This window comes from Cnephaeus nilssonii (assembly GCF_951640355.1).
Source record: "Cnephaeus nilssonii genome assembly, chromosome: 9".
NCBI classification, from domain to species: domain Eukaryota; kingdom Metazoa; phylum Chordata; class Mammalia; order Chiroptera; family Vespertilionidae; genus Cnephaeus; species Cnephaeus nilssonii.
The window spans coordinates 89,910,573-90,051,629 of record NC_137080.1 but is presented as its reverse complement, the minus strand read 5'-3'; the positions used below and the strand labels follow the sequence as shown (position 1 = coordinate 90,051,629).

The 141,057-nt window shown below is 55.4% G+C and overlaps 1 protein-coding gene across 2 annotated transcripts; it reads right to left on the bottom strand.

Annotated features, from left to right (window-relative positions):
- Window positions 1–79,308: 79,308 nt before the first annotated feature.
- On the bottom strand, window positions 79,309–135,128 carry MDGA1 (MAM domain containing glycosylphosphatidylinositol anchor 1). Of its 2 annotated transcripts, XM_079780627.1 has the most exons (17): window positions 134,014–135,127; window positions 106,863–107,002; window positions 102,454–102,628; window positions 100,519–100,715; window positions 99,634–99,766; window positions 99,109–99,378; window positions 96,777–97,106; window positions 93,285–93,581; window positions 92,442–92,726; window positions 90,827–90,978; window positions 90,080–90,257; window positions 89,816–89,839; window positions 88,703–88,855; window positions 88,131–88,265; window positions 83,145–83,275; window positions 82,800–82,908; window positions 79,309–82,068 (listed from the first exon to the last, which is right to left on the bottom strand). In XM_079780627.1, the coding sequence occupies exons 1-17, from the start codon at window positions 134,078–134,080 to the stop codon at window positions 81,977–81,979; spliced, it is 2,868 nt and encodes a 955-aa protein (XP_079636753.1). In that variant the 5' UTR covers window positions 134,081–135,127; the 3' UTR covers window positions 79,309–81,976. The 2 variants fall into 2 exon arrangements, with proteins under 2 accessions (XP_079636753.1, XP_079636754.1); XM_079780628.1 differs by lacking the exon at window positions 89,816–89,839 and having other exon boundaries at window positions 134,014–135,128.
- Between the last annotated feature and the right edge of the window lie 5,929 nt (window positions 135,129–141,057).

The following is a 141,057-nucleotide window of genomic DNA, read 5'->3' as shown; positions in this document are numbered from 1 at the left end:
CTCTCACATTTTAAGGAGCGTGTCAGATTCTATTACGGGTAACCAGGTACAGTGTTCAAACACCGTTTTGGCCTCTTCACCCAGGGACACCGCAGCTGTGGAGGCAGCGAGCATGCCGATTTGTTACTATTTGCAAAGATGGCACGCCAAGCCTGGGCTTTCTGCAAACAAATGGGAAAGGAATAGCGTGGCCCCATCTGCATACCGGAGCACCCGCTTCCGCTGTAATGAAGCTTGCGACGCAAGGCCGTTTCGACGGCTTGTCAAACACGCTGCAGCCCATGGCTAAACATGGAAATGTGCCGTCGTTCGCGGGGCACCTGCCGCGTGCGGACGGGGCTGCCGAGCAGCTGGCCCGGCTCCCGGGCCTGACGACATGTGCACACAACACTGAAATGTCAAGGTCAGACGTCACCAGGTGACCCGCTGAGGCACATGAAGAGTAATAACAGTACAGCCGTCCAGGACCCCCTACAGACACCAAAGTCCACCCCAGCTCAAGCCCCTTCTTTAAAAGTGTGCAGTATTTGCATATAACCCACGCACATCCTCCCCTATATTTGAAGTCATCTCTAGTTTACTTACAAAACCTCATTCGGTGTAAATGCTAGGTAAACAGTTATGCCGTTTTGTTCAGGCATCAAGCGATCTGCGATCAGTCAAATATGAAGATGCTGGACCTGAGGATACAGAGGCCACCGCAATGACAGTTAATCAGCGTTTACCACAGGCAGGGTGCTGAGTATGTTCTGCCTGCTCCTCACAGCCACCCTCTGTCCTCTTCCTCCCTGTGGAGGCTGACCTCTATGGATTGCCTGACTGCATCCCTGGGCTCCCGTGACCTGGGCGGGCTGGCATTGCCCAATGGGAGGCAGCACTAGGGGACGAAGGACGGGAGGGAGCGGGGAGAGGCAGGCCTTGGGGATGGGATGCAGTGGCTGCTCGCTCAGTGCCCCTGGTGCTGTAGCACGGCTCCGCCTCCAGGCTCCGGACCACTCCCTCCCCTGGCCCCTCAGGGACCAGGGTGCTAACAGTGCTAACATCCCTGTTGTTTTATTCAACTCTGCCCACATCTTTGCAAAGGGCTCATCCCCTCGGTGGTTTCCTGCCAGGACTCAGATGCCCACCAACAGACTAAGCTACGCCTTTGCAGATACGCTGTTCCTCCTCCTCACAATGGGCTGTTAGCCCCATTTACAGATGAGGAAACTGAGGCGCAGCCTGCCCAAGGCTGAGCGGGTGGCAGAATTTGAATCCAGTTTGTCAGTCAAGAGAGGTAAGCTCTTAATCACTGCCTCACCTGCTGGAGAGGAAGAGCGACTCCAGTCCTGTTCACCTTCAGGCACCTTCAGGATTGGCTCCTGTCGTGCAATCATTAAACATGCAATTGTTAGCAAACATTTATGGAGCACCTCCGATGAGCTGGACATGGGGCTAGGCACTGGGACTTGGCGATGAACAATGGCTCCTCTTTCTGGAGGCGACCGCAGCCTGGTCCCCGGGGCCCTTGTTCTCAATCTTGGTGGCATATTAGCGTCACCTGGGGAAGCACACAGAATCGATGCCCTGCGGCCCTTCCTATTACATCTGAACCCCTGGTGATGAAGCCCGGGCTTTCGTGTTTGAGGAAACTCCCCTGGTGAGTCCAGTCAACGCCGAGGTTGAGGGCTGGAGTCAGGGCCACACTGGAGTGCCACAGGGGGTCAGAGAAGGCTGAGAGGACCAGCCGAGCTGGTCGGAACGGGGCTGGCCTTGGAGGTTTTGGAAAGATGGAAGCTGGGAGGGGTGAGCCGTCCAGGCTGGGAGAATAACTGGCTGGCAGGTCTGTGATTATTCATTCAACACGCACTACTGGGACAGCAACTCAAACTCAAGCAATCTGTGCGGGTCACGTGCAGAGATGGTCCTTCTGGTTCCCCAGCACAGAAGCTTCCTCTGGGCTCCGGAGAGGGCTGGGCATCGGGAGCCATCCACACACCTGCCTGCCCCTGAGGCCAGGGCCAGGGCCAGGGCCGGGTCTGTGGGAGCTGCTGTCTGTGCTGGGACAGGTCTGTGGGAGCTGCTGTCTGTGCTGGGACAGGTCTGTGGGAGCTGCTGTCTGTGCTGGGCCAGGGCAGGGCCGGGTCTGTGGGAGCTGCTGTCTGTGCTGGGCCAGGGCAGGGCCGGGTCTGTGGGAGCTGCTGTCTGTGCTGGGCCGGGTCTGTGGGAGCTGCTGTCATTGCTGGGACAGGGCAGGGCCGGGTCTGTGGGAGCTGCTGTCTGTGCTGGGCCAGGTCTGTGGGAGCTGCTGTCTGTGCTGGGCCAGGTCTGTGGGAGCTGCTGTCTGTGCTGGGCCAGGTCTGTGGGAGCTGCTGTCTGTGCTGGGACAGGACAGGGCAGGGCCAGGTCTGTGGGAGCTGCTATCTGGGCTGGGCCAGGTCTGTGGGAGCTGCTGTCTGTGCTGGGCCAGGTCTGTGGGAGGTGCTGTCTGTGCTGGGCCAGGTCTGTGGGAGCTGCTGTCTGTGCTGGGCCAGGTCTGTGGGAGCTGCTGTCTGTGCTGGGACAGGACAGGGCAGGGCCAGGTCTGTGGGAGCTGCTGTCTGTGCTGGGCCGGGTCTGTGGGAGCTGCTGTCTGTGCTGGGACAGGGCAGGGCCGGGTCTGTGGGAGCTGCTGTCTGTGCTGGGACAGGACAGGGCAGGGCCAGGTCTGTGGGAGCTGCTGTCTGTGCTGGGCCGGGTCTGTGGGAGCTGCTGTCTGTGCTGGGACAGGGCAGGGCCGGGTCTGTGGGAGCTGCTGTCTGTGCTGGGCCGGGTCTGTGGGAGCTGCTGTCTGCGCTGGGACAGGGCCCGGGACCAGGGTATGTCCCCGACATGACCTCCATCAGCCCCGCCCCCACCAAAACCTGGACTCCGGGACTCTCACCGGCTCTTTATACCTCCTCCAGGACCTTTCATTCTCTAACTGGATGCCCACCTCCGGAGGATGAAAGGCATTACTGAGTCCAGTAGTGCCCCCTTATCTGTGATTCTGCTCACTGTGCTGTCAGTTACCCGCAGTCTACCACAGTCTGAAAATATTAAATGGAAAATTCCCGAAATAAACAATTCATAAGTTTTAAATTGTGTGCCATTCTGAGTAGCGTGATGAAATCTCATGCGGGGCCGCGAATCATGCCTTTGTCAAGTGTATCCACAATATCTACGATCCCGGCTCATTAGTCACTGAGTAGCATCTCAGTTATCACAGAGAGAGAGAAAGAGAGAGAGCCCGCATTCACATAACGTTTATTACAGTATATTGTTATAATTTTATTTTATTATTCTATTTTATTGTTCTGGTTTTTTAATCTTCACCCGAGGATATGTTTTTTAAATTGATTTTAGAGAGAGAGGGAAAAAGAGAAACATCGATCAGTTGCCACCCCTATGTGCCTCGTCAGGAGATGGAATCCGAACCTGGGTATATGCCCTGACCAGGATTCGAACCCAAAACCTTTTGGTGTATGTATCCACCTGGCCAAGGCATATTCTATTTTATCATTACTTATTGTTAATCTCTTATTGTGTCTAATTTATAAATTAAACTTCACTATAGGTGTGTACATATAAGAAAAAATTTAGTATATATAAACTGTCCCCAAATTATGATGGTTTGACTTAACGATTGTACAGCTTTAAGATCGTGCCAAAGCAGCACAGTCAGACTCAGCAGAAAGCATACTTCATACTCTGAACTTTGATCTCTCCCCAGGCTGGCGATCTGCTGTAGGATCCTCTTTCATGACGCTGGACGGCGGCCGCTCCCGGCAGCCCTGTGACACCCCAGCGCTGTGTTGCCGGCTGTTTGAGGCTATTGTGTTTTGAGCCCCGATAAGACAGGCTAGCTAAGCTGTGATGTTCAGCAGGGTAGGTGTATTAAAGGCCTTTTCAGCTTAATGATGGATATATCAGCACGTCACCCCATCGTAAAGCAAGGAGCATCCGTATAGAATTTGGCATTATCCTCATTTTGGCCACCCACCGGGGGTCTGAGAGCGTATCCTTATAGATAAGGGGGCGACTGTACATGGAACACCCATGGTGCCATCCCGAGAGCCCCCAGGAGGCTAAAGTCTTATTACAGGAGATTAGTGAGTGATACCCAGGAAGAAGGCAGCCCCCTCCTCAGGGAGCCCCAGTCTGAGGGGGACACAGCCTGTCCTCAGGGAGCCCCAGTCTGAGGAGGACACGGCCCTGTCCTCAGGGAGCCCCAGTCTGAGGGGGACACAGCCTGTCCTCAGGGAGCCCCCGTCTGAGGGGGACACAGCCCTGTCCTCAGGGAGCCCCAGTGTGAGGGGGACACAGCCCTGTCCTCAGGGAGCCCCCGTCTGAGGGGGACACAGCCCTGTCCTCAGGGAGCCCCAGTGTGAGGGGGACACAGCCCTGTCCTCGGGGAGCCCTGCGTGGAAACAGTGGAAAAACAGAGCCCTGCCTGGAACCCTGCCTCTATGCCTGGGGTCCTGACCCCTTTTGCCCAGCTCTGCCCCCTGCTTCGGTCTTGCCCCCACCAAGGGATTGGTTGTGGCCTCCTTAGATGCCTGCACCCGAGTCTGCAGGTGCCTGAGACAGGGCCCAACACCGTGGTTCAGAGTTGGACCCTGGAGTCACATTCTGGGCAAATTGCCTAGCCTCGCTGGGCCTCTGTTTTCACACCTGCTCAATGGGATGATAATATCTGCTGTGGTGGCCCAGGAGCCAGGATTTTAAAATATCTCCGCAGGTGGATCAGATGTCCCTGAACTCTGAGGCTTCTGCGGGGCAGGGGACGGGCAGGGTCGTGGACCTGTTTGGGTGCATCAGACCGGCCGACAGCAGACCTCTGACCTCTCACCCTTCACGCTGAACTCCCGAGGAGAACTCTGGGGCTCCACCTCACCTCGCGTTGTACATGATCCCCCACAGCCTCCTGTGTGACAAGGAGCCCTGGCAACCCCATCACGGCGCCGAGTCCCTCCTTAGGAGGCGGGCACAACGGGGGTGTGGGCGTGAGTGGGCACGTGTGAGAGTGTGTGTGCGCCTGTGTGTCTGCGTGTGTGTGTCTGTGTGTCTGTGTGTGCACATGCTCTCTCAGCTGCTGCATCTTCCTGGTGATACAGGGGCTCGGTCCAGCGTTCTTGTCTGAGTGGCCACAGCTCCCCTCCAAGCTCAGATGATCTCAGCCCTGGCACCCACAGCCAGAGGCCCGCACCCCTACTTCTGGCTGCTGTGCCCCCGGAGCTGGGACTACTCGTCCTTACCTGCTTCCTGCCTGGGCTCTGGAGTCTTCATTTCCTGCTTAGCAGGCCAGCACTGGCCACAGGCTGGGGCAGCAGAACTGGGTCTGGGGGCCGCGAGGGCTGGGCTCTGGGAGCAGAGTGGAAGGGCCATGGGTCCACTTTTGACATCTGTCCCCCGTCTGGTTCCCTCTGGGTGACTTTGAGGAAAGCAGTGGGTTAATTGCTCTGAGCTTCAGTGTCATCATCTTTAAAATGGGGACATAATAACTATGTCATGAGGTTGTTATGAGGACATGAGAAGTCCAGAGCCCAAGGTCTAATTGGGGGGACAGACTCATCATCCTATATAATAAAGAGGTAATATGCAAATTGACCATCAAACCCTCACACAAGATGGCCAACCCCATGTGGTCACAAAATGGCCGCCACAAGATGGCTGGCAGGGGAGGGCAGTTGTAGGCAATCGGTCCAGCAGGGAAGGGCAGTTAGAGGCAACCAGGCCACCAGGGGAGGGCCGTTAGGGGTGACCAGGCCAGCAGGGGAGGGCAGTTGGGGGCGATCAGGCTGGCAGGGGAGGGCAGTTGGGGGCAATCGATTGGGCTGGCAGGGGAGCAGTTAGGCATCGATCAGGCTGGCAGGGGAGTGGTTAGGGGGTGATCAGGTTGGCAGGCAGAAGTGGTTAGGGGCAATCAGGCAGGCAGGCAGGCAGGCAGGCAGCCAGGCAAGTGGTTGGGAGTCAGCAGTCCCGGATTGTGAGAGGGATGTCCAAGGGGTCCCAGATTGGACAGGGTGCAGGCTGGGCTAAGGGGACCCCGCCTGCATGAATTTTGTGCACCAGGCCTCTAGTGAAATTATAATACAATATGGTAAGGGCCAAACCAGTCTTAATAACAAAACCCAACATTTATTGAGGGCTTATTCGGTGCCACACACTGGGCTAAGCCTTTACAGGGCTCATTTAATCCCCACAACTATGCATGAAGTGGTTTCTGTTATTATACCCATTTCACAGAGGATGACACTGAAGCCCAGGGAGGTGAAGCGACTTGCCAAAGGTCACACAGCCAGTAAGTGGCAAAGCTGGGATTTGAGCCCAGGCAGTCAGCCCTGGCGTCAGGAAAGGCAGAGGAAGGGGGACACTCTGCCCGATCGATGAGGATGGAGGACGGCAAAGTCATGAAGCCTGTCCTGGCCACTGCTGTTGGGCGGGAGGTGGACGTGTCTCCACAAGGCCAAGGGCAAAGAGTGGAGGCCTTGCTGCCATCGCCCACCTGTGACCAGCAGCTGGTGGAGGGTGGCCGCCCCCGAGGCGGGGTGAGGTGGGCTCTCCAGCCCCAGCATCGCTCTTTGCTGAGGTAATAAACCTGCCTTCTTATCCCCCTCCAGGGAGGTTGTTTTGTTACTCCTCGTCCTCCCGTCACCACAGCGCCCATAAGCTGCGCCTTTATGGCCGACAGCAGACACATTGAGCTGGTTAGGGACGCTCCCTCGCCCGGTGTTGCCCAGCATCTAAGAGGAGGCCTGGGCCCCATTCCCACTCCTCCTTTGCAGAGCTGAGTGGCTTCTTTCTCTTTTAATAGTTCTGCTCCAGGAGCCAGTCCCCTGGTCTCTTTTCCAATCTGTGGTTACTGCACTTTATTAATTCTGCAGCCATGTGGTGTGTAAAGGGTTCCTGGGAGCCTTGGCTGTGAGGACAGACTCCTGGAAGGTGCTGACTGAATGGGGGTGGGGATGGAGCAGAGAGGCTCAGTGAGACCACGTGTGGGCACACAACCGACATTGAAATCTTCCCAGCGACAACCCTAAGCGGTGCATGACTGGGCCTCTGTGGGGGTTAATAATAGGACTCGCCTCCCAGGGTTGTCATTAGGAACAAATGTCGTTAGGAACAAGTAAAGCAACTTAGAATAAACAGGGTCCCCACAGCAAGCCCCAGAGAGCTCGCTGTGATGACGGCGGTGGGACGGCGACCACGGCTGAGGCTCAGGGGCCTGGCCGTCCTGGCCCAGGCCGTCTAACCAGGATTTAGGTCCAGGCCTCGCTGGCCTGTTCCCCTACGCTGTTTTGATATCCCAGCCCAGCCCTACATTTCCCCGGGAAAATCAGAGCCTGGAGAGGGGCAGCGACTTCCCCCAAAACACCCAGCAGCCAGGAACCAGCTCATTTCACCCTCACGACTCCCCTGTGCTGTCTCATGAGCCCCATTTTACAGGCCAGGACCATGAGGCCCAACACCCACAGCAGGACTGACCCCAGACATGGAGCATAGTGAGCCCAAACCGGCCAAACAGATTCTCTTGACTTGCTGTTCTGTGCTCTTTGCACATTTAAAACGAATAAAAAACAGTGTGGAATGTAAACTGAGATTGAAAGATAAAATTTAAAAAACGCTGCATCCCAGCCAGTGCAGGCCTTCCCTTGGGGCGGGGCTCCTTCGGGCTGTGCCCCTCCAGGTGGGGGTAGAAGGAGGGGACAAGGACATGCCCCACCTCCACACTCTCCACCAGACGGCGACACCCACCCCAGTCTCTCCAGGGTCCTCCAATCTGATGGCTGGGAAGGACCAAAACAGCGAGTTAAAAATGAAAACGCACAGCATTTTCTTCCTGACTCCCTCTGCTCTGGAGGAAGGGGCCCGCGTGCCCGGGAGCTTCCAAGTTGTCGGGAACAGAAGCAGGGCCTTTTCCCCCCACTCTTCCTCGGAGTTGAGGCCCTCGTGCAAAGTGCTATTATTAGCCTTGCCTTCGCTATCTGCCAAACAGGCTTCCCCCCCGAAGAAGTAATTAAATGCGTTATTTGGTGCAAAATAAAGGCATATATCTGCATTTGCAGCCTCAGACACCATCGCATTCTTTCTTGCGGTTTTTACAGTGGGGAAGTCGTGTGGCTACCCCGCATCTAAATAAGGCGAGTAGCCCTGGGGGAGGGAGGGCGGGAGGGCAGGGGGCCGGGGCAGGAGGCTGGCCTGCTGAGGTCCCGGCAGTCAGTCTGATGAGGTGGTTTGGTTACGGGATTCAAACCCCCACTTGCCACCGCCCCCACACCTCCAGGGGAGCAGAGGTCTTTATTGGAGCTAGTGACCACCTGGGGGGCAGGGGCACTTTCCACCTGGGAATGGGGCCCTTGGGCAGCTGGCAGGACTGAGGTGACTGGGTGCGAGCCAGGCAGGACTGGCAACCCCTTGGTGGCTGGTGGAGAATGGGCATTAGAGGGTGTGGCCCCTGGCTCTGGGGACCTGTACCTGCCAGGGGACCCGATCTTGGCCTCTGGGGGCTCTGCCCCTCTGCGCTGAGGCCTCGTCTCTAAGCCGTACCCACCAGAGCCACAAACAGGGCTTCTTTCAGCCTCCGTTGGATCTGTTTCCTAACCCTGCTGGTTTGGTTTGCTAAATAGTCTCCACTCCATCTGCTTCTCTCGTGGGCACCAGGGTCCTTTGCAGACTCGGTTGGAGTGGAGGGTGGTGGCAAGCAGGGGTTTGAGTCCTGACTCCACCATTTCTTGCTCAGTGACCTTGGACTAGGGTTGCCAGATTTAGCAAATCAAAAATACAGGATGCCCATTTGAATTTCATATGCAACATTTGGGACGTACTTTAAAAAATTCCTTGTTTATCTGAAATTCAAATTCAACTGCTCATTCTGTATTTTATCTGGCAGCTCTATCTTAAACAAGCTCCCTAACTTCTCAGCTTCCTTCTCTGTAAGTGGGGAGAATAACAGTACCTACTGTAGAGGTGGTTGTTCTGAGGGTTCAATGAGTTAAAAATGTAAACTACTTAGAGCGGGATGATAATAACCATCCACACTCAATTAGTGTATCAGGAAGTGCTTCTTACATCGAACAATGCCTTGCAAAGGCGTTGATGTGCTATTTTTGCTGAACCTCCCCCCCACCGCCCCCAACCTTATCAGAGCCAGGCAAGTAGCAAAGCCGGGTGGGAGGATGGAGGTTAGACCTAGGGGGACTTCCAGGCAGGAGGGGGTGGGGCCTGCAACAGGTGACAGGTGGCACAGTCCACATACTTCCTTCCTGGGCCGGGAGCAGGCAGTTAGTGAGGGCGGAGCAGTTACGCCATCCGCCATCCGGAGGGAAAGCAGGAGGGGGGTGGTGAGTCTGGGCGGGGTCTGCCAGCCTGCGGAGTCTCAGAGAGAGACACGTGTGCCAAGAGCAGGTGTGCTTGGCAGCGGGGAGGAAGGGAGGAAGGACTGGCCACCTAGAAGCTGGTTTGAGGGGTCTTGGGAGGGCAGTTGTTCATTCACTCAGCAAACATCTCCAGGCAACACTTAGGTACCAAATGCAACCACTAGGCACCCAGGAGGGTAGGAGAGCTTGGGTCCAGCTCGCCCCAGCACTCCGCACTGTGTGTTCTGTCTGCAGAGGGTCCTGCCAGCCAGGCCTCAGGCTGCCGTGAGGACAGCCACACCCCCCTGCGCAGGTGGCCCGGAGCCCCCAGGTGCTGCGGCTGGTGAGGACAAGGGGCTGGGGCACAGGTGGCGGGGCTGCAGCGCACAGACAGCCACGGTCTCTCTACGACGACAATGAGAATGAATGAACTGCGACTACACAAACCCCGCGGATGGGCCGCACAAACAGCGCCAGGTCAGCTAAAGGAAGCCAGACACAAGAATCCAGAACCTGATTCTGTTCATGCAAAGTCCAGAAACAGGCCCAGCAACAGCCGGTCGTGCTGAGGGAGCGCACAGCTATAGGAGAAGCAGGGGCGATTGCCTGGGAGCTCGGGGGGAGGGGCGGGCGGGGGCGGGGGAGGTGCATGGGGTCATGGAGTCGATGGGTGTAGGCAATGTCTGGTCCTTGTCAGAGGTGGTGGCTCCCCTGGTGTTTGCTTTAAAATGATTTGTTAAATGAAGCCTTTGTCTCACGCACTTTTCTGGACGTGAGATTTGTTTGGCAATGGAAAAAGAAAGTATGGGAGAGGAGCCAGGGCGGGCCTACCTTCTTCCAGAGAAAGGCCTCCAGGGAGGAGCTGGAACCGACCTCTCCTTGCCCCCACAAGCTAGAAAGGGAAGCTGGAAAGCAGAGCCGGCCCATCCCTCTGGCGTGCTGTCCCTGGCCCTCTGTCCCGGTCAGCCTCATTAAGATTCCTCCTCCACCCTGCCCTCAGGGTCCACTGAGGCAAAGAGAAACCCAAGATCCTCGCAGACAGCTGGGGTGAGAGAGGAAGATGGGAAGGAAGGAGGAGGGAGAGGGAGGGAAGGAGAAGGAGAGACGGAGGGGCAGAGGCCCAGCATCAGAGAGCGGAGGCAGGTGGGGAGGAGGACCCCACGGAGCCTGGTCTGTATTCCTAGCCAGTCCAGTCTAATGCCAGCTTTTCAAGCCTGCCCCTGTCCCCACGCCCCCTCGGAAGCAGAGGTCTTTATTGGAGATCGTGAACACCTGGGGGGACAGGGGGACTTTTCATTAACCACAAACCTAGTGTCTGCCCTCCCGGAGGAGGCTGACCCCGCAGCAGCCCCCACCTCGGGCTGTGCCCGTGGCAGGTCCCTCTGCCTGTCTTCACCTTAATTCCCGGATGAGTGACATTTAAGGGCAAGCTCTCCATTGGGCCATAACAATTTACAAGCCGCGCATGGGTGGGTTGTGCTGGAGCCTGCTAGGGGGGAGCATCACCCTCTGTCACCTGCTGGGTGAGCGGGTCAAGTGGCACATGGGCCCTCCGTAAAGCCCCACACCGCAGGGATGACACAGCGGGGAAGTAAAACATTTACCACCATCCACTTTCATTTCCCATCACCCTCCCGGTTAGGGCAGCTGGGAGATGGCAGCCTTCAAATGCCTTATTCCCATCCTCTCCTGGGTTCAGATCCAGGCTGTGCCACCTGGGCTCAGCCTCTCAGCCTCTCTGGGCTTGCCGTTCTTCGGGTATAAAATGGGCCCATCGGATTGTTGTGAAGAACAGAACAAATCATGTTGTGCCCAGAACCGACGTCCAATAAATGCTGGCAACAGAGGCACAGCTGGCCGGCCCCACCACAAATTCGGGACCCCCTTTCTGTGTTGTGGGAGCAGCTGCTGAGACAGGGGTCCCACTTTTCAGACCTTTTGCATGTTGATGGGGCCTCGTTCCTAGTCCTCACCAATGTAGCATGAGCAGAGTGTGACACGCCCCGTCCTGGCAGAGACCAAGAATGGGCGCACCTTGCCAGGAGTCTGTCCCTGCTGCTGGCCGAACAGGGAGGAGTCAGTGGTCTTAAAGGGGGCAGACATGAGAATGAACAAAATTAAAAAGGGTGACAAAATGAAATGTTGGTGAACAATGGAACTGGAACATTGAACTGTGAACAATCTAACGTCTTTGAAAACTAACGTCTTTGTTTATAGTTTCATATAAAGTGAAACACACAATGCGATGCGGCCATTTCCACTTTTACATATTTACCCAGAATAAATAAAGACATCTGTCCACGCAAAGCCTGTTCAAGGATGTCGAGTGGCATTATCCAGAATATTTCAAAGCTAGAACCAACCCAAAGGTTGGTTTATCAACGGATGCATAAGCTAGTTGTACTTATACCAGGTATACACTGAGTGGCCAGATTATTATGATCTCTGAACGCATAATAATCTGGCCACTCAGTGTATATCCTATATAATAAAAGGCTAATATGCAAATTTTCCCCTCAACCGGGAGTTCGACCAGGGGGCTGGGCCGGCTGGCCAGCCGATCGACCCCAACTGGGGCGGGCCAGCCAGACCCCACCCGTGCACAAATTTGTGCACTGGGCCTCGAGTATATTTATGTAATAGACTACTACTCAGCACTAAAAAGAAACAACTAACTGATAAAGATCGCTTAGTCCGACCTGATGGAACCTGTACCTTTTGGTACCGAGGGGAACACAAGGGTGTGGGTAAAGGCGGGATTTCCAGATCAGACTGCCAGTGTGTGCGGCCGTGGCAAGAGCGAGGACCCGGCCACGTCAGAGCTGCCGGTGACCCACCTTGTCCAGGACGCAATGAGAAGGGCTGGATGGTTTCTTGGACGAGTCTCCCCGACCCTGGCCCCAGGCTCTTCTCCCTACGACAAGGCCTTACCTCCGATTATCCTGTGGAGGCGCTGGGGGTGGAAATGGAAACAAACTCTGGAAAAATAGCTCTGCCTCTAACCAGCTACCTGACCACTGAGATAATTCACCTGGGGATCCTGACAGGCACGGTCCTGCTCTCCCTGGACTCCATCTGGGAGACAGACAGATAGACAGACAGACAGACAGACAAGGGCAATGAAATGTTCCTGGGAACCTGGTGCTGTGCAGCCTGGAGGGGGAGTGGTGCGAGGGGGAGTGGTCAGTTGCATTGGGGCGGGGCAGGGCTCAACAAACGCTGCACCAAGAAGGAGACTAGAGCTGAGCCTTGAAGGAGGCCAGGACTGGGCTGGTGGAGGGAGAGAGCAGTGGGAGTTGCTCCAGGGCAGAGTCCGAGCAGGAGGAATGGCAGGATCCGAGGAGATAGAGGAAGTAGGGGACGGGGTGGGAGGGCCTTGGCAGTTCTGCTACGCAGTCTAGACTTTTTTCTGAGGATGGTGGGAGCCACGGAAGGGAGTTGAGCACAGGAGTGACATGCTCAGATGTGCCGGTTTCCTCTGCTCCACAATCCTCTTACGTGTGTCCCAACACCTTAGCTGGGTGTCAGCCCCTGGAGCGGTGCCGGACCCGCGGATGAGTACACTCGTGTCTCTCTCCTTGTCCTTAGAGTCAAGCCCACACTCCGCTTGGTATTGGTGCCCAGCCTGGTGTCGCTGCTCCGTCCGTCTGGGCCCTGTGTCCGCACTCCCACCCAGGCCACACACATTTTCCCTCTTGTGGGGGGCCGGGGCTCATCCTCATCAGGAAGGTCCTGGTCACAATATCACTCAGTGTAAAGACACCCCATCGCCGTCATTCCCTCACATGGGAAACTTCTCCTTTGCAAGCATTGGACCTCACTTGCCCTATTATATTTGCAGTTTATTTGGAGTCTGTCTGCTCTGCTAGACTAAAACCCAGGCGGGGGCCACGTGGTTTTGTCTTCCGCTGGGTCTCCGAGGCCTGGCACGGAGGCTGGCCCAGGTTCCATAATCATTTGGTGAGAGAACGCGCTTGAACCTCTGCTCAGACCCAGGGCTCCCTGAAGGCCCACGCCGCCTCTCTTTCCAGCTCTGCCCCTCTTCCCTCCCAGCTCTGTCCTCCCTCCCGGGTGGCCTCTGCCTGCCACAGCGAGCAGGAGGCAGAGGTGGGGTGCAGGCGGCTGAGAATGTATTCACAGTCCAGTCCCCGCAGGCTCCTCCAAGTGACAGCAACAGTGCTATTGAGCCCAACACTCAGCACTAGAAATCTCCAAGGAAACCCTGCCAGTCCCCCGGGCTTGCGCCTTAAACCCCGGCCACTTGCTTGAAAAAGGCCACTTCTTCTCCTTATCGTTAAAGATATCTCAGCGCCTGCTTTCAGTGGAAGATAATGGGGCTCAAACACCAGAGCTGTACACACACACACACACACACACACACACACACACACACGGCCCGGACACAGCACGGCCTCTACCCTGGAGCTCAGCAGCCTTTTCTGTCCCTCTGCTCTTTTCTGGGCTCATCCATCTCTTCTGCCCGGGCGCTGTCTCTGCGCCCACCCGCTTCTGTCTTTGTTTTAGTCTCTGTCAATCTGTGGCTCTTTCCATCTGCCCCTGTCGCTGGCTGTGTCTCCGTTTCTCTCCCTGCCACATTTCATGTCTCTTTTCTGCCTCTGTCTGTGTCTGTGTCTCTACATCTCAGGTCCTGTCGGGTCTTTGTTTGTGTCACCCCCAGGTCCCAGGGACCTCCCCTCCCTGTCTCTCCAGCTCCTAGCGGCCTGCCCCTCTGCGTGCCCCTGGCTCACTCTCAGTAAGCTCTCAAGGCAATGGCAGACAGAAGAAAGGCGGGGAGCGGGGAACGCGAAGCAAGTGGCAGGGTGTCAGGGAGGAGCAGACTGACTAAACGCGCAGCTGTCCCTTCTCTCTCCTTGGCAGGCGGGGAGAAGCATGGGGCAGGGGAGGCAAGGGAGAGTGGGGTGGAGGGGAGCTGGATGGTGGGGGCCCCGGTGGGGAGCTGGGGGTGGCAGAAGGGGCCTGAAATAAACAGGGAGGGTCATTACCATGACCTCTAGCTCCTGGCAGGGAACTTTTGACCTTCATTTCCGGGAACAGGGAGTTGTTAGGAGTCTGAGAAATAAAAGAATAAGCTGAGAATGCTATGAGAAGAGTGGGGAGTGTGCGAGCACACACCGTTGTTAGCTGTGGTCATCACTATTTGCTCAAAAGTTCAGGGTCTCCGGCTTCCTTGGGGGGGGGTGGCTATGACCAGTTCCGGCCTATGAACATGAGAAAATGTCACTTCTGGGCGGAGGGATTTGATCAGCAGTATGAGACCTTTCAGGGGTCACCCTTCCCTCCGGCACAGTGACCAGGATGAGCAGAGGCTATGGTGGACATGCAGTGTGAGCAAGACGTCTGTGTGTTTTTGAGCCACTGAGATTTTGGAGTTGTTTGTTAATCAAGCATAACCTGGCCTATCCTGACTGATAGGTGTATATGTCGGTGACTATGCATAAGTCTGTACATGAGTGTAAAGTGAGCAGGCATGTTTGCATAGGCATATGTATGTGCCTGTACATTTATAGCCCTGTATAGGCAAGCATGTGTGTTTATGGTGTGTGCGAGCACACATCTCCGTGTATTTTTGGTAGACGCCCAGCAGAAGGCAAAGAAGGAAAGCTTCCCCCTGCTGTCTCCTCACCTCCTGCTTCATTTAGAAACACAAAGGGCCATAACTTGGTCCCAGCTTGCTTCCTCATCACATTCCCGCGTTGAATCTGCAAGACTCCTCTGCCAGCAGCTGCCACGCTCTGCTCTGTCTGAGTGCCCCTGGGTGGCCCTGCCCAGCACAGGCTCCCTCCTCCCCGCCCAGGCAGAGGGCTGGCTCTGGGACTGGCATGTGGCCTGGGCCGGGCCGCTCAGACACTTTGCCCAGGACTTTGCTGCTGGAACTAGCAGGGAAGAGTGTCTTCGCCCTTTGGGGTGAGGTTAGGTGTGGGGCTACCCGTGCCCTGGAGGAATGGGGATTCAGGCAAAAGAAGCAGAGCTGAGAGTAAGGAACAAAGGGCCCGGATCCGGTGCCGCCCATGACTTAGGTGGGTCGGTGCACTACCGGCTTGTGCATCACGGTGGTGCGGCCTGATGGTCGGTGTGTGGGCTCCAGGGCTGACTCTGTGGGTCACATGGCCCAGGCTCCCTGCCCTCTGGCTTCAGGCTGGGACCCACCAATGGGGAGACTCACAGGAGATGGAGGGGAAGGACAGCGTTTAATCTCCTGACTTGCTGTGTCCTCCCCCCGCTCCGCACCCCCCTCCCCCATAGCTCCTGTCCAGTGGCTCCTCCACGTGGCTCACCCTCCAGGTCGCCTGGGCCTGGCTTCCCGGTCACTAGCCCTGAGCTTCAGGACTCACTGTCAGTTTCCCTGCACCAGTGGTCGGCAAACCGCGGCTCGCGAGCCACATGCGGCTCTTTGGCCCCTTGAGTGTGGCTCCACAAAATACCACGTGCGGGCGCGCACGTACAGTGCGACTGAAACTTCGTGGCCCATGCGCAGAAGTCGGTTTTCGGCCTGGGCGAGTCTATTTTGAAGAAGTGGTTCTAACGCCGAGCCACACTCAAGGGGCCAAAGAGCCGCATGTGGCTCGCGAGCCGCGGTTTGCCGACCACTGCCCTACACCCCCCCACACACACCTTTGCACCTTGCCCACACCTTCATTAAACCCTCTTTGAATCACTCAGTTTGAATGTGGCCTGAGTTTCCTGCTGGACCCTGACTATGAAGACGCTCAGTGCCAGGTGTGTGGGGCGCTCAGCGTTTTCTCACTGGCTCTTTCGCTGCCCCTGACCTGGCACCACTGCCTCCTCCTCCCTCCCCCCCTCCCCCTCCCTCCCCAACACAGTGCTCTACCAACTCCCTTCTCTGACAGCCCCTTCTTGCCACTTCCGGCCTGGTCGCCTGCTCTTCTCTGTCCCCGTCAGTCACTTCTACTCCCCCTTGGGTTTCAGCCACCACAGACCTTCTGGTCCACCCAGCCTTCACCCACAGGGCTCAGGCCAGAATGTCCAACCCACCCCCGGACACCTCCCGAGGCCTGCTCTTCCCCCCACGTGGCCCTTCAGAGGTGGCCCAGCCACTCACCCCACCCAGGCCAGACACCCAGGAGTCAGCCTTGACTTCACGTGTCTCTCTGTCTCCATCCTCTTAGGTCCTGATGCTTTGACCTCCAAAACATTTCTTGACTCCCCCCGCACCCCAAGCCAATCCTGTGACCCTGATGTGGTCCCCATCATTCCCCTCCACCTCCTAATTGGCTGCTCAGTCTCCATACCCGCGGTCTCCAATCCACCCTCCACGTTACAGATCTGAACCGGTTACTCCTTTGCTCGGAGCCCCTCAGCAGCTCCCTACTGTAGGCGTCTCAGATGGAGAACAAGGCCCCGGGGCCGGCCCTGCCTCTGTCTCCTGCAGTCCTTTCTGCTCCTGCGAAGCGTCACCCAGAAGCAGCGTCTGCTCCCCTCGCCCCAGGCCTCTCTGCCTGTGCTAAGTGGTCCCTTCTGCCTGGAATTCCCCTCTGCCCCCTTCAACCTCTGGCCAATCCTGGGCACCCCCCACTGCGTCTTAAAGACAGTTTTGGCATCACTTTTGGGCAGAGGCTAAGTAGCCAGATGATTCTTTCTTCTCAAGGGCAGTGAACTGGAGGGCATGTGAAGCAGGGGTGGGGCCTGGGCCACGGTTTTGGGGGGAAGCCAGCACGTGCACAATGCCACCTTTGACACTTCCTCTGCGTGTCTCATTCTTCCTCCCTGGCTGCCCTCTGAACTCTCAGGACTGAGACTTCCTGCGCTTGGTGGTGGTACAACCCTGCGCTTCCAGGCTGGGGTGCATTGAGCTGGTCACTTAAGCTCTGTGCCTCCCTGGCTGGCTCTCTGCAGAGGGTTCGCCAAGGGTCTGTGCTCCGGGGGCCTTGGGGTGGGGGAATAAGCGGCTGCTGAAGGGAACTGTGCCCTGCAGGCAGCAGGTCTGCCTCCCTGGAGGGCTGGGTCTGAGCTTCCACAGGCAGCAGGTCTGCCTCCCTGGAGGGCTGGGTCTGAGCTTCCACAGGCGGCAGGTCTGCCTCCCTGGAGGGCTGGGTCTGAGCTTCCACAGGCGGCAGGCAGTGAAGCCTGCGTTGGGCCAGGGCCCTTTGTCCCAGCAGTGACAGGACCCTGCCCTCCGGAGGCCAGGCTCCTGGGCTTATGCTCCTCCTGTCTCCTCCTCTGCAGTTGTGCACCATCCAAGCTGGAGTCAGATCTGAGCAGGAGCTGAGGGGCATCTGCAGCTGCCCATCCTGGTGCATCTATTCCCATCTGTGTGCGTGTGAGGTGTGTGCGTGTAAGGTGTGTGCGTGAGAGATGTGTGCGTGTGAGGTGTGTGCGTGTTAGGTGTGTGCGTGAGAGATGTGTGCGTGTGAGGTGTGTGCGTGTGAGGTGTGTGTGTGTGTGAGGTGTGTGTGTGTCAGGTGTGTGTGTGTCAGGTGTGTGTGTATGAGATGTGTGTGTGAGAGGTGTGTGTGAGGTGTGTGTGAGAGGTGTGTGTGTGAGAGGTGTGTGTGAGAGGTGTGTGTGTGAGAGGTGTGTGTGTGTGAGATGTGTGTGTGAGAGGTGTGTGTGAGGTGTGTGTGAGAGATGTGTGTGTGAGAGGTGTGTGTGTGTGAGGTGTGTGTGTGAGAGGTGTGTGTGTGAGAGGTGTGTGTGTGTGAGGTGTGTGTGTGTGAGAGGTGTGTGTGTGTGAGGTGTGTGTGTGAGAGGTGTGTGTGTGAGGTGTGTGTGTGAGAGGTGTGTGTGTGAGAGGTGTGTGTGTGTGTGTGAGGTGTGTGTGTGTGAGGTGCGTGTGTGTGAGAGGTGTGTGTGTGTGAGAGGTGTGTGTGTGAGAGGTGTGTGTGTGTGAGAGGTGTGTGTGTGTGAGGTGTGGGTGTGAGAGGTGTGTGTGTGAGATGTGTGTGTGTGAGATGTGTGTGTGAGAGGTGTGTGTGTGTGAGGTGTGTGTGTGAGAGGTGTGTGTGTGAGATGTGTGTGTGTGAGATGTGTGTGTGAGAGGTGTGTGTGTGTGAGGTGTGTGTGTGTGTGAGATGTGTGTGTGAGAGATGTGTGTGTGTGAGGTGTGTGTGAGAGGTGTGTGTGTGTGAGGTGTGTGTGTGAGGTGTGTGTGTGTGAGGTGTGTGTGTGTGAGGTGTGTGTGTGAGAGGTGTGTGTGAGAGGTGTGTGTGTGTGAGAGGTGTGTGTGTGTGAGGTGTGTGTGTGAGAGGTGTGTGTGTGAGAGGTGTGTGTGTGTGAGAGGTGTGTGTGTGTGAGAGGTGTGTGTGTGTGAGGTGCGTGTGTGTGAGAGGTGTGTGTGTGTGAGAGGTGTGTGTGTGAGAGGTGTGTGTGTGAGAGGTGTGTGTGTGAGATGTGTGTGTGTGAGAGGTGTGTGTGTGTGAGAGGTGTGTGTGTGTGAGAGGTGTGTGTGTGTGAGGTGCGTGTGTGTGAGAGGTGTGTGTGTGTGAGGTGTGTGTGTGTGAGAGGTGTGTGTGTGTGAGAGGTGTGTGTGTGAGAGGTGTGTGTGTGTGAGAGGTGTGTGTGTGTGAGAGGTGTGTGTGTGTGAGGTGCGTGTGTGTGAGAGGTGTGTGTGTGTGAGGTGTGTGTGTGTGAGAGGTGTGTGTGTGTGAGAGGTGTGTGTGTGTGAGGTGTGTGTGTGTGAGGTGTGTGTGTGAGAGGTGTGTGTGTGAGAGGTGTGTGTGTGTGAGAGGTGTGTGTGTGTGAGAGGTGTGTGTGTGTGAGGTGCGTGTGTGTGAGAGGTGTGTGTGTGTGAGGTGTGTGTGTGTGAGAGGTGTGTGTGTGTGAGAGGTGTGTGTGTGAGAGGTGTGTGTGTGAGATGTGTGTGTGTGAGGTGTGTGTGTGAGGTGTGTGTGAGAGGTGTGTGTGTGAGAGGTGTGTGTGTGTGAGGTGTGTGTGTGAGAGGTGTGTGTGTGAGGTGTGTGTGTGAGAGGTGTGTGTGTGAGAGGTGTGTGTGTGTGTGAGGTGTGTGTGTGAGAGGTGTGTGTGTGAGAGGTGTGTGTGTGTGTGAGAGGTGTGTGTGTGAGAGGTGTGTGTGTGTGTGAGGTGTGTGTGAGAGGTGTGTGTGTGTGTGAGAGGTGTGTGTGTGTGAGAGGTGTATGTGTGTGAGGTGTGTGTGTGTGTGAGATGTGTGTGTGAGAGATGTGTGTGTGTGAGGTGTGTGTGAGAGGTGTGTGTGTGTGAGGTGTGTGTGTGAGGTGTGTGTGTGAGAGGTGTGTGTGTGTGAGATGTGTGTGTGAGAGATGTGTGTGTGTGAGGTGTGTGTGAGAGGTGTGTGTGTGTGAGGTGTGTGTGTGAGGTGTGTGTGTGTGTGAGATGTGTGTGTGTGAGGTGTGTGTGAGAGATGTGTGTGTGTGAGGTGTGTGTGAGAGGTGTGTGTGTGTGAGGTGTGTGTGAGGTGTGTGTGTGTGAGGTGTGTGTGTGTGTGAGAGGTGTGTGTGTGTGTGAGATGTGTGTGTGTGAGGTGTGTGTGTGAGATGTGTGTGTGTGGTGTGTGTGAGAGGTGTGTGTGTGTGAGGTGTGTGTGTGAGGTGTGTGTGTGTGAGGTGTGTGTGTGTGAGAGGTGTGTGTGTGAGAGATGTGTGTGTGAGAGGTGTGTGTGAGAGGTGTGTGTGAGAGGTGTGTGTGAGAGGTGTGTGTGTGAGAGGTGTGTGTGTGGGAGGTGTGTGTGTGTGAGAGGTGTGTGTGTGTGAGAGGTGTGTGTGTGTGTGAGATGTGTGTGTGAGAGGTGTGTGAGAGGTGTGTGTGTGAGGTGTGTGTGTGTGAGGTGTGTGTGTGTAAGGTGTGTGTGTGTGTGAGAGGTGTGTGTGTGAGAGGTGTGTGTGAGAGGTGTGTGTGTGAGAGGTGTGTGTGTGAGGTGTGTGTGTGAGAGGTGTGTGTGTGTGTGAGAGGTGTGTGTGAGAGGTGTGTGTGTGTGTAAGGTGTGTGTGAGAGGTGTGTGTGTGAGAGGTGTGTGTGTGAGGTGTGTGTGTGAGAGGTGTGTGTGTGTGTGAGAGGTGTGTGTGAGAGGTGTGTGTGTGTGTAAGGTGTGTGTGAGAGGTGTGTGTGTGAGAGGTGTGTGTGTGAGAGGTGTGTGTGTGTGTAAGGTGTGTGTGTGAGGTGTGTGTGTGAGAGGTGTGTGTGTGTGAGAGGTGTGTGTGAGAGGTGTGTGTGTGTGTAAGGTGTGTGTGAGAGGTGTGTGTGTGAGAGGTGTGTGTGTGAGAGGTGTGTGTGTGTGTGAGAGGTGTGTGTGAGAGGTGTGTGTGTGTGTAAGGTGTGTGTGAGAGGTGTGTGTGTGAGAGGTGTGTGTGTGAGGTGTGTGTGTGAGAGCTGTGTGTGAGAGGTGTGTGTGTGAGAGGTGTGTGTGTGAGAGGTGTGTGTGTGTGAGAGGTGTGTGTGAGAGGTGTGTGTGAGAGGTGTGTGTGTGAGAGGTGTGTGTGAGAGGTGTGTGTGTGAGGGGGTGGTTGCTGAGCCTGGCTGGGCCGGTGAGACCCCTCACCTAGCTGGGCTTCCCACCAGCTTCGCTGGCAGAGGGTCTTATCTGCTCCAGCCCCGCCCCCAGGAGTGTGCCCTTTCCTGAACAATAGCTTCCCTCCTGTCCCTCCTGTCCCAGCTGGCGGAGAGGACCTGGGGTCGGGAGGACCCCGAGGACTGGGGAGGAGGAGGCTGGTGGTGAGAGGGACACGCCAGGGAGTGACAGGGACACGGAGCAGCTCAGCAAGGCAGGCGGCTTCAAAGACTGGCTTCGATCCTGGGGAAAGCAGCCCAGCAAGAAGCCGCTCTCCTGCCCTTCCTTGGGGAGTTTTCAACCGGGGCATTATTTATGAAGGGGGGGGAGGGCGAGGGGGAGGGGTCACGTGGGCCGGCGTCATGGAAACAAACTCCGCTGCAGGACCCGAGGCGGCCCGCAGCCCCTCCCCGCCCCTCCGCGTGGGTACCCCGGCGTGGGCGCCCCTCGCGGCCGTGGGGGGGAAGCGGAGGAGCGCCCAGATCAATGGGCCCGCCCATCTGTTCATCCCCTTTGGGCACATCCATCACCTGTCCGTGCGTCCAGGCTCCTTCAGCTCACGCCCTCTACCCTCGACCTACCGTGGGCGCCCGGGCAGCAGCAGTGTCTGTCCGTGGCAGGCTCTGGGTGTCCATTGGTTGCCTGTTGTTTTTTCTCTGTCCCTGCGCCCAGCTAGTCCTTCTCTGAGTATTTCTCTCTGTCTTGTCTCCCAGGTACCGGTCCTGCTTCTTATCTCCCTGCCTATCTAGTCCCAGTGCATCTATCCTGGATCCTGGATCAGTCCTCCCAGCTGCCCCTGTGTGTCTCTCTGAATCTGTCTCCCTCCATCAATCTATATGTATCTACACATCTATTACTCCTGCGGCCGAGGCCTATACATCATGCGGGCCCCATTATCCATCATTTATCTGCATATGTATCATTCATGCTTCCAGCCATCTATTATCCATCACCTCTCTTGCCGCCTCTTTGATGTCCTGCACTCTGCTATGGGGTTAACGCCGCGGGGCCTGCTCTCCCCAGCTCCAGAGAACAAAGACGTCGGAGGGACGAACAAAGACACCAAAGGGACGTGGAGAACAGGGAGGCCACTGGGGAGTGGTTGAGAGAGCTGGGGTCTCAGGGTTTAGAGGGCGGTGGAAGGACCTGGAGATGTGTCAGATGGGCCGTTCTGCTCGGAATTCCACTCACTGTCTCATTGTCCTTCTCTCCCGCCTCCCAAAGATCAAGAGGATGTAGGTTTGCTTTGTAGCAGGAGAGCTCCAGGCTAGACACAGGTGGGACTCGTTGACTGAGAGGGTGGTACCCTCCGGAGGAAGGCCTGCCTCTGAACACAGCATCTGTATGGAGATGGTCCAGGCTCTGTGGGTCATGGGGGTCGGGTAGACATGAAGATGGGGCTGTGACTGAGGTCAAAGGGTCCCACCAACACACACACACACACACACACACACACTCACACTCACACACACACACACACACACACACACACTCACACACTCTTACACACACCACTCTCCTGGGATCACAGGATTTCACAGTCAGGGATGCTTTCCTTTGGCTAAGGAATTGTTACTTAACCACGCAGCACAAATCCCCATGGGGCTGGCGTCTCGCGTTGGTTTTCATAAGCATCACTTCTCATGTTGTTGATAACATTGCATCTTTTCCCCTGAGTCCGGTTTCCTGGCAGACCGTGGCTCCTTTGTGTCTCTGGTTTTCACACAGCCTGTTTCTCAGTGTGCGGCTCTCTGCACCCCCTTGCCTCCCTGCGCCTCCTCGCGCACACAGAGCTGCAGAAGGGGGAGCAGGAGGCCCGTAGACTTCCCGGGCAGGGCCCTTCACATGCATTTCTGAATTCCCGGTGCTTAGCATCTGGTAGCAAAGAGGCCTCACGCACGGGCGGTTGTAGGAATGAAGCTTCACCCACAGCGCTGCCCTGTCCAGGAGCGAACAGACAGAGGGTCAGGCGGCTCCTGCAGAACCATCACACCCTTAGGCCACTTCCCTGGGCTCGGACCTCCCGGGGTCAGGATTGCCCTGTGAATGCCAACGGTGCCAATGTTACTTCTGCAATTTCTTGATTTTTCGCAGGGGTTCCAGGCTTGGGGACACCTGGGACTGGGTTTCCAGGGGAGGCTGGTGTGAGGGCCAGGTACTCTCTGGACGGTTTCTCAGCCCACCAATGTCAAACAAGGAGGAGAACACACCTCTTCTTTTTCCTGAGCAGGAAGCCGAACAACTCGGCTCCGTAAATCACTTTGGTTTATGGCAGTGGTCGGCAAACTCATTAGTCAACAGAGCCAAATATCAACAGTACAACGATTGAAATTTCTTTTGAGAGCAAAATTTTTTAAACTTAAACTTCTTCTAACGCCACTTCTTCAAAATAGACTCGCCCAGGCCGTGGTATTTTGTGGAAGAGCCACATTCAAGGGGCCAAAGAGCCGCATTTGGCTCGCGAGCCGCAGTTTGCCGACCACGGGTTTACGGGATCTTTAGCACCGAGTTTTTCGTGGAGGGCCTGGGGACAGGGAGGCAGGGACGCCCTAGGCTTCCCCCCTCATAGCTCCAAGGGTTAAAAAGCACTTAGCAGCAGCACATAATAAAAGCAAATGTAAGAGAAAGAATATCCTAAGGATTTAATAAACTGCAAACAAAATTATCACGATTCTTTTCCTAGCCAGTTGAGTTTTCAGTGATTAAGAAAATACAATTTCCTATAATTAAATCTTAACAAGAAATGTTATTAAAAACACTCTGTCCCAGCTCCTGTAATAATTGCATGCTCCCTTAGAACAGTAAACAGAATTAGACTTTGCTGCGTACATGCTAATCCATGTGCCATTTTGATCAAATTGGTACTAATAACCTGTCTTCTTATTCGGATACAGGGAAGGCAGGAGGGAGCTAGACCTACAGGGCAAGAGTGAACTCTGGTCGGGGATGGGGGAAGCCAGGAGTGCTGGGTTTGGTCCCCAGGATGATGTGTTAAATTTATTGAGCACATACTCTGTACTTCACTCTGTGCTAAGCATGTAACGTGCATAATTAATTTCACTCACTCTTCACACAGTCTGGAACGGTGGTTGCCCTCCTTTACAGACGAGGGGACTGGGGCTCAGAGAGGTTTAGTAACTTGCCCAAGGTCACTCAGAGTTGGGTTAGAACCCTCGGAGCCCAGACTAAAGCCCCGTGCAGACATTTCCCACACACTCACACCTCCACAGCCCCTGCCCGTATCAGGTAAGGCAGCCCTGGGGTGTCTCTGGCTCTCCTGGGACCCGTGCTGTGCTGACTGGTGAGAACATTCCCGCCGGTGAGAGCAGGGCTGGCCTGATTCTGCAGGCGACTGAGGGCAGCTGGGAGGAAGAACTGCCTCCCCCTGGGACGTGCAGGCGTGGGAGCGAGAGAGACCAGGGCACGGGCTCTGAGAAGTTGCTCTTCCTTTTGGAAAAGCCAGCAGGTGGGAGAGGGCCTTACTGAGGGCAGAGGCTGGTGTTTGCACGGTGCCAGCTCTGCTGTGGCCCGAGGGTGCCGCTCAGAACAGCCTGGCACAGTTAAGAGGGATCTGAGTTGGGTGTGGAGCCATGGAGGTCAAAACTGCTCCTCCCGCACACGCGTGTGTATGTGAGTGTGTACATGGAATGTGTATGTGAATATATTTTGAGTGTGTGTGTGTATGTGACTGTGTGAACACGTGCATGAGTGTGTAGGTATGTAGTGCAGTTGTACGCAAAGCTCCACGTGAGTGTGTGAATGTGTGTCAGTGAATGACTGTGTGAATGGATGTGCGTGGAGGTGCCTGTGAATGCGATACATCATGTGCATGTGTGTGAAGTGTGTGTGTGAGTGTGCAGGCATGTGTAGGAGAGTGAGCGTGTGTGGGCACACACACACATATGCCCCTGGAGCCTGGCCCTGGTGGAGGGAGTGGAGCCAGCCCAGCGCAGGGGCCTGGCTCTTGTCCGACGACTGCATCCCAATTCCAGCAGCTTCATCCTCTGCGGAGCACAAGCCTGAAATTGATCCTCAGCTCCCATGCTCACGCAGGCACACAAGCACCAGTGCCTCCATCTCTCACCCGGGCCTCTAATTAGCTCTCCTGATTAAATTCCTGCTGGGGTGGCGGGGGCGGGGGGCTTCGCTTTCCCTGATTCTCTGCGGACAGGTCGCACTGACCTGGAAGGCTCCCTCAGGACTGCTTGGAGGAGCCGGGATGCAGGGAGGAGGTGAGGAGCAGGGGCCCCACGCGTAGACCCTGTTCGGTGAACACCTACAGCCCACCTGCTCTGTGCCCAGCACTGTGGGGTACAAAGCGAGGTGACGATGAACAACACAAATGGACTTCCCTACATGTGAGTCTCCTTCTTCCAATCACTCCAGCTTTGAACTTTGGTCTCGTCCTCCATCCTGTCCCTCCTGCTGTCCAGGCGGCAACCTGCCTCTCCCATCTTACCTCTCTTGCTTCCTTGCAGAGCGCTTACCCCACCACATGGTCTATGCCTTGGGCCCCTGATTCCTAGCACATTCCTCTGGCCTCCTTCCTGCTTATGGAAGTTTTAAATTCACTGGCTTCTCCTCCAGGGAGCCCTCCTTGACTGCTGTGTCTTCCCCCTTCTCTGCACATGACCTGGACCCTCATCTGCTGGGCCAAGCATTAGGTCTTGGCGTATGCTATTCGCTACCAGTGTTTCCCTTTTTATAGGTGTGTCTTGCCTGCCTCACTAATTAGAATTTCAACCCTTTAAGATCAGGGGCTGTGTCTTATGCCTCTGCCTACGGAGCCCAGCAGGAGGTGTAGCTGGTGTCTGCTCTAAGAATTTCTGTGAGATGACTGGAGGAGGAGGAAGATGGAGGAGACGGGGTTCCTGCTCACCTGGGGTGGGAATTCCTTGCAGGTGGGAGTAAGATAGGAGGGACAGACCCCAGGCCAGGAGAAGCCAGGCCCAGGTGAGACCTGACCCACAGGGGACTTTGAGCATGAACAGCACCACAGAGCTGGCGCCTGGGGCCAAAGGTCTGGCTTCTTATTCCTCCCCCAACCTCACAATCAGCAGTTATTGGCAGCGAGGAGCCCAGGATGCAGAGGGGGGCGGGGGCAGTCCGGGACCGCCCAGACATCTGAGCGAGGTGGCTCTGTTCTCCAGAAAAGGGGCCGGACATACGGGCCTGATAAAGGGGTCTGGGTGGGCCCCAACAGTATCCAGGGCATTCCCAGAATGCTCTCTTACTAGGCATGGTTTCTGAGCCTGTCCCAGGGTGTGAAGAAGGGGGACTGAAGGACACCTTTCCCCAGTTGTCAGCCTGTGGGGGCACCACAGTGGTATCAGTCAAAAGAGTTTTTATTTAAATGTTGCACTGAATTACTCTCTTTCAGATGCATGCACACACTCTGGTTTTATTACGCATTTATTTACATGTAGGTCAATTCTATCCCGTTACTTTGTCCCAGCTTCATTCCCCCTCACCCGGCCTTTGCACGGACCCGGGTCAGGGACACTGCCCCCGTGCCTGGCACCTGTCCTTGTGCCATCTGTACCCATGCTCCCACCCCCCAGCCTTAGCTATAGCAGGGCTTTGTCCTGCCCGGTGGAGAGGGGCTGGAGAACCTAGAGAAGCTGTAGAAGCTGGGGCTTGGGGAGGGGAAGCCAGGAGTAGGCAGAGGAACCTGCTGGGGAGAGGAGGGCAGAGCTGAGAGGCTGGCCGGGAGGAACTGGCCACCCAGGACCTCAGCTGATCCTAGGGCCCCAGCACAGCTGTGGCGCCCCGCTTCCACCCCGGGTTCCTGTGACCTGCCTGGGCTTCCTGGGGAAACGTAAAGTACCTGCGGCCGATATAGTTGATTCCCTACCTGCCCCTGCCCCTCCTTCTTCCTTAGATTTTAGAACCCTGATTTTGTTGGGGAGAAGCAACATGCTCAAGGAAGTGGAAGCAATCTCTGGCCCCAGGAGATGAACCTTGGTTGGTCTAAGCCAGTGGTCGGCAAACCGCGGCTCGCGAGTCACATGCGGCTCTTTGGCCCCTTGAGTGTGGCTCTTCCACTCGGCCTGGGCGAGTCTATTTTGAAGAAGTGGCGTTAGAAGAAGTTTAAGGTTAAAAAATTTGGCTCTCAAAAGAAATTTCAATCGTTGTACTGTTGGTATTTGGCTCTGTTGACTAATGAGTTTGCTGACCACTGGTCTAAGCCACCCAAGGTAGTCCTGCCCACCTTTACTAGTGATTGGTTCAAGGTGGGCATGTGACCCCGTCTGGCCAGTGAGAGGCAGGAGGAAGGCTGCTGGGGGCAGGGGGCTTTTGTGAATGACCACTCCTTGACCAAAGGAGACAGGTAAGGAAGTGTGCCCCTCCTCCCTGTCTTGAATGCAGCTGAGTAAGGATGTGATGCCTGAAGCTGAGGAAGCAAAGGTTAAAAGTCAACCATCCTGAGGAGGCGAGGGAAAAGATGGGGAGAGCATGGGTGGTCAGTGACATCACTGAACCACGTGACTGAGCTGCTGCACAACTCAGGGATGCCACAAGCAGACTTATATGTGACATAGCTAAATGTCTTTACTGCTTAGACTGTGTGTGTGTGTGTGTGTGTGTGTGTGTGTGTGTGTGTGTGTTTGCACGCACATGCGCCAGATACTTTCCTGCCTGTCTAGATCCATCTCCATCCTCCTCGTTGCCTCAGGAGGCTTCTGATTATGTTTGGCCAATAGGGAGCCCTGGCCAAAGACCAGACATGGGAGGGTAGTGACCTGGGGTTACGTATTCCCCGCTCTCTACCTGCAGGTCACTTTGAGTGGCTGAAGGTTACTGTTCCTGTCAAGGTGGCCTGTTCTCCACAACTCTCTCCTCTGGGTCGCAGTCACCTCTCCCTCCATGCATCCCTTTGAGATGTAGGTGGTGACAGCTCCATTGCCACCAACCCTCAGTCTCTTCCCTCCCCTTGTGGTCTCTCTACATCCCACCCATACCTTAGTAATTAATCCCTTTGTAAATAAGCCCTCCTCAAATTGTCCTAACTGGACTTGATACCTACCTACTTCCTGTTGAGATCTTGCCTACCACAGGTCTTGTAGCCATAAGAATTCTTCACTGATATGACCTTTTATTCTTGAGCTAACTGAGTGGGTCTCCAAATCAGCAGAGCTCAGCTAGAACTGTCTCTACAACCGCTGGCCCTCCTGTGATGGCTGTTCACAGGTGTTGTTGGGGGAGCACCCACATTGGAGCTAGACAGACTTGGATATGAATCCCACCATTGCTGGTTTTTAGTTGTGTGTTTGTCTCTGGGCAAGATACACCTCTTGCAGAATTGCTGTATGGTTTGGAGATACTGTTTATAAAATGCTTATCTAGAAAAAAGGGAATTTCTCAACATACCAATAGAGATCTTTATGATATATTGCAGAGTGTTTAAATCACAATGCTTGGCAATCAGTAAAAATATTACTAGGTATGCCAAGTAAAAGGAAAAAATAGACAATAGAAACAGGCCCACAAGTGATCCATATAAGGACTTTAAATAGCTATGATTAATATGGTCAAGAAACCAGGAGGTGAAAAAACAATTACAAATAGAATATTTCATCTGATAATATCTATACTAATAAAAGCCTAGGTAGCGTCTCTCCCTCGCATCATCACAAGATGGCTGCCACAAGATGGCTACCACAAGATGGTCGACAGGGGAGGGCAGTTGTGGGCAATCAGGCCTGCAGGGGAGGGCAGTTGGGGGTGACCAGGCTGGCAGGGGAGGGCAGTTGGGGCAACCAGGCTGGCAAGGGAGGGCAGTTGGGGGCGATCAGGCTGGCAGGGGTGTAGTTAGGCATCAATCAGGCCAGCAGGGGAGCAGTTAGGAAGTGATCAGGCAGGCAGGCAGAAGCGGTTAGGGGCAATCAGGCAGGCAGTCAGGCGAGCGGTTAGGAGCCAGCAGTCCCGCATTGTGAAAGGGATCCCAGATTGGAGAGGGTGCAGGCTGGGCTGAGGGACACTGCCCCAGTGCACAAATTTCATGCACTGGGCCTCTAGTCTATATTATAAAAAGGCCAGTGGCCATAATGCTGTAATGACCAAACGACCGGTCACCAGGAGGTGCATGGAGCACCTCTCGAGCCCTCCCCCTCCCCCCCCCCGGGGCACCGGCAGCATCAGCAGAGCATTGTGGGGCCCCGGCAGCATCGGCGGAGCGTCACAGGGTGCCGGCAGCATCCGAGGAGCGTCGCGGGGCACCGGCAGTGTCCACGGAGCATGCGGGGCATCACAGGGCGGCGGACGTGGCCCTGATGGCAGGCTAAGCCTAGGGGACCCTACACACACACGATTTAATTGTGCACTGGATCTCTAGTAATATAATATAATATAGTATAAAAAAGAATCAAATGGAAACTATAGAACTGAAAAATAAAATAACTGAAATTAAGAACTTAATATATGGGTTTAACATCAAATTAGACAAAACAGAAAAGATTTTAACAGGTCAATAGAAAATATCCAGACAGAAACAAAGATATAGCCTGTGGATTGTGTTACCGTTTGTATAAAGGGGTGGTGGTATAAGGATATGTTTTATTTACCTGTGGAAGCTTTGAAATGATTAAAAAGTGGTTCCCATATGCATGAGCATAGGAGTAGAGGGGATAACAGGATAGGAACAAGACTTTTTAATTGTAAACCTTCTGTATTGTTTTGCTTTTGAGCCATGTGAATATATAATATATTCAAAATAAGCAAATAAAATAAGTGCCTTTCACTTATAAACTAGGGCTAATATAATTCCTTTTAGAGGTTATCTATTTCAATAATCATAGTTCATTATGTTAAACACAAGCCTACTTTCCTGTCGCCTATATGCATGAACCTTGCTTATCTCTCAAGAATGGCCTAGTGCAAATCTACTCAACCTTTCATGTGACAGCTGTGTGGTCCCAAGCTACATCTTACATGTTCTGGCTAAATACTCTCAGATGTTTTCGTTGTTCTCCTCTGAAACGGTTTCCAAGCTCTTACATTTCTGGCCCTTTCCTTCTGCACTGGCTGATGTTTGCCTGTGTACTTCTTCTATGAAGCCCAGATGAGAACACACAGGTGAGCTGGGTTCTCATCCCACCGGGCCGGTCACTCCCTCTGACCCAGCGATTGTATTTCTTCTCATGTGCCCTAAGAGGGAGCAGGCGTTTATGGCTCTCACTTCAAGTGGTTAGCAACTGTGGAACTGATGGCCAACTAACACCAGGTCTTTTTCACACAGGCTTCTGTTGAACACCCCACCCTCTTCTGAATTTATGCAGATATTAAACATCAGATTACTTTTTCCCCAATCTTTTTCATCGTTTTATATTCAGCCGATCAAAACTTGATTCCGGCAGCCCTCAGTCCCAGGCAGTTTGGAGAAGCACTTTAAACAAAATAGTGTGTTTCTAGCGGTGTGATGAACAAAAATGGCATTTTTATGGTGTCCCACAGCCTCTTTCACATTTATCCAGCGGGGTTAGCTTCCATAACACAAAGGAAAACACCGGTGGCTCGTGGCTTTTCCGCTCTCTTAGGTAAGTGATGGCTCTGCAGTCACTTTTTTTTTTTGGTGACAGCTTTATTGAGACATAACTCACACATCATAAAATTCTCTCTTTTAGAGTTTACAATTCAGTGGTTTTTAGGATATTCAAAGAGTTGTGCAACTATCACCACAATCGATTTTAGAACATTTTCATCACCCCCAAAATAAACCCTGTATCTTAGAAGTTACTTCCCATTTCCCTTCCCACCCAATCCCCAGCCCAGGCAACTTTTTTTTTTTTTTTTTTAGGATAGTTTATTGATTTTTAGAGAGAGAGGAAGGTGGAAGGGAGAAACACTGATGTGAGGAAGAGAAACACCTCTTGGTTGCCTCCTGCATGCCCCGTAGTGGGGATCGAGCCTGCAACCCTGGGCATGTGCCCTGATGAAGACTCGTACCAGCAACCCTTTGGTGCACAGGTGATGCCCAACCAACTGAGCCGGACCGGCCAGGGCCAGCCCCGGGCAACTATTACTCTACCTTTTGTCTGTAAGCATTTGCCTACTCTGGACATTTCATATAAGTGGAATCACACGTATGTTGGCTTTTGTGCCTGCTTTCACTTACTTAGCGAATGTTTCCAAGGTTCGTCCCTGTCGTAGGACGTGTCAGTGCTCCACTCTTTTTCATGGCTGAGTAACATCCCATCATATGGATGCACCACATTTTTACCCATCCACCAGGGATGGGCAGTCGTGTTGTTTCCGCTCTGGGGCTGTTCTGAATAATGATGCTATGAACGTCCATGTGCAGGTTCTTGTGTGGACATATATTTTCACTTGTCTTGGGAACCTTTTGTCCTGTGAGGACATCACCAAGGGCCGGAGCTGGACACCGGGCCAGGGTCCCCACCTTCCGTTCACCCCAGACCCTCAAGTAGCAGGCTTGTCTGTGCTTCCCTCCTACGCTCTGGACTCCACCCTGGCCACCGCCCATCTCCCTGGGGTGAGGGACAGAGTGTCCATCTCAGGTCCCAACATGCAGGGCTCACCTGTGCGTGCAAAGTGGCTTGTGCACGTCCACCCTCAGCCCGGCCTCAAGACTCGAGACAGCCACAGGGAGAGCGCAGGGCACGCACCCACGGGCAGACCAGATGGGCTCCAGCCCGCCCCTCTCCTGAGGCCCCTCCAACTTCCCCCTGCCCGCTCCGCGCCCCCCCCCCCAGTCAGTGCTCCCCTTCCTGCCGTGCCCACCCTCCTAAACTGCCAGCATTTATTACTGCACTTTCTATCCAGAGTTGGGAGGGGTCTGAGAGGTGGTTTCCTCCCCCACCGTCTACTCTGCTTGTGGGGAAACCGAGGCCCAGAGAGAGGAAGCAGCGTGCACAAAGCCACGGGAGTGAATTAGTCAGATAAACTCCACCATTCCCCACGCAGGGGTTCCCTCTGTGCCTCAGCAGCCACCACAGTCCTGCTGTATTGTTCAGGCAAGTCCTTTTTGTAGGAGCACCGGGCTCGTGGTCAGACTGGGGTCCGGTCCTTGCTCTGCCACACTGTCCTGTGACTTTTAGCCTCAGCGCCTCAGTTTTCTTGGCTCTAAAACGGGCTTTAAATTTCCCTCGCAGTTGAATAAAACAACAACCCAGTTGCTATTTGTGAGACTGTGGATTGTAAACCAGCCCAGGCCCAAACCTCAGCTGGCTGCTAATTAATGAATGACATGAAAACTAAAACACCCTTAAATAATACATCTACCAAATCAGCAAACACAAGCCAAATGGCACAAGCCCATGTGGCTGGGCCGGGGGAACAGAAATGCGGGCTCATAAATCCCTGTGGCTCTGTTGTTTGGGTGCCGGGTGCAGCAAAATGTAACAGCAGCTGCTGCGGAGAGAGCGTCCTAGTCACACCCTTCAACCTGGCAGGTTATCACACGTTGGGAAATAAATCTCAGGGAAATAACACAAACGGAGAAAAGCAATTTGCACTGATATGGAATGTGAAAAATTAGAACAGGGCCAAGCTGGCCATTAAACCAGGGGACTTATATGTGAAGGAACACCATCCCACACGTGGCAGGGCCTGCCAGCCGCATCCCTGCAGCCCTCTCTCTCTCCGCCTTAGGAAAACCAGTAAGGGTGCACGGCTGCCCAGAATAAACATTTCCTTTCCCAACCTCCCTTGCAGCTAGATGTGGCCTTGTGACCAGGTTCTGGCCAATGGGATATAAACAGAACAGTCATGTGTGACATGTCATTACAGAGATGGAGCACCCCCCCATAACCCCCCTCCCCCCCTCCCTGCAGCGCCCCTCCCCCACCTTCCTCCTTCCTCCAGGATGGCATGCAGATGTGATGGCTTGAGTTTTTGCAGCCATCTGGGGAGGCCATCTGTTGAGAACGGCAGAGAAACAGGAAAGAAGGAGCCTGGCTTCCCCACCATCATCCAGTCACCATATCAGCTCGCACCTCCTAACTCTAGAGCTTTTACTTGAGAGATGAATGGTGATTAAGTCATTGTTAATTTGGGTTTTCTGTCATTAGTAGCCAAACCACATTCTCACTGATGCGTACACCTAGGGAAAACATACTAAGCGGAAAAGTAGAAATAAGAGTGGACGTTCTTCATGGATTACTATGCTATCTGCATGTTGGTGCAGAGACCATGATCGAGTGGGCAATCATTCATAACAGCGTGATGGTGCTGATTGGATTTTTTCCCCCTGTAAAACACTTCAGCTGCTAAATTAGTCAGGAGAGGTTAGGTTATGCTGAGGGGACAAGTAACTCCCTAATTGCAAGTGCTTCAACACTCAGATTTAACTCTCACTTGCTCTTCATGTCCATCGTGGGTGGGCAGGAGGCTCTGCTCCTCTGCTCTCCCGGGGAATCGGGATGGAAGAGAAGCTGGGCCCAAGGGAGAGGGAACCTTGGACGGTCTTGCACCTGAAATGAAATGCTCAGGCCTGAAAGCAGCCCTTTCATTTCTGCTCACAACTCATTGGCCAGGATCAGTCCCAGGACCCCACACATTCACTGGCCCACCACCTCCTCACCCTCCGAGTCCTGAGAGTGCAAGTCAACCACGTGCCCATAGGTGGAGAGCTGGAAAGACTTGGCTAATTGCACCAATGTCTAACACCAATGGGTAATGAAGAAACTTCAATAGCACAAACATTTGAGGTGCGTTTTAGACCTTGTCCTTCTTACCAGCCTTTGTGTTCCTGACTAGCAAGTGAATTCCTTGAGGACAAGCAGTGTTCCTTCCTCCTTCCTCAGCTGCCACAGGGCTGGGCCCACCGGAAGCATGCAATAGGAATTATAATCATAGTGATGGCAGCTGACATGCTCACCGTGTGCCAGGCTCTGTACATTCCGACCACGGCACTTATTAACATGCCGGGTAAGGTTCGCCGCACCTTTAATGGATTAAGTCATTGAATCCTCACAATGGTACTGTTATTATCTCCGTCTTACAGATAAAGACCCGGAGGCACAGACAGGGTGAATGATTTGCCCAGATCACCGCTAGGCAGAGGCAGAGCCAGGATGAGTCCGGTGGCTCCAGAAGCCACGTGATCCTGACAAATTCTGAAGGACAGGAACGAGGGTGAGAAAAGAGAAGCTTCTTCCCTCAAGGGCCCCACGGTCTAGTGCCCGCAGCAGGACACCCTCAGTGGAGCCCCTGTGGTGGGCTGAATAATGGCTCCCCAGAGATGCCCACGTCCTAATCCCTGGAACCTGTAAATGTTACTTTATTTGGCAAAACGGACTCTACAGATGTCATTAAGTTAAGGACCTTGAGGTAGGGAGATCATCCTGGATTATCCAATGGCATCAGTAGAGTCCTTATAGAGGATAGAGAAAGGCAGGAGAGGCAGAGACATGATGATGGAAGCAGAGGCTGGAGTGATGTGGCCACAAGCCAAGGAATGCTGGCAGCCTCTCTAGAAGCTGCAGCCTGGAAGAAATGGATTCTCTCCTGAGCCTCCAGAAGGAAGCAGCCCTGCTGACACACTGATTTTAACCCTTAGGCCTCACTTTGGACTCTTGGCCTCCGGACATGTAAGATAGTAAATACGTGTTGTCTTAAGCCTCTGAGGTTGTGGTAATTTGTTACAATACTCCCTACCCCTCCACATCTCTCTTCACAGACCCAGAAACTCCTGCATGCCTCCTCTCTCCAGCCCCCCATGTCTCCCTGGGCTGGAGGCTGAAGAAGAGCTAGGAAAGAGGTGGGAAGTTACCTTGGGACGTGACCTGCATTGCCTCCTTTGTTCTGGGAATCCTGGGAAAATCCTGGTTCTGTTTCTGGAACAGGGCTCCCCGCCCACAGCCTTCCCCACCACTCTTCCCCATCTGCTGCTACCTCCTTTCTCCTGCACCCAGGCTGCTTGCCCGTGGCTCCCCAGGACTGTGCACTGCCATGTCCCCCTGGCCAGGCTCCCAGTGTCTCTGCTGAGCCACCAGGGGAAGAGGAGGATGTGCCAGGCAGGGGGACAGAGTCACCGAGAGGCATGCCAGATACCAGGCTGAGAGGTTGGCAGAAGTAAGGAGCAAGGGAGATAGGAATAGACGAGGGCAGAGACACGGTGAGCTTGGAGGAGGAACTGGGGAGCGAGGCACACAAGGAGAATGTCTGTTTCCTTTATCCACAGCAAAAATGGCAACATGTGCAGGCAGAGAGTGAGCGGACAACTGGTTTACCAGAGTGGGCTCAGGCACCAATTCCAGGTCCGGTGAGCCGTGGCGATGGCAAGGGCTCCACTTCACAGCATAAAACCCGTGCTCCACCCCGTGGCCTGCAAGGCCAAGCTTGCTTTGGCCCCTGGCTCTGATCAGACCTCATTTCATATCTCCCTCTTCCACCCCCACCCCTTGTTCCAGCCACCCAGGCCTCTGAGACTGCAGCAAGCACATGCCCATCCCAAGGCCTGGCATGCCCTTCCCAGATGACCCTGGGCTCTCCCTTCCTCTGTCAGATCCCTGTGCAGGCCGCTTCCTCAGAGGGCCTTCCCTTCCCGCCCCCACCCCCTCCCGGAACAGCGCCCTCTACATCACAAGTCAGCTTTCCCCAGGGCACTCGCCACCTGCCGCATCACAGTGTCTGTCTAGCTGGAGCTTAATGTCACCCACGTGTCCCAGCGTCTCCAGATTGCACTGTCCAATCCAGAGGCCAGGAAGCTGGTGGCTGTTTAAATGTACGTTTATATTAATTAGAGAACTAAATAGAACTTACAGCTCACCTCTCGGTGGCACTCGCCTCATTTCCAGGCTCAGGCTAGTGGCTACCAGACTGCACACTGACAGAACGTTCTCGCCATCCCAGCTTTGCGCGAAGAATCAACCAGAGAGCAGGTGGCAGCACCTGTAGGGCGATGCGCCATCACCAGGGGCTCACACTGAGCTGGTCTAATTACGAGCCCGCACCGCCCTGCCTCGGGGTGGCCCTCACTCTGCGTCCTGTGGGCCGCCCCAGACTTCTTCCCCGGGCTCCCGGCTTTGTCTCTCGCCACCCCCCAGGTGGGCGGGGCTCCCTCCTGGATGCCGCACCCTGCTGTGCTCACCCTCCTGGCTGCATCACTGGCTGCTTCTCCGCGCGCCTTCCCACAGCTGGAACCTCTGAGGACCTGGGGTGTACCTTTTATTTCTGTCGCTGCAGACACCACAAAGGCCTGCCAATGTGGCTCCCAGTGGAGCTTCCCGCCTTGTCCATTCTCTGTTCCCCTGCACCCACAGTTTCCCGTCTGGTCAGAGGACCCCCCTCCCTTCTCGAGCCGATGAGGCCGGGTGGCGTGCCCTGTGGTTGCCAGGGCAGCAGGCCAGGAAAAGGGATCCCTTTGTGTCTCTTGGTGTTACTGTCTCAAGGCTTTCTCATGCATCTCAACACCACAAGCCAACATGTGACCTTTAAAATTGTGAAAAAGGTTCTGCTTTTTGGGGTGCACATATATGCTCACAGGAAGCCTTAGGCTGCCTACGATACATCCCCTCCCTCCCCGGAGAGCCCCTGCTGCCCTCCCTCCCATCTCCTCCTCTGGGTCCTGGCCCAGGTAGCACGGCTCCAGGAGCGTCAGAGGAGCAAGGAGAGAGCAGGGCCCAGGGCCAGGTAAAGGCAGGAGAGAGGGTGCCAGGTGGGCCCCGCGTGCCCACACCCCCGACCCCAGCCTAGATTCTGGCCGCCTGGTCCAGTCTAGGACTGCGGAAAGCCACTCCCCACTGTTCCCCTGCCTTTAACCTCCAGGCACTTCCACCAGAGCTGTTGGGAGTGGGTGGTTCCCCCACCCCATGTGACCCAGAGGGGGGCAGCGCCTTAGATGGCGCTGGGCTGGGAGAGGTGCTCAAGGGGGGCCAGGACCCTGGGGCGCACTCCCGGTGTCCGAGTACGGGAGCTCCCCCCCCCCCCCGCCCCCGCTGCTCCGCGCTCAAGGAGGCAGGATTGCATTGTCCCAGGGAGTGCATCGCCCACAGTCTTCGGGAAGCTCCTGGTTGGAAGTCAGACTCAGCTCCCACCCAGCACCGGTAGAATTGGGGGGAGGGGTGGTGTGGGCCAGTGGAGGACTGCTGGGGAGATTTGGGGGCCTTCCCTCCCTGATTCCTGGAGCTACTGAGAGTTGGAGTGTGTGGGCCAGTGCTGGCCTGTCCCAAGTTCCTTAAGAAGACCCTCCACCATCCTCCGCTCCCTTGGCCCAGGGCCTGGGGAAGGCCCCCCCGGCCCCCCCCCCCCATCCCCTTCTTGCTATCAGAGAAACACCATTGCACGAGCTCATAGGACAATCCCATGGCTGCAGCTGGCTGGAGGAGGACTTGTCCCCCTGTCACCAGAGCCTCCTGCTTTGGCAGAAGAGTGTTCCTTCTCAGTGGGCCCTCCAGGGTCTCTGTGACATGTGGCCATTCTCTCCACCCCTCTGTAGGCCGGGACAGTGGCAGGACAGCGGCAGGACAGGGCGCACCAGGAGCCCAGGCTGCCCCAGTGCAGTTCCACGAATTCTCAGGTGTCCTTGCTCAGCACGCCATAGCTGACCAGCCGGCCAAGAAGCCCTGGAGGCCTCTCCTTCTACAAGGAGGTGACTTAGCTCGGAGGGTGGAGGGGTGGATCTAAGACGAGGCGGTAAACTGGGGCTGAGGTTTCCTGCCAGGATTGGGGCTCTGTGAGCACGCATTGAGCCTGAGTGTGCGCACCTGCACGTGTGGTGTGTGCTTGTTGAATGGTGCCTGGCTTCTCGTGTCCACTGGGTCAGGAGCCTGCCCCTCCCCTCCTTCGGGAGCTGCTGGTCTGGCTGCAGTGGGGCCTTCACAGTGGTTACCTCTCCTAGGAAGCTCCCAGACACAAGTGCTGGCCTGGGGCGGTGGACACCTGCCCGTTGGCTGGCCGCCCAAACTGCCTACCTCTTCATGGACTTCCCAGGGTGTGAGTGTGGCTGGGGCCAGACCCAACCCGTTCTGGGAGCCAAAGGGGTGCAGGCAGGCCCCTACCTGGCCCAGAAGCTGGGCTATGGGCACAGAAGCCATCTTGGCCAGAGGTTGTTTTGCCCAGGATTTTATTTTTTACACTAGAAGCCCAGTGCACGAAATTCGTGCACGGAGGGGAGTTGTCCCTCAGCCCAGCCTGTACCCTCTCCAATCTGGAACATCCCTCTCACAATCCAGGACTGCTGGCTCCCAACTGCTTGCCTGCCTGCCTTCCTGATTGCCCCTAACCGCTTCTGCCTGCCAGCCTGATCACCCCCTAACCACTCCCCTGCCAGCCTGTTTGCCCCCAACTTCCCTCCTCTGCCGGCCTGGTCACCCCTAACTGCCCTCTCCTGCAGGGTTGATCACCTCCAACTGCCCTCCCTTGCAAGCCTGGTTCCTCTCAACTGCCCTCCCTTGCAGGCCTGGTCACTCCCAACTGCCCTCCCCTGCTGGCCATCTTGTGTCCACATGGGGGAAGGATCTTTGACCACATGGGGGCAGACATATTGTGTGTTGGAGTGATGGTCAATCTGCATATTACTCTTTTATTCGATAGGATAGAGGCCTGGTGCAGGAGTGGCGGCCAGCTGGTTTGCCCTGAAGGGTGTCCCAGATCAGGGTTGGGGTTCCCTTGGGGCGTGGGGCAGCCTGAGTGAGGGGCCTGTGGTGGTTTGCAGGCCAGCCACGCCCCCTGGCAACCCAAGTGGAGGCCCTGGTATCTGGAATTTATTTTCCTTCTACAATTGAAACTTTGTAGCCTGGAGCGGAGTCAAGCCTGCTGCTCCCTCCGCGGCTGGCAGCCATTTCTGTGGCAGTTAATTCACCTTCTATAATTGAAACTTTGTAGCCTTAAGTGGAGGCCTGGGCCCGGCCAGGGTGTGCGGAAAGCTTTGCTTCCCCTGTTGCTGCCGGCAACCCTGGCTTACTCTCTCAAGCTCCGTTCTGCCGCCATTTCTGTTTGAATTTGTTTACCTTCTATAATTGAAACTTTGTAGCTTGAGTGGAGGCTTAGGCCTGCAACAGCTCTCAGAAAGCTGGGCTTGCTCTGTTATCTGGGAAACCTTGCTCTCTGTGGCTGTAGCCATCTGGGTTGGGTTAATTTGCATACTTGCTCTGATTGGCTGGTGGGCGTGGCTTGTGGGTGTGTCAATGGTATGGTCAATTTGCATATTACCTTTTTATTAGGTAGGATTAATGTGGAGTAAAATTGATTTGATTTTGTTGCTATACAGTTCTATGAATTTTAACACATGTGTAGATTCATGTAACCACCATCAGGACACTGAACAGTTCCATCACCCAAAACACTCCCTTATCCTGCCCAGCTGGTGTGGCTCAGTGGTTGAGCATCAACCTATGAACCAGAAGGTCCCAGCTCAATTCCCAGAGAGGGCCTATGCCCGGGTTATGGGCTCAATCCCCGGAGCAGGGCATGCAGGAAGCAGCCAATCAATGATTCTCTCTCATTATTGATGTTCCTATCTCCCTCTCCCTTCCTCTCTGGAATAAATTAAAAAATATTTAAAAAAAAAAAAACAACCTCCCTCATCCTATCCCTTTGCCCGGGATCTTGACCTGGAGGCAGCGACACAGAGAAGTGGGATCATTACAATTGTCCACAGGTGGCCAGCGTTCAGACATGCTGGTGTCCACAGGTGGCCAGTGGCCAGAGGCAGCGCGTCCCTTCCCTGGCGTGGCTGTCTCGGTGGCTCTGGCTGCCCCCAGCCTCTCTTGCTTCTGGCCAGTTTTTGAGCCTGCTTCTCCCGCTGTCTCATCACTTCGAGGAGCTAAGATGCTCCTTCCAATAAGTCCCTTCCTTGCTCGAGCTGGACAGAGCTTTGTGTTTTTACAGTTTGCAGCGGGGTCCCTGTGGAATTCAGGTGGCCTGGGGCCCGGGGAGGGCAGCTCCCCAGAGCTGAGCAGGGCCCGAGAGAACTGGGATCTTTGGGGATTTCCTGGGAAAGAGAGATGCTGCCAGGGGCCCTTCCCTGAGGACTGGTCCCCTGGCCAGTCATTTCGGGGAGGGGGCAGAGATGCCCGCAGACAGAGCTCGCCCTAGAAGCCACTCACCCCCAAGCAGCTCCATTTCTCTCTTGCCTGGGTCTACGTCCTCCCATCTAGGCCTGAGGCCAGAGACAAAACCAGCTGCCTTCCCCTCAGCAAAGAAGCGGAGCCCCTGCTGGGGAAATCTGGGGGAGGGGGAGTATTTTCAACTTGGGGTCCCCCTGCGGGCTGGAGCAGGGGCAGCGCGGGGGTGGTGGGGACTGCCCAGCTCCTCCTTCCCAAGGTTGGCGGGGAAGGTTTCCATGGAAACAGCAGCTCTGGCATCTCCAGAGATTTGGGGGAAAACTGACTCTAAAAAATCACCATCTTCGTTTCTGGGGGGAGGGCAGCATAGCTCCGAGGAGAGGAGGGGAGCCTGCGAGAGGGTCCTGGAGGAAGAGCAGGTGTCCCCTCCAGCCCAGGTCTCCCGACCACCCCCCTCAGTTCCCCTGAAGCCCCCTTATTGCGTTCAAGCTCTCTCTGCACCTCCTTGGCCCCGCCTGCCTGCCTGGCTGCCACCTCCCAAGCCTCCCCATTATCTCTCCACCCAGCTCCTCCACCTCCTCCTGGCAGCACAGAGCCCCAGCCCAGGTCTCACTGTGCTCCTGGCACCCCCTCCCCTTGCCTGCCCAGCTCCCCTCCTCACACCCTGCGGAGATGCCCTGCCCAGCCCCCAGCGCACTGCCCCCCAGAACAGCTGTGGTGAGAGGAGACAGGTGAGGCGACTCCTGCTGGGGAGTTAATCCAAGTGTCCGAAGCTTCTGTCCCCACCCTGGGGAGCGCTCGGAAGGGGTGGGGACCAATCTGTGTGACCGATGGAGGGGAAGCGTCAAGCGCGCCAGCCCAGCCGCCAGGCGTGCACAGACATGAAATCACCTGGAACACTTGCTTTTTCAAATGACTTTTCCAGCAGTTTTCCTCCCTGGCCAGGGCCCCCCAGCTCTGCCAGGAATCTTCCTAAATCCCTGGTGCTACAGGGGACCTTGCCGGCCGATCCGGGGAAGGAACCCACCCCCATCCTTCCATATCCAGACCCCATCCCACACAAATATTCGTTCGTTCAATAATTGTTAACTCCGCTTATGCTGTGCCAGGTGCTGTTTCGGTGCTGCAGACACAGATACGATGGGGGGAGGGGAGGAAACAGACAAAAATCCCAGGCCGTGTGAAGTTTATACGAGAGAGAGAGAGAGAGAGAGAGAGAGAGAGAGAACAAATAAATAAGTAAAACACATCATATGTCAAATATGATGAAACGATCTGGAGAAAATACAGCAGGAAGAGAGATACAGAATGTTTGTGTCAGGGCAAGGCGAGGGTGGGTCGCAATTTTTAAAAAATCACTTTTCTATTTTTCAATTACAGTTGACATTCGATATTCTATTCGTTTCAGATGTGCAGCATCGTGGTTAGACATTTCTATAACGTACACAGCGACCCCCCAGTCCGTCTAGTAGGGGTGGGTTGCAATTTTAATAGGTGCCCAGGAAGGGTCTTACTGGAAGTGACGCTCATCAAGCAGCAGATGCGAGTGAGCCATATAGACCTCCGAGGAAAGAACACTCCAAGCAGGAGAAATATCACGTGCAAAGGCCCTGGGGTGTGGGTGGGCCTGACATGAACACCCAGGAGCAAGGAGACCAGTGTGGCTGCAGTGGAATGAGCAAAGGGGAGATGAGGTGAGGAGTAATGGGGCAGGCTGCCTGGGACAGCTGCTCTGAGCTTTGTGGGCCATTTTTACTAGAGGAAGGGAAGGGGAGGGCTTTTAGCTAGAGTATCAAAGACCCTTTATCATGCAGCCATAATTTGTGCATGCTACGGGGCTCCTAGCCTCCGATGGGAAGGACTATAAGGGTAGTCTGAGCCTTCCCACATTCTGATCATCCCAGACAAAGAAGCATGGCTTGCATACCATGCTGACGACCCTGCTTAATGCCCTGTCTCCCCTCCCCACTTCAACTGGGACTCTGCAAGCTCTGTATGGGTGTGTCTGTTGATCACAAGCCAGAGAGGCCCAGGGGCTGCCCGAAGGCCTCAGACAGGTCTCCAGCCCACCCACAGGCCTGCCCTTTGTTCTCGCCCTCCCCCACAGGCACCTGCGGGGGTTGCGATGCTGGGCGCTGGGGCAGCGTCTGTGTAATTACGGTGATGATTTCACAACACGGCTTTCCCTTCTCTTATCACCTCCCAGTGCGAAATAAACCGTTCAATAATTAATTGACAAAGATGAACTTGTTGTCCTCAGCCGGGCTGGGAGTGTGGGGGGTGGCCACAGCCTCAGCAGACAAATAATGTGAGAAGTAATTGCCCTAGGAGAGGAGGCGAGAGGTATTAAGATCAGATTTGCAAGGTCCCTTCCAAGAGCCCGTGGGCACCAAGGCAACACTGCTGGGATTTACGTTGCTAATTCATCACTAATTAATGCTCCGAACTGGGCCTTGACAGGAGGAGAAATAAATGCGGAGGCATCTTCAGAGATAGAGAGACAGGCTGGGAACAGAGAGACAAAGAGAGGAGGAGACGTACTGAGACTCGCAAGAGGCAGAGGGATGCTGGGGCAGGAGCCTGGGGCAGGGTGCTGCGACCGGGCTCCAGGTCTAAGATCCCAGCTGTGGTCGGGCTGGGTCACTGCTCCTCTTAGGGCCCCAGTTTTGTATAGAAGTCCCCCCATATCTTCGGGGTGTACCTTCCAAGGCCCCTGGTGGATGCCTGAAACCATGGGTCGTACCAAACCCTAGTATGCTATGTTTTTCTATACACACAGAGAGACATATGATAATGTTTAATTTATAAGTTAGGCACAGCAAGATGGTAACAGCAAGAACTAATAGACAGCCATAACAATGCACTGTCATAAAACTGAATGTGGTCTCTCCCTCTTTCAGAAAATCTCACTGGCTGCACTCACCCTCCTTGTGATGATGGGCGATGGTGCAAGGTGAGATGAAGGGGGGGGGGGCGAGGGAGGGAGGACGCATTGTAGCTTTAGGCTCCTCTCCGGGCTACTTGAACACAAGCGCTGGGGCTCCTGACAGCCCATCTGACAACAGAGACAACTCGTAAGTGACCTGCGGGCAGGAGCAGATACAGTGTGGAGACAAAGAGAGGACTCATCCAGAGGGAGCGGGAAGGCCTGAGACGTCATCACGCTGCTCAGAACAGCGTGCAACTTAAAACTTATGAATTGTTTGTTTCTGGAATTTTCCATTTAATATTTTCAGACTGCAGTTGACCCCGGGTAACAAACTGCTGAAAGTGAAGCCATGGATAAGGGAACTACGCTAGTCTAGTCTACGTGTGTGCGTAAGTGCATGCACACATGTGTGCGTGTATGTGGGTGTGCGAGTGGGTGTGCGCACAGGCTTTGTAGCTACCACCCTGGCAGAGGCCAGCATTGTCTTGGCTGGACTATGGCATCTGCTTCTCCCGGTGCCCTGTGGCTTTCTCTCCGCACAGCAGCTTCTTTTAAAACGAGCCAGGCCAAGCCCCGAGTCTGTGCATGCCTTCCATCTCCTGCGGAGTAAAAGCCACAGCCGTGAGGAAGGTTCCGAAGCCCTGCACCACGTGGCCACTCTTGCTCACCCACTCCAGCCACACGGGCCTCCTTGCTGTTTCCAGAACATGCGAGCCTCTCTCACCTCAGGGCCTTTGCACTCACTGTTCTCCTGGCCTGGAACGTTCTCCCTCCACATGTTCACGTGGCTCACGCCTCCTCTTTGCTCAGGCCTCTGCTCATGTCTTCACAGAGGCCTTCCTGGGGGCCACCCCATTTAAATGGCCAGCCCTTCCCCGTTACCATGGTGCTTCCCACCACCTGCCTTCTCTCTGTCTCACGTCCATGTCTCCTCCGCTCTGCACTGTCAGCTCCATGAGCGGGGACACTGAGTCCCCAGCGCCTGGGGCGGGGCAGGGCACCAGGTTGGAGATGAGTCATTCCAGGATTCTGTTTCAGAGAAGGTTTGGAAGATGTAAGACCCAGAGAAGACAAGAGTGGGCGTCAGAGCAGGCCGGGACAGGGTGCGGGTGGGCCACGTGGGAGCTCTGTCCTCTGTTCCCTCGGCGGGGTCAGCACAGGTGAGCAGGGACTCAGGACACGGTTCGAGCTGACTGCAGACAGAGCGATGCCCCTGAGCCCCGGGATGGCCGGCCTGTCCCCCAGCCCCTGGCAGTGGCTGCTGCTGTTGGCGGCACAGAAATGCTCTTGGAGGCGGGCTCCTTCAGAAGGCGCCCCGCCACAGCTTGCGTGTTCCAGGCACCGCCCCCTCGTTTAAGAGGGGATGAGAGCCCATCCAATTGCTACACAATAGGGGCCAGTTAAGTAAGATGAAGTCTGTCAATAGACTGGAAAATTAGGCCGGCGTTTAGCAGGCTGAGATGAGGATTCTGTCGATACTTGGAGTTGCGTATGAAATGTTGTCATGAGATCCAAGGAGGCCGCTGCGTTGCAGCCATGCAAGGATTCACTCTTCCCGCCGCCGCACTTAGGGGGCACCTGCTGTGTGCTCCGCACCCTGCGAAGGAGGCGGGGGGGGGGGGGGGGTGTGGCGCAAATCCTGGGCCTGCCTCCCACTGGCTGGAGCCTGGCTGCCCCGTGGTGCTGGAAGCTCCCCCCCTGAGTCCCGAGCCGCAGTAACGTGCGGGCCTTCCCTCAGTAACACCCCTGGCAGCTGCCGCAGGACGTACAGGCCAGTGCTGAGAACACAGGCTCGGGCTCCAGGCGGCCTGCGTCCATACCGTGGCTCTCCCCGTTAACCGGCTTTAAGCCTCAGTTTCCCAAGTGTGAGGGTGACAGCGCCAGCTTGGAGCAGCCCAGGGGCGCCTCAGCTCAGCCTGCAGGGAGCTCAGGGTGGGCGTGCACGGAGCCTCCAGGGGCGGCCGCACTGAGTCCGGCGGAGGCTGAGGAGCGAAAACTCTCTCTCACAGCTCTGGGGCCGCAAGCCCAGGATCAAGCTCGGTCCCTTCGGGCCCTGCGGGACACCCGGCCGGCCTCTCTCCTCGCTGCTGGGGTTGGCTGGCTATCTTTGGCTTTCCTCGTAGATGGTATTTTTACATCATCTTCCCCCGGAACATGGCTCTTTCTCCTCCCGTGGCATTTTTATAAAGACATAGAGGCATTGGATTAGGGGCCCGCCCTGCCTCAGCAAGGCCTCATCCTAATAATTATCTCTGCAACAACCATTTCTAAATAAGGTCACACTCTGAGGTACGGGGGGGTTAGGACTGCAATATATAAATGTGGGGGGACACACTGAACTCCTAACACCGAGTGTGGGCAGTGGTTAGTGAGGTGGTGGGGGGAGCACACTCCCCTGGGAAGGTGGGGGAGGGCTTCCCAGAGCAGGGGGTGCCTTGCGGGAAGGGGGGGGGGAAGAGGGGGTGTTGAAGGTGAGGATGGGCCTGCAGGTGGAGGAGTGGGGGGAGGAAAAGGCCCTTACAGGCCAGGGCAGGTATCAGAACACAGCTGTCGGGTCCGGAAGTAGGGCGGGCTGTTCTACACGGTGGGAAAGGTGGATTTAGGGCATGAGGTTTGGGGCAGCCTAGAGATCAGGCGTGGGAGGAGCCTTAGCAGAGTGGCCCAGGGCCCTCATGCTGGTCTGAATGACTTTCTCCTGGGCGCCTGACAGCTTACGTGGCCTCGGGTTGAGGGAAGGTCAGGCAGGAAGAGCAAGGGCCGGGCCAGGCTGGGCTGTCTGCGGGCATCAGAGAAGGGCAGGGCCCTTATTAAGAGGCCCTGCGAACACGTCCTTCCCCTGATCCCCAGCTGCAGCGCCCACAAAGTTGGAAAATCCTTTGGCGGTGTCCTGGAGCAACTGCTGTGATTGGCTGTGGCAGAGAGTGGGTGTCCGCGGGTTTGGGGTGAGAGGCAGCCTTGAGAAGCGAGGAGGTGTGGGGCTGCCTGCCCCTCCTGAGTAGCACTGAGCTTGGACCCTAGAGCTTGACCTTCTGGGGGTAGGCTGCCCAGGAGGCTGGGAAAGCCTCCCAGGCTGAGCCCTGCCCCCACCCCACACCAGGGCATGGACCTTGGGTTCAAGGCGGGGGTCAGGAGACCTTCACTGCCTCGTGTCTCTGAGGCCAATTTGTTGGTGGGGGTGAGGGGGGGAGAAGTCACTCAGTGTTTCAGACCTGCCGTTCACACGGCTGCAGGATGGAAAGCCCTTCACAGGCGGAGGAGCTGGAGGAAGCCGGGGCAAGCACCGGCATGCACAGAATACAGGAAAGGCTTCCTTTCCTCTCCCCTCCCTCTCTACTTCCTGTCCCCCTCCCTCTCCACTTCCTCCCTCTTCCCTCTCTACTTCCTCTCCCCCTCTCTCCTTCCTCTCCCCCTCCCTCTCTACTTCCTCTCCCCTCCCTCTCTACTTCCTCTCCCCTCCTTCTCTACTTCCTCTCCCCCCTCCCTCTCTACTTCCTCTCCCCCTCCCTCTCTACTTCCTCCCCCTTCCTCTATACTTCCTCTCCCCCCTCCCTCTCTACTTCCTCTCCCCTCCTTCTCTACTTCCTGTCCCCCTCCCTCTCTACTTCCTCTCCCTCCCTCTCTACTTCCTGTCCCCTCCCTCTCTACTTCCTCTCCCCTCCCTCTCTACTTCCTCTCCCCTCCTCCTCTACTTCCTGTCCCCCTCCCTCTCTACTTCCTGTCCCCCTCCCTCTCTACTTCCTCCCCCCTCCCTCTCTACTTCCTCTCCCCCTCTCTCCTTCCTCTCCCCCTCCTTCTCTACTTCCTGTCCCCCTCCCTCTCTACTTCCTCTCCCCTCCCTCTCTACTTCCTCTCCCCTCCCTCTCTACTTCCTCTCCCCTCCTTCTCTACTTCCTGTCCCCCTCCCTCTCTACTTCCTCTCCCCTCCCTCTCTACTTCCTGTCCCCCTCCCTCTCTACTTCCTCCCCCCTCCCTCTCTACTTCCTCTCCCCCTTCTTCTCTATTTCCTCTCCCCCTCCCTCTCTACTTCCTCTCCCCCTTTTTCTCTATTTCCTCTCCCCCTCCCTCTCTACTTCCTCTCCCCCTTCCTCTATACTTCCTCTCTCCCCTCTCTCTACTTCCTCTCCCCTTCCTCTCTACTTCCTCTCCCCCTTCTTCTCTATTTCCTCTCCCCCTCCCTCTCTATTTCCTCTCCCCCTTCCTCTATACTTCCTCTCCCCCCTCCCTCTCTACTTCCTGTACCCCTCCTTCTCTACTTCCTCTTCCCCTCCCTCTCTATTTCCTCTCCCCCTCCCTCTCTACTTCCTCTCCCCCTCCCTCTCTACTTCCTGTACCCCTCCTTCTCTACTTCCTCTCCCCCTCCCTCTCTACTTCTGAGCTCAGAGTCTTGCCCTGGAGAAGCTCCTTCAGCCACTTCCTGCTTCATCTCTGAGGGGTGGAAACCCCAACAGGGGTGGCTTCGGGGCCACTCCTAGGGCCCTCCCCACAGAGACGTGGGTTCGCAGGGGATGGAACTCGCCAGCTGCACCTCTATTTATGCGCATTTTTCCTGCAGCCCCTCCCCTTTCTCCAGTCCCTGATGGGTCACACATCTCAGCATCCTGTGTCTGGTGTAAACCAGGATGGCCGCCTCTGCTGGGCCCGCTGGGCCACCTTGGGCAAGCAGCTGCCGACCAGCCCCGCCGCCCAGCTGCAGAGTGCCCATTATCTGTCCTGCCTGCTGCGCAGGGGCACGGGAAGTCCTGGGACCACCTGCACAAACGCACCTTCTCCCTGGGTCAGGTGAAGGGCTCCGGTCAGGGCAGATTGCACGCCAAGTGCGTACATTCCTTTGTTCGGCCTTTGACAGTATGTTGACATCTACCCACATTACAAGCACATAGTTCTTCAGTAATCCACCTACAAATTTATCCTACAAACAGATTCTCTGTCTTTGATGGGGTTCCCTGGAGACAGTGGCTGAGGCACTGAGGTCTGCGGCGCAGGACATTAACTGGGGAAGGTCCTGGGGGGCAGAGGGAGGAGCTGAAGGACCATGCAGACCCCAGGGAGCTCTGGGCTGGGATGGCTGCAGGGATGTCCCAAATTGGGCTTAGGGGATGATTGTGGACCAGTTAGTGGCTGTTTATGCCCGAGGGAGGGGTGTCGCCTGGGTGAGGGTCAGTGGAGGGCGGTGCCTGAAGAGGTTTGCAGCTGTGAGCCGTCAGCAGCCAATGCTCTGCTGCGGGGGGAATGAGTGCCCGGTCCTGAAGGAGCCTGAGCAGTGGGTCCTAACATCCACCCCACTTACCTACATGAGAAGTGGTACGTGCACAGTGATGTGCATTGTAGCAATTCATTTAGCAAAAGATTGGACAAGGTGCGCCCATAGGGACTTAATGGAATAAATCATGGTACATGCACAAAATGGAATACTATGCAGCCACAAAGAGAGACAAAGCTAGTAGAATGCGGCTGTGGGACAATCCCCCAATGCAGGCTGAAGGGACATAAGTACATATAGGACTGTATAAGGAGAATGCCTAAAATGAGGGAGGGCTGGGCATGTCATGTAAACATATTTCTGTGTAAGGATAAAATATCTCCGGTAAGATTAGTAAATGCTGCTCACAGGGGGTGTTTCCAGGTTGGGGGACATGGTGGCTGAGGTTGGCAGAGAGGGAAGACTTCGCTGCATACCCTTTTATATCTTCTGAACATTGAAACGTGCAATTGTGTTACCTATTTACGTAAATTAAATTATTTACCTAATTAGATAGGTTCAATTAAACGCTGTAAAAGAACTCCACTGAAGAGGTTTGAAAGAAGAAGGGATGGGCCTTTCAGAAGCCAAGCGCTAGGTTGAGTGGGGTGTTTTGGAGGCCAGCGGAGGCCAGCGGAGGACCTTCCCCCACAGGGAGGGTAGGCCAGTGGGCCCAATGAGAAGAGGCAAGGAGCTTCTCGCTTTGAATCTGTGAAGGAAGAGAGGCCTGCTGTGAGGGTTCTGACCAAGGCCAGCTCCTTGCTGTCTGTGTGACCTTGGTCAAGGTCATCTAGGCTCTCTGAGCATCGGTTGTCTCACCTGTTAAGTGGGGACACTGTGAAATGCCAAGCTGCAATGTAAAACAAACACACTAGATGTTCAGACAGATATAGGGATAGATAAAATATAGTGTTGAGTGGGAAAAAGAAACAGAAATTAGAAACATGTTCTCAGGCAAACCAACACTACATATTTAACAAGGATAGACATACATATTCAAAGACACATAGCAAGTGCGTCCGAATGTGTGTTGGTTGTCAGGGAGAGAATGTGAGAGGGGGTCGGGGAGGTAGGAGAGGAAAGAAAATGAAGATAGAGGGGCCTTGCCCAGGCCAGTGACAGCACATAAGTCAAGGAGAGTGGTTTTCTCCTGCCTGGGCCTCTGAGGTCCCCTCTGCAAATGTTGACCACTTTACAGGGCTGTCTCCAGGGCTCCCTGAGGGACTCTTCGAGGCATGTCTGAGCACAGAGTAGGTTCGTAAGTAAATCTTTTAAAAGTCGGAATCCTCACCTGGGTGTTTTGTTATCGCACTCTTTTCAACTTCCACAACACACAAGTCAACGACTATGTTTGAGCACTGACCCCAGACAAACAGGAGTGACCACAGGCCTGCCTGTCTCCAACGCCAAGACTCTCCCCATCCTGCAACATGTCCCTCAAACTTCTCCCAGTGAAACCCAGGCACTCAGTTTGTAATATACCTGAGGGCTCACAGACAATAAAGGCTTGGGCCTTAAGGAACTTGGATCTGGCTGGAGACTGGGCATGCTCATCTTCAGGGAACTGACATTGTAAGGCGGCAGGAGACCAGATCTGCCTTTTCTCTCTGGCTGCTTTTAGGATTTCCTCTTTCTGTTTGAGGTTCTGCACGATGAGTTTCTCTCTCTCTCTCTCTTTTAACAATCCTTACTCGAGAATATGTTTTCATTGAATTTTAGAGAGAGAGAGAAAATCGATCAGTTGCCTCCCATACCCTCCCCAACCAGGAATCAAACCCACAACCTAGATATGTGCTCTGACTGGGAGTTAAACCTGCAGCCTTTTGGTGTACGGGACAACGCTTCAACCAACTGAGCCACTTGGCCAGGGCTGAGCTTCTCTTAATAGCTAGGACCATCTTCAGGAAGCCAGTTAGGACCAGCTGGTCCCTGCACCTATGAAACTCAGGCAGCCTGGCCAGGTGGTCTAGTCGAGACCTTCTTGTATTTATCCTGCTTTTCATTGTGCTTCCTATTTCTGTAAGTCCACGTTTTTAATCAAAATGGAAAATTTGCAACCATTATTATTTCAAATAATTCCTCTTCTCTACTGCTCTTCTCCTGAGACTCAAATAGTCTATCACATCTTTTAACCCCTCTCCCATATTTATGTCCTTGACTTGCTGTGCTGCAATCAAAGTGAAATTTTCAGCTCCAGTCTCCACTTCACTAATTCTTTCTTCAACTATGTCTAATATCCTGTTTGACCCATTCATTGATTTGATTTGATTATGAGGTCTATTCAGTCCTTTTAAAAAATCAGCCTTGTCATGCCCTAGCCAGTTTGGCTCAGTGGATAGAGCATCGGCCTGTGGACTGAAGGGTCCTGGGTTTGATTCAGGTCAAGGGCACATGCCCGGGTTGCGGGCTTGATCCCCAGTAGTGGGTGTGCAGGAGGCAGCCAATCAATGATTCTACTCATCATTGATGTTTCTCTCTCTCCCTCTCCCTTTCTCTCTGAAATCAATTTTTAAAAAACACACCAGCCTTGTCATTTTTCAGACTTCTGTTTCATGATTATCTTTGCCTTTCTATTTTTAATTTTGAAAATATTTTATGCATAATTATTTTTTAACCAGTGTCTAATTATCCAATATCTGAACTCCTAGAGAATTCACATCTGTTGCATATGCTTTCTGCTGACTCTCAGTCATGGTGGTTCATTTTCCTAAGTGTTGGGTGAACTTTGATCATGAGTTTTTTGTTTTTGCATAACCCTCACCTACGGGAAACCTGGGGAAGTGATTTGAAATGTTTCCCTCCAGAGAGGCTTGCAATAGCTTTAGGTGGAAGCCAGGGGACACTGGCCTGAGTCCCTGCCTAACGCAGGAGTGTCAGTCCATTTCTCTGCCTTCCCGGCAGTTATCCTCTTGTAGAGCTGAAAGCAGCACGCTCCCTGAGGGCAGTCTCCAGGGTTCCCCTGACTTCTCCCAAGCCCAGATGATTAAATATGGCTCATTAAGGACCCGTGTTTTAGAGAGAGAGAGGGTGCTTTGGAGTGTCTAGTCCATCATGTTCCTGCATGTGATGTGTCTACATGAGAGGTCCAGGTTCAAGTGCTACAGGGGTTCAGAGCAGGACAGCCAGTTACCAAGGGATGGGGTGGGGGTTGTCAAATGAGCAACGTCCCAGGCATTCTCTCCCCTCAGGTAGTCCTTGGTCTAATAGATCTGGGGTGGGGCCCATGGTTTTTTAACCCCACTCCCCACTTCATGTGATTCTGATGCCGATGGTGCAAGTCCACTTCAAGAAACTCTGGGCTACAGCAATCAAAGAGGGCTTCCTGGAGGAAGCTGGATTTGACCAGAACCTTAAAGGGCCTCAGTCAAAGGAAGCAGAGACAAAGACAGGGAATAGACTGGCTAGTTTGTCCAGAGTGTAGGGTCCTGTCAGCAAGGCAGGAGAGTAGGGAGGGCCCAGATGGTGGAGGTCCCGAAATCTCAGACCGAGGGTTTGAGGCGTTATCCTACGCGGTCTTGGGAGGATAAATCATGGAAAGCTCTTGGGGAAGGAGAAGCAGTGACAAGTGCAAAGCGGGGTTTTAGGAAACGCAATCAGACAGCAGGTAGCTGGGTGAATTGTATTCCTACAGTTACCCACTCACCATGGAGAATAATGAACTATATCGTGCCGCTGTTTTAATAGAGTTGTGCTTTTTTAGGAAGAGGAGCAGGGACTAACTAATGCTCAGTGTTCTGGGCTGTCAGCCCCGGGGACCTGGGGGGCCTGGCAGACTGACGTGGCTTCCACAGGCCTTGCAATCCGCCCACAGAGCAGCGTGCATCTTGTTGGTATGAGGCCCAGCAGGTCCTAACGGGATGCCTGAAGGTGGACCTTGGCTACTGAGAGGAACCCATTCATTAAGGCCCATGCTCCTTGCCTTAGACTCTGCAACCCCACAGGGCAGGCAGCTGTGTCCTCACCCTGATGGGGAACCTGAAATACTGCCGCCACAGTAAGGTACAGGATCACAAACTCGTGGTAGCTCACCATGCTGATGTGATTACAGCTTTCCAGCTGCGTTCACCGACGGCATCCCATCCAACCCCACAATGACCCCGGGTGGTGGGCTCTCTTCCCTCTGTGAGGGATGAGGCTCAGAGAGGTTCACTGACTTACCAGGAGTCACACAGCAGAGCTAGGACTTGAACCCAGGTCTCCTGGTGGCAGTCAAAGTCCTAGGCATTGTGCTGCTGGTGGTACAGGAAATGGGAGGACACTTCTCAGCCGGGGTGCTGATGAGGGGGGAAGTGTTCTGTTCGTTTCCAAAGACAGCGCTTCCTCATAGCACAAGGGCTTGGGAGGTGGCCGGGCCCTCTCCCTGCCTCCACGCGGGGTGGCACCTGAGCCTCATGGGACAAGCGTTCAACCCGGCGGGAGATCCCGCCTCTTGGGATCCCTCCCTGCACCAAACCCTGCGGTCAGAGTGCTTCATTTCTCACGGCGGGGAGTCCTTCCTGCTGTCTGCCTCAGTGCTCCTGCCGTTGCAGTCCGTCCCGCCAGAAGCAGAGAGCGAAGGCTTCTCCCAGCCGCCGGTCTCCAGAGCTCCAGGTCCAGAACCAGAGGTCTTCCATATTCCAGCATCGTCAGTCCTACCTCTACCTCGTGCAGAACTGACAGCCAACCGAGCTCAAGCCACCCCCCCCCCAACCAGGACAAGGAGTGGTCATCACCCCCTCAGGCCACCTTCCCCAACCATTATGTTTCCCTGTCCTTCCCAGGGCCCATGGGAGCCAGTGAGATGTGCAGTGAGAGAGATGCCCTAGAGCAGTGGTCGGCAAACTGCGGCTCGCGAGCCACAGGCGGCTCTTTGGCCCCTTGAGTGTGGCTCTTCCACAAAATACCACGTGCGGCGCGCACGTACAGTGCGATTGAAACTTTGTGGCCCATGCGCAGAAGTCGGTTTTCAGCTCTCAAAAGAAATTTCAATCGTTGTACTGTTGATATTTGGCTCTGTTGACTAATGAGTTTGCCGACCACTGGGCTAGTGGGAGCAGGGAAAGGCCAGGTCCCAGGAGCAGGGGTGGGAAGGCAGAACCCCTCTCAGGTCCGTTCCCCTCACTAAGCTTTGCAATCAGCACACACTGAGCTCCTCCCGTGGGCACCAACCCAGCACTGGCCTCAAACACATGAGACAGGGCTGCTGCCACCCAGACGACAGGGCAGGCTGAAGAAGGAAGCAGGCATGCACGCCGGAGGATGGGAAACAGCCTCCATATGCAGAAGCAGTGTGGTGCTTACATAAAGCATGCAGCCTCCATGTTCTAGCCAACTATTGCTGTGGAATACGCCGCTCCCAAGTCATTTATTTGTCCCACGTACCTGCCATTTGCGCAGGGCTAGCAAGGCAGCTGTGTGCTCTGTGTGGCCCCCACTGGAACAGCTCCATTCAGGCTGGAGGAGTCACTTAAAGGCGACTTCCTCCCTGGCTGGCCAGTTGGTGCTGGCTGGCATCTGGGAGCTCGGCGGGGGCTGGAGCCTCTTCATGACCACATGGGCTTCCTCACAGCATGGCGGCTGGTCCCGGGAGGGCAAGGCGGAATTTTTATGACTCATCACAGAGTGTTGAGTGGCAGTCACAAAGGTCCGCCCAGGTTCCCAGGGAGGGGCCCCCGGACGCCATCTCTCGGTGGGGAGCGGCGAGGGCCTAGAGGAGCCTGTGAGGTGGAAGCTACTGCTCAGCCATCTCTGGGAAATACAGCCTGCCACACGCCATAGCAGGGAATACCACGAAGCGTTAAGAGATTTGTATCACCGAATGGAGAAAGCAAGTGATGAAACATTTATGAAAAAGAGAAATGCACGTGCATATTTATGAGAAGAAGTCCTGGGAGGATGTGCACCAGAAGGCCGGCTGTGGTTCCCCTCTGTGCTTTCTGCTTTGTTCTTTCTCTCTAATACACCAGCTAACTGGTTTTCTAACGGGCATGCATTATTTTCCTAATTAAAAAGTACAATCTCGTTCTATGTTGAAAAACAAATACCCACACAGAGGACATAATTAGGAAGCCAATGATGCGAATCAAGTGAAGGGTCCTGAGCAGAAGGAAGAGGGAGGTCTCTCATGCTGGACTTCTCATGGCTTCGATATTCGGATGTGCGGCGGGAATCCATGGGGGGGGGGGGGGGAGGATTAGGTGTTAAATCATTTTCCACTTCTATTTGACCAGGAAAGAGTGTGAGCAGTGTGCGCGCGCGCAGGTGCACACGTGGCGTATGGGCTGTTTATGTGTACCACCGTGTGCACGAGTGTTTTGTTGGATGCACAGGTGTGTGTTTATAAACGTGTGTCTGTGCATGGTGTGTGTGCGTTGTTGTGAGCATGCGTGTGTTGTGGCATCTCATGGGACCTGTGATGCTCATACGCATGCTGGGTACTCCTGGTGCAGGCAGAGCTCCTGGGCTCTGCGGGGGAAGCTTACCGCCCCATCTGCAAGCCCTTCCCCTCCGTTTCTGCCTTTTTCTCCCCCAGCGCTCTTACAGCCTTTCCTCAGCCCGTCTCACTAGCAGCCCTCAGCCCCTCACTCATCACACAGATTGGGGAGGGGTCTCCCTCTGCTCCCCGGCCCCCTCAGGCCTTCTCTTAAGCCCTTGGCAAAAGTTGCAGGATTTGGATAGGGAAAGTGAACTGAGAGAGAAACTACCCTGGCAAGGCAGGAATCGAGAGAAAAGCCGGAGATTCCATGAAAGTACAACAGCATTTACATCAGCCTCCAGCAGAGATGCTCTATGATAAGTATGTGAATTGCTTGGCTCGGGTACATAGACCGGGCTCCGTGACTTGTGGTCATTGTTCTTTGTCATTATCTCTTGACTTCCTCTCCAACCCTCACACACGCACAGGCAACATCACACACACACATACACACACACACACACACACACACTCACACACTCCGTTGGGATCGTAACCACTTCATTACAAACTCTGGGAGAAACCCAGGATTAAACAAAGCTCCCCGTCCCCACCCCCACCCCCAGAGAAACTCCCACACATTTCCACACAGCAACACTGGAAAAACAAAACGTTTGGAAACAAATGCAATGTCCATCAATAGAAGAATGGATAAATTGTGGCCCAAACCCACAGAGGAATACTGTACATCTGCAAGGATAAATGAGCAGGATCTACTCACATAGCACGGACGAATCAAAAGAATACGTAGCAGAAGAACTGCACACAATGGGATATCACATATATAAAATTTAAAACCACGTAAAATATACACATATGGTTTGGGGGTGTAAGCATATAGAAGAAAAGTATATATTTTTAAAGCATGGGAAAGATAAGCAACACATTCAGATTAGTGGTTACCTAAATATTTTCTCAGGGGCTGAGAGACGGGAGGGGGAAGATACACAGGAGGAATAGAAGGGCCATCAGTGTGTCGCTAATATTAATTATCTATTGCTGAGTATCAAATGATCTCAAAACCCAGCAGTTTAAAGCAACATACATTTATTATCTCAGTTTGATATGCACATGTGGATTTTCTTCTTTGGTCTGTTAGTATGATGGATTACACTGGTTGGTTTTTGAATATTGAACCAGTCTGGCATTCCTGGGATCATCTCCTTTGGTCCTGGTGTATTCTTCTTTTCATGCACATCGCATATGTGATGTTGTGCTACGTTGTTTAAGATTTTTGTTTGTATGTTCATGAGAGATATCGGTCTATAGTGGTTTGGCCATTAGGGTAATGCTACCCTTACAAAAGGGGTTGGGAAGTTTCCCCTTCTCTTCAGCTTTCTGGAAGAGATTGTGTAGAATCGGTATTATTTCTCTTTTAAATGTTTATTAGAATTCACTAGAAAAACCATCCAGGCCAGGAGATTTATTTTTTTCTTGGAAGTTTTTAAACTATGAATTCAAATTTCTTATAGATACAGGGTTGGTCTAGTTATTTAGTTTTCTCGGGTGCATTTTGGTAGTTTGTGGCTTTTAAGGACTTGGTCTATTTCATCTAAGTCAAGGTCATTTTTCTGTAAAGGGACAGAAAGAATATTGTACGCTTTGGGGCCATACAGTCTGTTACAGCTCTTCACCTCTGCCTTTGTGGTGTGAAAGCTGTGCACAAGTGCGCGTGGCTGTCGTATTAGTTTGCTGGGACTGTCCCAGCAAATTACTAAAAAATGGGCGGCTTGAAACAACAGACATTTCTTCTCTCACAGTTCGGGGCTGGAAGTCCAAAGTCCAAGTGTCAGCAGGGCCATGCTCCCTCTGAAGGCTCTAGGCGAGAGTCCTTCCTTGTTGCTTCCAGCTCAGACAGTCTAAGTCTCATCTCTACTTCAGTCTTCGCGTGGCCTTCCCTCTGTGTCTCCCTGTGTCTCTGTATCCAAATCACCCACTCCTCTCCTATAAGAACATCAGTCACGTGTGATTCCAGGCCTATCCTGAACCCATATGACCTCTGATTTTGGGCCTATCCTGAACCCATATGACCTCATTTTAACTTGCCAAAACCCTATTTCCAATTTAGGTCACATTCTTAGGTTCTAAGTGGATATGAATTTGGGGGCGGTGTGGGGACTATTCAAACTGGTACAGCCATGTTCTAAAAATAAAAGTTACAAAAATAGGGAGTAGCCATATCTGGTGCATGGGCTGTAATTGGCTGACCTTTGATCTAAGTTGTTAAATATATGGACATAGAGATGTTTGTAGTATTCTGTTACTTTAAATTTTGTGGGGTTGATGGTGAGTGACTTCCTTCTTTCATTCCTGATATTGGTAATTTGTGTCTTTTCTCTTTCTTGTTGCTGTCAGTCTAGCTACAGGTTTATCAATTTTATTGATTTTTTTCAAAGGACCAGATTTTAATTTAGTGGATTCTTCTCTATTGTTTTTCTAGTTTCTATTTTATTGATTTCTACATTGATCTTTATTTACTCCTTCAGCTTACTTTGAGTTTATTTTACACTTTTTTTTTCTAGTTTCTTAAGGAAGAAGCTTCGATTATTGATTTGGGACTTTTCTTTTTTTTAATGTAAAATTTTTAATATTATAAAATTTTCTCTAAGCACTGATTTAACTGCATACCACATGTTTTAATACGTTTTCTTTTCATTTTTATTAAGTTAAAAGGTTTATTAAGTCTTTAAGGTTTCCTCTTGGTTTATGAGTTACTTAAAAATGTGTGGTATGATTTGCAATTGTTGGAGATTTTCCAATATTTTTTTGTTACTGATTTCCAGTTTAATTCACTATGGTCAGAAAACATACTTTGAATTCACGTTTTAAAAATTTGTTAACACAGATGTTAAACTTTTGGTATTGTCCCACAGATTCCTGAATCTGTTCATTTTTTAATTATTATTTTATCTGTTGTTCAAATCAAATAACTATTGATCCCTCAAGTTCATTCCCTCTGTCATCTTCACTTTGCTATTAAGCTCATCCAGTGAATTTTTAATTCAGTTATTGTATTTTTCAGTTCTAAAATTTCTGTTTGGATCTTCTTCATATTTTCTATTTATTTTCTGAGACCATCTACCTTTCCACTTATTTCAAGAGTGTTCACCAGTAACTTCTTGAAGCATGGTTATATTACCTGCTATAAAGTCTTTGATGATCCAACATCTGTATCATCCCAGGGTTAGCATCTATTGCTTTTCTTTTCTTTTGTGAGTTAAGATTTTCCTCGTTGTTCACATGCCAAGCAAATTTGGATTTTATTCTGGATATTTAGGATCTTGTTTAAATCCTAAGAAGTATATGGGTTTTTATTGTTGTTAGCATTTTTTTTTAAAGTTAGATTTATGCAAGTTCTGAGCCACCTTCTGTGGGCTGTGCCAATATTAGTTTAAATTTCAAAGTGTTTTCAGTGCTTTAAGGGACAGTTCCAAGTGTGTGCTACCCCATGGCCAGTCTGGGACTTGGGTGTGGCCTGTACTGTGGCTCAGTTCTCAAAGCCTGGATCAGCTGTTTAGGATCAGAGTCAGGCATACACCGCTCAGAGGTGAGGCCTGGAATTCACACACAAGTGTATGGGTTTAGTGTCTGAACTCCCTCTTCTTCACAATCCACATGACACTTTCCAGATCCCTGGAGCCTCCCTTCCCAGTCCTCCAGCCAGAAATCTGGGGTTTTAGTTCCCCACTCAGCTGCATTCTTCACACCACTGTCTCTGGGCCTGGTACCAAGTCGTGGGAGAACAAAAAGAAAGAAAAAAATCAGTGGGAATTCACCCTGTGCCTTGCATAAACCACAGCTACTCTAGTGAGAGAGAAGAGTTTGCGTCTCTCAGAGATTTAGGCACCTAACCTGCTCACTGAGCTGCCATCACTGAGCCACCATCGCCATTGCCACCGCAGCATGGCCTGGGAGCTGGGGCCAGAAAGAAAGGGAACAGACGCAATTTCTCCTACTGCTGATAAGCCAGAGGAGCCCCCCTTCCCAGTCCTTCGTCCAGAAAAAGAAAGCTCGTCGTGAAGTTCTTCCTGTCCACACCCAATGCGCCCTTCTGAGTTTCAGGCTGCCTTTGAGTCCAAGCCGGGCAGTGCCAGAGAGGCGGAACTTCTCACTTCCCCTTAATCTACCTGCCACCATTTACTTTTCAGAATCCTCTGATACCTTCTCCATGAATTCAGGATTTGTAGTTTTATGCAGCGGGAGAGACAAGGTAGGGGTATGCTTACCTCACCTCTTCAGGACCACACCCCAAATTCTTATGAAAGAGGAACCATCCAACTCCATTTGCTGATGTCTGCAATTGCACTATTAGGAATCCCCATCGCCACGGCAGCCATACTGTCACTCTACTTCTAAGGACCGTGTTGCCTATAAACTCACCGACAACCACCCCAGGGCACAAGCTGCCATCAACATATGTTGATGCAGATACCCAGGTCTCCTCCTTCTCCACTCACCTCTCCCCTAACCCTCTTGTGTATTCAAAAGGAAAGTCCCCCCACCACACACACACACCTTGAGAAGGGAGGAACTCTTGCCTACGGATGACTATCTCCCTGGTTGGTGTCTGGCAGGGCCCACACAGCGGGAGTGGGGAACCCAAGACAGGACCTTGGAGAGTTCCATTCTTCTGGGGAGGAAGAAAATGAGAGCTATAAACCTGGGCAAACCTGTGGGACAGGGCTTCCCACTCTGTCATGATTTAATTGCCTGCTTATGTGTCTGTCTCTGTGGCTGAGAAACTTCTTCAATGGGGCCAGAGCCTTGATCCCTGCTTATCTCCAGAGGCCAGCACCGTGCCCAAGTTATCAGGCAAGGGGAGGAGAGTGTGGAGGACCATGCAGAAGGATTTATGGAAGCCTCGAAGCAGTGCTCATTACTTTGAGCCATATTCTGTTGTCCAGAGCTCACTCACATGGCCCAACTGAACTGCAAGGGAGTCTGGGAAATGTGATCTTCCTGCACATCTGAGACAGAAATGACACAGCTTTGTTGAATATAGTGTCTCTGTCATCCATGCCTTACTCTTCTCAGCTCTGAGCCTTTGGACATACTGTCCCTCCCACCTTGGGATGCTTCCCATCAGTCCCTGCCAAATCCTTCCCAGTCTGAGGCCATACTCAGCCTCTTCCTTGAAGCCCTCCCTGATTGCTCTCTCCCCTGACTGAGTAAACCATGGACTTACCCATAACAGGTCATTTAACACAGGGTAGCCTTGGGCCAGTTTGTTTTATGTGTACAGGTCTGAACAGCAGCTGTGGGACACTGAGAAGTCAGAGGCCATGCTTACATATATACTAGAGGCCGATGCACGAAATTCGTGCAAGAGTAGGCCTTCCTTCCCCCGGCTGCCGGCACCGGCTTCCCTCTGGCACCCGGGACCCGGGCTTCCCTCGCAGCCCTGGCTTCGTCCAGAAGGTCGTCCATTTAATTAGCGTATTGCGCTTTTATTATTATAGATGTTCAAAATATGTGTGTTGGAAGTGAACATCATCAGAAATGGCACATATTGCAACCGGATAGGAGGCCGTAAGGAGGACGCCGCAGCCCTTCTTTGTAATCCGTGCCAGATAAATAGAAATGGAGAAACATTGTAACAAAACAGCTGGCCTGCGACCTTTAAACATGTTGAAGTCCTAAAAGTCAAGGAAAGATCAAAGAACTGTTTCGGAGTGAAGGAAGCTTCACGTGACAGAGACCTGGCAACGAAATGCAGCGCGTGATTCTCGACTGAACCTTTTGGCTGTAAAAGACGTTGTGGGGACAGCTGTCCACGCTCGAAGGGGGCCCGAGCCTCAGAAGGCAGCAGCGCACCGGGTTTAATTTCCTGGTTTGATGGTTGTGGCCATGCAGGAGAACGGCCTTGTGCATAAGAAATACATACCTTTGAAGGTGCTAGGACATTAGGTCTCAACTTATTCTCAAATGTCTCAGAAAATAAACAGCTCTTTGCACCATACTTCCAGCTCTTCTGTGAGTGTGCCATTGTCTCAAAATAAGAAATAAAATGCTTGTTGGACGAAAATGTCAGTAAATCCCAGAGTACAGGCGAAAAGGCACACTTCCCAGGCAGGCCTCCGGGCCCCCATCCCCTGTGCCCTGACCGGTGGTTTCAGCAATAATGAGCCCTACCTACCGTGGCTGGCTGGCCAGCGCCCGAAGTGCAGCCATTTCCCCTCCTCCTTCTCTCGGAGAACCCCGATTTTGTTGGGGCTCGGCAGTGTGCCAGCCTCGGGGGATGTCGCTGGTCTAAGCCGAGTGTGACACCGCACTCCTCTGCCGGGCACCACAGTTTCTGTTCCGGTTCAATGACACGCCACGTCTTTCAGATCAGCCCTCCTTCAAAAACAGCAAAGAGAACTGGACAAAATACATTTTAAGAAATAAACTCAAAAGCTTCAAAAAAAGATGAAAGGCAGCAGGGAGTACCAACACAAGCTAATTAGGGGACGGGAGCTTATTTCCTGAGCAGCGAGCACCAAAGCTGCTTATCCTGAGGTTATTCGCCGAAAGTGCTCACTTGGGGACGCTCCAGGTGAGGGCACAAAGCCAAGGTCCTCCAAGGCCCGAGGTGGGGGATCTTCCAGGCGACCCTTCGCGTCCAGCTGGGGCCCCTGGGGAGAGGGCGCCAGAGGCTGGCTCTCCCTCTCCCCCTGCAGCGCCGGGGCTGTGTGCCCGAGCTCCTGCCCAGGAGACCTCCGGGAACCTGCCGGGCAGTTTCTGGGAAGGACTTTTCTCCTGATGAAAGGAGCCTGGGCACGAGGAGGGCTCCCCGCTTCTCCCTCCGCCCCTTCAGCCCCAGACGCTGCTGCCGAAGCTGCGGTGCGGTCCTCCCAAAGCGTCCGGGGACCCCGGGTGGACCCCGGCCTCGCTGACGGGCCCGGCGCAGAGGGGTCTGTGCGGAGCTGGCCCCCGTCACCCTGGAACAGCCTCTTGCAGACTTTTTGCTGTTTGAGGAAAACAATTCAAAGCCACTTGGGTCTAATAGTCATTCCTTTCGGAAGCAGGCATCTCTCCTGACCGAGAAAACCACGCACACACAATCGCATGACAGGCTGCCTGCTCACCGCTAACGCACCGCCCTCAGAGCCGCAGGGACGGCGCCCTGGGAATCCTCGCTCTTCACCTCCTCTTCACCCCCTGGGCTCAGAGGCCACAGCTGTTCCTACTCGTCCCTGGCCTCCTCTGCCCCGGGGTCGATGACATTCGGGGTTCAGCGCGGATCCGCCCCTGCCCTGCAGTTGAACACACCTCTGAATGGGAGATGGACCCCTCTCTGCCGTGTCTCAGGGTCAACACAGGGCTGGCCGAGAAAGCCCTCGTCCTGTTAAACCTCCTGCTTCCTGCTGGTGCTGTACGCACTTCCGCCCCTTCCGTTTAATCCTCAGAACAGCCATCCTCAGGAGGTCGGTGCGTTAGCACCCAGTTTACAGACTAAGAAAGAGAGGCTCACCCAACGTTCAGTGATTTGCCCAAATCACACAGCTTGTAGGTGACTTCATTCACTTAATCCCAACCTGTCCAACCAACCTCATTGCCAGTCATTGCCTCCAACCTCCCACCCACCCCATTTCCTGCCCCCACCCCAGCCCTACAGCAGCTAGTAACATGGGTGGGTAGGACAGCTCAGGGCTGTGGGAGTATATGAGGGCAGGGGCCAATCAGGGAAGACTTATTGGAAGAGGTAGGGAAGGCCAGGCTCTTATGGCTGGGGAGGAATTAGAGACAGATGGAAAGTCAAACACCCTAGCGGGAACTGAGTCAGAGCCTCAGAGCTTGGAAGAGGAGAGTGGGGCTGGGGCTGGGAGGGGGCCAGTGGGTATAACTGTGACTTGGGAGAGTGTAACCTGGGGTTCGGCACCCAAACTTAAGAACCAGAGGGCTGCATTGCCTCCCAGCTCTTCTTATCAGGTGTATGACTCAGAGCAAGCTCTTAACTGCCCTGAGCCTTCATTTTCCAATCTGTAAAATGGGTATGATAATAGTACATACCTTTTCGGTCTTAGTGACAACAATGGCCGGTGCTTGGCAAATGTCATTATCATAGATTCCTTTGTTGAAACTCTCTTTTCCCCTCTACGGATTTGTTGGCCACTCTGGGATACCCCAGAGAGCTCCTGGGTATGCCCCACCCTCAAGGCCTTGGTCCTTCTGCTCAACATGCCCACTGCCCCTAAAACTCCACCAACCTGGGCTTCGCCAACCCCAGTCCTCCCCCTCCCTCCCCAAGTCTATGTGGGGGAATGGGAGAGATAAGAACCAGCAGCTTCAATTAAAACTGAGTCGCTTGAACAATAATGGAAAAGTAATTGAGCTAAATTGAAATGTAATTGGAAAAAAAAAAACAATCATGGCTTAACATGGATTTAGAAACCAGGCTGGGGGCAGGGGGCTCTCCAGTCTCCAAATCTCCTTATCTCTTCCCCATTCCTTAGGGGGCCCCCTCACCTCTCAGTCCAGAGTCCCCACAGACACCCCCTATCACCCTGAGGCTTCTCCCTCCCGTCTGCTCCCCCGAGTTATCCTAGACAACGCTTCTCAGCCGGGCGATTTTGTGCACACACACTGCGAGGGCCATGTGACAATGCCTGGTTGTCACAACTGGGTGGCGGGTGCTCTGGCATCCAGTGGGCGGAGACCAGGGGTATGATGCCCAGGACAGCCCCCCACCGCGAAGAATTACCCGGCCCAAAGCGTGAACAATAGCGCTGAGGCTGAGAGCTGCCCTGCTCCAACTCGCCGCTCTGCCACGGCCCCCAGCCTTCCACAAAGGGCCTCTAGGTTCCTCTCCCCTGCCCAGCATTAGGGAGACACCCCTCTTTTATGTGTCCCCTGTGAGCCCCAAGACCTGACTCTCAGCAAAGAGAAGGGCAGAGGTCCTTACTTCCTGGGAGCCACCGAGCTCCATCACCCCCGGGGGAGCTCTCCATCATTCCTCTCTTTCCGTATCTTCCCCTCCCTTCCCTCCTCCACTCCCTTCCAGGGGCCCATCTGGAAACCACTGAGTGGACAGAGTGCATGTTAGCTCCCTGCCGTCCCCATCACTCAGAAAGCCCTCAGGAGACGCTCCTTGGAGAGACCCTTCACCACCCGCAGATGTGGAAGCCAGAAGTGTCCTTAGGGATCTTCTTGATGTTAGAAACCAGGCTGGGAGAAGGGGCGGGGAGGGAGGGGGTGCTCAGAGCTGCCCCTGACCCAGCTCCAGCCCCCGCAGCATGAGCATCAGGAGGGAGGCACTCCCCGTGTCCCCAGGTCCCTTGCCCTCTGCCCACACCTGAGCCTGCCCCCCCCCCCACTCCCGCAGAAGCCAGGCCTGACTCCCCTCTGCCTCACCATCTCCTTCCATCTCTCTCCCTTCCCACCCAGTCCCTCCAGCTCCGGTGCGCCTTCAGTGCGGGTGGGGATGTGTGTGTGTGTGGGGGGGGGGGGGTTGGCTGGGAGGTGAGCAGGAGATGGCTGTTTGGGCTCCCGATAAACTCGGGAGTCAGCTGGCGTGAAATGAAGAAATATGGCTCCCGGTAAATATTTATTTTCTATCAGAAATTAGCAAACCAAATGTAATTAAAAACAACTCTGTGTGTGCCTTTCCACTCCCACCCCCAGCCCCCAGTCTAGAAAATGACATCTCGGAAGAGTGAGTCATAAAGCCGCGTCCTAATTAGCAGGCTGCCCTGCTGCTGGGCTGCCGCCCTCAGACGCCGAGAAGCTGCCGGGACCGCGCGTGGGCCCGCCGTTGTCGCTCTGAGGCCCCGCTCTCCTTGGCCCCCCACTCCAGTCTGAAGGGCTGGAACCCTGAGCAGGGCCAGAGGAAGTGGAGGGAGAGTGAACCAGACCTCCCTTCAGGGAGCCAGACAGGCCCTTCCTCGCCGGGCTCCCGCCCACCCGGAGGAGCAGGAGTTGCTGGCTGAGAAAATGGCTTTGGGAAATCAGCAGAACCCGATTCCCTCACTGTCTAGCTGCGCGACCTTGGGCAAGTCCTTTAATTTCCCGAGCCTCGGTTTCCCCACTTGTGGCCCCCAAGAGGGCAATTAGTGATCAAGAATTTCCCCATGCCAAGAGCCTGAAGCTCTTAGAAGCTGGGAGTGTTTTTACACACGACAGGTTAGTTAGTTCTGGGCCGTGGGGACAGAGCAGGGATCCACACACACAAAATCTCTGCTCTCAGGACGCACCTTGGCCGGTACTGCATGGCACACAGCAGGTGCTCATAGCTGGGTGTGCATGGCACACAGCAGGTGCTCATAGCTGGGTGTGCATGGCACACAGCAGGTGCTCATAGCTGGGTGTGCATGGCACACAGCAGGTGCTCATAGCTGGGTGTGCATGGCACACAGCAGGTGCTCAGCAGTTAGGTGAGTGTGTTCTCTCCTGCGAGTCAGACAGGGCCCTTCCTCGCCTGGCTCCCGCCCACCCGCGGAGGAGCAGGCGTTGCTGGCCTCCCGCCATCTGACATCCCAGCTGACAGTGTTGTCACCACCATGGCGGGGTAATAGCTACTCCTCTTTATTGAGCACCTACTACGTGCCTGGCATTGTGCTGGTGCTGCTCCTCCAGGGGGGCTCAGCTAGAGGTCTGCTTCCAAGCCTAAGTCTGGGCAGCCTTGGGGTGGGGTGCAGGGTGGACAGAGACCCCAACTCCCCCTGCTTTGTCCCTCTCCTGAGCCCAAGCTATGGGTTGCTCTGCTCAACACGTACTAGTATTTGAGATCCACCTGCCAGAAATGCCGATTCCTTCCTGTCAGCACCTCTGTTTATAAACCCACAATGTCCTGGAGTCTGCCCCGCTCACAGGGCCTCTGCAGCCCACCTTATGGACCCGGACCGCACAGCCCTCTGACTTGGCCACTAAATGAGATGCTGTTGGAGCCCGCCCGTGTCCCCTCGTCCTTCTCCCCTGCAATGCACCAGCCCAACTTCCAACTGCCAGCCGCGCCTCCTTGCCTGCAAGCTCATTCTGGAGCAGCCCCACCATCGTTCTAGCTCACGAATGCCACCTGCTCCAGGAAGCCTACCCAGATTGCTGAGCCTGCTCAGCCCTGACCCAGACCAGGCTGGCTTCCTTCTGCTCTGCAGGAACTCTGTTTCGGACACTTGGCGCAGACCATCGGGCATTAGGAGGTCCATTTCACATGTTCAAGCTTTAGCTCATCTCCCTCCCTCCCCAACTTGTGCCACCAAAGTTTTGGGTTCAAGTCCTTGCTCTCTCACTTAACAACTATGTGAACGGGGGCAAGTTGTTTAACTTCTCTGAGCCTCAGTTTCCTTGTCTGTATTACATCATGGGTGATAGTAATAGAGGCTTATCTCATGCTGGTTTTTAGAAATAAAGGAGATGAGACAGATCAACTATGTGACAAGATGCCAGCACGCAGTGAAGGAAGGAGACAGCTGTGCCCCACAATTGATAACTATGACACGGTCTCCCCAGCCCTGTCTTTCTGGGGTTGGCATCCCCTTCTTCTGGGGAGCTGAGCCCTCCTGTCCAGCTCTGTGACCCCAGGAGAGGGCGTGTATCATGTCCCCGCCCGTGGCCACGGATGACCCAGTGAGGCGTGGTCATGAGGGAGAGCCTGGTGCCTGCCGTGGGCAGGAAGAGGGTCTGAGAGAGCCCGGTCAATGGGCAGACAATAGAGGCCAGAGAGAAAGTGACAGGAAGCTGTGGCAGGTGTTGAGTCCTGGGTTCCAGTTGTCCCCCAGGCTCTCCTGCCTGCTTGTCCTCCCCTTCCTTTGATAAGGAGAGAGATTCCAAATCCTCCCCAGCACCCCGCCCCCCTCTTTTCGCCCTGGTTCAGTCACTTAAGCTGGGTTTCCGTCATTGCCCTCCACCAAGTCCTGGCCTGTGCGAGCCCCCGGAAACCATCTCTCCCCCCGCCTGCCGGCCACAGAAGGCACGGGACACCCTGGACCAACACAGCCTGATGGAGACCGGAGGGGAGGGGCCTCGGAGCCTCTCCCTAAGGCTGCTTCCTCTCTTCCTTCCCCACAAAGGAGGTCCTAAAAAGACACTGCCGCCCCAAACAGTGCAATTAGTGATGGAGAAGGATTCCCAGTGCCAGGAGCATGGGCCTCTTAGAGGCTGGGCAGGTTTATACCCACAGCGTGTTGGGTGAGTGGGGGGCTGCGTGCGGGAGGGGCTGAGCGTGCACCCTCTGGAGCCCTGAGGCCTCAGCGGGGGCTCAGTTGCCCCTCTGCACCCACGGCCACCTATGGCTGGGGGACTCCTTGGAGGCAAGGGCAGGGCCTCATGGAGCCAGCGGAGGTGGGACGGCTGCTGGCTTCCTGGCTGTGTGGGTATCATTTTCTCCATTCTTCAGACTGCTCAAGGAAAATTACCTCCCTAATTGGCTCTTCTCTCCAACAAGCTGTAATGAGGCTCAGCTTCATTCCAAGGGTACTTAACCACCCTCTGCCATCACTGACTGCCATCTGCGGCCCTGCCACCGTCAATGCCCATGTCGCAGGGGCCTGAGGGCCAGGGAAGGAGACCCAGGGGTCTTGCCCTGCATTAGTCCCAGCTGTCCATCTGAGGGGGACACAGCCTGTCCTCAGGGAGCCCCAGTCTGAGGGGGACACGGCCCTGTCCTCAGGGAGCTCCTGGGATTACAAGGGAACACTGCTGATCTCTGGTTCAGTCATCCAATCAGCAAACACTGACGGAGCTCCCACTGCCTGTCATGGCCGTTTCCAGCCCGGATTGGAGACTCGGCTGTGAGCAGGAGCACAAGCGCCTGCTCTCCTGGCGCTCACACTCCAGCAGGAGGGAGTCGCCATCACCTCCTCCCAAGCTTGCGGAGCCCGGGCTTCCAGTCTGGAGCTAAGACTGGGCCACTGGGGCTGCCTTGCGGGAGGGGCTGGCTGCAATAAATAGGGTGAAACTCAAGTCCTGTGACAACCCAACGTGTAAGAGGTTTACAACTTCCTCGGTGTGAGTTCTAGGCAGTGAGCAGCTCTCCCTCCAAAGGTGATGAGGGGCCTGGCTCCTTCTCTCCATCGTGGGAAAGACAGCCCCACTGTCCCACAGGCCCAGCCTGGAGCGGCCTCCTTCCTCCCACATCCCACGGAGACAGCTTAGTCACCTGGACTCCTTGATGCAAAGGAGGCTGTGAAACGGGTGCCGCTGGGCAGCTGTGTGCCCTGCGTACGGAGAGCCAACGGGTCTGAGCTGTCAGCTGGCCGGCTCCTCCAGTGAGACCCGGTCATTCCGCTGGGCAGCCAGCTCCCGGGGCCAAGAATCTCGTCTCCTCTGTCCGCCTCCACCCTGGCACAGCACTGGCCCTCCAAGTGCCTCTGGGCTCATGTTGATTCAGGAATAGGGGCTGATATTGTCAGTTATCTAGGGAAGTGAAACAAACTCAGTGGCTTAGAAAACAAGCACCATGCTATTTAGTCCCACGCCTGGGGGTCAGCAATTTGGGCTGGGTCCTTGCCTGGGACCCCTGGTGTGGCTGCAGTTGGCGGCTCGACTGGGAGCTCGTCCCTCGCAGGCTCAGGGTGGCAAGACCATGAGAATGGAAGCGCAAGGCCCTTGAGGCCAGGCGTGGCCGTTGCACATCACCTCTGCTGCGTTCTGCTGGTCAGACCCGCCCAGACTCAAGGGCCGTGGAACTAGACTCCATCCCCTGATGGGAGTTGCAAAGAGTTCGTGGCCATTTAAAATCTGCCATGCTTGTGGTTATCTATTGCCAAATAACAAATGAGCCCAAAACTTAGTGACTTAAAACAGTAACATTTCTTTTGTTCATGAATTTTCCACTTGGGCAGGATTTGGTGGGGAGCGACAATCTCTATCTAACCCAGAATCTACTGGGGTGGATCCAAGGCTAGGGGCTGCAATGACCTACGTTCACTCAGTCTTGTGTCTGGGGGCTGATGCTGGCTATTGGTGATGGGGGAGGGGGGAGAAGGGAGGGAGAGCCCAAGACCCAGGCAGAGCTGTTTTGCAATCTATTGGTGGAAGCAGGCACAAATCTGCCCAGTTTCAAGAGAGGAAATAAATCCATGAGAAGTGACCAGGTCTTAGAAGAACCAGAAATACTGCTGCAGCCAATTTTGGAAAACACACTCTACCACACACTCCTTGATTCTTCCTTCATCCATTTATCGCACTCCTGCCGCTCACTCGCTGTGGGCCAGGCACGGGGTCAGAACCATGCAACAAGTCTCTGCTTCCCAAAGGAAGTGAGTCTCCTCGCCACCCAAATGGGTAGAAGACGGACAGCTCTCCTTCAGAGGCATCAGAAGGTGTCTGAGGCAGATGCCTCACTGATGTCCGTCACACAAAGGGACAAAGAGCGAGCCTTCATCTCAGCAGGCAGGATTCTCATTAGGACCTAAGAAGGATTTCTCTAGCAAAGATTTGTTCCGAGGGACATGCTCTCACTTGCCATTGTCACCTTTCTCCCTGCTTCCCACGTCTCAGTAGAGGTAGGGGACCTGAGGGGGAGGTGGGTCATCTCAGGGCCCAGCAAATGCAATGCCATTATGCTCTTTGCTCTTCAGTGTGGATACATGTCTGGGCAGAGCAAGTCCTCGCAAAGCTTGGTTGGATTTGAATGTCTAGACTTGCCTTGTTCTCCCACTAGACCATGAACAGCCTGAATCTCAGGCCTTGGCACGTGGCACAGTGCTTTCTGCATAGTATGTATTTATATGTGTTTGATGAATGAATGAATGAATGAATGAATGAATGAATGAAAATGAAAAAATTCAATGACTGCTAATTGTACCTCATGTATGTTCTCATTCTCTTTTATAGTAAAAGAGTGTGTATATATATATATATATATAATTTATAGCTGAACACATAGCAACCTAGCATGCATCTCCCAGCCTCCTTTATAGCCAGGAATGGCCATATAACTAAGTTCTGGCCAATGGTCGTGAAAAAAAGTATGGTGCATGTTAACTTCCAGATCATATCTTTAAAAGAAAGAACCAGGCCCTCTCTTGCCTTTCTCCCTTCCCTCCAGCTGAAATGCGATGTGTTGGAGACATCTTGGAACATGTGGACAAGAGAATACCCCAGGCGAGGTGAAGCAACAAGCTAGAAGGATCCTGGGTCCCTGCATCTTGAACCTGCCATCCCAGCCCTTGACTACTTATACTCAGACTGTTATGTGTGAGAGAAATACATTTCTATTAAATTTAGCCACTGTTGTCTGGGATCTCTATTAGAGCATCTGAATCTCTATCCTAAATCAATACAGCAAGAAGGTAAATACATGCCTGAGTGAATTAATGAATAAGTGAATGATCGATTGAGTGAATGTCTAACTTGTTGCTGTTATGGGGACAACAAAAAACATAATCCTTCATTTAGAAAGCTTTAACTGTTGTGACGCCTGTTTACTTAATGAGAAGTGTGGAGGGGTGGATTCAACAGCTCAACAGTCCTCAAGAACCCCAGGCTCATTCCATCGTTTTGCTTCACCATTTCCAGAATGTTGGTTTTTAATCCTTGGGCGTGGTGCCATGAGGCTACCACAGATGGCTACCCCTACTCCAGACATCACCACCTCACACCATCATGCCCATGGGCAGGGACCAGGGTGAGGGCCATGGAGGTAAGATAGGGCCATCCTTCTGAGTTTCCTTCTTTTCTCAGGGAGGAAACACTTCCCCCAAAGCCCCCAACAGACTTCATCGTATCTTATTATCATAACTGGGTCACATGAGCCAGCTCTAGCTGCAAGGGAGGCTGAGGAATGAGTGCCTCCGTTTCAAGCTCTAGAGTGGGAGGGGGACAAAAATAGTAGGGAGTGACTGTGGCATTGGTAACCAATGGTGTCTGCCATAGTGACTAAGAGGGTGAATGAATGAACGAGTGAATACTGTATGGTAAAAGTGCAACAATCCCCCCTGCCCTCGTAGTTGAAAGAACGCCCAGGGTTGGGATCCAGGAAGAGAGAAGGAGAGGGAAAGGGATGCGGATTCTCCTGGGGTTAAGAGGCAATAAGGAGGTCAGAGACCTTGGGGTCATGGTGGGTGGTGAGGAAGGCGGGCTTAGAACAGACTGGACGGATCCAGGATGGAGAGGGCACCAGAAGCTGGGCAGAGTGACCAACAGGGCAATAGGGGAGAAAGAGAAACCCACCTTGGCCTGAAGAGGATGCCATTTCTAAAAAGGGGGACAGGGCTCAATCAACCTAAGAACCTGGGCAGGGCCTGTGAGGACCGGCAGTGGCCCTTAGATTAAACAAGTGTTACAGGAATCCATCTTCTGCTAACCCAGAGATTCAAGCATAAAACTGGTTTTGGCTGTTAATTATGGCTCCTTGTGCCAAAGCCTTTACCCTCATAACAAATAAAAACACAGAACACCGGAAGTCAGAGCTTTGGGGCCCTAAGAAAATCATTTCAAACTCAAACTCCTTCCATTCTGCAGGTGAAAGATCGAGGTCCAGACACAGGAACTGAAGGAAGTCCGTGGCAGAGCCTGGACCAGAACAGGCGCTGGGCCCGGAGTGTGCGCCCCTCCTGTTGGGCATAAGGTGACCAGATCGTCCCTATTTGTTAAAATGCTGTGGGACGCGGGACAAATTGTTAAAAATCGGGACTGTCCCGCCAAAAGCGGGACGATCTGGTCACCTTACATTACACTCTTTCTCAAGGCAGAACCACGCCTCCATGGAGCGGCAGCCTGGGTTTCCGCAGCCCATCCTGGAATGTTTGGGGTGCAGAACAGAGCCCCTGCCCCCATTTTGTCACTGCCTTACCCCCACCAGCACACAGGATGCAGAGGGTTCGGAGGGGACGTAGCTGGCCAATGGGGAATGACCTGTCTGCGAAGTGCTGAGCTCCTGGTCACCTGCAGTCCCAGCAGGGGGTTTGGGGGGGACAGCAGGAAGGACCCTGGCCAGCCATTGGAGGGCGTGGCCAGGAGTTCCCTTCAGTGGTGAAACCCTTGGCAACATCTTCAGACTGACGAGCCAAGAGGGGCCAGGCCCTGCTCAGGTCTGGAGGCAACAGACACCTCTGCCAGCCCCACTGTTCCCATGGTGACAGGTGCAGGGTGTGGGGGAGGTATGGAGGCCTCTAAAGGCCCCGGCCAGGCCATCGTGGCTCAGTGGTTGAGCATCAACCTATGAACCGGGAGGTCACAGTTTGATTCCTGGTGAAGGCACATGCCCGGGTTTGCAGACTCGATCCCCAATGGGAGGCATGCAGGAGGCAGCCAGTCAATGATTCTCTCTCATCATTGATGTTTCTGTCTCTCGCTCCCTCTCTCTTCCTCTCTGAAATCAATAAAAATATATTTAAAAATAAATAAAGGCCCTGGAGTGGGGTGCAGTCAGGGCAGGAAGGAGGGCGCCACTTCCTCAGAGTCAGGCCCGTCACCCAGGCTGAGGATCAGGACTGAAGAAAGACACCTGGACCCCGCGCCACCCCACAATCACCACGCCACAGGCCCGAAGTCGGCACACGCCTCCCACCAGAGTCCCAGCGGGAGAGAATCCTGGGGTGTGGGGGTGGAAGATGGAGCCATCTCTGCTTCTCAAGTTTTAGACAAAGAAAAGTCCATAGTCCCGTCTTCAGGGGAGGGGAAATGGGGCTTTCCTGCATCCCAAGTTGTCCCCACTTCTAGACCCAGGCTGAAGGGGGTGAAGGAACATCCCTGAGTCCCAGTACAGGCCTCACCCCAGGAGCTGGTGTCTGGTGCTGGTCAATGGCTGCCTGGGAACCTTCCGGGTTTGCTGGGCCACCTCGACCCCCAGGAGAGAGGGCCAGCTTGATGGGGCTGTTGGATGCCTCTGGGAGCCATGGAGGGCAGGACTTCCCTCTGGCCCATCCTCATAGCTGCCACGGTCCACCCCTGTCCACCTGCGGCCTCCCCTGACCGGCAGCCGTCCTCCCTGCGGACTGCTGGCCTTGCCTCCTCTGGATTTGGCTCTGGCCCGTCCTGACATCCACCCCATCCTGTCAAGGTCTCCCGCCTCAGAACTCTCAGCCAGACCCCTGGGGCCGGCACTGCTGGTGCGCAGCAGGCTGCCCACCCCTGGGCACGGAGCCCAGGCCTGGAGCCCGCCGCCCCCCAGCCTCAGCCTCTGCATCCGGATCTGTGCCCACACCCCGACTGGGCGCCCCGCTGAGACTCAGTCTTGCCTCCTGGCAGGGGAAGGACTAGTTCAGGGATTGGGGTGTGGAGAGGGAGCAAGTTGACTAGCTTCCACTTAGATCTGGGTAATGGGGGTCCCAGTGTTGGGGAGGGGGACAGAGACAGACACAAACAGAAACAGGGATGTGCCACCGGGATTGCCATTTATTATTTTGAGGGGGGCCCCCTTCCTTGTATTGCTTAAGAACACCCCACCCATTTCATTGATGCCCGGCGCTAGAAGAACCTTCAAGTTCAAACCTCCCCACCCCCTCCCCAATTACAGGGAAACCAAGGCCCAGGTGGAGCTGACTTATTTGAGGTCACGAGCCAGAGTTCGGGTCCAGGCTCAGCCCCACTCTCGCCCGTGGAATGAGGCCCCTTCTCTGTCCCTGGTCTGGGGGCAGAGATCAGCAGAGACTTGGATGCTTGTAGTCAGGAGTCTGAGGGTTTCCAGGGGCTTTCTGCCTCCTGGGTTGGGGCGGAGTCTGAGAAGGGCCCAACCACAGTTCCTGCCCACCCCCACCCCTGCCTTCCCCAGGCTAGAGACCCGCCCTCCCGGCTCCCACCTTGGCTCTGAGCAGGAATGAGACCTCACTAAATGGCCCACATTCAGGAGAAGAAATTACACAGGGACCTTCCATGCCACGGGTGTCCCAAAGCAGGCATGCACTCCACTCCCACGTGTGCATGCCCACGCACATGCTCCCCACACTCCCACACACAGGGGCCAGGCATGTCTCCAGTGTTCATGTTTGTTCTGGAAATGGCGTTATTCCCCTTGGATTTTCTTATTCCAAACTCGGCTGCACATCCTCACCCCCTCATCCCTGACCAGCGCAACCCAATTCCTCTCCTCATCCCCATTGTCTGAGCATTTGTATTGGAATAAATCAGCAGGAGAGATTTTAAGGTCTAAGTTCAAAGCCTTTCCCAGGCTCTGTGATGTGTAGTTATAAAAATAATGCTAAGAAAAAAATGTGACCTTTATTTCTAATCTATAGTCCTTGATGACTTCTGGCTTTTCTTTTCTAAGAGAACAGATTTATTTCGTGGCTATTAAAAATAATACATGTGAGCCAGGAGCACCTGAAATTTCACCAGCGATAACTACAGATAACCCAGTGAACGCTCCTCTAGACTGAAAAGCATTCACATGCTCACGTGTATGCACAGGCGTTTCTAATGTAATAATGAGGTAGTCACAGGCCTGCTCTTGTCCGATCTGCCTTTCTCTTTGCTCGGTACACTGTGGGCGCCTCTCAATGGCTCAGAGACGCCCTCTGCGCGGACACTTAACCCCTGAGCCTCTCCGGCACATGTTCCCCTCTACTTCTTCTTTTTTTTTTTTTAATATATTTTATTGATTTTTTACAGAGAGGAAGAGAGAGGGATAGAGAGTTAGAAACATCGATGAGAGAGAAGCATCGATCAGCTGCCTCTTGCACACCCCCTACTGGGGATGTGCCCGCAACCAAGGTACATGCCCTTGACCGGAATCGAACCCGGGACCCTTGAGTCCGCAGGCCGACGCTCTATCCACTGAGCCAAACCGGTTTCGGCCCCTTCTACTTCTCACCACCCCGCGGGTGACAGTGAGTTGGTGGTGGTTCTGGGAGGACGCTGGGGCCCTGAGCGCAGGCCTGTGCTTGGGACAGCAGGAGTACGGGATGCTGAGTGCCCTCGGCTGAGCTGTGGCCGGCCTCGTGGGGTCTGAGAGAAACGGGAAGATCAACACATTTCAAAGACCAAAACTGCTAACGAGACAGGACCATGGCTTCAGGGGAGGGTTTGCATTCAGAGGGGGGGGGGGGCGGGCTGCCAGGCTGACCTCAGAGCAGGGGACTCGCTGGGTACAGGCAGGGCTGCGTGCCCAGGGAAGATGAACTTGGGAGCAGGGGTTTGTTCGACAAGCAGTTTGGAGGGATGCTTCCCCCCAGGGTCAGGGTGACCTCGGGGAGAAGAGTTTCAACCTTTTTCATGGACTTATTTATACCCAGCCTCTTTCTAAAAAGGTGTTGCAGTCACTTTCCACAAAGGACATATGCAAAAAGGTCAGGCGGCTAGAAATAGAAAATTAGGCCCGGGGACACTTTGCATCCGAAGGGGGAGCCACGCCGGAAAGGCCCTGCTTCTGCAGCCCCGGGGTGAGCTGGTGAGAAACCGGGGTGCTCCAAAGGGCAGGAGGGAGAGGAGCCCTGGCTGAGAGAACGCGCTCCAGAGCCACGCTTCTTCGCCTTCCGGATTTTATGGGTTTGGGTAAGCGCCTCAGTTTCCTCCTCTGTAAACGTGAAAATAAAAACATCTGAGTCATGGTGAGTGACACCAGACTCTGTTCCTGTCCGTTACCTGACGCACCTGTGTGGTTTGCATGTGGGCCTGCCCTTGGGCGGGGTCATTTTCGTGGCACACACACGGCACCACTGTGCCCTGAGAATGGATGGTCATGGAGGGGGTGAAAGAGGGAAGAACCAAGGAGGAGCATTTATGGGGGCCTGCCAGCCCCCTGCCCCCCTGAAGGGGACCCACCCACAGCCTTTCTAGAAGCATCAGCTGTGTTATATATCCGTGACCGCTTCCTCCTACCCAGCTAATTGGACCAGGGGTGGCACCTGACCCAGGGGTAGCCAATCAACAGGTCGCCCAATGATACATGTGTGATGGCACAAAACGGTGGGCCAGTCCCGTGGACCCCTTCTCTAGCGAGGCAGAGGCCGTGCCTACTGGGAGCTGCCACTGGAGGCTGTGAGGGAGGTCAGAGCTGGCGAGGCCTTGGCCCGGGAAAGCTGAGGTCGCGAAGGAGCAAACACCATGAGTCAGGAGAGGGCTGTGTGGGCAAAAGCAGCGGACGCTGGGAAGTGGCTGAGTCACGCCGGGGTGGTTATTGCTCTTCTGACACACTGCCCCAACCTCGGGGATTTAAACAGCAGCTATTTTTATTATCCCGTGACTCTGTGGGTCAGGCATGTGGGCCGAGCATGCTGGGAGAGTCTTCTGGGCACGTGGCACCTACAAAGGTGTGCAGCTGGAGGGCCCAGCCCGCCTTTGCTCCCGTCCGGTGCTTTGGGGGATGACTGGAAGGCTGGGCTCAGGTGGAACGGTCCCCTGGAGCCCCTCGTGTGGCCTCCCCAGCATGTCAGTCTTCGGGGAGTTGGACATACTACGTGGTGACTTGGAGTTCCCAGGGAGGACGCTCCAGAGGCGAGCTGAACCGCAAGGCACCTTCAACACAGAACGTCGCTTTCTATCGGCCAAGCAAGTCGCTGTGGGCGACCCAGGGTCAAGGGAAGGGAACCAGACGCCCCCACCTCCAGGAAGAACGATGAAGAATCTGTGTCCATCTATACTCTGCTGCGGGAGCGGAGCCATAAACTCCTAAAGCGACCCGAATCCAGACGACCCATCTGGTTCCAGGTCCCATCCCTGCTACCTCTTGCGTTTGGGTCTCTGACAGCATCTGCCCCCTCCACTACACACAGCCTCACAATGATGCTGCCGTCCTGAGTGGGTTTGAGAGAGTCTCTCTTCCAGGTACCCACTGAGCCAATCCAATCCCCGCTGGGTCCCAGGCTCTAGAAGAGAAATCCCCGATTTGGCAGCACGAAGTTACCCAAGGTGTGAGCAGGTAAAGATGGGGAGAGAGCCCCTGGTCTCGCCACCTTTCTGAGTCTCCGTTCCCGCATCTGACACATGAAAACGAAACTGTTTGCTCTACCTCCCTGAGTCATCATAACTGAGGAACATGAAAGACTCGTCCTGTCGTTTGCCTGACCGCTCAGTAGTTCATGTCGTGGTGCCCATGCCCGTGATTTGGGGTCACTTCACAAACCTTCATGGGAGGGTGCCTGTCCCCCATCACTGCCTGCCTCCATGACCTGGGCAAGCTATTTCTCCCAAGGAAAACATAGTAGTAGGTGGTTGAAATAAGTGACTTTTAAGGACCTCGCAGCTCTGAAATTCTAGGATCCTGAGGGGACTGGGGGAGAGGGAAAGGTTGGTGCAGAATGACTTGGGGGCCGGGGGCAGCTAACAGGCGATGAGTAAGGGCAGCAGTCCCGGGTGGAGTGCAGGGTGGGGTTTATGGGCCCAGGGCAGGAACACGGACTGTGAGGGGAGCAGGAGCCTGGGGGGAGGGGTGGGCTTGGGAGCCGGGGAGAGAAAGGGCAAAGTTAGTACTAGTGGGTGACCAACGTGATGCTCCTTCTTGTCTGTTTCCTGCATCCGTGAAGCTTCGAAGTTGTTTTTACCCCTCTAGGCCTTTGCACATTCTGTTCCCTCTGCGTGGAAGACCCCTGCTGCCCCGTAGCCTAACTCCAATCTTTCTTTAGGTCCCTCCTAAATGTCTCTTCTTTAGAGAAGTGTTCCCTGAAGCCCCAACCCAAATAAGAACATCCCCTCACCTTCCTTCCCAGCATCGATTTTCCTTCCTGGCCCCGACTGTATTCCTAATGACCCATTTCCTGGTGTGTCATTAGCTCAGTGTCCATCTCCCCCACTAACCAGGAGCTCCCAAGGAGGCAGGATTTGGCTAGCACTTGTTCAAGGCACAAATGGATGAGGACGTCTGAATTCACTGGGTTAGAGACCACACAGGTCCCCATTGTCTGGGCGGCAGAACAGGATCCAAGGCAGCAGGTGCCAAAGAGAAAAAGGCCTTCCCCAGTGGCCGGAGAGGAGCCCCCGGCCTCTCCCCTGCACCCCTCCCTCCCAGCATGGCCTGCTCGCTCACACGTGCCGCCAACACACAGCCTGAGCCGGAGCTCTAGAACTGCAGCTTTATTGAAACAACCGCGTCCGCAACTAGAGGTTACATTGGGGGGTCTTGGGGTGAAAGAGACAAAGGGGGAGCAGAGGCTGGGTGGAGACAGAGAGCAAGGCAAAGGGGTGAGGACGGGGTCGTGTGACTATACAACCCCAGTACCTTTCACCCGTTAGTGAGGGTCTCCTGTTGTGCTTTGACCTTGGTGGTGGGTGGGCCTGGGCATGGGGGGTGGGGGTTTCTCTCCCAAGTTCATGAGGCCTCAAGGCTGGAGCAGCCCCCTCCTCCCCTGCCCTTCCTCCTGGGGTGGGGATGAAGGCCTGCTGAGTTGGCCACCCTGGGCAGGAAGGGCGCTGGAGACCACGGAGGCAGAGGAGCCGCGGAATTGGGCTGAGATGTGATTATGTGGGTGGCTGGGGGGATGCCAGGAGGGAGGGCAGTTCCAGTAGGGCTCCTGGGAAATGAATGTGGGGACATGAGGGAAAGGGGTGGCGGTGGGCAGGCACCATCTCTCTGGGCCTCCACTTTCTCACCTGCACAGTGCGGACACTGGATTCCGTGGTCTCTGGTCCCTTCCAGCACTAAGGGTCAAAGGTCTCCAGGAGAAAGTGGTCCTTCCACCCCAGCAACATAGTCACACACACACACCCTCACACACACACCCTCATACACCCTCACACATACACCCTCACACACACACACATACACACACACATACACCCTCACACACATACATCCTCTCACACACACCCACACACACATACATGCTCAGATACACACATAACACTGATTTAACAGAGAGGAGGTGCTTATTCTGCCTTTGGAAATGGGAAGGGCCCCCTTAAACCCAGAACCTCAACCAGTTTCACCCACCTATTCCTGCAGACAGACACGGGAAATACCCCCGCCCCCCTGACTTGTCCAGGGAGAAGGAAACCCCGGACTTGCCCCTGCTGCCCAGGCCCTCCTGGCCCTGAGGGAAGTCGACAGGATGACCACCCAGGACACACTGACCTTCACCCCCAGGCCGGGCTTGTGTGAAGGCAGAGGGGCGGAGGGGAAACAGTCCCTTCTGTCTGAGAACCCGGGGCGGCTGCAGCCAAGCCGGTGTGGGCAGAGGGAGGCAGCCTCTAGGCGGCACCCAGGCCTGAGCCGGGGCGGGGGGAATGCGGCCTGGGTGAGAGGCCAGAATTTGGGACAGGGGGATGCTACCTCTCCCAGGGCAAGGCCCAGACACCCAGAGACAGGGCAGTGTGACCAAGCTCCTCACGCTCCCTGGCAGGGGGCTGACTTACCCCAGGGCTGCAGCACTGCCTTCCTAAGCTAGCTCCACTCCACTCCACCTGGCTCTGTGACCTGGGCCAGGCCCTTTCCGCTCTGGGCTTCGCCTCCTCGTTTGCACCATGAGGAGTGGGCTCCGAGGCCCATCCAGGCACGGACAGCCTGGGCAGGCCTTTCACGGAGCACAGGGAGAGAGAACAAGTGGGAAAGGGGCCGAGGTGGGAGCATCCCAGCAGAGGGGTTCGGTTCGCAGGCCTAGCGCGGCACCCAGGGGGCTGTCCGACAGTCCCAGCAGGACAGCAAAGCTGAGACGCCCTCTCCCACCTGTGCAGCACCTGGCCCAGGAGTCCCTTTCTCCCCCAGACACCCACCTGCAGGGGTGGGGTGGAGGGACACCCTGAGAGCTAACCCTGCACTCCCAGTTTTAAGGCCACAACAAGCCTCAGCCACCCTGACCCGGAGGGGAGACTGCCATGGGGAGATGCTGGATCCAGCCAGCCTGTTCTCCCCTGGGCTGGGTCTTCATGGGCCACCTACCAACACACAGATGCCGACATCCACAGGCACACAAACATACACAACACAGGGACACTGACACAGGGGGGCTGGCACACACACAAACACACGCCTATAAGTTACCCAGAAACACACAAAGGCACTCGTTCCTTGCAGACCTCCTGGCGCAACACCAATGCACAGACTGGCACACCCTGGGCACTCACAGGACACCCACATCCCCACCAATGCACAGACTGGCACACCCTGGGCACTCACAGGACACCCACATCCCCTGCAGGCCAGCTGCACACGGACACATACACACCTCACCCCCTGCACACGAGGACCAGGGACCTCCGTGTCTCACTCAGGCACACTGGTGGCCTGGGCCAGCGGCCTCAAGTCAGAGCTGCCCGGGCCGTGCCACCTCCCTCAGCAGTGCTCCCTGTCACTGCCCTGCCTGGCGCTCTCTGTCCATGTCACCAGGTCCCCTCTCCAAACCAGAAACTCAGAAACTCAGGGCCGCGCGTGTGCAGTTCAGTTCAGCTGATGTGCTCGGATGTCAAGCACCTTTTCTGCATCAGACGCTATGGATGTGGAGGTGAACATACGACAGGTCCCCGTCGTGGACAGCCAGGGCAGGGACAGGTGTGTCCAAGGCCATCGGAGGGGAGTAGGCCGGGGCCAGGGGGCATGAGAGGAAGCACTGGCAGGTGGTAGGCCAGGGGCTCCCAGGCTAAGGTTCTCCTGAGGAGCACTCAAGCGTTTCCGATGCCAGGCCGCGTGCCAGGCCAGTGAAATCAGGACCCCGGGTGGACTCAGCTCTGCTTCCTCACAGACTCCGCTGGCTCGGACCTGCCGCCAGGCCTGGAGGCTCTGTTGGTATATTCCGTCCACTGGGCAATGCCCGCTGAGCATTTCCAGGGCAGGCCCACCGGGCCGGCCCGAGGCTGGGAGGGGGTGGGAGGGGCTGGAGGGCTCAGAGGAGAAGCTCACAGTCTACTGGGGACCACAGACCCTGCACAGATGGGACCACTCAGGAACAATACCCGCAGGCGGGATGGAAGCGTGTTCTGGGAACCTGGAGCCACTCATTTCGGACAGAGGCCTTGGGGGCCAGGAAGGCAGCCAGGCTGGTTGGGTATCAGGAGACCCCGCTCCAGCCCTGGCCCGGCGCCCACCAGCTGTTGGTGGTGATGGCAACAGGCCTGGCGGAGCCGTGCGTTTGCCTCGATTCCCGCCTGCCCCTGGCGTCGCTGCCTCTTCCCTGCAGCTGCCCCGCCAACACTCCAGGAGAAGCCCCTTCCACGGGCGCTCGCGTTCCAACAGGGTCGTGTGTAAGCTCCTTGCCGTTCAGAGGGTGAAAGGTAGACGTTCAGGCCGTGGCAGGCAGCACGAGACGACAGAATAGGGCTAGAGCGGTCCAGGTGGCTAGCACCCCTCAAGCGGTCCTGTCTCTCCTGAAGATGGGCACGCACGCGGACGCACACAGGCCCTCCCAGGGGTGAGGGGCAGACCCGGCCTCACACACAGACACGTCTTACTGCACACACAGACTCAGACTTGCACACACTCGTGCCCAGAGATATACCCACAGTGCCACACAGACACACGGGCCCACACACATGCGCACACATACACACCCAGAGACTCGTGGCCACATGCACACATGCGTGAAGACTCACCCTGGAAGGGGCCTCAGGAGTGATGCTGAGGAAAGGTCTAGATCCCGTCACGCCCAGCTCGGGCTCCGACCCAGGGTCCAAGGACCGGAGCCCTTTCCCAGCTGGGGCATGAGCTCAGCGCCCAGGGAACAGGATGACCAGCAACTGCCCCCCGCCCCAGCCTACAGGCCCTCCTCCTTCACCGGCCCTGGCTGGGACAGGAACAGCCCACGGGACGTGCACCCAGTGGAGGAGGGCAGGGACGGCCGCCCTACACACCCTCCCGTCCAGGGCAACCCCTCATGCCAAGTACATAAGAAAGGCAGGCTCCACTCCACTGCCAAGATCAGTGTCCGACATGGCGATGCAAAATCGTGAAAGCAGGATTTCTCTGCCCCTTTCAGAGTCAAGCTTCACCCCCGTAGGGCCTCAGAGATGCGGCTGGGGTGAGGTGAGGCCAGCCTGCTGGGTAGAGACTGAGCGCTCAGGAATCCAGATTCTTCAGGGCAGGGGTGGAGGTAGTGGGAGGAGGGGGTGTCAATCTTCAGACTGCCAGGCCCAAGAACCCCATGCTGGGTCCCTTCAAATGGGGCACTGGAGGGAGGGGGGGATACGGGGATCTGGGGGACCTGGGGTCTCCACCTTCTGGCCCTTGCCCAGGGAACAGAGTTGCAAGCAGCAGGGTCTCACCTTCCTTGTCCTCTGCACCGGACATTTACAGAGCTCACAAAGTCTCCGCCCCCCTCCCGGCCCCCTTTAACTGACCCCAGCCTCCCTCCTCCCAGGGAGTCCCAGAGTCCGGGCAAGGCAGGGCTCCTGTGCCCGCTCCCTTCCTGGTAAAGCCACGGGTTGGAGCTCAGCCTGAAGTCAGAGACGGGGTGAGGGCAGACACACCGCAGGTGCAGCCAGGACAAGGCTGCGAGGCGCCGAGGTCCCTGGGGCGGCAGACACCATTCAGTGAGTCCCCGCCTCTGCGGTAAAGAAGGTGCTGGCTGGCAGGTCGGATAGAAACTTGTGCTTTAATATATCTCTGTGTGAGTGTGGGTGTGAGTGTGCGCGTCTGCAGGGCCGCAGCGGGGCCTCTGTCCTTGTTCTCTGCTCATCCTCGCAGCCAACGTCGGCCCCTCCCTGGGGGCCGCCCCTGCCCCGGGCACCCCGGCTGGCAGAGGTCAGTCTTTGGTACGATGCAGACACTTTGGTGTGCCAGGGGCGGGGTGGGGGCCACGCAGCTCTCATCATCTCTGCAGCGCCAAGAGGAAGATGGCCACGGGCCCCCAGAGCTGTGGGCGGGGCTGGTGGGGCACTCCACTGCCCGGCATCACCACCACTGTGACAGGAGAGAGGGAGACAGCCAGGCACCGGTCAGTCTGGAGGACCAGGGGGTAGCAGGCAGGCGGGCGGCTGTGGGAGGGCCCGTTCCTTTGCCCCCTCTCTCTGGGGACCGGAAGCGGACATTGCCCTCCAAGCACATAGACACACATCAGCACGGACTTGAGGTGTGTGGGGTGGGAGTTAACGCAGCCTGCGGGGGTCCGGATCCTGGCTCTGTGGCTAAGACACGGAAGTTCACTGGACCTCAGTGGGCCTCAGTTTTCTCCTCTGTAAAATGAGTCTAATAGTAAGAGCCACCCCAGGGGACTGTTTTGAGGACTGAATGAGCTCATGCATATACAGGTTTTTGTATCTTGCCTGGTACATAGTAATTGCTCAGTAAACCTGAGCTGTTCTGATGGCAAACATCTGGCCCCGGGGGGAGCACACGTTCACATCTGGACCCACGCACACAGAGATATATGAAGACAGAAGCACGGGAGGCACTGTGGTTGGTACGAAGACAGCCAAGCTCTCACAGGAGGGCGGGGTCTGGTCTAACTGTCCCACACCCCCCACAGCCTGAGCCCAGCTGCAGCCTGAGTGTGCACCTCATCACTGACGCACACAGCTGTCACCCAGCCACTCCGAACCCCCATTCAGACACAGACACTCTCCTCCCCCTGACACAGGTGCCCACCCCCAAAGCCTCCCCCAGATTCACCCTCCCCCCCTTTCAGTCTTCACCTTTATTGGGATCTATCTGCTTCCGGGGACACTCTCCCTTCTTCAGTGTGACATCGTCTATGGCGATATCTCCCAGGTAGCCTGAGCCTCGAACCCCCTCAAAAATAATCTGGGGTGGGGTCAGAGAGCAGGGAGCAGAGGTTAGGGAGGTTCTGCAAGACAGACTGCCGCCCCTCCCTCATGGCCCTGGGAGCCGCCATCCCCACACCCTGCTGCTTTCCGCATCGGCTCCCAGGACTCCCAGGAACAACACGGGCCTTCCTTCCGAAGTGATTCCCGCCCAGAGCACCCGGCCAAGGGCTGGGAGTGCCTGTGAGGGGCCTGGGGGGGGGGGGGCAGACTCACCTGGAAGGGCCCGCTGGGGTTGATGGGCACGTGGGCCTGCTGCCACACGTTGCCCTTATTGCCACTGAGGGACCACGCGTGCGTGTCCAGGGCCCCTTTGTTCCGAGACCGGACCAGGAGGTTGAGGGAGCCTGTGGTGGGCGTGAGGAGAGGGGGCCAGTGAGGTCTGGACAAGGCCACCCTCCACCCCCACCATGGCCCACAGCACGGCCCCTGTTGGATGGGCCTTTCTCCCATCACACACTGGTTCAATGTCCCATTCTCCCGGGCGCCGGGGTGGCGGGACTAACACAGGAAAGAGTGCAGTTCATCAGGACAACCTGCAAATTGTCCTTCATTTCTTCCCTTCCTTCCTGATCAGCTAATCCCCCACCCCCGAAACACACACACACACACACACACACACACACACACACACACACGCACACGCACACCGCCCTCTGCCCTCTTGACAGGGAACTGGTCCCTGGGTGATGGACCCATGTCTGCACTCACAGTAGGATTCGAAAACACACAACGCATACCCATGATACATGGGATGATTTCTGGAGGTACAGCAACAAACTACAATTTTAATACTTTTATATATGTTTTAAGAGGTCAATAAAGCTAGCCCTTCAAATCCACGATTTCTCTAATAGTAATGATGCTAAGAAAAAGGGAATGAGTTGGTTTAAAGAGAGACTAATATACTAGTACTAGAGGCCGGGTGCACGAAATTCATGCAAGGTGGGGGGCCCTCAGCCCACCTGCACCCTCTCCAATCCCAGACCCCTTGGGGGATGTCCGACTGCCAGTTTAGGGGATTGGGCCTAAACCGGCAGTTGGACATCCCTCTCACAATCCTGGACTGCTGGCTCCTAATCACTCACCTGCCTGCCTGCCTGGTCACCCCTAACTGCCCCCCCCCCCCGCCAGCCTGGTCGTCCCTAACTGCCCCCCACTGCCGACCAGGTCACCCCCAACTACTCCCTCCCTGCCTGCCTAGTTGCCCCCAACTTCCCCCCTCTGCTGGCCTGGTTGCCCCCAACTGCCCCCCGCTGGCCTAGTCACCCCTCACTGCCCCCCCCCACCAGCCTAATCGCCCCTAACTGCCCCCCCCACGCCGCTGGCCTGGTTGCCTCTTACTGTCCGCCCCTGCCGACCTGGTCGCCCCCAACTGCCCCCCTCTGCTGGCCTGGTCGCCCCACGCAGCCTGCTATTCAGTTGTTTGGTCGTCCCTCACTAACCCCCCTGCCGGCCTGGTCATAGGCAGCCATCTTGTGAGAGCGTGAGGGTTAATTTGCATATTACCTCTTTATTATATAGGATATGCCACACAGCTGTAGTAAAGAGTGGAAGCAAAGTTTTGGAGGCACTGGTCTGTGGGTACTGAGTCCATCTGCCCACAGCCACAGGCCTGGAGTTCTGGAGGTGCTGGGGGAAAGGGGAGGAGGGCCATGGCTTGGCTAAGAGCACCCAGGCCATGTGGCGCCCCTCCCCAGCTCTCCCAGCCTACCCTGAGCCCCCAGTGACATAAAAGACCCGGCTCAGAGGGAAGAGGAATGGACTCAGGCGGTGCCTGGTGGCTGGCATTTCCATAGAGCTTCCCACAGACAAAGCCACACCATCTGTGACACCAGACAGACAGAGCTCCTGTGGGGGCGAGCCACCAAATGTTACCTGCTGAGATGAAAGGAGCTGGCTTGGACCAAAAAGAGCCCTGGAAACACAAGGTCTGGGACAGCTGGTGCCTAGAGCTGCCAGGTAGGGTGGGGAGGGCAGAGGAGGGACCGGGACAGCAAGAAACGCCCCTCTCCCCAGCAGCAGATCCAGGCCTGGGCAGGGGACCATCGCCAGCAGATGGGGCCACAAGAGGGCTGCCACCAGCACCCAGTGGCCAGGAGGTGCCACACTGACTTCAGCAGGCTCAAGCCCCAGGGCCTTCCGGGCTCCCCACCAGCCCCGAGGGGACCTCTTTCTCTCCCCCTTCCTGGAGATCTTCCCCTGTTCCTATCCCACTTGGGGTCCAGCCTCATTCATACCTTTTCTTCCTCCTGCACCACACTGTCCCAAGGACACTAATAGGGGAACCCCACTTTTCACTGTTCACACAAAAATGGAATTTCTGCCCCCTTCCCTGAGCACCCCATCAGCTCCAAGATCTCCCTGCTCAGGGGCTTCCTGAATTCACAGGTGTCTGCCTGCGCCCACGACATTCAAATCCCTTACGGGCGGGCCTGCTCACTGCGTTCTCCCCTGTGTTCCTCAGCCAAATGGACCTGCAGGCCAGAGCCCGGACCTACTCCAGCTTTTCAGCCTCGGGGCTTTGCCCCTGCTGCTCCCACTGCTGAGATGCCCTTCCCTACCACGTTCCCCTAGCCAAATCCTTCCTGTGCTTCAAGGTTTCTCTGAATGGTCACCTCCTCCCAGAAGTCTTCCTAGGTGTTAGCTGGGAGTTCTCGACGCTTCCTGGGAGCTCTGAGCCCTTAAACTGCAGCTCCCAGGCCTAGCCCGCTCTCTGCGCAGGGTGTGGCCGTTATTGGGATTCCCATCTTCTCTCTCCTGTGACTCCTTGAGGGGAAGTCCGCACCACATTGCTATTGGGTCTCAAGAATTAAATGTGAGAATTTTTCACAATGTCATCAGGAGTGAAAGAGGACTTCCATGGGATCTCAGGATTCGAAGTGACCTCGGGCTTATCATTCATTCAACTGATCGAGCACCACGATGTTCCAGGCACCATTCTAGGCACCAGAGGTACGTCCATGGATAAGACAAGGACCCTGCCGAGCGTGCTCTCTTGGTAGCAAGCGCTGGAAAGAAAATAACTCAGGAGCAGGAATGCAGACCTTGCTGAGCGGCTGGCTGCCAGGGACCTCTCTGAGGAGACCTGCATGAGGGGACCGGGAGAAGGTTCCAGGCCAGGGGGACATCATAAGCAAAGGCTTCTAAGACAGGAACCTGCCGTGAATATTTAAAGAAACACAAGGAGACCCGTGTGCCCAGCCCACGTGGTCACCAGAGGAAGAGCAGGAGAAAATGAGGCCAGAGAAGCAGCTATGGGAGGCCTGGGGGAGATGGAAGGGGAGGGAACAGAGCCGGGGAGTCGCATAGTATGGACAGGGGTCCCCTCCACAGCACCCCTGCGGACAGTCTTCCTGTCCAGGGACAGGGTAGCCCCCTCTTGCTGGGCACATCTGACGCTTACAGGGTCTTTTCAGCTAGAATCAAATCTGCCCCCGGAGGCTTCCCCTGACAGTTTGTCCCACCTCCTGGGGAACTCGGACAAGTCCTGGAGCTCAGACTGCCCCCCACACCTGGCATCCCAGCTCCCAAGGCCTGATTTCCCGGGGCCCTCCTGCACCCAGCATGCTCCTCCTCTTGGCAGCTGGGTGCCAGGGCCCCTCCTGAGTTGGGGATAAAATGACCAACTCTCTGAGTTTGCCTGTGATGTGGGACTTTCACTATGAAACTGGGAAAGACTTGGGCAAAGCAGGATTGGTTTCATTGGTTACTCAAGCTGGGAAGCAAATGGAAACAAGAGGGCCGGGCAGCGCAGGCAGCCCTGGTCACCCCACCACCCCCCCCCCCCCCCGCCCCACCCTGCACCTGGGGCAGAGCAGGCAGTCCTGGTCAGCCCCCCCCACTTCACCCCCTGCCACCTACCCCAGAGGAGGCAGTCCTGGTCAGCACCCCTCACCACCCCCAGCCACCCACCCCAGAGGAGGCTTCCCACAAAGCCCAGAGCCAGCCATGGGCAAACTGGTCTGTGTGGATGGTCTGGGGCCCAGGGTACGAGAACCCTCCACCCCACCCCATTCCAGTTCACCAGTTCAGCTTGACCCGTCATGTGGCTGTGGAGACCTCTCCATAGTGAGCCTTTAGGTCTGCACTTGCTTAAAGTCTCTCCGCTATGGGCAGCCTTGGAAAACAACTAAGTGTCCTGTGGCCTGGCGAGGCGTGGCCACTGCGACGCACAGTTCAGAGGGAAAACAAGGCTCAGAACAGGTAAAATTGGCTGGGGGGGGGCAATAAATGTATACTGCTTCTATAAGTATTCCTGCAAATTTCCCCAAACATCTAGTACAATGATTGCCTTTGGGATGGCTTCCAGGGGCAGGAGGACTGGGATGCGGGGACTCTCATCATGCACCTTTTGTACCTTTTGACCCATAGAGAATATGTTACCTTTCCCATAAGTAAGGAAACAAGCAAACACATAAAATTCTTTAAATTGTCCATTCCTCACAGAGTCTTCTATAAACAGGCCCGAGTCGGCCCCCAGCACCAGCTGCCTCGGCCTCTGTCTTTCTGCTGCGGACACGGGCCACGGTGGCCACTAAATCGCATCTGGTGCCGCTAGCTGCTCCGTGTCTCTCTGACTTGACTGTGGTGCCGAGAGAACGGGGAGCTGTCCATGTGGTCACTGCAGCACCGGGGGCCGGCACGGAGCCGCGCTCCGCGGCCAAGGCTGCGCGGACGAGCTCAGTGGTTATGTGACGCTGAGGTCACGCCCACATCAGGAAGCAGACTTCCTCTCGCGGCTCACAGAGCAGCCCCCTCCCAGCCCTGTGTCTGGGGTCTGAGGGAGTCAGACAGGTTTGGGCTGCCGTGTGGATGCCTAACCTCGCTGGGCACCTCCCTCCCCAGCGGCTGTGAGGGACGATGAGACCACAGATGCCGAGCACCCGGGATGTCACGTGGCACCTGGCAGACACTCGGTGCAAGCGACCTCTTAGCTGTTTCCTTCACCCCCTCGTGACCCCGACTCATCCTGCTGGAGCCATTTCCCCCCAGACTCAGGCAGCCTGAGCATCTCAAAACCCCACACGAGCTGGCTCTGGACCCCCATTTGCGCAGATTCTGCCCACAACCCTCCGAGGATCTGGGATTCATCCACGTTGGGAAATCCAGGCCCCATGTGGCAGTTCCTAGCCTCCTGGGGACCCCCTCTCTGCCCCCAGCCCCAACACGCAGGGGCAGACTCCTGGTCTCCTGACTCACCGATGTGCTTCCCGTACATGTGGTAGAAGAAGGAGACGCAGTAGAACTTGGCGCTGGCGTTGTACAGGGGACTCACCAACCGCGCCCGGTCCCCCAGCTCCCGGGGCCGCGAAGTCTCAATGAACATGTAGTAGCCTGTGGGGGAGGGGAGACGCCGACAGCCTCCTCTTCACCCCACCCAGACCTCTCACCACCCCATTCCTGCTCTGCCATGGTCTCAGCTACGAACCCCAGGGGCCTTTCCCAGCCCACCCGTCCCCCCAGCCTCTCACACCGGGGTCTAGGCCAGTCCTTAGCCTTGCTGAAGCTCTTCTTCCTGATCCTCTGTGCGGACAGGCTGAGTCTCCCTCAGATGGGGGCCCCCTCAGGAGAGGGTGTGTCTGCCCTCAGACTGGGGCTCCTTGAGGCAGGGCTGTGTCCCCCTCAGATTGGAGCTCCCTGAGGACGAGGCCATGTCTCCCTCAGATTGGGGCTCCCTGAGGGCAGGGCTGTGTCTCCCCCATTAGACTGGGCTCCCAGAGGCTAGACCCCCTAACACAGTCCTCATTCCTAGCAATAGGCCATGTCCTCACCCTCAGGGGTGCCGCTGACGTCAGTGGGGGGACCGGTATTGGGAGAGCGCTTGGGGTTCTGGGTTAGGGCGTTCTGCCGAGTCCAGTCAAAGTTGTCTGTCAGGTCCTGGGTGTAGCCACAGATCTTCTCATCCTCGAAGTGGCAGGTGTTGTCTGCACGGGGTGGGAAGTGGGGGGCGAGACACAGAGGGTCGGCCTCCTGGGGTCCTCTGGTCCGGCTCTGCCTCCCTGCCACCCGCGGGCAGCTCCCCAGCAGTGGGCCCAGGATCCCGAGGCTTGAGAAACCAGGGAACAGGGCCCCTGGCTAACTGCCCAGATCAGGACTCCTTAACCTTTTGTGCCACCACAGACCCTCCTGGCAGCTAGTGAAGTCCAAGGACCCCATCGCGGAGTAACAATTTTAGATGCACAAAATGAAATACAAAGGGTTGCAGAGAAGATCAGTTATACCGAGAGTTGTCACATATTTCTAAACAAACTTGTGTTGCAGTAAGTGCGCTTCCTCATTGTCGAATTAAGTCAGGAGATCTGGTGTTCGGTCTAATAACTGCCGCGGTTTTGAAAGGCTACTGGGCGTGACTGCTATGGAGAGAGACTGCAACAACTTGAGGTGATTGATGTGCAAACCTCAGACTTCTGGGGACAGTCCCAGGTAGTGACCACACTACCGTGCGTGGCTGCCTACATTCACCATCGAAGGGGAGGTTACATTTCTGCTAGAAGTTGGGGGAAATAAGGGAGTGTGTGCCTTCCAGGCTCTGGATTCACAGACCCCCCCTAAATTCTGTACACAGATTCTTTGGGGTCTCAGGTTAAGGACACCTGCTCCAGAGAACAGGGGACATGGATTAGCCTGGACTTTCTTTTGGGGACAGTGAGGAGGAAAGGTCCTGAGTTAGAGATGTTCCCCGACTCCACCCTTGTCCCCCTCCTTTAGGCCCAGAATAAATCCTGGGTGCAAACATCTCCAAGCCCAGCCCTGCTCCCTTCTGCTTCTCCTTCCAGCCGCTGGCCTCCATCCATTTTCTCTCTGAGTATTTCTTCGGGTCCCTTCCTCCCACCGGGGTGCTTTTGTGTCCCTAAGAGAAGGAAAAGTGGGTGGGAGTGTCTCACCTGACAGACTGGGAGAGTTGATAGCTGAGAAAGCAAGCAAGATAGCCAAGTCAGAACCGAGTGGGGCTGTGCAGAGGGGCCCGAGCTTCGGACCAGGGGCAGGGTCCCCGGGGCCAGGACTGGGCGCCAGAGGGGCCTGGCCTCAGTGACAGAGCAGGACACAGCACAGTGGTGAGGCCCACGCTCAGGGACCGTGTGGGAAGGGGGGAGGGGACCCGCTGGACACCAGAGGGACCCGCCCTTCCCACTCCCACCACCACCTACGCTCTGTGTAGTGGATGATGCGGGAGGCCATGTCACCGGCCCCATAGGTGGTGTAGGGCGTGAGGCGGACCTCGTAGCTGTGGGGCACGCGGAGGTCGGTCAGCATGTACTCCAGCAGCTGCCCCTTCTCCACACGCCGCACGGGGATGGCCTTCACCATGGCGTTGTGCTGGTTCAGCTGCAGATACAGGAGTTATGCTAGGCAGGCCGTGTCCGCCACCAGAGCACCAGCCCAGGCCCTGGTGTGACTTTGGGGGTCAGGGCCAAGGAGGAGAAAGAGCAAAGCACTAGGAAGCCGGGGGCTCAGATCCCTCATCTGGGGAACAGAGCACTCACCCCTCAAGCCGACCACCCAGGACCGTCTTAGTAGCAAATAATAGCAACACATACTGGACACTTTAATGTGTGCGAGGCACTAAATGCCTTGCGATGATCAACTTACCTAATCCTCAAAGTAATGATCCTATGAGGTAGAATATTGTAATTTTACCTTAAGCTTCTGATGTAAGAATAAATTCTGAGTTTCATGAGCAGAGCTGGCTCTGCCCCCTCCCCTCCATGGACCCCTGCCCAGGTCTCAGGGCCGTGCCCAGAGCGTGGGTGCAGAGGGGTCAGTCCCTAGCACCTCCAGCTCCCGCTGCTGTGTCCAGAACACTTCCTCCCTGGCACTGAAGACTTGTCTGTAAGCAGGGTCAGTGTGCCCAGCCCCATCTCCACCCCCTCTCCCACCCCAACCCCTTGGCCCACCTGGCGGACACTGAGTCTGTAGTTGAGCACGGGGTCGACGGCGTCAGGTTCCCTCTGGGTCCACTGCAGCACGTAGGAGTAGTTCTTGGACAGCTTGTGGCTGCGGGTGGGGTTGGGGGTGTCGAAGTAAAACTCCGGGCTGTAGGCTTTGGCTAAGAGGGCGGGGAGGGGGGCATGGGGCCATGGAGGGTGGGGAATGGGGAGAGACAAAGACAGGAGGCATGGGAGGGGGGGAGATAGGACAGGGTGGGACAGAGAGATGAGATGGGGAGACAAAGAGAATATTGTGAGGAGAGGAGGTGAGGGAAAAGAGAGGTTTGGGGAGAATGAGGGTGGGTCGAGGGAAGGTGGGAGGTGGAGAAAAGAGAGATTGAAAATGGTGAGAATGCAGTGGCAAGGCCAAGGTAAAGACAGAGCAGCGATATTAGAGAAGACACAGGGAAGAGGATTGGGGGAAAGATGGGAAGAGAAGGGCCAAGGCATTGAGGTAGAAGGAAGAGAAGGAGAGAGACAGGCAAAACGGTGGGGAGACAGGGAAAGTGTGGGAGAACAGGGGAGAGGGGAGGAGGTGGGAAATGTCACAGGGGCCTCTGGCTGGGGGGCTGGAGAGGTGGCCATGTTAGCCCCCTGTCGCTGAGTGAGGGGATCCAAACAAGAGCTAAAGGGGCACCCAGCCAGTCTGGGCTGCTGGGAGAGCTGGGAGTGTGGTGGAAGGGGGGACAGGCATCCTGGGGTTCGCGGCACTGCCACCAGCTCTGACAGGGAACCAGTTCTCCCCAGCGGAAAGAGACAGGGTGGGCAACCCCGCCAGGCCCTTTCGGTTCCCCTATCCCCTCACCAAGACCTCCACCCCTTTCTGACCCTCCCACTCCCATCTGCAGCCCGGTCAGCCCACCCAGGAATGGAGATGAGGAGATGGGGCTGAGAGGGGTTTCTGGGCTCCCCGGGTCGCTCCGGAAGGGTGTGCGGGCTGGCCTCGCACCACCCACGAGGTGAGGGGCGACTTCTCTCCCTTAAGCTACAGTTCAGGCCCCTCACTTTGGGCCTGCGGTCAGGAAAAGCGTAGGTTCCCCACGCCCACCCCCACCCCGCCTCTAGGACCAAGGACAAAGAAGGGGGGCTTGAACCGAGACGCCTGAGCTGTGCGGGGGGGCCAGGGCCTAATGGGTGGGCGGGGCTGGAGGTACCTTCTTCGGAAACAACTGGAAAGGGGAGCGAAGACTGGACAAGGCTGGAAGGGGTGGGGTCTATGTCTATGTGGGCGGAGCCTAGGGCCGGGGCGTGGGCGTGGCCAAGGAGGGGCCAGAAAGAGGAGGGGCCTGAAAGGGCGTGGCTGTCAGGGTCCAAGGCCGGGAGCTGAGCTGAAACAGGCGGGGCTCCCAACAGGCATGGGCGGGCCCAGAAAGGGGACGCCCCGACCAAGAGTGGGCGTGAGTTGGGGGCAGGCCTGTAAGAGGAGGTCCTGCTGGATTCGGGGGAGATGGGCGGGGCCCAGGCCGGGCATGGGCGGGTCTTGGAAAGGCGGGGCCCAGACGGGGTGCTGGGAGGCAGGGACGCGGCGGGGCCCGGCCTGGTGGGCAGGGCTGGGGTTGGGCGGGACCTGCGGGACGCTCACCGGAGACCTGGAAGAGGCAGACCGCCGAGCCCACGTCGTTGGAGACGCTGCATTCGTAGCTGCCGCTGCTGTCGCGGGTGACGGCGTCGAGGCGCAGCTCGGAGTGGTCGGAGGCCTCGCCGGCGCCGGGGGCGGCGGGCGGCGGAGGCAGCAGCTGCCCTTTGAAGCGCCACACGGCCGAGGCGATGCGCTGGGGGCTGCCTCGGAGGAGCGAGCAGCGCAGGAGCACGGGCCGGCCCAGGGCCTGGCGCACGTCTTGGGAGCTGGGCTCCACCTCCGGCGGGACTGGGGGCGGAGGCGGGGGGCGGTCAGCGTGGCCGAGGTGGGGCTGAGGGGCGGCCCCTGGGCAAGGCGATGCTCTCGCCCCTACTCCCCTGCCCCCAGCCTGGAAGAACTCGGGCGGACACACGTTCGCTACACACTTCTGCAATAACCACGCGCATATCTACCCGACCTGCAGATGCCCACGCCCTGCTGGCCGTTCCTTCCAGCCACGCGTCCCACACGGAGATTCTGTTCATGCCTCACATGGCCCCTCACCCCCATGTCATGAGAAGCAGCATAAGGCCGGGATTTGGAGCCTGGTCCCTGGAGCCGGATGACCTGGGTTCACATCCCAGCCCCGCCCCGCCCCGCCCCGCCCCGCCCCTCATGAGCTGTGAGACTCTAGTGACGTAACCGCTCTGTCATTCGGTTTCCCTATTTGTAAAAATGCGTCAAGGTGTGGAAGGTTTAGGGGTAGCAGAGTAGGTGGAGGCGTTGTGAAGGGGTAAAGAGGGGACAGGCCTGGCGAGAACAGGAGGGACGGCTCGGGAGGCGGTCCGCTGGGACAGTGGGACTCACACTGCACGTTCAGCTGCACCTGGGCCTCGCGGGGGCGCACGTTGAAGCCATTGTAGCGAGCCGTCTGGCAGCGGTAGGTCCCACTCATGTCGCGGCTCACGCGCTCCAGCCGCAGCTTCCCGTCCGGGGTCTCCTCCACGGGCAGCCCCGAGGGCAGCAGAGCAGCCTCCTTGTCCACGCGGGACCAGAGCACGGGCGGCCGCGGCTTGCCCCGCACCTCGCACTGCAGCTCGGCAGGCGAGCCCTCGCGCACGGTCACGATGGCCCTGCCTTTGGGCACGCTGATGGTGGGAGGCACTGGAGGGTGGAGGAGCAGGTGAGAGGTAGGTACCCCCGGGCCTCCCTCTGGGGCTTCTGCTTCCCTCTCCCTAGGTGCGACCCTCCCTTCCCCATCCCAGGTGTCCCCCAGATCTCAGTTTTTCCCCAGCAACACTCACCTCCACAAATCCCCTCACCTCCTGGGTCTCTACTGAGTCTCTCCCAACTCAGAAAAAGAGCTAAATCGTCCCGGCCTATTCCTTCTTTTCCCTTACCCCAACATCACTCCGTTTTGGGGATTCCACCTTTTAAACAATTCTAGTAAAATCTCCTCCCTCAATCTCCTCTCTCCTGCCCGCTGGTCCTGCACTAGTTCAAGCCACCACCTTCTTTCTGGAGTGTTACCACAGATTGCTGTATCCCCAACATCTGGGTTTTAGCAGGACAAGGGCCAGAATAAACACTGTATCTCCCAGCCTGCCTGTGGCTACCGTGAGACTAAATTCTGGCCAGCGGGATTTGACGGAAAGCAAGTGTCTCCAAAAAAGAGAAGTCCTGCCACTCTCCTCCTCCTGCCTGCAGGCTGGGATGCAGGCTGGTGGCTGCAGCTGGAGCTGCCACTGTCGGGGAGGCGGCGCGCTAAGGAAAACAGAACAGCCAGACAGGACGGAGTGTGGGGCCCCGGGGATGTGGTGCAGCCGAGCCGCTATTCCAGCCTGGACTGCTCACTTCTGCTTGAAGAAGAAATACACAGCTAACGTATTCGAGCCACTTTTATTAAGAGTTTTCCTGTTATTCACAGCCAAACCTAATCCAACCCAGCATAATGCCCAAATGGAGGGTCTTTTAAAGTTCCATGGGTCCCATCCCGCATCATATCAAACGAATTAAAATGTCCTACATTAAATATAAATTGCAAATAACTCTACAAGGCATGCTGAGATCCAGTTATCTAGTTAGCATAATTTACACTCTATAAACATTTATACATTTACTGGCTTTAATTTTGCAGCTTTCTCTTTGTATTTTGGCGCCAATTAATGTATTTTTCCAGGTCTAAACCATTTCCACAGGCCCTTAAAAAGCTTCCATGCCTTGCCCCGGCTGGGTGGCTCAGTTGGTTGGAGGATTGTCCCAAAAAGTCTCGTTCAATTCCGAGTGAGGGCACATACCCAGGTTTCTGGTTCAATCCCCTGTAGGGGTACATATGGGAGACAACCAATCAATGTTTCTCTCTCTCCCTCTCCCTTCTTCTGTCTCTAAAATCATTTAAAAAAACACACAAACGAAAAACATAGCCTCTGGTGAGGATTTAAAAAAAGCTTCCATGCCTTCATTAGGCTTATGAACCAAATGGAGGAAATGGCCCTGTGCGCCATTGATATCCCGTTTATAAAACATCCCAGCTCCCAACACTTCTCCCCCCCACAGGCTAAGGGGCTGTCCCTCCCCTTTGAGGCTGCACTGCCCTCAGGTTAAAGCTCAAACTCCTTGGCTCTGTAAGGGAGGCCCTGTGCTCTGGCCTTTGCCACCCCAGCCTCATCTTCCCTCTCCTATCCTGTGTCCCAGCTGTGGGACCCACTTATAAGGAATATACTCCCTGACAAGCCAAGTCTCATACACCATGGGGGTTCCCCATTCCTCCTCTCCTGGGCTTGCCCTCACCTATGCACGCCGCCCCCCCCCCCCCCCCAGCAAATCACATGGAGCATGGCTCCTCCCTGGCATGCCCTGGCCGCCTGGGACTCCTTCTCGCATGTCCCCAGGATGCTCTGCAGACCCTGCCTTTAGCTCCCTTTTAAGGTTTGCCCTTCCAACTCCTGCGTTACCCCAACAGATGTCTCTCCCAGCTAGGCAGCGGGCTCTGAGACGGGCTGTGGCGTTCGTGTCTGGGTCCCCAGCTCCTCACCCAGGGCTGGCACACAATGATTGGTGAAATAAATCTGTGGAGGCCTGGTCCATTCATAAAGGCCCGCTCCGGAAGCCTTCCCTGGCCCCTCTCCCTGTGCAGATGTCCAGGTGGAAGGCCACCAAGGCTATCTCGTCCAGTGTCTCACAGAGGAGAAGCGGAGACCCAGAGCGTTCAAGAGGCTTAGCCGGAGCCAGCCAGCTCCTCGGCGCAATGTGCTGGGGACCGGGAATGAGATTCCAGAAACCCTCTCTAAAGCCATCCCCTCCCAACTCCTGTCCTTCTCAAAGTGCAAGCCCTTCAGGGCTGGCGGAGATCAGGCTCTGAAGGCAGACTGTCTGGGTTCAAACCTCAGCTCCACCACGTACTGCTGTGTCACCTTATGTTGCCTTAGGTAAGTTTTCTTTTTAGTCCTCATCCGAGGATATGTTTAAAGAGAAGAAGAGAGAGAGAGAAACATCGATGTGAGAGAGACACAACTATCGGTTACTTCCCATATATGCACCGACCAGGGATCAAACCAGCAACCTAAGTATGTGCCTGACCAGGAATTGAATCCTTAACCCTTTGGTGTACAGGACAACACTCCAAACAACTGAGCCACCCGCCGGGACTTCTTAGGTAAGCTTTTTAAACTCTCTGAGTCTGTTACTTCACCTCTAAAAACTGAAGTTAAACTCTCTATCCCATAAGGTAAATCATGAAGGCGAATAAGATAAACATAAAATCTTCAGAACACATAGTAAGTACTCAATAAGCGTTAGCCATTATTATTTCATTATTGTTATTGGAACAGAGACCCAGATCCCCTGCATAATCTGGCCCCGCTGGCCTCTCCGCTCTCATTCACTCCAGCCCCCCAGCCACACTCTCCTTGCTTCAGTTCTCCAAACGGCCCCGCCCCGCCTCAGTGCCGTTATTTGCTGATGCCTTGGCCTGCCTTTCTCTCCCACCCTCCCTTGCTCTCCTTTGCCTAGTAAAATCCCACCCCTCCTCAGATCTCAGACCAAAGACTTTACCTTAGCAAACTCTTTCCTGACTCATGCATCACAGTTTGCGATGGCATGTTCATATGTGAGACTATCTGAAAAATGTTTGCCTCCCTACTTAGTTCAATGAGGGCAGAGTCTGTTTTGCCCACCACTCTGCCCCAGCACCTACCACGGTGCCTGGCATATAATAGGTGTTTGATAAATGTGTGTGGCATGAACAAATGGAGTCTTCCCACTCTGCCTCCCTTTCCCAAGCTGCTGCCCCCCCCCCCCCCGCCCCCGTGGGCCTCTCCAGCTCCCTCACACCTCCCCGCTGCCCCTCCAGCCGCGCACCTGTCTCAGAGGAGATGTTGACTTCAACACTCAGGTCGGGTACAGGTGCTCCTGGGAAGGAAGCCACACACAGGTAGGTGCCGTAGTCGCTGAAGTGCAGGTCAATGAGCTCCAGGCTGCTTGTGACAGCAGGCAACTCAGGGTCGTTTCGGGTCACCAGCAGCCTCTTGGACATGCGTGCCGGCTTGCCGTTCTTGAACCACTGATAGGTCACCTTCTCCTGGGGCACTGCATCCACATGGCACGAGAGCTTCAGGTCCTGGCCCAGCTGTATGTTCTCACTTTCTTTGATCACGTCTGGGGTGATCTGGAATGTGGCATTCTTCATGGCTGCAGGTGGACGGGGAGGGCAGGTTGGCTGGGGCTGGCCCAAAGCCAGGGTCCATGTCCCACTCCTACCCAGACCCAGCTCCTCCCCTCCAAGGGGCCCTCCTGCAGGTTGGGAGCTACACCCTCCCACCACCGCCACCACCACAAGAAACCATCGTTTTGCTTGGAAATTGTTCTACTTGCTCAGATGTGTTTTAAGAGTTTAAAAAAGCTCGCTGTAGAAAAGTGGGTTTGGTAATCATTAGAGTCACTGTTGCTGAACATACACTTTGTGAGAGGCACTGTTCCAAGCACTTTACGCAGGTTGACTCATTTAAATCATCCCACGGTCTGTGAGGGAGGCACTTTAGTGTCCCTGCTTTACAAGGAGGGAACCGAGGCCCAGAGAGTTTAATTCAGAGCCTGTGCTCTTAACCACTGCGCTACTTTATTTGTATTCTTGTTTGAAACCTTGAATGAACAAAATACAAACTTTGTAAGGATGCAACAGAATGTAATAGTGGTTCTATCTAGACAGTGGGACTGAGGGAAACTGAGGGGAAATTTTAATCTGAACATTTTACTCTTTTGTGCTATTTAACTCTTTTCAGCAAGTTATTGTGATTGTTATAATAAGAGCCCAATACAATAATTTTACGTGCAGTTACATTAAAGCTCGGAGTTTACAAAGTAAAGGGTCTGGCCTCTTTTAAAATCTAAATATGGTTTGATGTAATGCGAGAGTTAGACATGACTCTTACTATTGGATGCTAATTCGACAGGACACTGATACCACAGCCACTGGTACCCTTTGCTGGGTTGGGCAAAGCCAGCTGTATGTCACCCTAGGAAGTGACCATAAGGCCTGGCCAGGAAGTCATGGTTCTCATTCAGAGCACACACCTGGGTTGTGGGCTCGATCGCCAGTGTGGGGCGTGGCGTGCAGGAGGTAGCCGATCAATGGTTCTCTCTCATCATTGATGTTTCTCTCTCTCTCTCTCTCTCTCTCTCTCTCTCTCTCTCTTCCTCTCCCTTCCTCTCTGAAATCAATACAAATATATTTTAACACAAGAAGTGGCCATAAGTATTGGATGTAAATTGAGATCTCATCAACTCAGGTTTTAAAGGCCAAATGTAAACAGGTGGAGAAAAAGAATCTTCTGATGAGAAAAGTACCATCAAAGGGGAAAGTAGTCATCAGATAGTCACAATCTTGCTGTTTCTTTCTTTCTCTGATTAAGTAAAAAGTAATAGAGGGTTAACTTCTTCTTATGAGGAGAGTCAGGGAGTGGTCAGTGAAAGATCAACAACAAAAAGTGTTTCTTCAGAAGACTCTGAGTCAAATTTGGCAGAAGCTGTATTTTACTTTTAAGTGCTAAAGAGCTGGTAACAGCTGTGTCTTTTTTAAAAAATACAAGAAGAATTTAAAGTTTTCCCCTTGAAGCAGAGTAGCAAAATCAAGATCATATCAAGCAGCTAATGCTAACAACTGAGGCTGAGGTTTAGTAAGGAAAGTGTTTGTACTTCTTTAGATCATACTCCAAGTTTTGTGTCATTTTTACATTTAATAATTACCTTCAGACTCACTAAAATGCTTTGCTAGCAAATATTTGCACACGAGGTATGTGAAAATGTGTTATTTTCCCTGTAACTCAGTGAATCATGTGGAGACCAGTGTACAAAGAGAAAGCCAGGAAATTTCTCCTAAACACTGGAAGTCCATACTTAGCTTTTTGCAACCTGTTTCCCAAACTAAAAAAAAAAAAGTAAGTACTCAATACCAGTCCTCCCTACCTCTTGGATTGTTGAGTTTATATCTGGAAATGTAGATTGTAAATAAAACTTGACACAAAATTTAATCCTGCTCTCTGCAGGGAAATAAAAGTGCCTGGAACGTGCCTTCTCAGCATACATCACCTACCAAGAGGAAGCAGACAGGCCCCTCTCCCGCTTCATCGGTTGTTCCTGGAGGAGGGACCCCGTCTGCCTCTGAGTTCCCGCCCACCCCTCCGGAGCCACGTACATCGCACCAGCAGGTTGACGGTCTTCTTGGCGGGGTTGCCCACATTGTTGGTGGCTGTGCAGTTGTAGTAGCCAGAGTCCAGGGCCTGCACTGAAGGGATGCTGAGGATGCCACCCTGGGCCAGAGCCCCCAAGGGCAGCGGGCCCGGCCCATGGGACCACTGCGGCTGGGGCAGGGGGTCACCGCCTGTCAGCAGACACTGCACCGTCACATTCTCCCCAGGGTTCACCACCAGAGTTTCATTCACAGACAGCTTCAGGGCTGGTGGTGCTGAGAGGACAAGGAGGCGGGGTCTTAGGGGGTTGGGAGGCAGGGCTGAACGTGGGGATACAGGAGCTGGGAAAACCATGGGGTCGGGGAAGGACGGGGAGAAGAAAGAAAGGGGAGAAGGCAGAGAGCAGGCAGAGGGGAGCAGGGGATGCACTGGTGGTGATGTGCCTAGAGTCCTGTATGGGGTGAGGCACTGTCTCCTGGTTGGGGAGTCAGCTCAGGTGGGCAAGGGTATGGGCGGGGAAGTGCCTGTACCCGTGGTGTTGGTGAGCCGGAAAGTGATGGCCTTGTCCGGGATGCCACACACGTTGCGTACAGACACCTGGCAGGTGTAGCTGGCGTAATCCTGGGGCCGAAGGTTCTTCAGCTTCAGGACCTTGGTCTCCCCCTGGGCAGCAGTGGACCACTGGTGTGAGGGGTCTGCTCGGGTCTCCAGGGGTCCCTCACATTATCCAGCACCAGGGGCTAAAGTAAATTCCTATCTTTCCCCCTCTCCACACCGTTTATCCCCAGGGAGCCTGAGTCTGGGGAGGGGGGGGGATGCTGCACTCTCCAAACCTTGGGTTTCTCTGGGTCTGAGACTGCCCTGGTACACACTGGCCAGGACCAGGCCTCAGTTTCTCCACTTTGGAAAATGGAGGGGTAAGGAGGGAGCCCTGCTCTCACAAATATGGAGCTAGCCCCCACAGGCAGACACTTCAGAAAGCCACGTTTGAAAGCCCTCCCTGCTAGGATTGCTTCATCACCATTTCTTGGGACCGTAGGGGGCCTATGGGAAGTGGAGTCGTCTCTCTGCCCCCACCTCCTGCTGTGTCTGCCCAGGGGGTTCCAATACTCTGACAGCCAGCAGCGGGCAGGAATGACTTGCCGGCCTCTAGGGGGTGCCTCTCCTAACTGGCAATGTTCCAGAAGGACTTGTTGCCCGGAGGACTTTCCTGTCCCCATCACTGTTCCCTGAGCTTTCGTCCCGATTTCGTCTGCCCCATAGTGTCTGATGTCAGAACATACTGTTTCAGCCAGGGCAGTCCCAAGAACTCCAGATGGCGAGGCCTCAGCCTCCATGTCCCCTCCCTGGTTGGGTGCAGGAGGAAGTGTAGGGTGAGCCATGAGGAGGCCAGGCCAGCCACTGCCCATCCTGACCTGGGTGTAGAGGGGCTCATAGATGTCCACGCCGTTGTCCTGGCTGTGGGACAGGGTGTCGGAGCCGCGCTTCCAGATGAAGCGGGCGGGCGGGTTGGAGTTGACCGTGCAGCGCAGGAACACCGTCTTCTCCTGGTAGAAGTTGCCTCGAACGTCGCTCACTGTCTGGTGCACCGTCAGCACCGGCTCGTCCAGGTCTGCAAGGGCACAGCCCCGGTGGAGTCAGGACTGGGTGACCCCTCGGTGGGGGGCTTGGGCTCCTGACAGCCCTCAGGGAACGCTGAGCCACCCTCAAGGATGCTTCCAGAAAGCCAGATGCGCTCCCAGCCCTGCACGCCTGACCAACCTTTAGAACCAGGGGACTGGACTTGATGACTTCCCAGCTGTCCCGCCCTCCCCAGGGACCGGCATGGGGGCTGTCTATCTTCACCCTCCCAGCATGGGATGGAGGAAGCAGATGCGCCTGGAAATGGGGAAACCCTGGTTCATATCCCAGGCTAGCTATTAATTTGTAGTGAGACCTGCCTAAGTCCCTCCCTGCCAGTTTCCTCAGTAGTAAATTGGACTAGATTGGTGGTTCTCACCCCTGTTTGCACAATAGAATCACATGGAGATTTCCTTTTTAATACCGATGCCTGGAAGAGCTCATTAACGGTGTCAGAAATCAGAAGAGTGATTGCCTCTAAGAAGATTACTGACGGCGGGGGTATGAGGGAACTTTCCAGTTCCTGGAGGTTCTCTTGAACGGGGTTGTTTGCACCGGCACATACACATGTAAGAATTCATTCAGTTGTACATTTGTGACTAGTGCACTCTATCGCATGTAGGTTAATCTTCAATTAAAAAAAAAATCCCAATGTCGGGGCCCCACCCCCAGTCAATTACATCAGAATCTCTGAAAGCGGGGCCCAGACATCGGTATTTTTTAAAAGGATCCCCCAGAGATTCTAATGTGCAACCAGGATTGTGAACCGAAGGCACCATCATTCCACATGCATACATCCTTCAGTGGGTGTTCCAACATCCCAGCCTTCTGTCCTCCTTCCACAGTCCACTGAGATAAAAATCATTACCAAGGCCATGGGCAGAGGGGGGGCAGTGATGAAGTTCAGGGCGTGCCTGCCAGCCCCTTCCAGCACCAATAACTCGAGAAATGACCCTCCGTCCCAGAGTTTGGCAGGCAGGCCCCTGGGTGGCTGATGGGGGACAGAAGAGAGGACCTGGGGTCCCATTGCTCACCACTCTATGGGGCTCCACTGGGGGAGTGTGAGGTGTCTTTAATGGGTAAGTTCATTGTAGACATTAAGATTGTATAAACCAGGCCCCTGGGCCTGGCCCCACAGGTGCTGGGTACCTGGGTCAGCCTGGATAGGCACAGAGGCGGGTGGCAAGCTGGGAGATAGCCTCTTGGGTTTAAGGGAATATCCATGGAGGCAGGTAGGGACTGGGGGCTTCCCATTCAAGCAGCAAGGACTGAGGGGTGCTTGCTCCTGCACGTGGTGGGGTAAGGACGTTTCAGAGCTGCCCTGGGACAAAAGCAGAGGCATGAGGTGTGTGGGAAGGGCGCTGGACCAAATGAAGAGACCTATGTCCCTGAACAAATCATGAGCCCTTGGTACCTCAGTTTCTTCATCTGTGGAATGGGTATACTCCAACCTGTCTTGCCCTCTTGCAGGGATGTTGCGAGATTCATAAGGGATTACAGACGGGAAAGTGTGAGTGGCATAGGGTAGTACACATCGGAGGAACTAGGGATGCAGCAGTGATTCCCTCTCTAGCAGGGGCGAGAGGAAGTGTCTACTGTCCTCCACGGAGGTGTCGGTTTCCTATGGGACTCCACCCCCACTCCTCCTTCCCAGCCTGAGCCCCAGGGGGTCTCCCGATGCCAGGATGGACAGGGCGGGGCCAGGACAGACAGCAAGGACGCCAACTCACACTGCACGTCCACGCGGATGGACTTGATGGCGGGCACGCCCACGCCGTTCTCGGCTTTGCAGTAGTAGCGTCCGCCCTGCGTGCGCGCGATGCGCTCGATGCGCAGAGTCTCATTGAACACGGATGTCTCCTGGAACTTGTCGGACGCGCTGCCCGCAGTCTTGGTCCACCGCACCTGGGCAGGCAGGGAGGAGCAGATGCAGACCCCGCAGTGAGGGTGGGGGCCTCCAGGGCCTCCTGAACCCTGCAATGTGTCTCCCCTCCAGCCCCGTGGTTTTTCACAAGCTTACGTGGCCTAGGAAACCAACCCAAACAGACTTGTGGGAATGCGCAGGCAAGGTAGGCCATGGCAGCAAAGAGCCTGGGGAATCGGGGGTCAGATGGATAAGGCTTTAAAGCAGGCAGTATGTGCAGTGCTTGGAGCATGGATTTGTGGACACGTCACCCAACCTCTCCTGCCTTCCTTTCCTCGTTTGTAAAATGGAGAACACTGCCGCCCTCCGGGGGTGACTGGGGCAGTAAAGTAATGTATGCTTAGTGCCTGGAAGGCTTCAGATTTCTCATCTGTGCCAGAGGTCTAGGTGGTAGCGTGTCCACGATGGCCTGGAATGATGCCTGCCTCCTGGGGTTCACACCTCTCTGTAGTCCCCTCCCACTTAGTGCCAGGGATGGTCTGTGTGACCAATGGAATAGGGCAGGCAGGAGTGATGATGGTACGTCACTTCCAAGATCAGGTTGTGAAAGACTGTGGTTCCCATCTTGGTTGCTTTCTCGCTCTGGGGAAAGCCAGCTGTCATGTCATGAGCACCCCTATGGAGAGACCCACAGGGAGGAAGGGAGCCTCAGGTCAGCACCTGGAAGTGGCCTGGAAGGGGCTGTGCCAGCCCAGTCAGTCCTCAAATGACTACAGCCGGTGAGAGACCCGGAGCCAGCGCCAGCCAGCTCCGCCGCTGCACCGTGCCTACCCCACAGAACCCATGAGACAATGGTGTTCATTGCTTTAAGCCCTAGTTTTGGAGGACTTGTTCTATAGCAATAGATAACTATATTATGTAGCATAATACCCACTCTGCAGGGTCATTGTGATGTTCAGAAACAAAGTATGTAAAGCACCTAGGTGTGGGGCCTGGTATACACTGAGTGGCCAGATTATTATGATCTCTGAATGCATAATAATCTGGCCACTCTGTGTGTGTGTGTGTGTGTGTGTGTGTGTGTGTGTGTGTGTGTGTATGAGAGGCCTGGTGCATGAATTTGTGCATGGGTGAGGTCCGGCCAGCCTGGCCAAGGGGAGGGGACATGGGCGGTTGGCCGGCCTGCCTGCTGGTCGAACTCCTGGTTGAGGGGACAATTTGCATATTAGCCTTTTATTATTTAGGATATACACTGAGTGGCCAGATTATTATGCATTCAGAGATCATAATAATCTGGCCACTCAGTGTATATGAGTCACTCAATAAATGGCCATTATTAACATTGCCTTAGATGATGGGACACTATCACCCAAGAAACTGGAGCTACTTTCAAAGTGCCAGGGGCTCGAGAACAACGGAACAGTTTCAGATGACTAAGTGCTAAGGATCGGAGGGTGAGATAGGGGCGCTTCCACCTAAAGCTGAGGAGGATTGCTTGTTACTGAGACAGGGCAAGGGCCCTGAGCCTGGTGACGAGGTCAGGCCACAGGTCGTAAAAACAAAAAGGCTGGGAGAAGCCGGTGAAAGGACAACCTTCTCACGCCGGGAGGGGCCCCCGCAGGCCGTAACGTTGCTCCTCTCATCCCCGCGACACACAACCCTACCCTCATGGGCTTAGAGCTTACAGAACGTGGGGAAGGATACAGGCCGTTTCAGGCAATCCGCACTTAGACCAGAAGGTGCTTTGGAGAGAGAACAAGGCCATGAAAGTATTTTTTCTTTTTGAATTTGACTTGGGCGGTTTTAACATGCTTGTCTAGATGGCGTTTGCTTCCACGCTGCTTAGGACGTGGTTTGCTTTACCCATCCCTGTCTGTGGTGTAGCTTTATGGCTGCCGATGGCCAATACACAAGGGTGCACAGGTTCCCACCAGGTTTTATGTTAGTTTCTCCGCTTAGGGTTTCCTCACCACTTGGATAGCGCAAGACATCGACAAGCTTAGGGTCACGCGCTCTCCGAGGAGACTGTGTGCACCCACATCCTGAAGCAGAGGGTCTGCTCCCTGCTGTGACTCTGGGCTGAGGGACAGGGGTCTCTGGTCTCCACTCATAGGCGGTGCCACTCGTGTCGAGCTTCCAGCGTTAGAGAGAGCCCAGCTCCAGCTCCCAGCCATGGACGGCCCTGTGGCCTCCACTCACGCCCCCTCCGTGTGTGCATGAACCCTACTCCCCCTGAGGTCCAAGTGCTCCCCCGCCCTCCAGGGACCAGGTTCTTCAGCTTCTGCTCACCACCATGGATTCCTTCCGCATGTTGGCCCGAGGGGTTCCCTCTCTTGACATTGGAGTGGAGAATGCCCTGCCCACTCAGTCCCCCACACAGTGGGCCATGAGATGGGGCTGCTCCCCTAAGAGACTAGATGCTCCATGATAACAGGAACGTAGCTATATCCTTGTGCCCCATCACAGGGCTTGGCACATAGCAGGTACGCAATAAATCTTTGTTGTCATGAAACGAGTGAAAAGGGGAACGGAAGGCGTTTCAGGAGATGACCTGTGAGCCGCAGTGGTTAAAGGAGCCGGATGTACTGGGCAAGTGCGACTGGAACCCAGGGTGTGAGGAGAATGCCAGGGGGAGCTGAGACAGGAAAGGCAGGAGGGGGCCGGGTTGTGGGAGGTCTTCAGTTCTACCTCCAGGAACCTGAGCTGAGTCTGGTTGGTAACAGGGAGCCATCGAAGGTTTCTGAGCAGGGCAATGATAGGCTGTAGCTGGCTGGAGGATGAGGATTGGGGTCAGGGTGCAGGAATGGGTTGGAGGGGGGAGACTCGGGAGAATGGGAGGCCAGTTAGAGTCCACTGCAGGGCACCAAGGAACAGGACTGAAAGGCTGGCCTAGAGGAGCAATGAGGAGGAGAGAGGAGAAGACCCATGCACGGGCATAAAAAGAAAGGCCTCAGAGGCTGGCTATATGTGGGGAATGAGATGGGCCAGAGTCAAATATGAGCCCAGGGGGTGGAGCCTAGATAGCAGGAAAAACAATGAAACCTTGGATGGAAATAGAAAAATGGAGGCTTGTACATACGGCCACAACCACAGATGACTCAGACACAGGGGACCCCCACAGATGGCGAGTGCAGCCTTAGGGAGAGATGGCCCAGCTGCCTCCCTGGCGTCAGGGAGAACCATCCCTAATCGTCACACCTGACACAACACCGGCCTGCAGGCTGGCAGCACCGCTTTCGCCTCTAAACAAGCCCCTGAGAAGGAGCAAGCAGCAGTCATAGCGTCAGGAAGAGTCTTTGGGGGGTGTCTTGGCCATCTGCTCGTCTCAAGGCCCAACCTACTAAAGCCACCCCTGTTCCCAAAATTGTCCTGAAAAGGGGATTTCATATTTCACTCTCCTCCTAGGTTCCAATCGAAACCTTTTCTGCTGCTCTTAAAGGTCACGGCAGCTCACCAGCAAATTGCACCCCTCCCTCCAGCCCACCGCCTCCCCCCTCCCCCCAGCAGCTCTCAGCGATAACCAGCCTCGGCTTCCTGTCTGAACCATTCTGTTGGTCTGGGAAAGATTCACCTGGCATTTCCAGATTCCCAGCATCTGTTGCTTTCTAATTGCTTTGCGTCTTTTAATCTCCAGAGTGTAGGGCTTGTCTACCAGAAGCCTCCGAAAGTAGAGATTGTATTAAATGTTGCTGGCAATTCCTGGAGTCCCCAATCCAAAGACGGATGCCCTGGGAGGAGGTGTGCCCAGCTACAGAGAACACTGGTTCTGCATTCAAATTCTGCGTCCACTGTGTGACCTTGGGAGTTTACCTAACCTCCCTGAACCTCAGTTTCCAAATATGAGCCCAGGGTTTGAGCCTAAGTAGCAGGAAAAACAATGGTTGTGATGAGCCAACGAGAAAACACTGGAGAAAGCCCCTCCCCTAGCGCCTGGCACACGGCCTCTAACAGGGGCTGAAGATGCATCTGAGGATGTGTCTGCTCACAGACACGAGGGATGGTGTGGAATCGAATAACTGACACTCGGCTTTTCCCCTTGGCCATCAATGTGTTCAGGGGAATAAGCCCGCAGCCTCCAGCCCTTCCCCCAGAGAGTTCATTTTCCAGCTACTTCCCCAGCCCATCTCCTACCTTCTGTGTCTTTGCCACTGTCGCCCCTAGTCCCCAACCCCTGCTTCGGCTTCTCAAGCTGCAATCCCAGAGTGGGGGTGGGGGTGGGGGTGGGGGTGGGGGAGGGGAGGGAGGAGGGGCCGCACAGGCTGGATGGGGGCCTACCTGGGGCCGAGGGTGCCCGGTGACGAGGCACTGCAGCACCAGGGTGTCGCCCTCCCGGATGGTGTAGACGCGCTCACTGATGTTGTCCTCTTTCACCACACACGCCTGGCCCGCGTGGACGATCTGGGCCTGGGCTGGAGCTGACAGAGAGCGGGGAGGTTTAGACAAGAGGCACCAGGGCGAGAAGGGATCTGAGACTCCCTCCTGAGCATGCCTGAGGAGGGGTCAGCCCAGACCTTCCTTCCCAGGTCATTCTTTGGAGGCCTGACCCCATGGAGCTCAGAAAGAATCTTCCCCGAGCCCGCAGGCCGGAACCAGAGAGGCAGGGAACTCAGGGGCACTTCCTCCCCATCCCACACCCTAGCAGGAGACCTGTGCTCTTCAATGAGCTGGTGAGGGGGAGGGGCTTTGTAATCGTACAGACTGGTCACCACCCAATGAGCATCACCGTACAGACTGGTCATCACCCAGTGAGCATCACTGTACAGACGGGTCACCACCCAGTGAGCACCACCGTACAGATGGGTCATCACCCAGTGAGCATCACCGTACAGACAGATCATCACCCAGTGAGCATCACTGTACAGACTGGTCACCACCCAGTGAGCATCACCGTACAGACTGGTCATCACCCAGTGAGCATCACCATACAGACGGGTCATCACCCAGTGAGCATCCCCGTACAGACTGGTCATCACCCAGTGAGCATCACCAGGCAGACGGGTCATCACCCAGTGAGCATCACCGTGCAGACGGGTCATCACCCAGTGAGCATCACCGTACAGACGGGTCACCACCCAGTGAGCACCACCGTACAGATTGGTCATCACCCAGTGAGCATCACCGTACAGACGGATCATCACCCAGTGAGCATCACTGTACAGATGGGTCATCACCCAGTGAGCATCACCGTACAGACGGGTCATCACCCAGTGAGCATCCCCGTACAGACGGGTCATCAGCCAGTGAGCATCACCGTACAGACGGGTCATCTCCCAGTGAGCATCACCATACAGATGAGTCATCACCCAGTGAGCATCACCGTACAGACGGGTCATCACCCAGTGAGCACCACCGTACAGACGGGTCATCACCCATTGAGCATCACCGTGCAGACGGGTCATCACCCAGTGAGCATCACCGTACAGACGGGTCATCACCCAGTGAGCATCACCGTACAGACGGGTCATCTCCCAGTGAGCATCCCCGTCTTAGCAGCCCTGCAGGGAGGCTGCTGGTGCTCCACCCAGCTTCCCGCATCCGGTCGGTGCTTCCACCCGCTGCTCTGAGTGGTGGCTGTGGGTGCAGAGCTCACCTCACAGGGACTTGCCCTTAGCCAGCGCTTGGCCCAGAAATGCCTAGGAGGTCACCCTTCCCCGATATGCACACCCGCTCAATGACTGGCAAACACGGGTGCAAACGCTAGTCCTCTTGCCTCGAGATGGGATGACGGTGGTGCTGTTCGCGCTCCAGCTTCACCTCCCCCACCCCCACCCCGGCCTCCCCAGACCCTAGGAACAGGCAAAGGCTAAGTCAGTTGAACCACATTTTTGCCCAGCTGCTTCCCTCATCCCCTCAGTTTCTCCTGAGAGCTTTTACCCACCCCCAACCATCTTAGAACGCTTACCCTAAGAGTCCCCAACCCCACAGACTACACACTCCCTTTCCCCAAAGCCCGGTTAATTTTCCCGTATTGCTCCCTGAGCCTGTGCCAGCATTTTCTCCAAGAGACAGGAGTTCTCCCAGGGGGACCAGAAGTTCTAAAAAAAACTGGCTCCCCCTGACCTCTCTCCCAGTGCCCAGGGCTGGGGGGACCCAGAGGGAAATGACGGAACTGGAAAAGCCCCTCCCTCAGTGTCAGCCCCCCTGTCCTAAAGGCAAACCAGCCCCACCCCACAAAGGCGTGGGCTCCCGGAAGGAGGACAGAGCCCGCTAGTTCACACCTGTCTGCTCACAGGTGATGGTGGAGGGAGTGGAGGTGGGAGAGCTGTAGGGTACGAGGGCCACAGGGAGTGAACGCAGAGCCCTTGCCCTAAAGAGGTGCACAGCGGTGAGATCAAGCCTGTGCATAAAATGTGCAACTTCCCCCAGGAAGCCCCCGCTGACCTACACAAGCCCTCCTTTTGTATGGTTACTCCCCCAGCACAACAGCAAGGCATCCATCTGTGTGTCATCGAATTCAGGTCCTTGTCTTCCTGCCACCAGGCTGGGAACTCCTACTGGATGAGCCCCCTCCACGGCTGACGTCTCCAAGGCACGTATTCCCTTTGGAGGAGTACTGGCCAGCAGCAAGGTAGCCAGACCCCTGACCGTGGCATTTCAGTTTGTCCATCACCCCACCCCACCCCACCCCACCCCCACCCCCACCCCCACTGAGTTTCGTTAGCATGAGTCAGCGTCCCACACTTTGCTCACCCCCGGGATGTCTGGAACCGTGTTTCTAACCCTGAACCATAGAAACCCCCACAGCGTTGCAGGCCCCCAAAGGGGCTCTGTCCCGCGTAACCTCAGCCTCCCCTCCACACACCCCAGGGCGGCACTGCCAACAGCATCATCTTCTGATTCCAAAGGCAACCAGGCCAGGGCCCCTGTCAGAGGCCCCAGGACATAATATAATCCCTCCATCTCGTCAGTCCGCCAAACAACAAATGCTCTGAGCCGCTGCCCTGCAGGTGCTGACGAAGCTGGGGTGGGGGGGGGGCGGGGGGAGCCAGGGACCAGCTCGGAAAGAGCATCTTTGGGGAAACGGGTAGCAAACAGAAAAACAGAAACGAACCGGATGGTTTCCGAGTGCGCTTGGTGCTAAGACGACTCTGAAGCAGGGGCATGTGACAAGGGACAGTGGGCAGGGGAGAGGCCAGCTTTAGAGAGATGGAAAGAGCTGACAACCTGGGATGAATTCCTGGCTCTGCTACCCACGAGCTGGGTGACACTGGGTAAGTTACTCAATCTCTCTGAGCCTCGGCCTCTTCATTTATAAAATGGGAACAATAATGCCTTCTCCTAGGGCTGGTGTGAGGGTTTAAAAAAATATGTACAGCCCTAGCCGGTTTGCTCAGTGGATAGAGCGCCGGCCCATAGACTGAAGGGTCCCGGGTTCGATTCCAGTTAAGGGCATATACTTTGGTTGCAGGCCTGATCCCCAGCCCTGGTCAGGGTGCGTGCAGGAGGCAACCAATCGATGTCTCTCTCACATCCATGTTTCTGTCTCTGTGTCTCTCCTCCCTCCCCTTTCCACTCTCTCTAAAAATCAATGGGAAAATATCTTCGGGGGAGGATTAACCAAAAAACAAACAAAAAGACGATATGTGTAAAACACCTAGCTGGACAGTATGCATGTGTTCTTTTGCTAAATGACAGCTCCTGAGATGGTCACATAGGAGGGAGGATTGGGAAAAGGCAGGCCCCCTCTACACTCCAGGGTGCAAACACTCAAAGCAGACATTGCACCGGTGAGGATGCTTCATGAATACCGTCAAGACTCCTGCTGAGGGCTCTGCATGGCTAAAGGGGGCTTGGGAACCAGGGAGGGGGTGCCCTTCAGCAAGCACCCCTTTTACCATAACCCTCACCCAGTTTTCAGCGAGTTATTTTGTGACTTTCAGCAAGTTACTTAAACCTTCATTTTCTCAGTTGTGAAATGGGGTTGTTGTAAGGAATAAATAAGTAAACTCAGGTGAAGTGTTTAAAACAGGGTCTGGCACACAGTGAACCATCGAACCGTGTCCGCCAGCACTTTATTCTATAGATCAGGCATCCTCAAACTACGGCCCGCGGGCCACATGCGGGTGTTTTTGCCGTTTTGTTTTTTTACTTCAAAATAAGATATGTGCAGTGTGCATAGGGATTTGTTCATAGTTTTTTTTAAACTATAGTCCGGCCCTCCAACGGTCTGAGGGACAGTGAACTGGCCCCCTGTTTAAAAAGTTTGAGGACCCCTGCTAGTATAGATGATCCCGCGCTGCCCTCAGGAGCCCACCTGCCCGGGCCTGAGGCCCGAATGACAGGACCCACAGGTGATGAAGGCGATGTATTCCTGGGGCCACGGCACAGCTGCAAGCTCCTCGCCTTGGTTCTGAGAGGCAGACAGGGCAACGGAGCCTGCGGAGGCAGAGGAGACGGAGGCGTGGAGAAGGAAATCCCGTCACTCACTGACCCAGAGCAGCACGGGGACTCGAACCCAGGCCTTCCACCTGGTAGCCTGGAACTCAGTCCACTGGCCCAATCGTCCTCAGAGGCCCCCATCCCCGCCCTGGGTCGCCAGGGAGCCTGTCACAGCACATTCCCGGGCCCACGCGGAACCGCCAGCTCTGGCTCTCCAGGCGCGGCCTCGGAGTTCGGATTTGTTCCAGGTTCCCGGGAAGTTCGGAGGCCCCACAGGGTTTGATGGTCTCTGCTTGGTATCACATTGCGGACAGAAAGCAGGACGGGACTTTGGAGCCAGTTATGTTTCCCTGCCTCTGGTCTCATCTCGCTTTCCGAGCTCTACAATAAACCACATGAGAAAAGGGAAACGGTGTCCCCCGACCTGTGTGCCATAAAGTGTTCATCCATAGTCCACCGCCAAGCAGGACGCTGCCTGCTTCTCTCCTCAGAGCCTCGGCCCACAAGAGCATGTGATTAAAGGCTCTGAAAAGTCCTGCAGTAAACACACCCGCTAACTTGGTTTAATCCAGTGCTTTCCAAGTGTATTTGACCATAAAGCCCTGTCTTCACAGAGTATCTCTTAGCATCTTGAGAGACAGAAGTGTTGTATCTAACAAGTGGAGAAGTGCTGATCCGATGCTCAACACAAAACTAAGGCTGTGGAGTCAAGTAACACCCCTCCCCCCCGACGCCCCAGCACACACCACATGCCAGTCCCTTGGCTGAGAACAGGAAATGGCATGAGAGATGTCACCCATGGGGCAACTTCATCCTGAGGACGGCTGAGGCAGAAATAGCAAGTCCCAACAGAGTGCTTCTGGCCAATCAGCTCACTCCTTTCTTCCCCCAAAAGAAGACACCTCAAATTGTGGGTGCCGGTGGGGACTGTGGCACCCCGCAGGCCCAGTGAGGAAGCCACACACTCTACGGCTCACGTGAAGGCTAATTCAACCTGCCCACGGGGCTTCCGAAGAGGATTCTCACTGGCGCCTAGAAGGGGAGTTTCATCAAGGACCCCCTGCCCCATAAGAGAACGTCCTCCTGGCTGCTAGCCGAGGGGGGGGGGGGTGCTGACAAATGCGTGGGGGTGCAGCAGTACATGCAGAGCAAACAAGGCAGGCCGACAGCCAGCGCATGGAAACCTGAACTTAAAGCCCCATCAGCTTTCCGTCAGGTTCCCTCCACCCACATGTGAAAAGGTCAATCGCAGCCAAGTGGGGGCTGTGGTCCTGCTCCCGGCTCCTGCCTCCTTCAGGGGAAGGGTGTCTGCAGGCGGGAAACTTCCAAACAGAGCGGAGTGCGGGGAGGGCCAGGAGAGAAAGGAGGAGGGGCTGCGACCTCCCGACTTCCCCACCTGGCGTCGGTTCTAGCTGCCCAGTTGCCAGAAGGCAGGCCAAGGCCCACCGCCCTAACCGCCTCCCGCGGCATCGCCGAGTGTTCTGGGCCAGGCAACATGGAATCGGGATCTGTGTTCTGGTCCTGGCTTCCATCAGACCATCATCCAACAAATCCTTGTGAGTGGGAGGGACTGAGCTTGGTCCTGGAGTGCAGGGGTATATGTGGGGAATGAGATGGGACAGAGTCAAATATGAGCCCAGGCCCTGCCCTAGGGAAGTGTATGGGCTGGAGGAGCTGGGCTAAAGGCCTGGGAGAGGCAGAGAGGAAGTAGGGAGGGCTCACTGTGAGCTGGAGTTATGTCCCAGGTCTCCCCCACCATAACATAACAATAGCAGAACAATGTACACATAGCATAACAATTTACTCTGTGCAAACATTGCACTGAGTGCTTTATATCTTATTTATTGCTCATACAAGTCTATTATTGTTCCCATTTGTCAGATGAGGAAGCTGAGGCTCAGCAAGGTTAACTAAGTTGCCCAAGGGTGCCCTGCTGGTTGGGTGTCTGTCTGACCTCTGTGCTCAGCCCCATGTATTTCCAGTTCCCGAGTGTTCACACAGTGGGAGGACACACAGGACCAGTCACTGGTAGGACAGTCCTGTGTGGCATCCTTTAAACTGTCCCTCCTCCGCCTTCCCAGCTCCTGGTATGCACATGTTTATCGATCCTTTTATGCATGTAATGCAAATGGACACTAAATAATTTAGTGAGGTTAACAATGCTGAAATATTAACAGGCTTTTCTCTTTTAATTAGCTGCTCAGAGAATGGCGGCCAGGCCTGGGAGTAGGCTGTCTGGGCAGGTGCCTGACCAGCTCCGCCCGGCCTCCTTCTCCCAGGGATGATGCTTATGGGCCGCCCCTGTGGACCATCGACCTGGATGACCCCGCCCTCTGTGCTCTCCACAGCGGGGGTTTGCCCTGGCCTCCCCACCCACCGTGCTGGCTTCGGAGGTGGCTGAGCCTGTCCTCTGTTCACGGCCAGCCAGGATGGGCCAGGCGACTTCTCAGGAGCTCTCCAGGTCTTGGGGGGTTGGGGGGCTCCAATTCTATGAGGGGAAAGCCAGTTTGAAACAGTCCCACCATCTCTTCTGGCCTCGCCTTCATGCGGGTCATCTGGAGGAGACGCACAGCACACTGTGTCCTGCCCACCCCTGGACATTCTCTCAGGTCATTAGGCCTTGGTCCAAGCCAGCTCCCTCGCCATCCTCCCTCTCACTCCCTGCCTCCCAACCCTTCAAGGGCACACACAGTCGCCTGATAATGTGCCATTGATCCATCGATTGCTCTGTAACATTTCCTGAGCGTCTATTCGTGAACCGCCCTGCCCTCAGCGCCAGGATGCAGAGCGCATGAGGCCCAGCGCTCCTCACTGAAGACGCTCTGCCCTCCCTCGCTGCAGACCACACTGAAGTCTGCTCGCACCACCAGGGCTTCTTTGCTCATCAAAATCAACCCTCTATTCAGCTGACCTCCCCTTTGGCTCCAGCCCGAGTGCGTGTGTCACTGACCTCTGAGAGTGTGTGTCGCTGACCTCCGGGTACAAGGGTGCTGTCACTGAGTGTGGGAGCAGGCCCAGCGGAGCGGATCAGTGTCCCCATAATGGAGCATAAAACCTCGCTGTGCTCTCGCGTCAGATGCAGGCCTGCTGCTGCTTGCCCAGCCTGCAACTGTTTACAGGGCCGGGCCCATGTGCAGAGCCTGGCGCTTCTGGCAGAGCCAACATCCTGGCAGCCTCCTCTGCTGAGAGCAGTGGACAGTCCATCTGTGCCCAGTCCCGAGGAATGTGCGGCACCACTGCACCCACATCCTGGCCTCATCAGCAGGCACACGGGTTCTGAGTGCCAGATTATGCCATAGACTCTCCATTGTCTGAGCGTCAGTGGAAGTCTAGCCTGCCCGCCACGCGTGGGACTCTGGGATACCGGGCCAGGCCACGGACAGCCTGTAAACGAGGACTCCGAGGTCCCCTGGGGGACACAATAAAGGGACTTCTCCCTGGCAGGCCCCGGAACACTGGGATCAAAACTCTCAACAATGAGGGCACTTGGGGCAACTCTAAGCAGCGCAGGCAGGACACTCGGGAAGAGAGCAGAAAGGCACAGGCCTCAGGTCGGGCATCCGTCACCCAAGGCTGTAACTGCCAGTCTGAGCGGCTGCCCTCGTGGGAGGGGTAGGAGGTAGGGTTCTGTCTCTCACCAAATGACTATGTGACCTTGGGCAAGTCATTTATTTAACTTCTTGAAGCCTCAGTTTCTTCATCTGCAAAATGGGGATAATACTACATGAGAGGCTGTAGTGGTAATAACTTCTGGGCTGTGGATTAAATAAGATAATGCACATTGGGTACAGAGTACAATGACTGTTATCTAGTAGGCACTCAGTAAATTTCAGTTCCCTTTCCATTTGAAAATATAGTCCGGGACCCTTTGGGAACCTGTTCCAAGGGCCTGCAAGAGGAGGGTGTAAGACGGAATGAGGAGGTCTACTTTGGGGGGAACGCCAAGAGCGGTAATCCTGAGGGACCAGAATTTCATGGTGGGCTAAAAGAGCGGACCCCTGGGAGGACAGGCGGAGACCCATCGAGGCAGAGAATAGCTTCTGGAACCCAGGACCTGAGCCCGCCTGGCCTGGGGACATGGGGCCCAAGGACACAGGGTTACTTGGTAAAATGTCCCTGTGTGGGTCCTAGCTATCCAGGCCCTCCAAGAGCTGCTGTCCTGGGGACCCCATCACTGCAGTTCACCTGGCCCTGGGCCCCGAGAGCAATCCGGACTAGATATGACCGAGTGCCCATGTGCCAAAGCATGCCTACCTACCCAAGTCCAGGGAGGAGCAGGGCTGGGGGAGACACAGCCGTGGGCGTGGGCTCTCATCCAGGCTGCTGCCGTAATTGCTGTGTGTCTTGGGACAAATCATGTAACCCTCTAGTCTAGAGCCTCAGTTTCCTGACTGTAAAATGGGCATGAGTGTTTCCTACTGTGAGTGTTAAATACTGTGAGAGTGGAATCAACCAGGCACAGCATGGCTGCCTCAAAGATACTCCAGAAGTATAGTTAGAAGGAGAAAAATAAAACCAAACTCATACCTCAGGGGTCTGCCAGGAGGAGACCCCTGAGTCTGAGAGTTGCAGCATCATTGCAGTGTCCATGAGGACCCCGACAGTCACCTGAGTGACCCTGTCCCCAGGAGCCTGAGGCTCCAGTGTAGCCGTGACCAACAACAGGGCTGGGGCGCGTCCTGGGTGGGACCACAGCCATACTGCCAGGCCCAGCCCCCAACCCAGAACATGGAGTCTAGGCCGGTCCTGAGCCAGGGCGTGCAGGGGACTGTGGCTTTGCTGAAGCAAACAACCCCAAAGCCCCACTTGACCCCAAAGCCCAGTAGCATCCTCGGAACCCCATCTTGGAAGTCCAGGGCACACAGCCTGGGGCCTGCCACAGGCCTGGCTGTGGGAGATGAGGGAAGACACGGGGCTGAGGCACTGGCTTTGGGCTGAAATGAACATCTGGGGACCCTGGGCCCTCAGAAAGGAAGGGGTGGTGGCAGGCGAGTGGGAGTCCTTTCCAACCACACCTGCAAGTGCTGACCGAGGCTCCCTCCAACACTGAACTTGACTCAACCAAGTTCGCCATATAAAACAGAGACCAGTAACATTAGGCCCAGAGTGTCGCAAGTGAGATGACACACCAGAAAGCGACGTGTAAACTGTAAAGTTCTGCACAAATCAGGTCTCATTAGGAGCTGAAAAGCCCAAATGTGGCTTCAGGAAGTGAAAACTGGGAGTTAAGAATCAGGCCGTAACGCACCTGTCAAACCAGTGAAAACAAATTAAAATTATAAAATCCATTGTGGATTTTATCATTTTAAAATTGCGCAAGCCTCGCTCAAACTTTTTGTAGCGAAACCCGGCAGTGCGAAACGAGAACCATAAAACTGCCCTCGCCTAGGACCTGTTAGGCACTCTCACTTTGGGGGACAGGCCCCACGGAAACCATTTTAAAGGAAAAAGCAATCCACATAAGGGTATTCACGGCTGGGCTATTTAGAAGAAAGGGCAATTGGAGTCTGCCAAACGTGCAGCAAATGGAGAAATGGTGACCAAACGCCAGGGCGTCGATGCAGGGGGTGCCCTGAGGCCATTACGGTGGCAGGGCCGAGGGCTCGGTCAATACCGGCGGACGTGCGCGGGAGATGAAGTCGCCCAAGAAAGCAGAGCGGACCACTGTTTACCGCTATGTAAAAACATATTGACAGGAAGGGGCAGGAATTTAGAATGAACGGTGGATGTTTGATGGTCACTGGGTTTCTTTCTTTTTTTTCCTAGGAAGTTGTTTAAGTGGGTAATAATAACAATAACAACACTGAAAGCAAAATCAATCCTGCAGCTGAGAGCGGGTAGGCCCTTAGGCCCAGGACAGAGGGCAGGGGAGGGAAGGACAGTATTTCTTGGGAGCCTACCACCACCAGGCAGCACTCTGACCTCCCCAACCCAGGCCGCAGGGGGTTCCTGAGCATCACCCCACCCAGCTCTGGGGGTGGGATTATGGGTGCCCCAACGTGACTGCTTGAAACCTCTTAAAGACGCCTCTCCAGAGCCCTCCAGGCCAGGCCTTCACCCCACCCAACTCAGGAGGCGAGAGGAGGGTTGGCCAGGGGTTAAACACCAGGGAACCAGATGTAAGGGCCTGACTAGCCTTATGCCTCTCTCCATCCACTGAGCTCAGGAGGACAGCCTTATGCCCCCAACACCTGCAAGCCTGACAGCCACTCCTCACCCACCCATAGTGAAAACACACTGTCCCCTGCTGACTGAGTGTCCGCCAGAAACCCAGGAGCCGTCCCTGGCCTCTCCTTCTTCCACACCCGCACCCAGCCACCAGCGAGCCCTCTCAGCTCGACCTCCAAATCTGATGCTGACTCTGACCCCTCAGCCACCACCACCATGTCCTGCCTGGAGAACGACAGCAGCCTCCTGGTGGGCCTACCCTGCTTCCTCCCCTGCCTGCTACAGTCTCTTCCCCACACGCAGCCCGAGGGGTCCCTTTACAACACAGAATCAGATCCCTCTCTCCTCTGCTCAGAACCCTACCGCAGCTCCCAACTTACATGGAGTCAAAGCCAAGCCTTTCTCAATAGCACGTTCTCTGCCCTCCTCCCCAGGTTGTTCTCCAAGTGGGCCAAGCCCACATCCACCCCAGGGCCTTTGCACTTCAGCTCCCTCTGCTGGATTGCTCTTCCCAGATTCCCAGAGCTCTCCCCATCACCCCAGCTCTCTTCAAGAGAGGCCTTCTCTGATCACCCTGCTTAAGACAGCATGGCCGCCCGACCTCCACCCCCTCACTCCCTCTCCCCACTCTGTGTTCTTCCTAACACCCTGCAACACCCGGCATATTAAACTGTCACTTGTTCAATTCTCTGTGCCTCTTTCAAAGTGAACCCCCCCCCCCCCCCCGGAAGGGGAAGCATGTTATACCCCTGAAAAGAATGAACAATCTTATTTTTCAAGGGTCAGTTCGAGAAGCATGAAGTTTAGGAACATATTTTTTTTTTAGCATCAGGTATATTTATAAATCAGGAAATGCCAGACTTGCATTAATTATTCTCATCATTTTTCTCTCCATCACTGAAGGGTTTCTCCCCTTTTTAGGCTAAACTTTTAGAAACCACGTAAGTGGTGTACACTGTCGGCTCTGATTATAATGCTGAGCCTCTGAACAACTTGTAAATGACTTGAACCCAGCAGGTGGGGGGAGAAAAGTGAAGTACTTGGGACGGGGGAGGCCAATTGGACCAGAGTTCAGTCACAGCTGGGCCCAGAAAAGTCACTGCCATTAGGAGGCTCCTGGGGGCTGAGGATGGGGGAGGAGGGACTGGCCCTTAGGAGGAAAGTCGGGTCTGGAATGGGCAAAAGGCTGGGTGGGAACACACCTGTCCCCACCTGTGAAGTAGCTCAGAGGGAACAACGTTCCTGCTCTAAACTTCCCCAGAGGAACACGGCGGGAGGCTGGGATCCGGCCACCCTCTCTCCTGCACCAGGGCTAGGTCCTGCTCCCTTCCCCCCAACAGTGTGCCGCTTGCCTACACCCCGAGCCTCGTATGACACTTCCATGGTGGCAGCCTCTGTGACTGACCTGCTTCCTGGGCCAAACCAGGTGCTGGAATCGCTCACTTAGCGGGTGCTCCTCTGAGCAGCCGGAGCGCTCACTCCCCACACGCCAGGCACTGGGCTAAGAGGCTTTCCAGAGTTCCCCGTTTCCTCTTCACCACAGCCCCTGAGGAAGGTGCGATTATTATCGCCATCTTGTGCATGGGGAAACTGAGGCACAGGGTGTCCTCTCCCCACGATCACATAGCTAGGGAGTAGCTACGGCAGAACTTGAACCCAGATCCGGTTCAGAAGCCTCTGCTCCTATCCTTCAGGCCACACTGCCTCCCTGCACTCCCACCTGAGCCGGAGAGATGATTATTCATCCACTTTGATATATTTAGTTGCTTGCTCCTGAAATTAGACCCTGGCGGTGTGGTGTCATGGGGCCTGGCCAGTCATGTGCCAGCGCTGATCTCAGAGCTGCTAGGCGCTGACACCTCGGTGCGAACTTCTCTGCTAACTCCCCTCCCTGGGGGCAATGACAAATGAGGGAAGGAGGTGGGGGCGCTGCAGGACCACTTGGGGGACCCTTCCCAGAATCCTCCTCTGTGGTTGCCATGGCACCACCTCTGCAAAGGCCCGGACCCTGGTGGTGGACCCTGGTGGGGAAGGGAGGGTGAGGTGGGGCGAAAGGAAGTGACCCAGAAGAAAAAGAGTTAGCCTGTTTAGAGGGTCCCTCTGGAAAAGGGGGGTTGCGGAGCCCTCAGAACTGAGACCCTCATCAGGGCCACCCGCGGTGGGAGGGAGAACGGATTCTCAGGAGGAAGGACAAGACAGCAGAGACGGGTGACAGAAGTATGCAGGGGAGGTGGGAGCTTCAGCGAAGAAACTGAGGCACACGAGGAAGATTGAATCCTGCAAGGGCAAGGTACTTGGCAGCACTGGCCCAGGGCCCAGCGCACAGTAGGTACTTAATAAAGGTCAGCTCAAATGAGACTTCCTGATTAGGACACCAGGAAGCCCCAATTTGCTCGGACCAGGAACATGGACAAAGCATGGAGACGTGCTTGGGGCTCCCCTGGTGAGAGCCTCTGGGTGAGGGCTCCCACCCGCACAGGCGCTTTTCCCGGGTGCAGGTCCCCTCTGAGCCTGAGCAACTCTGTTCCTGAAAGGCTGGCTGGGAGCGGGGGGGGGGCTTTAGGGGAAGAATAGGCCCGCTGCCACTCAGCCCAGCTGGGGCCGCTGGGGCCCTGCGCCCAGCCCAGCCCCCACCCTGGCACAGGCGCAGCGGGTGAGCGCATGCCTGGCACAGTCCCCAGTGCCTGGGAGAGAGGCTCCAAGTGGGCGGCTTTGTATTTTGTGAAAACCAAATCCACAACTGATCTCTCCAGCCAAGCAGGGCCTGCTGGGAAGGCTGGCGGGCCTCTCTTCCCGTCCCCCTGCTGGGGCCCACCTCCCCCAGGAACCATGGGGAGCACCAGCTGCCACCCTGGCTGGCATGGGGGCTGACGGGCCGGGCCTGGGCCCCGCTCCCGAGTGCCAGGGTTTGCCCCCTCCCCACCCCGACCCCCTTCCTGCCTAGAATAAATTGGAATACAAATCAGAGGGAACCGCTTTCCTCTGTTTGAACAAATTGCTATGGATTCCTCCCTGTCTCAGGTCAGGGCTCACGATGGGGGATATTTTCACTCGCCGACTGCTAATAGACTCGGGAGAAGCTGCTGGATCGATGGAGGCCGGGAAAATTAGCCCGGAGCTCCAGGCCAGCCTTGGCCTGTCCCTGCCCCCACGCCAGGACTCTTGGAAGGGATGAGGCAGCCATAACCCAGGCTGGACATAAACACCAGCTGACGGCCTGTTCCCTCCCCCTTCCTGGGAACCAAGGCAAGAGAGTCCAGGAGAGGCAATGGGGAAAAGGTGGACCCAGAGAGGCCCCCAAAGAGATCTGTAGTCCCCCACAGTCAAGCATGGCCCCCTGAACATATCTCCATGTTCTTCCGTGCAACATCAACGTGCATATACACACCTTCAGCACATGCATTCCCATGTATACTTACATGTGCACAAAAATACAGATAAAGTGTACGCGCAAGGTAGAGGGAACATAGGAATGTACTTCAGCTCCTGTGGAGGTACCCAGTGAGAGTAGTTTACCTAATGCCACTGGTTCTACACGCACACATGCATGCATACAAGCAAACACATACATACATGCTTACACACACACTCCCCTCTGTAAATTAGAGCCGAGATCTGCCATGGGAGATAGATGTGGGAGAGAGGATTTGTCCACTGGCAGGCAGAGCAGTACCCCTAGCGTGGCGTGACCCTTCGCCTCTGGTTACTGGTTTCTGCCTCTAAACACTGAGCATTCAGGGCCAGGTGACCGCTAAGCCCCATACCTCTGACCTTTCATAGTTCCCAGCCGGGCTGCCTATTGGCTGTGCAGACTGAGGACTTCTCTGCCCTCTCTCAGCCTCAGGTTTCTCTTCTGACAAATGATGAGATTTGCCCCAAGATCTCTCCTGGCTTTGTCACTTTATAAGCCTGTGACTCTCCATCATCCCTCTGTCTTGTTCTCCGCTGCATCCTCAGCACCCAGAACAGTGCCGGGCACATAGAGAGGGCTCCAGAAAGATGTGGTTAATTACTTCATTAATCTCAGGTCCCAGGTGGTAGTGAAGAGACTGAGAGAAATTCACAACAGGATGGAGGCGCCGCTCTGATGTGGACTCATAGGCCCAGGGGTATTCAGGGTGCAGACTAGCCAGGTCATTACCCACGGAGGCTTCTTCCTGCAGAGGGAAGTGGACAGAATGCAGTCGGCCTAATTACCCACACAGCATCCTGCCTGCGGAGAAAGGGCAATCGTCCAGTGTCAGAAATGGACCCCACCGCTCTTCGTTTTGAATGGAGCTGGTGGGAAGCTAATGATCATGCCCCATGCCAGTGACCAAAGGGCCCTGGAGACTGGGTTTGTCCTCAGTGACCCCCAAACCTGTGAGGCCCCTCAATCCTTCAGGGAGAGCCTGGGCTCTACCAGGAAGGTCTTGGGGAAATTGACGGGCTGGAGCTCTAGTCACAGAATCCGAGGAAGTAAATGAGGAGCTCACAGGTCTGGTTTTCCGCCTGGAATCAGGGCTTACGCGTGCCGCCCAGAAGACAAGACCTGCGAACAAAGAGCTCAGCAAAACAGGCTGGTTCTGAAGAGGAAAACAGAAGGCGAGGCAGGAGGTAGTCCACGCTGTCGGAGCCCCGCTCCCCTGACCACGGCCATGCACAGCGCCAGCACCTGAGGCCAGTCACACTGCCTTCGAGTGCAGCCTGCGAGCTAGCGAGCGCCAGGAATTAACACCCCAGGAGCAGCCTGCAACCAGTGACAGATGGGAGTTGGTGTACACCTACCCCAGCTCCCTCACCAGGATGGGCGGACTCTGAAGTGTGTGTTTTACACAGTGTCCCCCAGGTCCCTAGGGAGACATGGAGGTGACTCACTTGACAATGCACCTTGTTTTGGTTCCCTTTGCTTTCCTGTCTCATGTCTTCATTCCCCTACCTGAGCTTCCTGCACTCACCTCCCAAATAAACTACCTGCACGTGGCTCCTTACCTCAGGGTCTGCTTCTGGGGAACCCAAACTGAGACCTCGAGTCCAAGACAATTCTGATGGTCATGGTACCCCTATTAAATCCCTCACGTGGTCACAACGCAGGGCCCTTGTTTTGTCACACACACACACACACACACACACACATCAAATACCCTACCACATTCCTCTACCTCCCCCTCTCACTTCTCTGGAAACCTCCTCACCTGAATTCCAATCCTCAAGATCCAACTCATCTGATCAACCAGCCTGAGCCACGGGGAAAGGCTTGAGGGCTGCGGGGAATTCCCAGAGCAACCTTCCTGAAACAGGCCGGGTGCCTGCGGGCTAACGGGTCGGCTGCCCTACAGTGGACCATGGGCTGTGCGCAGAGACTAGCAGCAGCCTCCAGGTCACAGCCACGCTGGCTGCCTCCTCCCTGGGCCTCCTGACATTCTATTAAGGGCTTCTAACATCTAACCGGGAGTCCTGGACCCAGAACAAGTTTGGGTGCAATGAGCCTAGGGGTAAGAAATGGGGCTTACAGGGGTGGGAGGAGGATTGTAGATTTACAGGCCTAAAATGAGCTTATAAATACCATGTAGACATGCCCCGGCTCCTCCGAGCCTACAAGGTTATGTAGGAGAATGAGAAAGATCCAGATGTGGAGTCCCCTGGCATGGCTTTTCATTTCAGCCTCGGTACCTAATTGCTGTGTGTCCTTAACAAGCCACTGACCGTCTCTGGTCTAGTCTCTTGCTGCGCTGAATCTCAAAGATCTGCTTCTGGGCCACGTGAGACCACTGGCTGGCGGCTGCGCTCTCTCCTTGCCACACCCTCGGGCCCCACCTCATGACCTTCTCTATGTCTACCCTGTGGCATGTTCCAGAAAGGAGAGTAGAGCCAGACCTTGCCACAGCACAGAACTGCAGCTTGCCTGTGGGCTTACGGATTTTGCTGGAAGGTAAACTGACCTCCCCAAGGTCACCATTCCAGCAGAAACCAGAACCAAACCCAGGGAGATGAGGCCACCAGAATCTAGCTCCCTCCCCACCTCTATCTTCCCGATGTCTCTCTCAGAAAAGGGAAAAGCACCTCGTTAAGAGTTACTTAACAATCTCACAGGAAAAGTCTCAGGGCCAAGGGCCAAGGAGATATTCCAGTTCCGCTCAGGGGCCTCAGCTCCTGAATCTTCCTGAGAAGAGATTATGTTACAGCGAGTTGCATTAAGGTAAGACAATGAGAAGAACTTCCCAACAACAAAGGACCACAGACATTGAGAACCGAAAGATGAGCTAGATCACCTCTGCAGTACTTTCTGGCCCGTGGCTTCTGGCGTAGCCCCTCAGTTTTTGTTCCCCCAAATCAGGGGGTCCACAGAGCTCTCCTGCGGCTGGGACTGAAAGGAGCCATTGCCAGAGGGGAGAGGTGCCAACCACCTTGAGTTGTGAGTGGTGCGTGGGGTGGGAAGGAGGGAAGGAGAGCACTGCAGACAGGAAGCTGGGACCCTCACATGAATGTTTTGTTGAACCCAGCAAGTCTCTCCCCTGCTCTAGGTCTGTTTTCTATAAATTCCTTCTGGCATCCTCAGAGCAGCCAGAGCCCCTCCCCGCCCCGCCCCCCCCCCCCCCCCCCCACCACCACCACAGCTAGGCTGGCAGGGGGGAGGGGAGTAGTGTTCACAGATCTAAATCCTCTCTCATTTCAAGAAGCACCAGCTGACCCTGAATAAGGGATTTGTGGTAAAGACTGGACATTATCTACCCAATATCCATTCTCCCCTTCGTTCTAACTAAACCCTGATATTCTCTTAGGTGAGAATGTGCCCATCGAAAAGGCATTTCTCAGCCTCCCTTGCAGCTCAGAATGGCCCAGTCATGGGGAGGGGTTTCTGGAAAAGCTTCTTAAAGGAAACGGACTCAGCTGGTAGGCCTGCACTTTTAAATGTCCTTCTCTTTCTCCTAACTGGAATGTGTCTTTTTTTATTTTGTAATCCTCATGTGAGGATATTTTTTCCATTGATTTTTAAAGAGAATGGAAGTGGGGAAAGGAGGGGGAGAGAGGGAGATAGAATAAAGCATCGATGTAAGAGAGACACATCGATTGGTTGCCCCCAACATACACCCTGATCAGGGCCAGGAATCAAACCTTCAACCCTTCGGTGCACAGCTGACGCTCTAACCACTGAGCACCCCGGCCAGGGCTGGAATGTATCATGATGACTGAGCGGGGCAGCCCGTGGGTGACTTTGTGGCAAAATGCTTTAAGCCAAGGGTTCCCAAACCTTGTTGTACGTGAGAATCACCTTGCGATCTTTAAAAAAAAGGCTAATGCCTGTTTACCATGCCCAGATATTCTAATTTCATTGGTAAGAGGTATGGCCTAGGCCTTGGGGTTTTTAAACACCCCCCAGTTTGAAGCAAAGTTTGAGAACCGCCCCCGTAAGCAGAGCAGAGTGACAAGCGGAAAGGAGCCTGGGTTTCTAGTGACCAAGAAGCCACCACGCAGCCATGGACAGCCTGCCACTCAACTTTCATTTGCTGGAGCCTCTCTCCCGAGGCCTTGTTTCTAGGAACAGAGATTCCTGACTCCACGGCACAGCCCAGGCAAGAGAAACGGCCGACATGGCCATGGAGCCCCCCTCAGAGCAGCCGGCAGGCCCTGGACTCGCCATTCGGCAGGCTTGAGTTCAAATCCTGACTCGGCTACCTGCCAACTGCAGGGCCTTTGGCAAGTCACTCAAGCTTCTCCACCTGAGAAATGAGGGCCCTGGAAAAGGCTGCGTTCTCCCGCTCCCCTGCCCGCTCCCGGGGCGCAGGTGCCCTCGCCCCTGCAGCCTCAGCTCCCGCCACCCTCCCAGGCCTTTAGCAGGCGCCCGTGATGATTTGCTTGGTTGACACTGAATTGCTTCCATGTGGTCCAGTTCTGAAATTTTCATTTATTTATGAACCTAATGGAGAGGAGAATAAACAAAAGGGCCACGTTTCAAAAAGGTAACCATTTACCTCGTGCAAACCAATGAGGGCAGCACCTCCGGGCAGATTCGTTCAGCGCCCCCAGATTTGGGACGGGAAATGCCCTGGTGAGAAGCGGGGGCCCGTCTCCCAAGCTCCCAACCTGGACCTTGGTTAGCACTCCTGAGACAGGAAGTCTCCGTCCATCATTTAAAAAGAACAAGTGTGTGTGTGTGTGTGTGTGTGTGTGTGTTAAAGACCCCAGGGTCCACACGAGCTTGATAGAAACCAAGCTTGGGCAGTGACCTGGAAAACCCAGAAATGCCCTCAGAAAGCTCCGGGGAAGAAGACATCTGTTTGGGCTGACTCATTCCGATGCACTGTCTCCACCAGCTGCGCCTGAGAGCCAACTGGAGAGCTCTCGCCACGCAGCTGCCTCGATGCCACCTGCAGAGCTTCTGATCCAGGAGGCCCGCGCAGCCAGGCATCTGTTGTGGAAAAGGCTCCCCAGGTGGTTCTGACAGGCCACCGGGGTGGAGAAGCACTTCTCTACATAGCTTCCCATCTCCAGGTCATCAGTGTATCTCGGCGGCGTGTCTGGGACTAGACAGGAACCTGAGGTGGGATCTCCGAAGCCGGCTGAGCAGCCCCCTCGTGCCTGCCCAGTCACCAGCCCCTGCGGTCACTCACCCCTGCGGCCGCAGCTCCCCACAGGCATCGGCTGGGAACCAGGCCCGCTGGGCTGGGAACTGCCGTCACCCTCCCCGGCCTGCCACATATCTCAAAAGCGCAGCCCGCACCTCCAGCTTCCCCATGCCACCCACGCCCGGAGCTCCCTGCCATCTGCCTGCCACCGCTCTGCTCTCGTGAAACAGAGTCCCCGCGGTGTGCCTGCGAGTTTACAAAGTGCTGTCACTTGGACTTCTAACTCCAAAGGTGGAAGTGGCTGAACCAGTCTTCCAGGCAGGGAAACTGGGGCTCAGTGAGGTGAGACTATTGGTCCAGGGTCCCTCAGAGGCAGCCAGCTGCCCACCTGGTCCTCCAACCCAAGTCTGCCCATTTGCGTCCAGCCCGCCTTCCCGCATGCCCATGCCACTCAAAGGTTGCTCCATGGGCCCGCAGCTCTGGCATCACCCCAGAGTTCGTTAGAAATGCAGACTCTCCGCACTGTCCTAGATCTGCAGGCCCCAGGGCACCCCTGCTGGGCCCTCAGGAGCCGCTCTCCTGCCAGCTTCCAGTCCCCAGATCGCCCTTCCTCCCATAGACTCTGTCCTCTCTCCTGGCTTTCCAGTCCCTGTCCCCTAGGTCCCCTCCTACCTCCCTGCTCTGTCTCCACTCTCTCCTCCCACCCCAGGGTGCTGGTCTCAGCCCCCCTCCTCTCTCACTCCACTCTCTCTCTCCTGGCAATTTTACGTCACTTCATGGTTTCAGCCCACAGCGGTTCTGTGCACAGAACCCAGATGGCAAATCTACCTCTCAGAGCGGGTCTCTGTCCTGAGCACCAACACTCATGCCCACCGGCCCATCAACATCTCTCCCAGACATCCCACACCAGAACCCCACGAAGTTCAAAACTGCACTGGCATTGTCAGGGAAGTAAAACTGCTGATGGAGGCCTCGCTCAGGGCCAGCTCAGGGTTTCCCCGGTGCGTTGTCATGGCACGCTCATCCCAAACCCACGCGGTGGGTATGATGCGGTCCATCTGACCAGTGGAGAGGACACGCCTCAGAAAGCAGATGGAACTCGGGCTCTCAGCTGATGCAGGCAGAGCTGGGGTTCAGACCTGGGTTTCTGAACGCCAAACCTCAGGGCACTTCCGCTCCCATCCCTTGCCTGGGCTCTTCCTGATGCACGGAGGACCTAATGATTGCATAGTCTCCTTCCTCGTCTTTTGCAAGAGTCTCTAACTGGCTTCCTTCCCTCACACCTAACCCCCTACAGTCTATTCTCTACATGGCAGCCGGAGGGATTCTATTAAAATGGTGTTTTTGCAATGTCCCTCCTCTGCTCAAAACCCTCCCACGGCTCCTCAACTCACTCAGAATAAAAGCCCAAGTCCTTACGTAGCCTTGTAAGTCCTTACATAGCCTTACATAGCCTTCAACAATCAGGCCCCACTAACTCTCCAACCCCACATCCTATTCCCCTCCCCATGGCTCTCTCTGCTCCAGCCACACCGACTCCTCCTTGTGGCTAAACAAGCCACTCGTGCTTCTGCCCCAGGGCCTTTGCATTGACTGCCCAGAATGCACTTCCGGCAGATATCCACCAGGCTTTCTCCCTCTTCCCCAGGCATCTTCCAGTCTCTGTTCTGGTATCACCTACTCAAGGATGCGCCCCCCCCCCCGCCCCCTGCCACCACCACTGTATATGAACTTGAACCACAGTCCACCATTCCTGGTCCCCTTGGGTGCTTTTCTCTTTTTCACAGAACGCATCGCCATAGCAACATTATATACTTACTCATTGACTTGTTAACTACCTGTCTCCCTCAGTGTTAATGTCAAGTCTAGGAGAGCAAGAGCATGTTTTTCTCCAAATATCTCAAGAGCTCCAAACAGAACCTCCACTCGTATGTTTGTGGGATGACTGCAGCTCCTGTACCCAGACTCTCCTGTCCGTCCTCACAGCCACCACCGGGGTCAAGTTCTCACTACACTTCCCTGGACGTCCCCCTGACCCTGGCGTCCTCAAACACACCACGGCAGGGCCCCCCAGCCTGAAAGACAGCCCACATCAACCCATTTCTCTCTCAAGGCCCTCCCAGCAGCTTCTCCCAACCCAGGATTCCAGCCTACTCCCCCAAGCACCGGCTTTGCCATCCGCAGATCTGGGTCTGAGCCCAGCTCTGCCACTCGGACCAGGAGCTTCTGAGCCCTCAGTGTTCTAGTCGCTAAAATGGGCTATGAATGACTCTCTCAGGGCTGTGGGGAGGATGAAGGAAGACAATGCGCATTCCTGATCTCAGCCAGGCAGTAAGCATTAGCGATTTTTATTACTATGCCTTTACCGTTCCAACTCTGACTGCCCAATTCCCTTTCAACCTACGCTGCAGCCCAGCAGTGACACCGCTCCCCACACACCCAGTGCCTTATCCTCCGTGCCTTTGCCTCCTCCTGGGATGCCCTTCTCAGTCCTTTCTTCCTTTTGTCAAGGACAGTTCAAGTGCCTCCTCCTCCACAAGCCCTTGGCAGTCATTCCCTCCCCCTTCGAATTCCCCTCAGCTCTTTATCTGCCCTTGCCTCCTGGCATTTATCAAGATCTCCCAGGAGCCACCATCTTGTATGTGAGTCCCCTCCCCTTCTCCTTGAGGGCAGAACCTCCATCTCATTCATCTCGGCAGCCCTGTCAATTCCCAGAACAGGGTAGGCTCAAGGGAAGTACTAATTAGAGAGTTAATGCGTGGCGAGGGGCACACCATACTGCTTTCCTGCCCCCAACTCAGAAGATCCACCGGGATCGATGTCCCAGCCACCTCTTACCAGCCGTGTGACCTTTAGCAGGTCACTCAAACTCTTGTTCGGAACCTCGGTTTCCTCATCTGTTAAATGGGGGCAATCGGACCAGCTATGTTGACCTCTCAGAATATCATGGGAATCAATGGAGAGAGAATGAAAATGCTTGTAAGGGACGTGGCACTTACACACCAACCCAGGATTGTTGTTACAACCAATGGTTCTCCCTGAAAGGTTCCTTATTCTTTGCACAAAAAGGTGCCTGAAGGAGCCATCACTGAAGGCGTGGCAGGATGTCAAGTGAGTTTTACATTCTTCCTGATATCTTTATGTATTCTCTGATTGTTTTTGCAAAGAGCACGTGTTACTCATAAACCTGGGGAAAGGAACATTTCATGGTTTAAAAAAACAAAAAGGATTCACTTCTTTGAGGTAGGCATTGCTCTTGCCACTGTATCAGTATTTAAAGGCAACAGGAACCCCCTAGCAGCTAGTACCTGCCATCAGCAGATGCATGTCTGCAAAGCAGGGTCTCCTGATGATGGGGAGGAAGATGCAGGAGAGGGGCCACACACCAGGTTCACGAAGAGGCAGCACTGCCAGGGCAGGAGCCCCTGCTCTGCACACAGCCCCACCTGGACAGGGACCCACGGAGCTGAGCCTCCCCCCATAGGGCTCTCCTCTGGCCTGGGGAGTAGGAAGTGTGGCTTTGGCCTCAGGTAAATGCCCTGGGACACTGGGAGGGAAAACCTGAGAGCTGGAGGGAGGCATGGAGCTACAGAAGGCCTAGGGAGTCTCCTTGGGCTCCAGGCTAAGGAAGTAGAGTAAGACTCATCCCTCTGGAGTCTTGAGGCCAAGAGAGCCCAGGAAAAGCAATAAGCAATGTGGCGGCCAAGCCCGCCCCCTGCTGGCCATATCTGGAGTGGCAGTGCCAGGTGCACAGGGCCGGGTCCTCAGGTACACACCCCTGCACCTGATACCTAGTCAGACTGTGTCCTGAGGCAAGGTAGGGGTGGGGCATGTCTCTTCCAGGACTGAGAGGCCCCAGATCCCATCTCCGGTCCCCTGTCTTTGCTGGTGGGGTATCTCCTGAGCCCAGCCACAAGGAGATGCAAGGCTGGAGTGGGGAGGGGTGAGGAAGGCAGAATTGGGGGCAGTAAGGGGAGGGTGTGAAGTGGAGAGGAGGGTGCACCACACTCCTGCCTCTGTCTCATTCCTCCCAGGCCCGCCTCTGCCTCCTGGGCAGCCAGAGAAGCCACGGCTGCTACCATTGCCCGGATTTCCACTCCCACACCCAGGTATTGATTTCCTGCATCATTCATTTGCCGGCCTTGGCTGCTGTGATTAGCTCCCTCCATTCTCCCTGTGGAGCCCCCCGCCCGTCCCTCCATGTTCCAGCAAAGCAGAGCTAATACCAGGCTTTAAATGAGGCTTTGCCACCCGGCCCCAGCAGCTCACAGCCAAGCTCGGCCAATTACAAGGAGGCCCTTGGTCTGTCTGCAGCCGCCCCCTCAAGGGTGCTTTCCTGGCTAATATAATCCTCTCTAACCACCCCCACCACCTCCGGAGCCCCCACCAGCCAGGAAGCACAGATTCTTAGGATGAGGCATCATGCAGATCTTGACCCTAAGGGGAGGGGGGCGCCTCTTGAGTCTGACTCCAGAACTGGGGAGCCCTCAAGCAGGCTCAGGGGCCAACATCAATGTGGGGGTACAGACAGTGCTGGCAAAGCAAACAAAAGCGCCTGGATTTAGGGACCAAGACCCTCTCCCTCCTGCAGTTGCTATAACTGAGAAGGAAGGACGGACAGAGGCATGGACCTTCTTGAGGACATTTGGAAAGCCCTAAGCTTTCTGTCAGCCCTGAGGGGACCAGAGTTTTCCAATGCGATGCCTTCTCCCAGGGGAGAGTCCGAAAGGACAGGCAGTTTCTAGGCCTGGGTGGAAACTAGTGAAAATCCCGAGTGCCCACGCCTAGATCAACACCCAGAAGGCGGCGCTGGGAGGCACACTTCCTGAAATTCCTTCTCCGCACCCTCGGTGGAGGGAAAAAAAACCTGACTTGGTGATAATTCTGTAAGCTATGTTGCTCTTGTCAAATTATTCAACATCTGTCTTCATGTTCCCACAAAAATTAGCATAGGATAGTAGTTTCTGATGACACCTTTGGTGAAATATTTTGACTTCTACCAGTAAGTTGCAAACAACCTGTCTTAAGGATAATGTCAATTCCCACTCCTGCATATTAAATAGTCCAGAGGTTTGTTGTGTTTTTGTAAGGGAGAGGAATCCCGTCAACCCGTCCCTCGCTGGAAGTCTGGCAGCTATGGGCGGAGATGAGCCAGGGGAGGTGGTAACCTCATGAAGGATACTCCTCCATCCCTTGGCTACTCCCTTTGCCCAGCACTAGGCCTCTGGGGCAGCCCACCACCCTGGCCTGCCGGAAAGCAGCTTACAGGATCCACCCTGGAGCACAACAAACTGGGCCCGGAGATTGGGAGGCTGGGAGGAAAGAGGGAACCAGCTCCAAATAGACCATCTGGTCTGGTACTCAGCTGCTAGAGCATCTGTGCCCCAAAGAAGAGTGAAGCCACCTGGCCAGTTTGAGAGCACTTCCCCGATCCCATTGCAGACAGAGCAACTCAGGTCCGGCAAGAGGACCCTCAGAGGGAAGCGGACATAGGTCTCCAGGCCCCTGCCTCCTACCAGCCTCAGCAGAGGCTCCCAGCTCAGGCCAGATTATGGCGGGATTTGCCCTCCACATCCCAGTCTTCCTCCCTCTCTCCAGTTCAGCTTCCATGTTTGCTAATCTGCTCCTCCCTCAGCCACACAGGCCTGGGAGCAGAGGGGAAGGGGCTGGTGGTTCCCTCCCCAGGGCACACTTCTTTTTTGTGTGTCCTGAGTAAAAAGTGCCTCCCTCCTCACGGCCAGGGCAGCACTGGGCTTCCATCCTCCTCTCTCTTCTGCATCCTGAGGTCCCCTGTCTATAGACACCAGCCTAAGACTCCGTGACTCACCCTAAGCAGAGACCCTCAAAGAATGCCCAACTGCCCTGTGCAAACCATCTTAGGGAGACACCTGGGAAAGAAAGAATTTCAAGAAGCATTTCTTCAAACTCCCCCCAAACCATGGCCCTTCATTCTTGCAACAAATATTTGCTGAGCTCCTGCTGGGTGCCAGGCACCATGCTGGGTGCTGGTATACAGGGATGGACACGCCTGACCATTTCTCATCTACACTCCACTCCTTCTCAAGATGCTTCAGCTGCTTTGTGAATAGAGGGAAAGTGGGGGAGGGAGCAGAAAACCAGCTCTCCATACTACTCCTTACCCCAGCCCCAGCCCCAGCCCCAGCCGTGCAATGGTTCTCTCTGGCTATATCTGGCCAAAGCTTCACAAGGAACTCAGTAGCCTCCTGCTAGCCTCCTCTGCAAACTAGATCTTCCTTTCTCTCCATCCACCTCCATAAAGACTTTCCACCCAGCAACTCCCCTGAGGCCCCAGTCTTTCCCTGGAGCCACGCTCTCAAAGGGCAGGTGGAAAGAAAGTCATCCAAGAGTCAGGGGTTGGCCCCAATGCACACAACCCACTTAACTCACTCTGCGTGAGAGAGCTTGGACTCAGGGAGGGGAGAAAACACCCAGAAAGGGGGCCGATGAGCCAATGACTCAACCCTCTGAAGGCCCCAGCGCACTCTGAAATCAGGGTCTGCAGAGACCACTGCACCTGTCTCCCACTCCCCGCCCTCACTGCTGGGGTTTCCAGGCTAGACTCTGAGGAGCTTCCTCAAGATGTGCCCCATGCAGCCCTGGAGAAGGCTGGAGAAGGTGGAGGGAATGGAGGAGAGGGGTGGCCGGGAGATGGGCATGCCAGATCTGCCCAAGGGCACTCAGAGGGAGGACAGAGTGGGGGGCGGCAGCAAACAGGAGGGCTCTCAGTCACTCTCCTGACCTCCTGGGTGTGGTGAGAAAGAGAGGGAGACCTCACGGGTGTCCCTCTTTAGGCTTCCTCCTAAGGAACAGTGAGGCTGAAGGGAAACCTTCGGGAGAAAGAGGAAGACGTCCCCCCCCCCGCCCCCCCAATCCCTGGTGTCCTTCCCTGTCCTGCAGGGCGGAGGCCTCTGGGACCCACTCAGTCGCCTCCTCCCCATAACCCAGCCTCTCTCATTCTTCCTTGTCTTTCCTTTTCTGGCCTATATATAAAGGGCCAGGCAGTAAGAGACACACAAACTAATTAAGAAGCAGAGTTTGGCCAGATGCCTGGGCCAGCCTCCCCAGGGAATTAAACCCAAGCAAGTCACCTCCCAGAAACCCCTCAGGGCACCCCTCCCTCTTGTGAGGCACCCCCAGAAGGAGGCATTTAGCATCTGCACCTGAGGCTGGTGGCCAAAAATATATGGGGAGGGACAAAGCCTCTGACCCCCACCAATAGAACTGGTCAAACTCCCCCCCCCCATCTTAAAGGCAGGAACTACGCCCTCAACCTCAGAAAGAAAGAGAATCCTCCCACTCCAGCTCACATCATTCAAAAGTGGCCTACACAGACTGCCCTGCAGTCAGCAGAAAGCAAAGTAGGGGCCACTGGGCCCAGAGACTGACTTTTTGTGCTGTGGGGTGGGGGCATTTCGGGCTGCCAGAAGTCAGAGGGAGGGTCCCTGAGAGGGATGATGCCTGTTCTGGGGACCTTTCCCGGGGAAACCCACGGAAAAGACGGGATAAGCGGTGACTGGAGTCCCCTTAGCGCCCAAAAGCGAGGCGTGGGGACGCGGGAGCAAAGCTGCCGGGCAGAAGGCAGCGTTTGGAGGCGTAGCGGGTGGGTGTGTGCCTTGTCTGCGTTTTGGGGGGACGGTGCCTGAGTGTGTGTGTGTGTGTGTGTGCGCGCGCACACACAGGGAAAGGAAGGTGGGGCTGGGGTTTTGTAGCTGGGAACCGGAGGCAGGAAGAACTGGCTCCAGAGAGGTCCGAAAAGAGATGCCGGGCTTTAGGCTCCGGATCCAGAGGATGTGGCAACCGCTCGAGTTGTCAAGAAGCGATTAAAAGAAGCGAAGCCTCTCTGAGATCGCGGAAGGCGAGCCCGCGGCTCCGTGGCGGTGCCGGCTGCCAGCTCTCGCGCAAACCACGCGCAACTCCGGGTCACACATCGCTCGGCTTCCACTCCCGAGGCCGAGCCGGGGTAAACCCGGCTTCGGTGCAAGTCGCTGCCCCAGCCCCCGGGTTGCGATCTGTCGGAGTCCCCGGAGCCGACTGGGTGCCCTCCGGGGTTCGCAGTCACTCCCGCCCCTGACAGGGTGTGAGAAAGTGGGTGCCTCCCCCTGGCATCACCAGCTTCACGCCAGACCCTACGACCCGCCTCTGTGCTCCGAGCAGCTCGTCGGTCTTCTGACGCCCTGGAAAAGGGCGGGGACCCGGGCATCCCCTCCAGAGTGCAGCCGGGGTCCCCACCAAACCCCGGCAACGCGCGCTTTGCGCCTCTTGCAAAGTTTCCGCCGGTGCTAAGCTGCGTGCCGCGGGACGCGGGCTCTTACCGTAGACTCCCTGTCCTCGGCAGTGGAAGGGGATCAGCGCCAGAAGTAGAAGGCAGGTCACCTCCATCTTCACGGCCGGTGCTTCATCCCCGCGAGGCGGCGCAGCCCGGGAGGCGGCGGGGGGCGCATCCGCCGGGGCCCCGCGATGCCCCCTGCGTCTCCCCCCGCTCGGAGAGGCGACGGGGACCGGGAGACTGAGGAGGCGGCGGCAGCGGCGACGCGGATTGCTCCTCCGGCAGAGCCGCGGCCCTGGTGAGGACGCAGGGGGCGCGGGCCCGGCCCCGGGTGCCTCCGCACGCCCCGCGCAGCCGCCAGCGCCCCGGCCCGAGGAGCCCGGCCGCTGAGTCTCCCCGTGTCCCCAGGGCTCTCCTCTCGGGGTACTGGGCGCCGGGGACCCTCTTCGGCCGCGGTTCTTCGATCCAACAGGCCAACGACGACTAATAAACTTGTCGTTTCTGCGCCCAGGGGACGCCCCTCCGCTGATCGGGGGCCGGGAGGCCAGGCTCGGTGCGGGTTAATCTGCGGTCTCCAGTCCTGCGGCGGGTGCTGGGGGCTCCAGAGCCCGACCCTAGGGGGCCGGGCTGGGCGCCCTCCCAGGGGCGAAGGAGCCCGGGCCCTGGCCCTCCTGAGCGGGCGAGCAGCGTGGGCTGGACTCGGCCGAGGGGAGAGAGCCCGGTGCCCCGGGCCGCGAAGTTAGCTGAGCCCGGAGGAGCCGGGAGAGGAATCGCACCCGGGCGCCCCGCGGGAATCAGGAGAGCAGTTCCAGTCAAGACAGACCACAGGACGCGGGGAGAGGACGAAAGTTTGAATCGTTTGAAAAATATTCGCGCTCTCGCCGAGGCCCGGGCTGCAGCGCGGGCGTCGCTCGCCACCTCCCCTCGCTGCGCTCGGCTCCTGCGGTCTAGCCGCGGCCGCGGAGCTCCGGCTTCGGCGCTCTCCGGAGAGCGGGGCTGCGCCGCGCCCCAAGTTGATCGTCCCCGCCCCCGCCCGGCGCCGGGACTGGCGGGGGCCCCGAGCGGGAGGGGCCGGGCCGGGCTCCGCGCGCGGCGGCCGCTGGGCTCCGGGCCGCGGGAGCGCTCCGCTCGCTCCGCAACTTGGGCTTCACTGTGCTGCTTTTCCCCCTTCGGAGCTTTTCATTCGCGCTCCCCCCGCCTCCCTCCCGCCCTCCCTTTCTCCCTTCCTCCTCCCTCCTCCTCGCGTCTCCGCGTTCGGTCTCTCGCTCTCCCACCCTTTGTCGCTCGCTCTCCTGTTTGATTCCCCTCCAGTAAAAAAAAAAAAAAAAAAAGAGCCAATTAAAGGCAGCCCAGCTCGCCCGGTCCAGCCTCTGTCCAATTTCCTCGCCTCCCCCAGGACCAATTAGAGAAAACAAAACAGGGCTGGGGGAAGCAGACTGCTCGCTCTCTCTCGCTCTCTCTCTCTCTCTCTCTCTCTCTCTCTCCCACCCCCCCCCACCTCCATCTCCCTCTCTCCGCCCCTTCTCCACCACCCCCCCCCCCGGCAGGAAAATGTCAGAAAGCAGAAATGGATCCATCTATCCCGAGGACAGTGGCGGAGGGACGTGGGTTTCGGCGCGGGCTCGGTAGCGGCGCGCACACTCGCTCTCCGCCCGCCCTTGCAAACCCAGACCGGCTGCCGGAGCCGGGCGCACCGATCCCATTGCGCTCGCGGGGCAGGAACGGCCGCTCGCCCCGGGGACCCGAGCCTGCGGGGCACTGCACACTTTGTAAATGTTTTGCACTTTGGGGAGCGAGACTGAAGCGAGGGTCGGAGGGAAAGGCCGGGGCGCCCGCGGCTCTCTGGGTCCTGCAGGCGCGCGAGCAGGCTTCCTGCGGTCGGTCTGCAGGGCTGTGTGCGCGCCCCGGAGTCCCTCCGCCCCCGGCCGAGCCCCCGCCCCTTCCCAGGCCACCACAGCCTCTCCCGGCGTAGGGCGTGGGGCCGCCGCCTGGCCGCCGGCTGAGAAGGCGCGTTCAGAGCTCCTGCCCTTGCCTCGGCCCACAGGTTGCCAACAGGTTTGTCCGCAGGACCCCGGCGCCAGAGCTACCCCGAGCCATGCCCCCCATGCTCCCCAGCTCTCCCCTCTCGCCATCCGGCTTCCCCTCAGGACGTCAGGCGCTCCAGACCGCCCCAGGGGCGCGCTCCCTTCCGGCAGCTGAGCCCGGGCCCCGCTCCAGCGGCTGGGGTCTGACACTCCGGGACTCGGCTACCTCGGCCCGGCCCTCCCGGAGCAGGCGTGGGGAGAGCGCTTCTCCCAAACGCCGGCGGGAGGGGTGCACACTGGGAAGTGAAGCGGGAGGCCTCCCTCTCGCCTCCGATCTGTCCCCGCACCCGGGTCCTGCTAATCTCGCCTACTCCACCTGTCGCCGTTATTTATCTCGGTGTGTGCGCAGGGATTGTGTTAGGGCGGCGGTGGGAGCGCAGACAACCGCAGCAGCTAGCAAGCGTGGAGGTGACCAACCCGACCACGAACCCCCGGAACTATTCCGTATCTTCGTTCCCGCACTCTGCGTTTGTCAAAACTCAAAGAAATGTACACACACACAAAAGGAGTTAATATTTTCGTATGTAAATTAAAACACAAATTTTTAAAAATAGTAATAATAATCACTCCTCCCCCAGGCCCATTTCCTGCTGCCCTCCCCTCCTGCCAGTCCAGGGGCTAACTCCCGCTGCGGGGGCCGGAGTGGGAGGTGTGGGGAGAAATTCAAGGCCGCATGGGGGGCGGGGGGGGGCTCTCAGCTGAAACCTCAGCTCCCTTTCGGTCTATCTCCGGAAGTCCGGGAACATCTGAAGAATCCTGTTCTTCAGCCCACCTCCTCTTAATTGCACCTCCTTCACATACACACCCTTCTCTCTCGGTCCAAAGCTGAATAGGGGATCCAGACCCATCAGATACCAGCTGAAGACTTGTTAAATGAATGAATGAATGAATGAATGAATGAATAATGCCCATCATACTCCAGATACCACAGACCTAGGATACCCTCAATGCAGCCATCCTTTCTACTCCTCAGCCCATAACCATCCTCCCAAAGAGAAAAATCCATTTTCTGCCCCCCACAGAGATACAGGGTTGCTGGCTCCTTCCCACCCAATCTGAAAAGGAAGTGGCACCAACTAAGGGTGCAAGGATGAGTAGCCTCTTTTATTGTCATCTTCTTCACATTATTTGAAAATTCCTAGAAATTCTCACCTCTTCCAGGAAGCTTTCAGGAGTGCTCACACTGAGTGCTGCTCTCCTTGGCTTTGCCCATTCTGCGTTGAATGAGCCCTTATCCATGTCACGGGAAACTGCCTTCCTATTTCCCAATTAGCTAGCTGCTAGCCCAACCCAAACAGCAGTTAATTGCTCTTCTTTGGCTGTGGGGTGCATCATGCGGGGGACAGGGAATCCCACCCACTCAGCTGGCATTTTCTTGAGTTTGTCATTCCGGAACACCTACACTGGCCGGGAGGAGAAAGAAGACTCCTGATGATGGGGAAGGACTAGGGAGGGGGACGGAGGAGGACGGGAGGGCAGAGTTGGAGCCAAGCTGGGATTGAACATTTGCTGTAGCTAATCCACGTGTGAATACACTGCAGCTAATTGTATGCAGTGTAAATACCTTGACAGCCTGTTTGCCGTGCCTGTAAATTCAGTCATCTCCCCCACAAGTGAGCCCCGCCCTCCGCCTCTGTCTGATGATGGGAGGCAACAAAGAGAAGGAAACGAGCACTAGGCTTGGGAGCTAGGTCCTGCCTTCCACGCCTAACCCCTCTGGGCCTCAGTTTCCCCAGCTGTAACGCTGGGAGAATCCCAGTCTTTCGGAGTGGTTGGGAGACGTAATAACAGCTGACACCACATGCCAGGCACTGTTCTAAGCCCTTCATATGTATTAACTATATAATCCTCACCACAACTATGTGAGACAGAGCTGTTATTCTCACAGAATAACAAAGACTTCGTGACTCATGCAGCTGCCAAACGCCTAATGGGCTTTGACCTAGGTAGCTTGGCTCTATGACCTTGCTCTTCCCTGCTCTTCTATACTGAAGAGACCTAAGGGCCTGGTAAGTGTTTTCACTAGAAGTATTTCCTATTCTATTCACACACAGGGAACAACTCTCGGGGCCCCAAGTTGGGCTGTTTGGGGGTGGGGCAGAGAGTTAGATCACTAGACCTGAGTCAGATGAGGCCTGAGGCCTGAGGCCTGGAGGCTCAGTGGTCAGCAACCAACTGCCAATTCTTGGGTTCCACCCTAGATGCTCTAAGGAAAATCCCATTATTTCCCCCAGAGAAAGCTCAGCCCTTGAGCTCCAGGAGGCCTCAGGGACCCGCTGCTGACTGAGGGGGGGCGGGGGGGGGGGTGCCAGGCCAGGGGCCAGCAGCCAGACCTTGGCACTGCAGGGCAGCTGTGGGCTCTTGTTGTGAGAGTCTGTTACTAGAAAGCTCCCCCACCTCCTCTGCCTCTTGCTCACTCACCTCCAGCGAGTCAGAGCCTGGAGGAGGAGAGGGAGAAAGAAAGGAAGAGTCTTTGAGGGGTTGTTGTCATCGCCTTGCGAGGGAAATTGTCTCTGAAAATCATCCAGTGGCAGGTATCGATTCAATCTCAGGGCAAGACACTTTCTGGTCAGGTGGGGAAGGCTGGCTGGGAGGGGATGAGCAATGGGGAGAGTTACGACCCTGCTGAAAGACCGGTTTATTAAATCGGGCTCTAACAAATAGCCAATTAATTGTTCCAGCTGCTAATTAGTAAGCAGTTAACTCCTGTTATAAATCGTGCTGCTCAAGACTAGTGATAATGCAATCCCGGGATGACACCTTTGGAGAGGAGGGGTCTCAGAGACCTCTGTGGCCTAGGGTCTGCACCTGTCCACCCCTCCTCACCCTTACCCCCCAGGCTCTCCCAAGTGGAATGCAGACGATCTATATGCTCACCATTCATTTAACAAATATTTAATGGGCTTCTACTACATAGGCCAGGGCCTACTCTAGGCACCGCAGATTCACTGTGAACAAAACAAACAAGAGACCCTGCCCTCAAGGCGGTTAACATTCTAGTGAAGAGACAGACAATAGACTAAGTAAATAAGGAAAATAAATAGTATTTAAATGGTTTAAAAAAAAAACACACACTAAAAACTAAAGCTAGGAGGAGGAGATGTGAGGGCTGAAATGTTAGAGAGGGTGTACAGAGAAGATCCCCCTGACATTTGAGTCTTGACCTTGAAAAGAAGAGGGATTGGACAGTGTCAGTATCTGGGGGAAGAGCATTGCAGGGAGGGGGTAGCAAGTGCAAAGCCCTGCAGTGGTGAGCGGGTGTGGCTGCAGCTGGTCGGGTAAGAGGAGTAGTAGGAGCTGAGATCAAAGGTTAAGGGGGCAGGTCATTTGGGTCTTGGGGTCATTGCAGGATGCTGGGTTTTACTTTGAGTAAAATGGGAAGAGTGGCCGGGTTCAAACAGAACAACAGGAACTGACTATAATTTAACAAGCTCTGGGCCTGGGTGAGGAACTGCTTGAAGGGGTGCTATAGTAGCACCCAGTGGGTGCTCAATAAATGCTTATCATATGAATTGATGAATGAATATTGATGGGGCTAGATTGTAAATCCGGGGAAACAGGCTCACGTTGGAAAGGCCAACCTATTTGGATTCTCTTGTAAATTAGTTTACAACTGTCACCAAAGGTGCCCTCACCTTTGAACTTTCCAAGGAATGCCACACCCACTATCCTACTTGGTCCCTAAAATGTCCCTGTGAGGTAAGTTAACACAGGTGGCCCCCTCCACTTTACAGATGTGAAAACTGAGGCAAAGAGATAGTCACGGGCTGGCTAAACAGTGAGTTACTGAAAATACCAGTCCTAGAATGATGGGAGTGGGGGGTACAAAAGAGACAGGAGCCCCTCCCCGATTTCTGGCCACTGGGTCACAATTGTGCGCTGCCTCGCTGTGTGATCTTCCCTCTCTGGGCTCCAGATTCTCATTTCCACAATGAGCAGGGCTTAGACTGGTCCTAAGATCCCCAGCCCAGGCTCCAAAGCCTCCCAGCTGGGTCTGAGCCTGACATCTAGATGCCACCTTTCCCCACATGAGGGTCACCAGGGCTGTCCCGCGCTCCCGCTGTCCATGCTAATGTTGGAACAGGGGAAATTTTGTTTAACTTTTCAGTGGATCAAACGTAATTTGGTTTTAACAGCAGCTTGAAAGCACATGGTCTCCCCCTCTGAGCAGGCGTGCTGATTTTTTACTCAGCTCTGCTCCCGCACTGGGGGGTCTGGGAAGAAAGTGATCTTGGGGGGGGGGGGAGGAGTCAGGGTCTCTTGACTATTTATTTGTTAATTAAACAAATATTTATTGAGCCAGACATTGGCCTACAGCACAATGGGCACTCTGTTGGAGACCTCCAATAAGTAAAGACAAGGCCCTGCCAGGCCTCAGGGAGCCCCAGTGTGAAGGGAGACACAGCCCTGCCCTCAGGGCCCCCAGCCGAAGTGAGGAGAATGCTACCCTAGGGTTATGGATCCTGCTATGAAAATGGAGCCAGAATACAGATCTAGGGACCGATACACTGTAACAGTAATAAAGGTGCACTTCATGGGAAGGGCTAAGGGGATGGGGAACCAGGAAGGCGCGGGGCCTCTCACTCAGACTTCTCGGCTCCTACGGCAAGATGGTTTCCTGCCCTCTCAGCCTGGTGGCCTGCAGCCTTCCAAGTTTCAACCGAGCCCAAGGGAAGCAGCCTGGCGTTTCATTTGGGGCTTTTCTCCTCATGCAAATGTCTCCCTGGGCCCCTGGGAGCCAGGCCTGTTTGAAGGGAGACTGTGAGGCCGGCCTGCAGCAGTCAGCACCCCCAGGGAGGAGAACCCACTCTCTCCGGGGGACAGGCCCCACCCCAGCAAGAAGCCCCCTCCTCACCTCACACCGCTGGCCGCCCAGGGAGACAGAGGTTGGGGTGGGGGGCACACAACTGCAGAGCACCTGGAGATCTGAAGGCCTGCCTGTTACTCCAGTCTCATGGGCATCACCCCCACCCAGGCTTAGAGTGAAACAGCCCCCCGTGCAGGGT

Coding starts and splice junctions, on each gene's coding strand:
- MDGA1 (XM_079780627.1), bottom strand. CDS start 134,080: ATGGAGGTGACCTGCCTTCTACTTCTGGCGCTGATCCCCTTCCACTGC. Junction 90,979..92,441: donor CTGCCTCTTCCAGGTCTCCG/GTGAGCGTCCCG, acceptor CCGCCCTCTTAG/CCAAAGCCTACAGCCCGGAG. Junction 83,276..88,130: donor CATGTACGGGAAGCACATCG/GTGAGTCAGGAG, acceptor CGCCCACCACAG/GCTCCCTCAACCTCCTGGTC.